We start from the raw sequence: 113,453 nt of genomic DNA on the forward strand, positions 1-113,453 counted from the left end.
CTGTACCCCAGTGTACCCCGTCCTCACCGCCTCCTACCCCAGTGTACCCCGCCCTCCGCCTCGCACCCCAGTGTACCCCGCCCTCCGCCTCTGTACCCCAGTGTACCCCGCCCTCCTCACACCCCAGTGTCCCCCACCCTCCACCTCCTACCCCAGTGTACCCCGCCCTCACAGCCTCTGTACCCCAGTGTACCCCGCCCTCACAGCCTCTGTACCCCAGTGTCCCCCGCCCTCCGCCTCTGTACCCCAGTGTACCCCGCCCTCCGCCTCTGTACCCCAGTGTACCCCGCCCTCCTCATCGCACCCCAGTGTACCCCACCCTCTGCCTCGCACCCCAGTGTACCCCGCTCTCACCGCCTCATACCCCAGTGTACCCTGCCCTCCACCTCGTACCCCAGTGTACCCCGTGTTCTCCCACCTACGTATCCCAGTGTACCCCCTCCCCTCACTGACCCAGGTACCCCCAGTGGTGTCCTCCTTACCCTCCCCATGTGTCCTTCTGACCCCCCCACTTCCCCACCTTGTCAGCGGCCTCCCCCTTCAGTGGAGAGGGGCAGCCTCAAGCCCACTTGGGCTTTGGGTTGTGGTCCTGGAGCTTGGAGGTGAGGTCACAGGGGTGCCGGCGTCCCTTCAATCTCTCTGGTTGTCGTTTTGTGCAGTTTGGTTCTGCGCCTTCGGTGCACGGGACATCCAGGTCCTGAGAAAGTGCGGTAGGTACTCAGGCGGAGGGCACATGCCTGGAGTGGAGCCAGGGTGGGCCTCCGGAGAGGTGTCCCTGGGGGAGGTGGAGGGCTGCAGCTGCTCCAGCCCGGAGGGTCCATGTGAAGAACAGTGGCAACAGGAGCCCAGGGCCCCAGGTCACCCACTGGAGTCCAGCGTTGAGTCTCACTGGCCTGAGGCTCCCCCAGCACTGTCTGGCCAGTGGCAGAAGTGAGCCTGTAGGGCCTGACACTGCCTCCATCTGCCAGAGGGGCTCAGAGAATACAAGTGGCCTTGGGGTCCTTCTCCTAGAGCCCAGAGGTGCAGACAAGCAGGAGCTGGCTGGAGATGGAGAGCATGAAGCAGCAGCTTAAGGACCCCCAGAGGGAAAAGGCGGGACCACAGCGGGCCCCAGAGCACAGGCTGCCCTCTCCCTTGCCCAGCCCGACTGCAGTCTGGGGCCAGCCAGGTGTCCAGAGCAGCAGTCAGCGGAGACTGCAGACTCAGGACTGGGTAAGCTGAAGAGCCTGGCCTCGGCCACCCCACGGCTCACCCTCCGGGAACCCCAGGAACTGGCTCTGGAGGTGGGCTGGGAGGATGTGCGTGAATGGACAGGGCTGAATGGTGCCTGAGGACGGCTCTCTTCCCTGAGTGGGCACTAGAGTGGGCTTGCACCCCTCCTGCATAACTGTGAGCCGTCTTCCTGCCTTTGCTGGGCACCTGGGTGGGGCCATGCGAGGCCAGCGAGGGGGCACCCCCACCCCGGGTTGAGATGGTGGCCCCAAGTGCAGGGAGCCCAGTCAGGGGAAGCTGCCTGCCCACACAGTGGGGACAGGACAGCGTCGGCAGGCAGTCAGCAGAAGCACTTGTCTCCGCAAGTCGTGACCAAAACATTTCTAGACTCTACTTGTGACAGCCCCAAACTGGAGGCACCTCTCTGTCCCCCCCACCCCCCGCTGCTCCCATTGGTGAGCAGTTGCTCCGTTCCCATACCCCAAAGCATTACCGACACAGCCGTAACACCGGGAAGACTCAGCAGCACAGAGGCTTCTCCCCGCGCACTTGCCAGTTTAGTGTCGTCAATGATAAAAATGCTATTAGGTTGGTGCAAAAGTAATCGCGGTTTTTGTGATTATTAACCTTTTAAACGGCGATTACTTTTGCACCAACCTAATAAACATCTCTTTCAATACGGCAAATTGGTCAAATGGAAAAACCAGACTAGTTTCCGCCCCAACATGTATGACTTCATATCTCAGAGCTTCAGTTACCAAAGCAACAGGGTCCTTGCACGTGATTCATAAACAGCAGAACCAAACTGAAAATCTGGACATTGACACAAGACATAATTAAAAATAAAACGAACAAGTGTTGGCGAGGACATGGAGAAATCGTAACCCTGTGCACTGCTGGTGGGGTGTAAAAGGGTCCGGTCACCGTGGTAACAGTACAGAGGTTCCTCAGAAAACGAAGCAGAATGACCGTGTGACTCAGTGATTCGCGCATTTATTTGAAAGAACAGAACGCGATACAAGCAGGGAGTGCCGTGCGTGTTCACGCAGCCTCACTCACTGCATCCGGAAGGTGGCAGTGGCCCAGGGTGCATCAGTGCTGAGTGTGGCAGCACACAGTGGGACGTCACTCAGCCTTAAAAAGAAGGAGGTTCTGACACCTGCCACGACATGCATGGGACCTTGAGGACACTGTGTACTAGTAAAGAGGACTAAGCCAGTCACAGAAGGACAAATCCTGTGTGATTCCACCTGCATGAGGTCCCTGGAGAAGTCAGGTCCAGAGACAGGAAGTGGATGGTGGGGCCGGGGCTGGGACAGGGGGGATGAGCAGTGAGTGTTTAATGGGGACAGAGGTTCTGATCGGGACGATGAGAAAGTTCTGTTGACGGATGGTGCTGAGGTTGCATCGCAATGTGAATGTGCTTAATGGCAGTGAGCTTTACGCTGAAAAGTGGTGGAAGTGGCAAATTTTATGTATTTTATCACAATACAAAAAGCATAAAAAGAAAAAAAGAAGGAATGGATGTCATTTAATGACATACAGCTGCCCACAGGGAACAAATAGGGTGAAGCAAACGACTTCTCCAAGACCCACTAGTGGCATTTTCAGTAAGAGTGGGGTCTAGTCTGGAGGGGAAGGGTGAGTGCGTGTGTCTGGCCCTGAGGAGTTAACCGAGGACACACGTGAATGGCGGGCAGTGTGAGAGCAAAGCACATGTGCCCATCAGGCCCCGGGTGGGCAGGACAGACTGAGCGAGGTGGGCCAGGCCCGGCTGGGCCACTGGAATGGACACCCTGACAAATGAATCAACAGGTTGTACTGAAAACAGAGGGACATGAGCGCCTTCCTGTCCCCACTCCCAGCCCCCGACAGACACAGGAGCGAGGCCCAGAGACAAGACGCCAGCCACTTTGAGAGACAGCATGTGGGACACGGCACATGCACCTGAGAAAGAGACCTGAGAAAGGCCCAGAATGCACGGGCCTTCCACGGAGAGCGAGCCCCAGCTGGCCATGAAGAAAGTAAGAGGCATGTTCCTGTCTGGGAAAGAAATGAAATTGTTTAACAAAAATACGAAAGGCAGAGGATATAAATGTTGACAAAGGTGTGGGGACAGAGCCAGTGCTCCTGCTAGTGGGCGTGTGCCTGCCTATCCCAGAAGAGCCTGCATGTGGGCAGAAAACAGCCCAGTTGTCCCATCTGTCGCGGTGAAAGTGGTACAGCAGTGACAACAAATGAGTCAGCCCCTTGAGGATCCATGCGGACATGTCCCAAGACTGTGCTCAGTGAGGAGCTCACGGAAGGCCATTCTGTGCCTGCGGCACCGTGCACCTGGCTGGCTAGACCAGCTCAGAGTCGAAGGCAGTGGGGACTGGGACGTGGCATCCTACGGCACGCGGCTCGCAGGCGGACAAGGAACGCTGGGCAATGCGACCTCACGCGTCACACTGTGTTCCTGGGGGAAGTCTGAAGCAAGCATGGCATTTTTCATTAGACCAGTGCGCTCTGGAGTTTTTAAATGCTTTCCTTTGCATTTTTCCATGTGGGCATTGTTTCCAATTGTAAACTGAACGCATGCCTACGGTCAGGCTGGGATGGGACAGCCCTTCTACGGGCAGGTCTGGAGCCCAGGGCCCCGTGGTGGGCACAGCCCTTCCTTGCCTGCCTGCAGGGACCGGCTGGCCGTGGGCTGCGTGCAGCGCCTGGGGGCTGGGGGCACCTCACAGTGGAGTTTGGGAGCACCTAGGACATAGATGTATAGCGTCTTCTGGAGAAATGACCAAACTCACAGTTCTAGTGGGTGTAATGCAGCTTTCCGAGAAGAAAACGGTCAGGGATGAAATAAGTAAGAAAAAAGACATAACTGATTCGAGGAGCACAATTACCAACAAGAGTGACTCGCTGAGCCCTCAGATGTCGACCATGACTGGATTTCAGGAAGCCCATGAGTAACACACAGCTTGTCCCTCCTAGAACCCTGAACATGGCAAGCAAGGCGTTGGAGAGGCCTGGAGAGGCCGGAGCAACAGAGGGTGAGGCTGGGAAGCAGGTGGCCAGCCCCGCGGTGACTGAGGTCACAGACGACTAGAAGGCCTCGTCCTGTAGATGCCACCAAGAGGCACCTGGCCCAGGGCCTGCGACAGGTGCAGGGGGCTAGTACAAAAAGAAAATAAAAGAAAATAAAAAACCTAGAGAGCTCAATAACAGCAAAGGAAATTCTAAAGTGGCCCCAGATCTTCCCTAAATGAAGAATTTATGGGTGGGCACTCCCAAGCAATGGAGAAATTAGTCATCCCCTTCAGTGAGGCTTAAACTGCCCAGAACCAGCATCACCTAGACACCCATGCTGGGAAGAGGACAGAAAAGGGAAAAAGAAGGAACCCGATGTCCCAGTGTCACTGGCAGAACCACCAGGAGTGCAAACAGCAGCAGCAGCAAAAACCTGAACAGCACGGTGCTGTCGGGGTGCCCTGCCCGCCTCCAGGAGAGCAGGGGCTCTGTCTGCTTCACTGCTTTCCCAGGACCTGGGAGGGTGCCTAGCACACCATAGGTGCTCAGGGAATGTACTGAATAAATGAAGTTGTATGTAAATACAAGAAAATTGTATCTGAGGAAGGAGTTTGGGAATTAATAAAATGCTCTACATTATCAAAAGGAGGAAGACCACACAATTATCTCAGTAGATGTTGAAAATAATGTTCATAAACTTCAGTTTCGTTCCTTAAAAACAAAACAGAACTGAAAACCTGTTGACTCTTCATAAGGTCAGAAGGGATGGACATTTCTGTACCCCGAGAAAGGGGGCTGTCGAGGGCCTGGAGTGGGCCAGCAGGAGTGCTCCTTGCAGACTCGGGCAGCAGTGCGTTGCCATGACGATGAGGCAGCCTGCGCAGGAGTCAAGAAAATGAAGTGAGCTATAAACACCTGAAAACACAAGATGAAATGGTCACTATTTGCAGCTAATACACTGTCTGCCTAGAAAATCCACGGAACCAATAAAAACACACCACTAATAGAATAGGAAGGTTGGATATATGACCGCCATTCAACACAATCGTCTTCAGCATAAAAGTAACCAACCAGAAACGGACCAGCAAAAAGGGCCATTCACACTCAGAACAGGACCACGACGTCTTCTGAGTAAGTCTGGGCTTGGCTGCCGCCTGTACGGAGAACACTAAGGGGTGGGAGGGAACCGCAGGACAGGATGAAGCCCGACCCAATCTTGGATGGGAAGACTGACAGAAACCTGCCAGATTTCCCAAGTAACTAATTAAGTGCAATCCCAATTTTTAATAAACTTTCTGTGGATCCTAGAAATCGTATCCTGAATGTACACAGTGTTCCTGGCAGCGTATGCTGCCAACAGAAGCCCCCAAGTCTAGCAGCTGAAAGCGCTAATGAATACATCCATCCCGTGTTTGCGGCAAGAGGCTTGGCAGCTGCAGACTGGGCGGCGGGGCCCCTCGAGGGCACTATCAGATGTCAGGCAGAGCTACAGTCGTCCGAAGCTTGGCTGAGGCTGGTGGGGACCTGCCACTCACATGGCTGGGCAGTCAGTGCCAGACGTGGGCAAGAGGCCTTCAGGTCTCCACCGCTTGGGCCTCTCCACGGGCCTTGAGTGTCCTCAGTCACGGTGGCTGGCGGCTGCTGCCCCCCAGCGAGGGCTCCAACACAGAGCAAGGAGGAGGCTGCAGTGTCTTGTGACAGCTGTGGAGGTCACACCCCTCATTTCTGCAACATCCTATTGGCTACACTGGTCATCCTACCAATGTGGGATGGAAGTCCAGGGCATAAATGTGGGAAGCGACACTGGCCAGCTCAGTGAGTGAGGCGTAGTCACGGGCCGGCCCGATTCCCTGCAGGAGAAATAAAGGGCATCTGTACCGGGAACCACCGTAGCGAAACTGCAGTACGCCAGAGACAGAGATCTCAGAAGCAATCAGAGAGGAGAGGCGCACACCCTTCAAAGGAGCAACAGTCAGACTGACCTGGACAACCTGGAAGCTTGATGGGGTGTGAGGAGAAAACTCACCCTGCAAGTTCATGTCCAGCAAAAATACCTTTCAAGGAAAGGGCAAAATAAGTAAATAAAATGACAAGTGGGAGAAAGAATTTGCCCCCAGCTGACCCTCACCCCATTATGAGAACAGACCTCACACAGCAGAAAAGTGACCGCAGATGGAAGGAGAGGCACAAAGCAGGCAGTGTGTGGACAGATGGAGACTAAAGTGGGCGAGTCCGGCCGTATGCAGATGTCGCATGCACACGGGAATCCCAGGGCGTGCACACCCACCACGGCACGGGTGTCAGGAGCGGCCCTGTGAGCAAGGCAAGTGTACTAAACTCCTGTGCTGGGTGAGAAGGTGATGGGGACGTGGTCGGCGTCACACTTTGATGAGTCTGCACCATGATGACCCCGAAGAGAACCACTTCGGAACCAGTGGGGGGAACAGCGGGAAGGACACAATGCCTGATGGGTCTAGAGGAAAGAAGAGAGGGCAGAGAAAGACCCATAAAACAGGCGAGACAAAGCACGAGTACCGACGCCAGCAACTCAGTAGGTGGACCAAACGGCCCAGGCAAAAGGCAGGCGTCGTGGGAGGATCGAACGCCCCTTCCCGATGTGCGCCGGGACTTGTGAGCGGGGTCACAGCGGGCTTGGCCGCGGCCCTTCCCTGAGGCCTGGAGTTAGAGCCAGCGGATGGTCCTCAGACACGACTGTGAAGCCACCTCCTCGGGGAGTGGGGAACCGGGCCAGCGAACACTGGGCCAGGCCTTCATGAAAACTGTCACTCTGATGTCACACTTTTCACCTCAAGGGCTCCTGTTTTCTGAATGGCCCTCCCACGGACACATCATACCTGGGAGGTCACAGCTCCAGGTCACAGCTCTCTGTGCTCTGACCTCTGAGGCCTGTGGGGAGGCTGTGTTCCAGGCCTGTGTCCGTGGCTTGTAGACGGCTGTCTTCGCCGTGTCCTCACTCCTCACATTGTCTTCATTCTCTGTGTCTCTGTTCAAACGCCCACTTTTTACTTGTCTTCCTAAGCATTTTTAAGTGTGCAGTTCAGTGGCATTAAGCACATTCACTGTTGTGTGACCATCCCACCATCAGTCTCCAGAACGTTCTCATCCTGCAAATCTGAACCTCTGTCCCCATTAAACACTCACTGCCCGGCCCCCCTCCCCCGGCCCCGGCCCCACCATCTACTTCCTGTCTCTGTGGACCTGAATCCTTGGGGGACCTCGTGTAAGTGGATCACACAGGATTTGTCCCTCTGTGTCTGCCTTGTTTCCCTTCATATAGTGTCCTCAGGTCCATGTGTGCCACCGCAGGTGTCAGAGTCCGTCCTCTTTAAGGCTGGTGACGTCCCAGGCTGTGGCTGGACCCCATTCGTTCACCCACTCATCTGTGGTGGACACTGGGTGGCGTCCACGCCTTAGCTGTTGTGAATGGTGCCCCTGTGAGCGTGGGTGTACAACTAGCTCTTTGAGACCTGCTTTCAATTCTTTGGGTGTTTACCCAGAAGTGGGGTTGTTGGCTCATATGGTAATTCTTTTTTAATTTGTTGAGGAATGGGGATTTCACTTTGAGTTTGTCTTAGCCCTTATTTTTAGCATAGCAACCCCCCCCATGGCACCCGTCTTCCCCCAGGGAGGTAGCAGGATGGGCCCCGGCTAGGCAGTCTGAGAGGGGTCTTTCACAGACAGCCTGGTTCTGGGAAGTTCTGCCAGCAAGGCCCTGCAAGAGTGTGTGTGGCCTGCTCTGGCCTTTCCCAGGTGGTAGCACCCCCCGTTTCTTGAGCGTTGTGGATTCCTAAACGACCATTTCTTTGTGGTCGTTTTAGGTGGACTTGAGGAGGAAAAGCTGACTGTTGGGCTCCGCCTTTCTTGAAGCGCACAAGAGCCTGGCCGCGGTTCTCCTGGCCTCCCCAGGGTGTGCGTGGCAGGCTCAGGTGCCGTCAGGGCATGAGCTGGGCGGCCACGGCCTCCGCTGTACACTCCACGACTGGGGCCGACCTGTGTGCACAGAGGCGGCAGGTGCTGGGAAGGCGTCCAGGCGCATACCACTGTGCAAACTCGCGGAAGCCACAGGCCCAGGGGCTGCGGGGCCCTGGCCACCGTCCTGGGCGCCCGAGCTGGATAAGGGGAGGGTGCAGGAACCTGCGGTCGTGGCCGGCCGAACCGCTGTGCTGTCCCCGCAGGTGTGCGAGCCACCGCAGAGGAGCAGGCACCCCAGCCGACACTGGAGTCTTAGCATCGAAGAGCGCCGGCAGCGGGCTGTGCTGGGCGGCTGGGAGAGGCGCGGCGCCGCGGGCGGCTCGGCCCACTGCCTGGTGCGCTGGTTGCGGGGAGGGCCACGCGGGTTCCCTGGGCCTGTCTCTTCCGAGCCCCGCCCCGGCCCCGCCCCTGACCCTGCCATCTCCCGCAGGACGTTACGCAGATGGTGGCACAGCTGGTGTCCCAGGACGTGGACAAGGACGTACTCATCCCCGACCCGCAGAGGTCCTTCGAGTCCACCCACGCCTTCCACGCCTTCCTGGCCCAGAGTGTGCCTTTCTGGCAGAACTCGACTTTGGAGGCCCAGGTTTCGAGTTGGCCGCCCTCCTAAGAGCCCACTCAACTGGTGTCTGTCTTCAGCACCTTTCCTGGAGGGTCCTCGGGGAGGCGGCTGGCCGGAGGGACACTTTAGGCCATTTTCACATCCCACCCAAGGCAACCAGCCCGCGAATGAGAAAACTGGCCCAAGAGCACTGTCTGGCTGTCTCTTCCCAGAACACACAATCCTGAGGCCCTGGAAGCCACCTCCAGGAGGGATGTCTTGCTCCAGCCCAGCCTGCAAGAGGCCACATGGTGGGGCCTGGAGGACAGCAGGGGGGCTGTGCCAGGAGAGGCTGCCCACACCTGTAAGAGGCCAGCAGCTGTGGGCGGCCTGGGAGGGCCTGCTTTATGACCAGCTCCTTTGTGGGCCTGGGCTCAGGGGTCTAGGCTGGGGGGCCAAGCCCCCTTGAGGGATCAGGCGCCTGCTTGGCTTGGTGAGACGGTGGGACCAGCAGCCCTTAGGAGGGTGGGGCTTTGATATCCTGAGATCTCAGGTACTGGTGCCTGCCCAGCCCTGGGGTGCCAGTCAGCATTGGGCCCTGCCTCCAGGAGCCCACACGTAACCCGGGGTGACACTGTGATGGGGAACAGCCAGGGGCTGCGGGGCCAGGGAGCCGCTAAACACGGGAAGCCCTCCTGGAGCAGGAGAGCCTCCCCACCTGTGCATGCGAGTGGACTGGACGGCCCAGAGGCAGCGTGGCGGACGTCTGGGGTCGCTGTGCGGGGCTGGCCCTGCGCCTGCCGTGCTTTCGAGGGGTGAGAGGCAGGGCTGCATTTGGGGGAGACCAAGATGGAGGGGGATGGGAAGTGGCAGGGGAGAAAGGGGGTGCTTGCAGGCTCCCAGCCCTCGTGGGTATGAGGACAGCAGCAGGGCAGGCCTTGGTGACTGACTGTTAGGCCTACGGGGCTTTGGTGTGGCAGCGGGGTACAGGGCGCTCTGGGCAGCAGGGTTCACCAGCCGCAGGACCGGGGCCAGGGAGGGTGTCAGGCCTGTGCTGGCACCAGCAAACGGGCAGCACTGCCCAGCCCACTCCTCCCAGAGCCCTGCTCAGATGCTGCACCCTCTGCCTACCCCCATGCCCCCACTCCCACCCTGCCTGACTGCAGGACTCAGGGAGCTAGGTGCCCCCACTCTCTCTGGGGGGCCCTGAAAGTAATTTTGTTCCTGGTCTGTGCATTTGTCAGGATCCCTAGGGTGGGTGGAGGGCCAGAGACAGGGGCGCTGGGTGGGACTAGGGGAGATGTCCTAAGGGGTGGGGGGGTGTAGCCCCCAGTGAGGAAGTGGGGTGGGTATCAAGGGCAGGCTGCGTGCTGGGCAGGACGGCCCTCCCCTGTTCAGTCAGCAGTTAGGGCAGGTGACAGGTGCTGTGGAGGCCTCTTGCCGACTGGCTTCATGGGTTCATTAGTCACTCGACGTCCAGGGCTTCGCTGGCTCACCCGGCCAGGATTCTGGGATGGCCAGTGCTCTGCCCTCCACTAGGTCCCCCCACCGGGACCAGCTGTCAGGTGGCCCCAGAACCCCCACCACAATGCCAAGGCCCGAAGCTGGGAGTCTCCTGGGCCGCCTCCCATGGGGGGGCCACAGGGCTAGCCTGACTCTCGGGAATGAACGCCGTCTCCCCGTGGGGACTGGCACGGAGCCTGCGGCCCTCTCCAGCAGAGCACAGTGCGGGGACGGGGGACAGTGCCTGGAGATGGCTCTGTTGTCACACGAGGTGTTGCTGCCCTAACAGGTCACCACAGACTCAGTGTCTTCTATTCATGAACTGTGAGTTCTGGAGAGTCCGAAACAGGTCTCACTGAGCTACGGTCAGGGTGTGGGCAGGGCTGCCTTCTTTTCTGGGGGCTCCAGGGGGCAATTGTTTCTCGCCTTTCCAGCTTCTAGAAGCGCCCACACACCGTGGCTCAGGGCCTCTCCTCCATCTTCTAAGTCACAACGTAGCATCTGTGATCCTCTCCATCATCACATCTTATCTCTGTTCCGACTCCTCTTCCATTAGGGACCCTGTGATTGTCGGGCCCACCACATAAATAACCCAGGGCCCCTTTCGGGTCGCCTGGCTAGCAACCTGCACTGCCCCTTACCATGTAACTCAGTGCAGTCACAGACATGTGCACCTCTGGGGAGGCACTCTGCTTTCCACAGGGGCTCCTGGCACCACGCGAATAGAGGCCAGGTGTGCTACTCACCATCCCACAGAGAACAGGACGGTCCCCACAACCAAGAATGAGTGGGCCCCCGCTGTCGGCAGTGTCCCCCGGGGAGGCTGTAAGGCAACCCGGGAGCCCAGGTGAGAGCAGGGTCCACCCAGCAGGCAGGGCAGGCAGCATCTGCGTGGTCAGGATGTCACTCCCGGCCACCTCTGACCGCGGGTACTGCAGTGCTAGCTCCCTATCCACTCTACACTGTCCCTTCACTTCAGATTCCCAACCAGGTGTGTCTCTCCCCAGCTCTAGGAAGAGCAATGCACCTCCCCGGGACTCACGGGGACACCCCCGATTGGAGGGAGGACAGTCTCTTGGGTGCAGGCTCTGGGCTGGCCATGTGGGCCCACTCATGCCCTGGCACCCGTCTGTGCCTGTGCGGCCAGTGTGGAGCAGGCTCTGAGGCTGCTCCAGACATGCCAAACAAAAAGGGGAGCCCCCTCGGCCCAGCCCACAGGACCAGTGGGGCACCTGGGAGGTGTAGCTTGTGCTCCAAGGGCCAGTGGACAGCCACTGCCCGGCACTGCCCCCATCGAAAAAAAGGACTTCATTGGCTTTGCGAGGACTCTCACTATTCCACAAGCCAACAATAAAGTTTAAAAAGTGTTGCCCACGATTTCATCACCAAGATACTGCTGTTGCTGTTCGATAAAGTTTACGCAGGGAGTTGTAAAGACTCAGGCCAGCATGAGAGGTCATGTGACACAGAGACCGTGCAGAGCTACTCCTTTAAGTAAGAGCATTGAGCGAAAACATGGTCGACGAAATGAGGTGAATGCTCCTTTACCCCAAGTTTCAAAGATGCTCCTAAGATTACTTTTAGAAATTACAAAAACCATGATGGGACGGGTGTCACTTGCTTTGAGGCAGCTTCCGTTAGCCGGAGCTGGCTCTCCTGCTTCCTGTGTCCCGTGCCTGCGTCCTTCCTGCCCGGGACTCCCCATGGTCCCTGCACCACTCGGCCCTGAGTCTGTACTGACTTCATCACGTCCTCAGTGGTTGGATGTAAGGTAGCTTTCACATTTTTAAAGAATTTTATTTCTTAGTTTCTTCCAGGTTTAAAAATGTTTTCCTGGGGCCTTCCTCCTCCCGGGGGGATTTGGCTGGGGAAGGCTCAGGTTCCGCTTACTGCCCCAGGCTCCTGTTCATACTTTGGGCGCTGCTGGAGACCAGGGCTGGCCTGACTTTACGTCCTGGTCTGTGATGGCCTCTCTCTGTTATCTCCGTCCGTGAGGGAGTGACTGGTAGTCGGGTCGTGGGTGGGTCATGCTGGGGGCTTTCCTAGACTGTGGCGTGAACTTCTCGTACAGGCCCCCTTTGGGCCCCAAGGGCTCCTCCTTCACCGGTGTCCTGACCACTAAACAAGCAGTGCCCCTTGCCATGGTCACTTTGTCTGAAAGCATGTGATGTCATCACACCATTCGTTACCTTCCCTCCTCCCCTAGACTTTGCGCCCCCAAGAGGGAGTCTCCCGGGTGAAACAGTGTGGCCTGAAGTCGGTGCTGAGTGAATCGCTTTAATTGCTCATCCAGCCTCTCCTGTACTAGGGACCTGCCATCCTGCCCCTCCACAGGGGGGCCTCTGCTCGGGCCCTGCTGCCACGTCTCTAGTTCTCGGGCTCCTGAGCCCAGCTCCTGCTTCCAGTGCTGTGTCCCTGCCCTGCCCTGTCGGCCTGCCCCTCACTCCCCCTTGTTCCGCTGCTGCTGTTCACTCACGGTGTGCTCAGACCTCCACATCACCCCTGCTCTGACAAGTCTGTTTGCTCTGCTACCAAATGGAGGAATTCTTTTTTGCAACGTATCAGATGTGTTGACTTGGCGGAACTGGTTTATGGCCTCAGCCCTACATGCAGCCACTTTGTCAGTCAAGAGTGGGAGCCAGCTGGAGGAGTTGGGCTGCGGTGTCCCGAGACACTATTAAATGTCACTCTGCTTTGTGACAGGCACATGTGACCTGAGGGGAGACTTGGAATTCTGGTGTCTTCCCTCAGACACCAGTTGACCTCAGAGGCCTTACTGTCCACTCTCAGGCAGCCCTTCCTTCACCCCCACTGGATAGAGGGAAACAGTAGGCTGGGTGCCCATGGCATCTGCTCTCGGGTTGAAGCCTCCAGTTTCTGGGAGGGAGGCAGAAGCTCTCGTGCATGATGGCTGCCTGGTCACCTTCCGGTTGTCCTGACTCCCGGGTCACTTTGTGAGGTGTTGGTGGAAGATTTTACGCTGCAGCTTTCCAGAGGAGACGCAGGCCAGAAAGAGAGGACAGAGGCCTGTGGGGGGAGGGGAAGCACCCCACTGCCTCTCCTCCCCTTGGAATATCAAATCCTAGTGTCACGCCTGTGTCCTATACCTAAGCTCCTCCCACATCAATCACAACTGTGGTCCCCCCCCTCGCTGCCCTTCCCAGCTAAGTTCCTGAGAGATGGTGGCCCGTGGTGGCACGACGTGGCATGTAGTCCACTGCTCTCTTGGGACCCCTGCCTGGCGTTCATCCCAGCACACGTGCTGGACTCCTGCCCACCTCAATAGACCCCTGTAAGGACCTGTCCACGGCGGGGGTCTCCACCACATGGCATCCTGCGCTCAGCCGGGAGCCACTCCTGAGCTCCACTCCGTGAAAGAGCCCCTCCATGTCCCACAAACTGGACATGCCCCCCCTGGCCACAGACCTGCCCCATGTGAGTAAACACATGGTTTGTCGCTCAAACCAGACCCCTGGAGCCCCCGACACCCCATTTCCCTCACCCCCCAGGAGTGCTGTCAACCCTGTGTCCACACTATGGCTGGACGCCATCCCCTCCGCTTCATGCGCTCCCCCCTGGGGGCGTAAGGACCCTGGTTTTGCCAGCACTGCATGGACCAGACTCTCCACTGTCCTTGGACCTGAAGCAAGAAGTACACAGACTTCCAGATTCCAACTGGTGTGGAAAGGAGAGCCAGGTGCCTCACTGCACACAGGCAGCCCTTCCAGCCCCCCTGTCTTCTGGGCTTGGCACCTCCTGCCATCCCAACCCACTGAGTCTGGGTCACTGAGGCCTGCCGGAACCCCAGCCTCAGATGTGTCCTCTGGGCATAGGTGCTGCCCTCCTACAGCCTTTTCATCAGACCACAGGCCAGGGAGACCATGCCAGCTCAGGAATTGGCTCACTTGGAAGTGGGGTGGGCGCACCCCCACATGTGAGCATGGCTGGGGGAATGGGCTGTGAGCCGCAAGGCCAGAGACCCAGGCTGAGTGGAGACAGCAGCCTTGAAGGGAGGTATGAGTCCGATCGTGAGGCCAGAGCATGGCTGCTGGGCTTCAGGGCAGTGGGGGACTTGGAAAGGACCCACCAGGGATGGAGGTAATGGGGGGAGAAGGCTTGTGGGAGAGAGGGGGCGGGAGGCCCCTGGAAGGGTTCCAGGAGCGTGGAGGGTGTGGTGGGGATGCTGCGGGAAGGGACGCTGAAGATGTGGACCCAGGGACGGGGAGTGGGGAGGACCCACCCCGGGAAGGGGCGCTGAGGATGCCAGAAGGGCCCAGACGTAGGGGGCACCCTAGCGGGTTGTAGGAGGACCCCTGTGGGGAGGAGCAATGGGAGGATCCGCGAGGGGAGAACCGGGGGGACCCACCTGGGGGCTCCAGGGAGGGCCCGCGGTGTGGGGAGGACAGGGAGACCCCCCTGGGGCTGGGGAGGAACCACAGGCGTGGGGGGAGAATGGGGAGACGCCGCCGGAGAACTCGGGGCAGGACCCACGGGGGGGCCGCGGGGAGGACCGCGGAGTCAGAACGGGGGACCCCTGGGGGCCGGGGCGGGCCCACGCGGGGCGCGGGCGGCCGTGACGGCGCCGGCGCCGAGGCCCCTCCCCCGCTCGCGCCGCCCCGCCCCTTCCTCTCCCGCCCGCCGCGGCCTCGGTCCCTGCGCGGCCTCGGCGGCGGCGGCGGCGGCAGCGGCCCCTTTAAACCGCCCGCCCGCCCGCCCGCCGCGCCCCCGCCCGCCCGCCCGCCCGCGCCTCCATTTTCCAGGCCGCCCGCCGCCCGCGCAGCCCGCGGCCCCGCCGCCGCCGGACATGGCCGCCAACATGTACAGGGTCGGAGGTAAGGCCGCCGCCGGGCCCGGGCCCCCATCCCCTGCGCGCCGCCCGGCCCGTCCGCGGCCCCCGGGCCCCGTCCCGCGCGCTCCGGGCCGCGCTCCCTAAACGGCCGCCGGGCCCCCCCGCCGCCCCCCCGCCCCCCCGCCGGCCCCGCGGCCCGCCCCTCCCCCACCCCCCGCGCAGCCCCGCGGCCCGCGACGCCCGCCCCGCCCCTCCCCCACCCCGAGCGGCCCGGCCCGGCTGCGGGCGGTGGGGGTGGCGCAGCTGGGCCCCGGGGAGCGGGGCTCTGCCCACCTGTTGGGGCGCCCCGCGAGCTGGGCCGGGAGACGCCGAAGCATCCTCGCGGGCCTGGCAGCCGGCGCTGGGCCTGGGGCCTGGCCAGCCCCCCCGGAGCTGGAGCACGTGGTCTTGCGAGGTGCTGGTCTGCTCGCCCAGGAGCAGGAGTCTGGGGCCTGCAGGGCTGGCTGCAAAGCCGGGGCCGCAGGCCCCCGTGGGGATGGGCAGCCCCAGGCCTGAGCCACGTTTCCCGCGGTCCAGGGGCACCTGAGAGCTGCGTGTGTGTGTGGAGGCTTCCCTGGCGGGAGGCTGCCAAAGCACCCCCAAACTTTTCACTGCCTCCTGTGCCCCAGGCCCGCAGGGAGGTGCTTTGCAAGGGTTGGGGAGAGGCCAGTGACCCCCTGCCCTTCTTCCACCCTGGTGGGGCCTGTGCTGAGCAGGCCGGGACCCTCGGGGCTTCCTCCCGCTTGGGCCCCAGGAACCCCCCTGACCTCTGGGCCTTGCCCCACTTTGTGGGGAGGGGCCTCAGGGACTCTGCCTCTGGATTTCCATGGAATTCTGAGCTGGTCCTCAGGTGGCTTCTCCACAGGGAGGTGAGGAAGCCTTGCAGCCCCCAGTCCATCGATGTCCATGCTTTCTGAGAGTGTCAGACGCTCACTCGCCCACCTTTGCCCCCAGTCTGTCCCCTCACTGGCCGGCTGACCCCTGGGTGTCTGGGACACATCTCCATCCAGCCAGGCCTATTTTGTGACCAGGACCCCATCTGTGCCGTGCGTCATCAAGGCACCTGTCTGCTGTCCGATCCTCCTCTGCCCTCTCAGGCTCAGAGGTGGTCGCTGGAATGGGGGCCTGCACCCCACTTAGCAGCAGGCCCTTGCGGAAACAGGGAGCAGGCAGGGTGCAGGGACCCTGCAAGGGAGGAGCTGTTCATCTCCCACCTTGGGGAGGCAGGAGTGTCACCACACCCTAGGGAAGACCCCATCACTGCTGCCCTGGACCCCCAGGGGGCCACTTACCTTTCTCCACCCCCCCAGCCCCTCTGCGCAATCCCCAGCTGCTGTGGCTCAGGGCTCCTGCATCCACCCCTCTCCATGCTGTGCCCCCTTGCACCCTCCTGGACCACCTTTGTGCCGCACAGATCCCCTTCTACCTTCTGTGAGGCCCCCATGGCACCTGCTGCTGGGAACAAGACCTGAAGCCCACCTTCTGTGCCCTTGAGGTGACCGCTAGAATCCCCTCTTGCAGGCACGGTCTGACCCTCGCACCCTGTCTGGCCCTGAGGGCAGGATAAATGAAGGAGACTGAGGGAGAGGCAGGGTGGGGGCTGCCCGCCTCTGCCCTGTGGGGCCTCCCCTGTGCCTGCTTGTTGGGATTGGCCCTTCCCAGGCTCTGGGTCCCTGGACCCCGACTCGGGGTCTCCCCTTGCGTGTGGGTTGTGTCACTTAGCCTCTAGGTCTCCTACCTGGCTGAGAACTCAGCAGGGGCCCGGCCACTCCCGCAACCTTCCCTTGCCTCAGTTTCCCTGAGGTGTGGGCAGGGCTCTCTGACCTGCAGGGGCTCCTGGGGAGGCCTGGCTGGCCTTGAGTCTGCGTGTGCCCCTCTGAGGGTGCTGTGGGATCTGCTCCCAGTTTCAAGTGGCGCTGCGCAAGTGTGACCACAGGCTCCACTTCGAACTCCCTGTCAGTCCCTGGGAAGACCCTAAATGTGGAAGCAACTTCATTTAGCCTTGGTTTTGGTTTCTGGGCAGGGACCCTGAGGTGCCATCCCCTGGGTCCTGGCAGGGCTGGTGTCACAGTGGGTGCGGTGTTGGCCGGTCAGCCTCCTGTTCCCAGGTGCTGCTGTCTTGGGGAGGGGCCATCTGGAAGACGGGCCCTTTGGTTCCTGAGTGGATTGTAGCCTGGAGGACACTGCAGGGACAGTCTGGGAAGGGACTCCCATTGTTTCCACTCAGAACCCTAGGAACAGAGCCTTTTCCAAAGGTGCCCGATTCTGCAAGCACAGTACAGGACACCAGCTAGATTTGGGTTTCAGATAAACAATTTCTTAGCATAAGTGCGTCCCAAATACTGCATGGGACATACTTACACTAGAAAATTCTTTGCAGAAATCTGCAGTTACCTGGATGTCCTGCATTTCACCTGATGGGCTGTTTCAAGGCCCTGCCAGGATGTGTGGGCGGGGTGAAGGCATGGCTATGGCTTTGTGCCAGCTGACCAGCTGGGTGGAATGGGTCAGCCTGGGAGGGGACAGGGCCTGGCTCTTCCCAGGGAAGTGACCTGGCCATAGACAGAGGCCTTCTGTCAGGAGGCTGCGAGCGTGGCAGGTGCGTGGGCGGGGCCCGGACACAAGTGGCAGGGTCAGGGTCCACGACCTCTGCCCCTCGGGACCTGTGCTCCAGAGGACCCGCGCAGGCTTCTGGAACCGGCCGTGACTGAGGGCTGCTTCTCTGCACACCTGCCCAGGTGCCTGGGGACGTGTCAGCCACCCTGCAGTGTTGCCACGCGGCTTACAGGCTCTGACCATTTCCCACAGGGTTTTTAAAATTTGTTTTTCTTCCATCGCAAGAAGTTAACACCCATTCTTATGGATAGTTTGGTTTTGTAAATATACTTTAAAAAAGTGCCAGGAACATCCTGCCACCGGCAGTCTCTGCCCTCCCCACATCATCGGTTTTGTGTCCTGCTGCGTTCACTACGTCAGAAACGTTTCTGTCCTGCTGTCAGAAACGCTGCTTTCGTTTTTTTATTTTAAGCTTTTGGCCAGGTAACACAGTGCCAAGCATGAGCCCCCAACGTATGAGTGGCCTTCAGGGACGTGCTGAGCTGCCCCAGGGGTTGGGGCCCCCCTTGTGGCTTTGAGAGAAAAGTTTGACCCTTCAGCTCTTGGATTAAAAAGAAGCAGCTGCTGATCTGAGTTGGAGCGAATCCCTCACTCGTAGGCCCCGCAGGGCGGGACCCATGGGGTCTGGGCACCCCTCCGTGTTTCCAGGGCCTTCTTGGAGGCTGGCTCAGAGGGCATCCAGACACGTGGACATGGGTGCTGGACATGCCAGGCATGGAGGCGGGTGCCTTGTGGTCGGGACTGCAGGGCTCCTCCCGGGCTGCCTCCAGCTGAAGTGGGGGTGCCCCCACCTGGATTCCGGGCGGGTCCCGCCAGGCTGTTGCCCCAAATCCCCTGGAGGAACCACCCTGAGTGCTGGGTGCTGCGCAGCCCCCCCGGCACCCCAACGTGCCTTCTCTCAGGAGTTCAGGCTCTGCAGTGTGTCCTGTTCATCTACCCAGGGCCTCACTCTCTACGCCTGTCTGTCCTTAGGGCAGCGGGCATGGGGACACACAGCTCATGGCAGCACACAACCTTCCTGGACCCTGCATGGCCAGCGAGGGGTGCTGGTGCAGTCTTCCCAGTAGCTGAGCCTGGGTGCTGCTGCCCATGTGGGGGGGCCTGGTGGGCGGGGCTGCTCAGGTGCGCTCAGGAGTCTGCCTGCCTTGCCCGTGCTGGTCCCCTGAGTCCTTCCTGCACATGGTGGCCTCAGGCGCCCACGGGCACCACCTGCCCTTCGCGTACTCCCAGGGCCTCATTCCTCCTGGTTGGACGTTTTCTCCCAGCTCCATGGCCCGCGCCCTGGGCCCTTTTGGCCCCTCCCTGACCACCTGCTGGCACCTGCCTTAGGTGCTGATCTGCTCGTGTCCCCTGCCTGATAGTGCTCAGCGGTGTCCTGGTGTGGAGGGTCAAGTCTGAGCCCCTCAGTGGTCCTGGAATCTGACCCCGCCTCTCCCGGTGCCTCTGGGCTCCACTTCACCCTCTGCCCGGTGGCCCCAGCCTGCTCTTCACAGCCCCCCAGTGTCACCCTCACAAGTGGGTGCTGGCTGGGCTCAGGACCCCAAGGTGAAGGCCCAGGTTCCTCTGGGTGACAAGGGGCTATTTCACGGGAGTGAGGTGCACAGAGGGCAGCACCTCCCAGCAAGAAGGGGGTTCAAGTGGCCAGTGGGCTCCCGGAAGCTCTGTGAGTGCCAGGCAGATGGGCTCTTCGGGGTGCTGTGGGTGGGGCTCCCTTGGGGGTCGTCTCTCCTGTGGCCACTTGAGGGGACCAGGGTCAGCACAGGGCCTGGGCAGTGGCCAGCTGGGAGTTGGACGTGCTCCTGGTGGGAGTGGTGTCTGAGAGCGTTGGGCGCCGGCAGTGCCTTCAGAGAAGAGCCAGGGATGGCAGGCAGTGGGGTCCAGGCAGGGACCCTCTGTCCATCCAGCAGACGTGCAGAGGACAGGCTCGCGCAGGCACCGGCACCCACACAACTGGACATGAGCCTCCGTCTGCGCTCCAGCCCCTCACTGCAGACGAGTGGCCCTCTCCGGGCCTGTCAGTGCCGTAGTTTTCGTATTTTTGTTGACGACTGCCCTGTTTAAAATGGCCCCGAGTGTACACTGAGCTGTCCGCAGTGTCCTGAGCGCAGGAGGCTGGGATGTGCCTCCCGGAGCAAACCCGTGTGGTAGGTGGGCTCCCCTGAGGCCTGAGCCCCGGGGCTGCTGGTCTGAGCTCTGTCCACGACTCAGCCACGTGCACCAAACTAGGAGTCTCGCCTGGAACACACGGCACAGGTCCCGAGCTGGTGGGCTGCTGAGAATGTGTGACCAGGGGCTGGCAGCACCCTCAGCCTGCGTGCCCCAGGAGCAGTGGTTCCTGCTCGCTGATTCCGTGTTTGTGGTAAGTGTAGGCCATACTGCTGTGACTGACAGGACTGGCTATGTGTGTGTCACCTTTAAAGTCAGGTGTATTGAAGTGGACTCTGCACATGTGACTCTCAGTTGTCACAATTCCCTGATGCTGACAGGTGTACATAGTGGTGTGGCACTGCCAACCCTCAGGGCAGCCCACAGACAGTCCCCTCGTCCCCCAGCTCCCGACTACCACTGACCTGTTCCTGCTCCTTTTAGAGAATGTCATAGAAATGCATCCTTTGGAGTCTGGCTCTTTCACTCATCCCTGTGTTCCTGTGCCTGTGGTCCATCCCTTTGCTGGAGAGAATCCACTGTGTGGACCGTCGTTTATTCAGCAGTGGGTGGACATTCGGGCCTGTCCTAGTCCGCTCAGGCTGCTGTAACAAGGCCATGCACTGTGTGGCTTATAAACAAGGGAAGTGTACCTCTCACAGTCTGCAGCTGGAAGACCAAGGTCAAGGGTCCGACAGAGCAGACCTGCTTCCCTTATGTGTACGGGGTCGGGACCCACTCACGGGGGCTCCACCTGCCTCCCGATGCATCTTGTGGAGGTCACAGCGGGCTGGTTGCAGCTGCTGGCGATAGGAGTAAAGCTGCTGTGACGGGAATACCTGTGCTCAGTGTCATTTGCACAGAAGTACCCAGGATTGGGGGCGTTTGTCTGAATTGCCACACACATTTGACTTCATGAGAAGCTGACGTTATTTGCAAAGTGGCTGCCAGCACGTTGCATTCTTCCCGGCACTGCCGAGGGTCCCAGTGCCCCTGCATCCTCCCCAGACCTGGGCTGGTTGGCTTTTTGCTTTTGCACAATGTCTGGTGGGTGTGCCGGGCAGCGTGGCAAGGTTTCACTTTGCACTTCCCTGGTGACAAGTGTTGTGGGGCTCTTGTCGTGTGTTTATTCACCACTCGTGGGTCTTTGGTCAACTGCACAAATCTTTTGCCTGGTTTTTAAAGTTCAGTCATTTGTCTTGTTGGGTTGTGAGAGTTTGTTTTGTTCTCTGGATTTCAGCCCTTCATCAGACGTGGTTTTTTGCAGACTTTTTTTTGTAATGTATGCCTCTTAGTGTCTGTGAAACCTGCCTGACCTAAGGCTACAGAGGTTTTTATCCTGTTTTCTTAAGGAACTTACTAAGTTCATGATCCATTTGAAGTTAATTTTTGTGAGGTAACAGTCAAGACTGGGGGTTTTTGTGTTTTTGTGTGTGTGTGTTTTTCTCATGGAAACGTCCAATTGTCCCATTACCGTTGGTTAAATTCGACTGCTTTCTGCTCGGACTGTCCCTGCTGTCCAGCACGTGCCACGTGTGTGGCTGCCTCTGTCCCTTTGTTCTCTCCCACTGGCCTGTGTGTGTCCCTGTATGTGCACATAGCCAGGCTGCTGTGACTTCGCAGTCAGTTTGCGGTTGGGTTCTGGCAGTCTCCGACTTTGTCCTTTGGAAGCTCTTTAGTCTGTCCCAGTGCCTTGGGTTCCCACATGAAGCTTAGGACTGGCTTGTTGGTTTCTACTGAAAAAGAAAAGGTGGGTTTTGTTTGGGATTGTGTGACGCTGTCGTCTGGATCCATCTGAGGGAGCAGGGGCATCGCTGCCAATATCCAGTGTCCTCATACAGGGTGGGCAAGCCGCGGCCATTGCCTGTCACCGTGACTCGTAAGCAAAGAGAGGTTTTTACATTTTTAAATGGATAACAAAAAAGTCAAAAGAAGAACATGACGACACATGAAAGAGTAACTCATTTATCAGCCAAGCAAGGAAAGCTGTTTACTGATGGTGATATAGCAAGTTTGATTGCAGCCTCCAGAGAAAAGTGTGGATGAGCCGAGCTGAAGGGAGGGGTGTGACCCACATGTGGACACAGGGCAGGTGGCTTGTTTCTCCCTCGTGAGGCAGCAGGCGTCCAGTCCTCCTACTGACAGTCGAGCTGTGTGCATGGACCAAGCACACTGAGCATATCCCCAGAGCAGCTGGAGACGAGTGCAAACTGAAGTGGAATCCACTAAGATGTGATGGCACCCTCAGGTGAAGCTGACTGCGTTTCCATGGTCCCCACGGTTGGTGACACGTGGCCTCTGGGTTTGGGTGTCCACAGAGGAGGTCAGCATCTGAGCCAGTACCTGCCAGGCACCGTACTCAGGCCACTGAGGGCCAGCATAGGATGGAGACGTGGGGAGCAGGCTCACACACAAAGCTCTGCTTCTTGGTGGTGGGGGGGCTGGCGGTTACAGACACATACAGATGATAGTGATAAAATGTGGAGCAGAAGAGGACACATTTATGAAGCTCATTCAAGTGAGAGACACTAAAAGCCTGTTGTCACCCATTGTGAGACATGCCAACGGTATTTTGTGGAAGGCACTTTAGTTTTCCGACCTTGAACTTTATCTGACCCTGTGGACTTAACTATGACCAGTTCTGGGAACTTCTATCAGAAACGGAAGCTGAGCATTGACTCACCCCACCCAGCAGCGGCTGTTAAATCTCACTGCGATTTCTTCCACTCTGGATGGAAATCGAAGTTTTCGGACCGAGAAGGACTAGTCTTCAGGCACCGTTGTTAACCACCCAGTACCTTTGGGAACCCATCTTGCTAAATGCTCCATCATGGTCCTCTACAAATTCTCCTCGATGTTACAGTAGTACCTCGGTTTTCGAACATCTCCGTTGATGAATATTTCGGTTTAGAACGCCATAAACCCGGAAGTAAATGCTTCGGTTTTCGAACATGCCTCAGAAGTTGAACATGTCACACGGCTTCCACTGAGTGCAAGATCCTGAGGCCTAGCTGTCGGCTGTTTTTGAATGTTTCAGAACTTGAACGGTCTTCCGGAACGGATTACATTCGAAAACTGAGGTACCACTGTATGTAAAATAGAGCTTGACGCAAAACTTAGGCTGCGGTAAAGTCCTTTCGGTGGCAAATAACGTTTGAATCACAAGTTGCTTCATGCAACTTCCCTACTGTCAGAAGTACAATAAAATGAGAAGAGATGCTTTCCCACCTGTGCTTGTTGCCATGGGCACTTTTGCTGGCTGACCTGTTGGCCTCAAGGCAGGGCAGAGGGAGTGTCCACTTGCTGCCCAGGGCGGTGGGCCTGCTGGGTCTGTGCTTGGGCACACGACTGCCCTGCCCTGGGCTCCATCGTTCACTGGCAGGACCCGTAGAAATCACCGCAGCCTGCTGTGGTCATGGATTGTTAACAACAGTAACAGAAGCCAAGTGCACGCATCCTCTTGGCCTCTCCCCATGGAGTCCTGGGTGGTGTCTAATTCTCCCACCACTGCGTGTGATGGGACGCAGGAGTGTGCCTCACCAACCTCTGTCCAGTATTTGTCCCAGGCTAGTCACATAGTCGTGGCTGACTGTGTGTCTGGCCTTCGTCACTCGGTCTCCAGCCCCTCAGAGCTCATGCTAACCTCTGGCCCCACCGCAAATCACGTTGTTAGCACACACCGTGGGGCCCACGAGCCCAGGACGCTTAAAGGACTTTGACGTGCCATCGCTGGAGCAGGTCAAGGGCCACACTTTTTGGACTGTGCAGGGTGTGGCCAACTGAGGCCTGCTGCGTTAACCCTTCAGTGCACCGATGCGACATGGAAAATGTCAAGAGAAAAATCTAAGGGTTTGGCAGACCCTTCCAAGCCACATATTTCCTTAATTAAAATCACACGCTGGTAGATATCAGTATCTGACAGAGAGGAAACAGACGAGTACGTCACACACTGACATCTGCGACTGCTTTTGATTTAGACCCTGACCTTGAACCCCCATGGAGCAAATGTCCTCCCCCAAGGCGATCCACTTTCCTCATCTGTAGACCAATGTTATTACAGAAAGTTGTGCTCAACTATTATTGTTTCATTTCTAATTTCACCAGCAGAAGTATGTGGGAACGTGCTGTGTTCGTACCCCCGTACCCCCGTGGGTCAGCCTCTCGTCCTGGAAGGCTGGTGCTGTCTGCCTTCTGCCTGTGCTCTGGCCTGTGACATCTGACGTGTAGTTTTCAGCACAGATTTTCACACACAACTCCACATCGTGAAAGATCTGTAGATCGCTTGTTAAACCGATACATCAGTATTTAACGTTTATTGGTGCTGTCATAAGTAGTACTTTTATATATTATTTTCTTGTTGCACAAGTCTGCTGAACCCTCACCCATTAGTTCCAACTCCTTTATTGAAGGCTCAGAATCTCGACGTAGAAATGACGTCACCTGCACATAGCGCATTTCCAGCCCGTGTGTGCCCCTCACCGCTTTTTCTGTTCGTTGGTGCCAAGCGAGCAGTGCAGCCAGCGGCCTTCCTGTGCCCCTGACCTCGGGGCAGCGGCCAGGGTTCCATTGTTAAGTGTGACACTCACTGTAGGTCTTTCATAGATGCACTTTATCAGGTCGAAGTTCCCCCTTTTTTTTAAAGAAGTTTTTTTAAATTTTTAAAAATATTTATTTATTTTAATTGGGGAGCAGTGCACTTCTTCAGCGCCCCTCAGCTCCAAGTTGTTGTCCTTTAATCTAGTGGAGGGCGCAGCTCAGCTCCAAGTCCAGCCATTGCCCTTCAGTCTTTAGTTGCAGGGGACACAGCCCACCATCCCAGAGCTTGCGCTCCAACCAGCTGAGCCATCCGAGCCATCCAGCTGCCCAGGTCGAAGTTCTCTTTAACCCCTAGTTGGCTTAAGGGTTTTTATCGGGAATACATGTTGCGTGTGGTCAGGTCTTCCTGCCTCTGCGAGCCAGCCATCTGGTTCTTTATTATGCCAACATGATTTTCGATGTTGAAACGGCCTGTGTTCCCGGCTGACCCCTGTGGTGGCCTGTTGTTCTCCGCTTCCCACCTCGCTTTGCTAGTGTTTTGTTGAGAAGCTTTGAGCCTGTGTTCGCGAGAGGAGAGGTGCAGTGTGGGCCTGCGTGCTGCAGTGTGGCTGGGACGCGTCCCCTCCCTCCCCTCTGCTTCCTGGAGAGTTGAGGTGGAACTGGTGTTAAGTCTGCTTTAGATGGTGCGTTAGCCGGTGAAACCCTCTGAGCCTGGAGGGCTTTTCCTTCTTAGCTTTCTTTTTTGGGGTGGTTATGGGAAGGTTTCCGTTTCTTTAATGAGTTAATTTCTTGACCGAGTCCGGGTTACCTGCGCCTGCTGATGTGAGCCTTGGTACGTCATGTCTTTGAAGCAGTTGCTCTGTTTTGTCTGAGTTGTGAGATTTTTTGGCAGGAAGCCGTTTCTCAGCAGCCAGATGTGCTGTCCCCTCATTCCTGCCATTGGTCGTCTGTGTTCCGTCTGTCGGGCCAGGTCCGGTGGGTGTGGCGAGTGCGTCAGCAGTCCACCCCATCTGTGTTCTTCCCACTCGCTGCACGATGCCACGATGCACCTGCACTGAGACGCGCTCCCCTCAGGCGCAAGTACTGTGGGTTTCGTCATGTCACGAGCGTGACCGCTGTGGGACGGCCCAGGCCCCCCACACCCCCTCGCTCTGTGTGCTCACCCTTGCCCGCCCTGGCTGCAGCTGTCGTGCGCATGTGACCCACAGGCCACCCGGGCCGTGCGAGAACTCTGCCACTGGACGGACTCGCGCTGCTCTGTGTGTCCCCCCCCTTGTGGGGGTGCGGGCTTCAGTCCAGTTTGGGGCGTATGTGGGTGACTAGTTCAGCTTCAATTTGTTCTTTATCTAGTTTCTTACTTGAAAGCTTAGATGGTTGATTTGAGACCTTTTTATAAAAATCACTTGATTGAGGTATAATTTACATGGGATTAAATTCAACTTTTTGTGTGGACAGTTCAGTGAATCCTGGCATTTTCACAGGCCACACAGCACGGCCACAATCTCAGCTCAGGACGCCTGCCCCTGAGGCGAAGCTCCGTGGCCCTGCTCTCAGCTGCCTGTAGGTCCCAGGGGAGTGTTCACAGTGTGCACTCACGGGTGTACCCTCAGGCGCGTGTCAGTGGCAGGAGGCGCCTTCACAGGGTCCAGGCAGCTGAGCTGGGACCTCCCGTGTGGAGAGGGCTGGCCCAGTCCATTGGCGTTGGCTGGCCTCACTGCAGTTTGTAGATGAGTGCCAGTTGTGGGCGTTAGGGCCACATGCAGGCTTTGACTGGATTGCAGCCCAGGCGAGCCTGCTGCTCAGCTGTGGACCTGCGCCTCCCTGTGTGCTGCGAGGGGCAGGGGGGCCTTCCTGCTGCAGGTGGGTGGGGACCTGGGCCCAGCTGCTCCTGGAGCCCGCAGCGCTGCTCGTCGGCCGGGTGGCAGGCTGGCAGCTGGGTGGCTTCGTGGCGTCCTAGGCCTTCCCCTGTGAGCCTGTCTGGAATTCCTCTGAGCCATGGCATAGCTCTCCCCTGTGGGGCCTATGGGGAGCAAGAGCACGGGTGGTTTGTGTGGGGGGACATTTGGGGACATAGCGGTGCGGCAACGTCTGGCTCTCGGGGCACTTGATGTGGCCGTGCCTGCCCTGCCTGGGAAGCCCCAGCCTCCGTTTACTGCTGCTGTTTCTGGAGAGAAGGTGTGGGTGCTGGGGACGGTGTAGGGTCCCGTGGTAACTGTCACCATCCCTCTTGCCCACCCCCAGGACGGTCAGAGTCCCTGAGGTGGGAACGGGTGGGGAGGGCTACTGTCCCCTCCTGCCTCGTCTCTGCCTCGCCCAGCAGGGCCTGGGTGCTGGGGACGTCCTCTCCCCCTGGGATGGAGGCCTCCACCTCTCCCCTCCTTGCCTGTACCCAGAGCTGGGGGCGCGAGTGAGTGGAGGGGGTGGGGGCTGCCCTGGGTCCCCGGGGAGGTGGGGCCTTGCCGGCGCGGTGGCCCCGTCCCACGTGTGACACTGTGACCCTGTCTCTGCCCGTTTGCAGACTATGTCTACTTCGAGAATTCTTCCAGCAACCCATACCTGATCCGCAGGATCGAAGAGCTGAACAAGGTAGCGCGTGTGAGAGGGGGTGTGTGTGTGTGTGTGTGTAAGTGTGTGTGCCCGTGTGTGTCTGTGTGTGTGCGTGCGTGTGCCCGTGTGTGTGCGTGTGCAGGACTCCGGCCCTGCCTGGGGGTGGCAGGGTGCTGTCCTTCCTGTGACTCTGCCCAGGAACCCCTGTCACTGATGAGCCCCCAGGCCCCCAGCCTCTGTGGTGTTTGCAGGAACCTGGGGCGTGGGGGCAAACCACCGCTCTGCTCAGACCTTTTGATGGCTTTGTCCCTTGGTCACCTGCTTAGATCTGGCTCCTTGGTGGCCTCATTTGAGGGACATGCTCAGCGGGGCCTGAGCAGAACAAAAGTGTTGAGGGTCTGGGTTGGATGATTCCTGGGACCAACCAAGACCCATGGAAGTGGCGCTCTGCATCGGTCAGAGGGCTCTCGGGGCCTCAGGGTCGCTACTGTCCCTCTACCTCCCTTCCCGCTCGCTTGGGCCACCTCCTCTCATCTCGCTCCACATCTGCAGAGAGTATGTGCCTGTGCCTGTAAACGGCGCCCAGAGCCTGCCAGGCCGTGGGGCAGGGGAGTGGGCTCATGGGTGCCAGCCCTGTGCCTTCTCCCTCCCGACAGGCCTCCGCCTGGGCCCAGAGCCCCTCCCTGTCCTGGGTAGGCAGCCCCCCAAGGGCCCCACTGACCAGAGGCGTGAGCCGCCCTTCCCGTCTCCTGCTGGCCCCCGGTTGGAGGTGGTCCAGGCGGTGCTGGGGGTGCTGGGGGGCGGACGTGTTCCCTCCTCCCAACATATCCCTGGCCCTGCAGCTACTCCTCCCCTGGACCCCGCCCTCCCTTCCAGAGCAGGCCCCCTCCCATAAGACCCCATTGTCATTCGTGCCATTGAGGGGAGGACCTGGCTGTGCCTCCACGTGACAGCATAGCTTTGGGGTCTTGGGACCAGGCAGGAGTGGGAAGGTCGCGGTGCCCTCCAGGGGTCACACTTAGCCACAGCTGAACCCTGACCCACCGTGCTCGCCAGCCTCTTACTGCAGCACCTGCCACCACCAGTGGGAGGAGGAGCCATCGCCTGAGCTGGTCAGGCCAATTGCAGTGACCTGGCCGCTCCCAGAAGGCCGAGGGTTGGGTCTGGAGGTGGCAGGGTCAGGCCAGTGGCCAGGATGCCTTGTGAGGCCACTGCTTTGGAACTGGTGCCCTGCTCAATGTGGCTGAGCCCCGGGCCAGCGGGGAAAGTGGTGACGGTCCTTAGCTGCATGGGTGCGAGTGGTCACCCCTTGTGTGTGTCGGCATGCGGTGGGGCGCCCCCTCTGTGGAGCCCAGCCCCTCAGGGACAGGGAGGACACCTCCTGGTGGGAGTCACTCAGGGGAGGCCTTGAACGAGAAAACTGATGAAGACAAACCAAGAAGAGCTGATGCTAGAGCAGTGCAAACAAACCACGCGTGTCCTCGGAGCGACAGGGCGGGGCTCGCGCGAGGAGGAGCCCTGGCGTGGCAATGGGGATGGAGTGCAGGGCTCGCTGATGAGGTCGAAGCCCCCAGAAATGGCCAGAGTGCAGGGACCGGGCGAGAGGAGGCTCGCTCCAGGTGCTGGGCATTGTTAGTGAGAACGACGAACAAGATGGCAAGCAGACCGGGCAGACGTGGCCGAGGACCGTGGCGTCCCTGTGCTCATCATCCCCAAACCACGTCCCAAGGGAAGCGGGAGCCCACCGTGGGGACAGCTGGGAGCTCCTGAGCGTCCTCGTGGCATCAGCGCGTCAGGACCAGGGCCACCTGAAGACGCAGCAGCCAGGTGTTACTGGGGGGTCTGGGTGGAAACAGGAGTCTGACGAGTGAGGGCACATTGGCGTCCAGGGACCAGGAGCAGGGCCACCGCATTCCCTGCCCTTCTCTGTCAATTGGAAACGATTCAATTAAGAAAAGCTGTCACACACCTGCTTCGCTTGGGGTCCCGTTCCTGAGCCCTGTCCTCAGGCACTGGCTGGCCACCCAGCAGAGCCTCCCCACGCCACAGGGCTCTGGGCTTTTGTGAACTTTCAAAGGAATCGTTGAGTTTCCTCCGTAGAACTTAGATGGGACACATGTTGTGTTTACGTTGTGGCCATGGAAAATCTTCATATGCTGGAGAAAACTACTGTTTTGGAGGCAAGGTGGGGTCTGAGCTGTGAGAACGGGCAGGTGGAAGGCCGTGGGGCCGTGGGGGGATGAAGCGGGGTGCTGGGGGGGCCGTGGGCCGTCAGAAGACAGGCTGTCGGAAGTCTGCTCAGGTTAGAACGTACGGCATGCGAGTCTCCGAGGTATCCTGCCAAAGGATAAAGGCAGCAGACACGGGCTCTGGACCCAGGGGGGCTTCTCCCTACCCAAGGTGTCTGGGCTTGGTTATGGGGGGCCTGGGACCCCACTCAGCCTGCTCCTAGCACTGCCCTTGCTGTAGTTGTCCCAGCTTTCTGCCTGCGGTTCTTTGGGACTCTTATGGGGAGGGGCCCAAGCAGAAAGGGGACATAGATTGGGGTCCTGAGGGCTGAGCACAGAGGGACATGGGGGCCTCCTGGGTCCTGCCCGGCTGGCACACAGGCCACACTGTCAGAACAGACCAGGGCGCAGCCTGGGCCAGAGGGGACACGAAGGGCACAATGTGGGGGTCACCACAGAACCATGAGGCCCTCAGTGTGTACAGTCTGTGACAGCACACGCTGCCAGAATGGGGCTGACACTGGCCAGAGGGTCCCACTCGGATCGATGCTACAGGCTGTGTCCTGGGTGACGTGTGCCGTGCTGTCACCCCCGCAGCGTTCACAGTTGTCAAGAACGTCCCTGTCATCGAGCACAGCAGGTAGTCTCTGGCCAGGTTTTCAGGAGGCACTTTTGGTCTGGGGTTTGTGGTTGAAGCACACTGCAACACCTCTGCTTGCCGAAGACACTGGCGGGTGTGACAGCATCTGACAGTGTTTGTGACGCAGCAGAGCTGGCCACGCTGTGGCTTACACTCATGGATGTGGAAAACTCCTGACATTCTTGAAAGATTCCTGGCCTAAAGGAATTAAGTAACAAAAAGTTAAATACTTTCTTTAAAGGTAATTTTGTTTGCTGTCACAAATGCTGGAACACAAAGTTCTTCCAGGGTGAGAACTGTGATGTGACCCTTGCTTTATTATTAAAACTTCGTGAGCTCCTGTTGTTGGGAAAAGACACGTTCTTTCTGCACGGTCGTTGGCCCAGCCACCTGCCGAGCATGCATGCTGCCCCCTCCCCATGTTTGTGGAGCTCTGCGAGTCCTTGAGCCTGTCCCCACTATGCGGCAGTGGCCCTCACAGGTGTCATGATGAGGGCAGCATTTTGCTCTAGTGCTGGGGGAGGACATTGCAGGCCCTAGCTGGGCTGCCTCTCGGGTCCCGAGTGACACAGGTCGGCGGCCACCTGTCCTCCATCAGCCACCTCTGGGAGCCGCAAAGGCAGTGGCTGGTCAGGCTTGAGGCGGAGCAGCTTTGGCCGAACTCTGGTCACAGCTGACCTTCCCAGGGGCCAGGCGTCGACTGGGTTGTGGCCTCAAGCACACAAAGCTGCAGGGAGGGGCTGGGGAGCCCTGTCCCCGATGGAGGTGGTGGCATGGGGCCTGCTGGGGAAGGGGCCGAGGGGGCAGGCCTGGGGGTTCGGGTCAGTGAGTGTCCGCCAGCCGAGGTGCTGTGCCCCGTAGCTCGGGAACCCTGGGGCGGCCCCTTTGGTGACGTGCCCTTGCTGTTGCAGACGGCCAACGGGAATGTGGAGGCCAAGGTGGTGTGCTTCTACCGCAGGCGGGACATCTCCAGCGCCCTCATCGCCCTGGCCGACAAGCATGCCAGTGAGTCTCGCCCGCTGGGCGGCCCCGCCTTCCCTGCCCCTCCCCAGCCCAGGAGGCCGGCCTCAGAGGCCACCTGCACCGCCTGCTCCCCCCTCCCCACCCCTACTGCACCTGTGGCCCAGGGTCGGGGTGCCTGGCCCAGGTGTGCTTGTCTCCGCAGGGGGTCGGGGCTCATCTGCCTCAGGGGTTTCCTAATGCGATCGATTTTGAGACTTCAGGTCAGCTGGACCGTTTTCTGGGTGTTGCAGGGAGGGTGGGGCTGTGGGTCGCTGGTCCTGCTGACTCTCGCTCCTGTGCTTTGCCGAGAGGTTTCCACCGTGGCCCCAACAATGCTGAGCCACTGAAGCCCCATGTTCACAGTTCACACCCAACACTAAGGCACTGCCTGGAGGCTCGCTCGCCACCCATTTGTCATACAGCCAGCCTTCCTGTGACCCGGTGACCATGGACTGCGGGCTGGCCCACAGCTGCCCGTGTCCCAGGTGTACTGTTAGGCCACCTCCACACAGCCTGCCGAGGAGGTGGGAGGTGTCAGGGAGTCGCCCATGCGGGTGACATCTCCCAGTGGGCATGGCATGCAGCTGTCCCTGGTTCCCAGACGCTTGACCCAAGGGCTGCCATGGGCGTTCTTGCTGGTGGCCATCCGGCCTGCCGTCACTTTGTCGTGAGTTCCGTAAGGTGGCACCTGCTCTCCTTGTCACTGGGCGGGCACAGTGACAGCGGAGACCTTGTTCCTGGCAGCCGGGGTGGAATGAAGCCCTGAGCAGTGCCCGTAGTCAGCACAGCTGGGCTGGCCCCCAGGGCAGGCCCCTGCGCCCCACAGGGCGGACGAGCTCTCAGCTGGGCCCTTGCACCATGCAAGGTTGCAGGAGTGGCTGTGGGCCTAGGCTCAGTGTGGTTTTATACCCTTTAGTTTTCTCTGGCTGTTGTGTGCTTTGCGGTGTCCCCGTGTGGCTCCGTGTCCAGTGGCAAGTGACAAAGCTGAGCTTGGTGGGGGAAGCATTAGAGGTGGGACACAGTGGCTGCTTGGCTTCTGACCCTAAAGCCTGTGCCCACCACCCTGCTGTGGCCTCCCGGTGGCAAGCACAAGAGTGGGGGTCTCGGGTCCATGAGCTCTGTGACCCCGAGGAGTGTTTGTGTGGTTGCTAGCCTGGCAGGTGTCAGCAGGCTGGGGCCTGCTTCAGGCCGTCAGGACACTAGTGAGGTCTCCAGGAGTGGACTGGCTGCTGTGTGGCCCAGGGCAGCCAGCTCACTGTGGGCTCGGGGGTGTTGCTGACCAAGGATCTCCTCACCTGTGCGCACTTCCTGACCCACAGCAATCACAGTCCCCCTAGTTACGTGGTGACACACTGTGGCTCAGAGGATGGCCAGTGGCCAGAGGCTCCGGGAGGGAGCTGGGGGGGGGTTTCCAGAAGGGCCGTGTTGGAGCTGGTGGGTCTGGCAGAGGGCAGTTTCCCAGCCCAGGCCGTGGCCCTGAGGTGCCTGCAGAGGCCTCGGGAGGCCTGTCTACAGGGGCTCCTGTGTGCCTTAGGTCCCACGCTGGGGGTAGAAAGAGCTTCAGGAAGCCCGCCCCTCAGGCAGCTCCCGTCTGCGTCCCCGGAGGACCCCAGCCTCCTGCTGGTGCTGAGTTGCAGCGGGTCTGCAGGAGCCATGTTCCACCGTCTGGTGTGCTCCCCGGGAGCTGCTGTGCCCAGTGTCGTGGGCGGTGTGCGGACACTCTGGGCCCGGAATTCTGGCAGCAGGGATGGAGGCCCAGGGGAGCCCACTGCACAGTCAGGTCCGCCTCTCGGGTGTCTTCTGGGCCGGGGAGCCCGAAGGACAGGCCCCTGGGCCACCCCACACCACTGGAGCCTTCCTCAGGTCTCCGAGGCCACCATCCGCTTGGCCCTGGCCCCTTGTGGGGGCACAAGCACAGCTTCCTCAGGCCACAGTGGCTGTGGCCACAGCTCCCTGCCACCCCTCCCCCACAGAGCCGTCCTCCTGAGAACAAGACCTTGCCCGGGAAAACCTCAGGCACACGTGACAGGCCCTCCCTGGAGCCCCCAGAGTCAGTGGGGTATGTGAGCTTGTGAAGGGAGCACGCAGCTTGCCTGTACCTCTAGGGTGAGGTCCCAGCTCTGAGCCCAGGGTCAGGGCCCACCAGTGTCGGAGGACGGGGTCTCCTCCGTGCCACGAGCCACCTGCCCTGTGTTAACCACCTGGATTTCTGGGGGCGCAGGTGCTGCAGGGCCCAAGGGCAGTCTTGGAGTGCCGGTGGCAAGGGGCAGGGGTCTGCAGGGGAGCTCCTGGGGGCCGGAGGCCAGCCTGACCCAAGCCCCGGCCGTTCCCGAGGCCATAAGCGTGACCCTGGGAGTCCCCTTTTCGGCGCCCGTGCTCACCAGTGCTGACGGTGCCCTGGCAGGGTGCAGGTCCGGGAGCCACTGTGGGCTCGTGTCGGGCTGCGTCTGTGGGATCTAAGGAGGCCCTGCCCACAGGACCGTCGCCAGGGATCACCTCTGGCCCCAGTTCCTGTTCTGCTGCTTGGACCAGCACTGCTGTCACAGGACAGGCATTTCGATGCTGGTGACTTCCCCAGGCGGGGTTGCTCATGGGGTCCCTGGGAGTGGACAGCGAGATGAGGGAGCTGGCAGTGTGAACACAGCCTGGAGCAGACCCAGAGCCGCCTTCCCCTGGCACCCCTGCCCTCAGTCTCCGCTGAGAGTGTCTGGGGGCTCCTGCCCAGGGGTTCCAGGACTCCCTGCAGCCACCACAGGGAGGCAGCAGAGGACCACAGGCCCCAGCGTCTCCTGGCTGAGGGAGGAGGGGCCTGGGTGGGAAGTGGCCGGGCAGGTCTTAGGCGCCAGCTCTGGGTGGTCCAGGGGAGGCCCGGGGTGGGCGGTGCCGCTGGGAACCCTGCTGTGTACCCCCACCTTTGAGTCTGGGGCAGAGGACAGGGATTTAGCTGTCTGGTGGCTCCCCTGGACTCTGCCCAGAACCGAGCTCTGATGCCCCTGCCCTGTTGTCCCTGCCTGCTACCCTGAACCACCCCAGACCTCCACGGTGCCTTCAGGGCACCCCACCCCCAGGCTGTGTGCTGGGGTCCCCATCGTGGAAGCTTCCCTGCCCCCACTCCCCGATACCCATGAGTTTCAGCTCCCTCGGGCAGCACTGTCCCAGCCCGGACTGTGTGGCCCCCGGGTCCACGTCAGGGCAGGAAGCATGCCAACGGGACTTGGGGACCCTCCTCCCCTCCCCCCTTGTATCCTTGTGTCTGGGGAGACGCTGGCTGCCTCCAGCCTGGGGGTGGGGCGGGCAGTGTGCCGTGTGCCTGGAGGGAGACTGGCCAAGGGTCATGCGGATGCTGTTGGAGCCCTGGGCGGGCGGGCGCTGGGGCGGGCGGCAAGGTGGGCGGGCTGGGATGCCCGGTGGTCTTTGCCTATGTCTACCCTGCACGGCGTGCCTTCTGGCAGGCAGCAAGTGGCAGCTGTGTCACTAACCTGCGTCTGGGCCCATCTGTCCTCTAGCCCTGTCAGTCTGCTACAAAACCGGACCGGGCGCCGACAACGGTGAGGAAGGTAAGAGCACCCATGCAGGGCTGCTGGGGGGCAGGCGGTTGCTGGGAGGGTCCCGCTGACGGTACCCATGTCCTTCAGGGGAGATGGAGGAGGAGATGGAGAACCCTGAGATGGTCGACCTGCCTGAGAAGCTCAAGCACCAGCTGCGGCACCGGGAGCTGTTTCTCTCGCGACAGCTGGAGTCACTGCCAGCCACCCACATCAGGTAGCTGGCCGCTGGGTGGGTGCGGGAGGGTAGCCTGCCTGCCCTGACGGCCATTTTCTCTTGCAGAGGGAAGTGCAGCGTCACTCTGCTCAATGAGACCGAGTCACTCAAGTCCTACCTGGAGCGGGAGGTGAGGCCGCAGTGAGGGGCATCCTGGGTGGGGCGAGGGGGCTCGGCTCACGCTGTGCCCTGTGACCAGGCGCTGTGCAGCGCTGAGCACACCACTGGGCCACCGCCGCCCGTTTCTTTGGGGCCGTGCAGCCACCTGTGTTGGCCCAGAACCATGTTGGCCGAGCAACGAGAAGGATCCCTTAAGTTTATGAAATCGGAAACGTCAGTGCAGCCATGGGCTTGGGACCATGGGCCCAACTTTGTCCCTTAGACAAGACCCATTGTGGGGTGCCACCCCCACCCTGAGTTGTGACACCAGCAGTGTCTCTAGACAGCGCACGTGCCCTTGGGGAGCAACAGTCAGTGCACAGATGGCATGTTCTGAGGCCAGTTGGGGTCAGAGGCAGCGGAGGCAATTTAGTGACTTAGAGGGACTACGAGTGAGGGAGCCCCTGGGCTTGGGTGAGGACCTCTCTGGCTCTGAGGGACTTCCCTGAGCCACTCTGCCCACTCTGCCTGCAGCCACCCCACACACGCCGTCGTCTGAGGGGACATGGGGCTTCACACACAAGTGTGTCACCTGAGGGGGGGGCCCCACACACGTGTCACCCCCTGAGGGGGGAAATTGGGGGCCCCACACACGTGTCACCCCCTGAGGGGGGAAATTGGGGGCCCCACACACGTGTCACCCCCTGAGGGGGTGCTTCACACAGCGTCATCGCCTGCAGGGGGCACCCTACGTGTGTCATCGCCTGCGTGGTGGGCACCACTTGTCATCGGCCACCCTCTCCTCCCCGATAGCCTGGCTGCTGCAGTGGGACGCGGTGGGTGGGGAACAGCAGACAGCGTCCAGGGAGTTGGCGCCCAGGCCCTGACTCACAGTCAGGGGTTTGGGAGGCCGCCAGGAGGACCGTGCCTGGAGTGAGTCCTGAGGAGCAGGCAGGGCTCAGGAGACATCACGTGCCTGGCACGTTTGGAGAAGGTGGCTTGGGTCCCATGTGGGGAGGGCTGTGTGTGACCACCTTCTCCCACTGGGCGGGCGGGAGCGGGGCAGTGGGACCCCCAGGAATGTTTCCACTGAGAGTGGGTAGTACTCTCTGCAGTTGAGAAAAACCCTTTAATGACAGAGCCACACAGGAAGTGATGCAGAGAGACGTTTGTGAGCCAAAAGGCAGTGGTAACATGGTCTAACTGGCAAGCGCGTGTGTCGTGTTGTGTGTGCGGGGAGGTGGCTTTAAGTGGCGTGGAGGCACCTGTGTGTGTCTCCAGGTGTGGGTGCCTCGGTGTCCTCTGCCTGTCCCCTCTCATCTGTTTCAGAAGCGTGTCATTCTTACACTGTAGGAAAACACATGCCCTGAGACCCTGGTCTGCTCAGGGTCTCCCCCGTCTGCTCAGCTGGGCGAGGGTCAGTGTGGCGCCATCCCTCAGGCCAGGCAGGCCGTCCTCGCACACGCACCAGAGGATAGCTTAGCACAGACCCTCAGCCCTGAGGGACACAGGCACCGCCTTGGGGCCTCTTTAGGGGAGCAGAGTGGGCAGAGTGAGCGGTGGCTGATGGGGCAGGTGGACAGTGGGCTGGGGGCTCGCATTGGGAATCGCAGGCCAGACCGCGGGGGCCGGCGGGTGCGGTGAAGAGGCTGAGTTGTGGCGCGGTGGGGTGAGCGGCAGCTCGGGCACCCAGTCCAGAACATTCTGTGACTCGCACTTGTGTGCGTCTCCTGTGGCAACAACACGAAAACTGCCATCTTCCCACAGACGTGCCCAGAATCTGTCAGGTTCATTCCCACACGTCTCAGGACTTGCTGCTGTTAAACTTTTATAAGCTCAGGTTTTAAGCTGCTGCTGTTGATAGAAACGCAGTCACCGCAGTGCCCTTGCTAGCCGCCATGTCTGTTTTCTCCCACTCAAGTTGGGTGGCCGCGTGACATCGGCGCTGTTTTCCAGGACTTCTTCTTCTACTCGCTGGTCTACGACCCACAGCAGAAGACGCTGCTGGCGGACAAAGGGGAGATCCGTGTGGGGAACCGCTACCAGGCGGACGTGACTGACCTACTACAGGAAGGTAGGCTTGGCAGGGCGGCCTGAGCCACGGGAGGGGGCCTGCGCCACCCCGCACGTGCACATTTCACAGTTGTTTTCGTAACTTTTTTAAAACTCGTTTTGTCTCTAAAAAACTCATTTGAATGGATCTGCCCATTTCGCCGACTTCTGCTATGGGTGGCGCAGCCCCAGCAGAGCGGGTGGTTGGGCTGACCCCATAGGCACGACCGCAGTCACCAGAGAGGCCGCGCATCTTGTCTCAGCCGGGTGCCGGGCGCGCAGCTCTGGGATGTGAAGCCACTTTCCGTGTGACAGTCTGACAGCTGTGACCAGAGCGCTCTGTGGGCCTCCCTTTGGTGGCACATGAAACAGTGCTGCGTCTCAGGCTGTGCTCTGTCGGGTCACTGGAACGTGCTGGCTGCACTCGGGCGGGCTGCGTCCGTCCCAGACGCACTGGGCAGGCGCTCTGGCTGGCGGGGGCCCTTAATGGCCTGGTGCTTGTGAAGGCAGCCGCCCGCAGTGGGGACCTGCCCTCTTTGTTGCCCTGTTCCTAAAGACCCTGCCACCACCGCTTGCTTACTGTCACCTTGACCCCCGTCATCCCTGGCTGTGTCGTCGTTTTCTGGTAGAACTGGGGTAGCTGCAAGCTGGGAAGGAGGGCTGTCGCTGAACCTCTCAGGGGGCAGCCTGCAGTGACTTCCGCACCCCTGCTCTCGGAGCTTCTGTGCAGCTGGCCCTGGCCTTGGTCTGTGTCCCCTGGTGTGTGCGCTCACCTCTGCTGGGTGGGCAGGCCCCGCAGCACGTGCGGACACAGGGCTGTCCTCTTGGGCCCCAGGCTCCAGCGGGCCGGGGTCCTGACTTTCCTGTCCTCCATCTGCCTGGGGCAATCTCAGGGACGGCTTGCGCTGCTGACCCTTGTGGAGGGGGTGTGGCCGTGGCTCTTGTTCCCTCGGTTGGCGCTCCCTGCTTTCCTTCCCCTCCCTCTGCGGCCCACTGGTCTCCTTCTACGGTGTGACATGTCACCTTTGTCGGGTCCTGCCTTGTGCACGTCAGTTTACACACGCCTGTCACTTACTTGCACCATGTGCATGCTTCCCCTCGTTGGCTTTGTTGTCTGATTTTCTGGGGTCCTGCCCATCTGGTCAGATGTAAGGAGGAGGCTGTGTGGTGACAGCACAGTCCTTCCGTCTGTCTGTCACATGCGTCTGTCTGTGTCCTGTGTACAGCCCTCCCGTGAATGGGCAACCCCAGGCACTGGGCACCCCAGGGGTCCCTGGGGAGTCTGGACGTGGCACCACCCCCACGATGCCCAGCCTCTGGCGGGTGCCAGTCCCGCCTTCCCAGCCTGCCTAGGGACGGCCACATCCAGCCGGAAACAGGAGAACCCACGTGAGGACCAGAGGAGGATGCCGTGGCCCGAATGTTAGGGCCTAACTTTCTGAGCAGTCACTTGGGTGCTGGGTGGAGAATGTGCCTCAGCCCCTCTGAGCAGCCACTCAGACCCTGGGCCTGTGGGTCCCAGGAGGTGGGGCCTCGGCACTGCAGGCTGCGGCCGGGAGGAGCAGCCCTGATGAAACCTGGGCCGCTGGAGCAGCGTGGGGATGGACCAGCACTCCACGTCAAGTATCCCCACGCCTCCTGGAGCCCATGACCCTTGCAGTGAATGAAGTCACCACCTGCCTTTGATGCATTTGGGATTTTGAAGTGATGGTCCGTGAGAGCCAAGGGCAAGTCAGCTGGGTGTGGGGGACAGGTGACAGGTGGGGACGCAGGCCGGCCGCCAGCGTCCTTGGTGCCCACCTGGCCCCAGGGGAGGGGTCTCAGGGTAGAGTCCCCACTAGGAAGGAGCCCACCCATGACACTGGGAAAACCCCACAGCTGGCTCAGACACCGACCTCCAGGCACTGCGAGCAGTGTGCGCCCTTCGACCTTTGCCCGGGTGTGTCATGCACAGAGCTTTCCTACCAGGCCCTGGGGCCTCACATTCCCTGTGATGGGGTCACGTTTCCTTGGCGACTTTGCACTCGAGCCCCGACCCTCCCCAGGCTCCCCAGGGTGTGCTGACACTGTGAGGGTCCCCGGCCTCAGTCTGGAGGCTCATCGCTGCCCAATCAGGGTGCTGAGCGGCTTGTGGGTGGGCCCTGGCAGAGCCCTGCACCTGTGCTCTTCGCGAGTTGAGGTCACTTCATCACAGGCAGGCTAGCCTGCTGGTTCTGAAGCCTTTGGCAGCTCCCAGGACAGAATCCCCAAACAGTCACCGCCCACTGAGCCCCTGCTCTGCTGTCTGTGTGGGGGTTTCTTCCTGGAAAGAAAGATGGACTGAGGTGGGGCCCTTTTTGGCACCATGAGAGGCCCTTGGGTGGCAGGTGCCGTGTCTGGACCATCCTGCGTCCTGGTGGTGATGGGGCTGCTGGAGGCTGCAGGGCCTAAAAATGAGAAGCCTCATTAAACCAAGACAAGCCTGTCTCGGGGGCTGGGGTGCCCTCCTCGGGGTGCCACCCTCCTCTTAGTGTCACCTGTCTTCCAGCTACTCCACCCAAGACCAGGTGGTCGCTCCAGCCCCACTGTGCGCTTTTTCCAGATGTGAAAACCCATGGTGTGCGTGTGCCCCACAGTGTGTGTTTGTGCGCATGCACCTGTGTCTGTATGTGTGTACACACCTGTGCTTGTGTATGTGTGTGCACACGTGCCACACCCACTTCTGGGCTCACTCGGCCCTCCCCTGCACCCCCAGCACCGGCAGGAGGGTGTGTGGCTCCTGACAGCGGCCCATCGTCCCCCATGGAGCTCTTGAAGCAGGGAGACCCTTGGCTCCGACAGGCCTGGCCGGCAGCTGCGGGGTCTCTTTGCAGACTCTGTTGGTCTCACGGTGCCGCGTTTCTTCCTTGCAGGTGAAGAGGATGGCCGCGACCAGTCCAAACTGGAGACCAAGGTGTGGGAGGCGCACAACCCGCTCATAGACAAGCAGATTGACCAGTTTCTGGTGGTGGCCCGGTGAGCTCGGGGGGCTGGGGCTTCGCCTGGCGTGCTTGTCTCTCCTTGGCCCTGCAGAGGGCGCTGAGGATGTGGGGGCCTTGGCCTCCGTCCTGCGGGGATCCTGCAGTGGGAGCAGTTTTGTAACTTCAGGCCCAGGGGCCACACTCCTGGGACCGCCCCGGCCGGCTGTGTCCTTGTGCGCCTCTTCGGGTCCAGGTGTGGTCCTGCCGCCCCTCCTGTTTGGCTAGCCTCAGTAATCAGCGTGTGGCGTCCTCCCCAGGTCTGTTGGCACCTTTGCTCGGGCCCTGGACTGCAGCAGCTCCGTCCGGCAGCCCAGCCTGCACATGAGTGCTGCGGCTGCCTCCAGGGACATCACCCTGGTGAGTGGCTGGGGCGGGACGGCCAAGGCCTGGGCATCCACCCTAGGGACCCCATTCAGTGCTGGTGGGCCTGTTGCTAAGAGGCCGCTGGCCTCAGGCCCTGTCCTCTCTGCCCTGCTCCTTCGCACTCTCCTTTTCCCCGAAGGACAGTTTCACCTTCCAGCAGACAGCTCACAGCCCAGGGCAGTGTCTCCCTGGGGTCACTGCACTAGCCAGGGGAGGAAGACAGTAGGAAGGGATAGGTCGGTCACATACCACCTGCAGGCTCCACATAAGGGACGCAGCCTCAGGGCTGAGCTCACCCCCACCTGGCTTCCTGGGTCCTCTGTGGAGGGGCTCTCCCCGCCAGGGTCACCCCGGGAGCAAACCTGTCTGCATTTCTGCTCTCAGCAGGCCGTCCTCTCTGAGCTCTCCCAGGGCCCGTCACTCCCCGTGCCCCTAGCTGATCCTGGGACTGGCCTTGTCGCCTCCTAGGTGGGAGTGGGGGGGAGGGACAAGTCCCATCTGGGGCTCCCCTGTGTCCTTGTGACGGCCCAGACAGGGCCCGGGTTGGGGCATGGCCCGTGCAGGGAGGCCTGAGTGACCCCGCGTGTGCTTCTGCAGTTCCACGCCATGGACACGCTGCACAAGAGTGTGTATGACGTCGCCAAGGCCATCTCAGCCCTGGTGCCACAGGGCGGGCCTGTGCTCTGCCGGGACGAGATGGAGGAGTGGTCAGCCTCGGAGGCCAGCCTGTTCGAGGAGGCCCTAGAGAAGTACGGGAAAGATTTCACGGACATTCAGCAAGACTTTGTGAGTCCCCCCGCCCCCAAGGCCCCTTCTCGGTGAGCGGTTTTCTGGGGGACCCGGGGGGGCAAGGGCTGAGAGCTACCTCTGCTGCAACCTGCTGCCAGGGTGAGGGTCAGTGCCAGATGTCACCGGGGTCGTCACCGACTATTACAATCATGTGCTCGTTGGAGTTGATTTGGTTTTATTTGTTGTTTTGAACCAGCTGAGCGTTACCTTGGGGTGACCTCATTTTGTATCCTTTGAAAGTGACCATCCAGGAGCCCATGGGAATTACAGTGCAGGCAGGGAGCCTTCCCTGCTTTACGTCTCCCTGAAACTCATCTGGAAGGGGAGTGGCCTTGCCACCACTGTGGGCTGATGGGTCACTCAGAAAGGCATGTGTCTGGGCTGGCCCGGTGGCTCAGGCGGTTAGAACTCCATGCTCCTAGCTCCGAAGGCTGCCGGTTCGATTCCCACATGGGCCAGTGGGCTCTCAACCACAAGGTTGCCAGTTCAACACAAGTCCCGCAAGGAATGGTGGGCTGCGCCCCCTGCAACTAAGATTGAACACGGCACCTTGAGCTGAGCTGCCTCCCGGATGGCTCAGTTGGTTGGAGCGCGTCCTCTCAACCACAAGGTTGCCGGTTTCGACTCCCACAAGGGATGGTGGGCTGTGCCCCCTGCAACTAGCAACGGCAACTGGACCTGGAGCTGAGCTGCGCCCTCCACAGCTAAGACTGAAAGGACAACAACTTGAAGATGAATGGCACCCTCCACAAATAAGATTGAAGGGACAACAACTTGACTTGGAAAAAGGCCTGGAAGTACACACTGTTCCCCAATAAAGTCCTGTTCCCCTTCCCCAATAAAATCTTTAAAAAAAAAAAAAAAAAGAAAAGGAAAAAAAGAAAGGCATGTGGCCACCAGAAGGTTGTGGGTGAGTATGAGCAGAGGCGTGAGGCAGACATGTCTAGAACTCGCTAGTAATCTGAGCTGAGTGAGCAGGGTCTTCTCAGAGTGAGAACAGCACCAGAAGCAGGTGGCTAGACTTGCACAGAGGCTGCAGGGCTGTGATAAGAGAGAATTTAAGGGGCAAGTGCTGCCCACCGCCCTGGCGTCACCCTCCGACTCCAAGGGACAAGGAGCTGCAGGTGCTGGGAGACACGGGGCAGTTGGACCCCAATCTTGGAGACCCCCACCTCATTCTCCTTGTGACAGATCAAGTGGGCGCAATGCAGCCAGCATAGACAAGCCCGAGCCCCTGGCTGTGCGTCTCCCGTGTGGCACGGGGGTTGGTCCCGTAGGTACTGCAGTGAGCCCAGAGCAGCAGGGCCGCAGGCAAGAAGGTGACCACGCTGAGCGAAACTCTAGCCCTTAGGATGTCAGAGACCGCGCCTGAGCCATGCATGAGTGGGCGCTGCAGGGTGTGGGTGGAGCTGGAGAACATTCAGGCCAAGACACTGCACACTTACTAGCCTTGGGGTGTCAGCGTGGAGCCCCAGGGCTGTGAGCACCGCCGGGTGCCAAGGTCCAGGTGCTGGCGAGAGCGGCACACCTCAGGCTAGAGGAGTGTTTTAAGAGATGACGTGTCCGCTTCGGGACGCGCCCTCCTGGCGGGGTGATGGCGGGCTGTCCTGCTGTGCCCCCGCCTGATGCGCCCTTCTGTCACCCAGCTGCCCTGGAAGTCGCTCACCAGCATCATCGAGTACTACTATATGTGGAAGACCACCGACAGATACGTGCAGCAGGTGGGCTCCCTGGGCCGGGCGGGGCATGGCACAGGCAGGGTTGGGCGTCCCGGGCAGCGCTGCTGTGTGTGGCAGACCCTGTGTGACTTTCAGGGTGACTTCTCACAAGGCAGACGGGCGGGGGGACACTGGAGCTCCCTGCTCCACAGGCAGCCCCTCCCGGCCGACTGCTGGCCTCTCTGATCCTGTTTTGTGTTTTAAGAAACGCTTGAAAGCAGCAGAAGCGGAGAGCAAGTTAAAGCAAGTTTATATTCCCAACTAGTAAGTGTTCGTCCTGCTGTCCCCTCCATCCCTGGGGCCCGGGGTGGGGATGGCTTGGGGCTTGGCCCTGCTTGGCTTCTCAAGCAGCACGAGCCTCATCTTGACCTGCCTGCCTGGTTCAGCTCAGCTGTCCTGAGCACCAGCAGGCTGCCTGAGGGTGTAGACAAGGGCTCCAGCCTCCACGGGAGCCTCTTCCAGGACTCGAGGGGGCAAGAGGAGCCCTGCTTTCCCTGGAGATGTGCACCACCGGCTGGCGGTTGTGCCCGTGACGCCCTTCCTCTCTCCCTTACCTTAAGTAACAAGCCAAACCCGAACCAGATCAGCGTCAACAACGTCAAGGCGGGTGTGGTGAATGGCGCGGGGGCGCCAGGCCAGAGCCCTGGGGCCGGCCGGGCCTGTGAGAGCTGTTACAGTAAGTACCTGCTGCCCGGGGCCCGCCCCAGCCCGCAGCGGTGGGCGCCCTGCCCCATCCTGGGACCCAGCCTGGAGGGCGGGGGCCGCATGCCACCCGGGAGGCCCTCTTGGGGGACACCGGGTGCCCGGGCCGGGGTGGGCGGCTCGGCGGGCGGATGGGCGGGCAACAGCTGTGTAATGCTCTCTGCCGTCACTGGTTCTGCTCAGGAATCCGTCTATCTCCAACTTTGTTGTCCGTAGCCACCCAGTCTTACCAGTGGTATTCTTGGGGTCCCCCTAACATGCAGTGTCGTCTCTGCGCATCTTGTTGGACATATTGGAAGAAATATGGTGGCTTGAAAATGCCAACCCGGTTAGATGGAGAGAGGCCAGGACCAAACCGCAGTAACATGGTAAGTGGGCACCCTCCCCGCCCCTGCGCGTGGCCTCCCAGCCCGGCCCGCGGTCATGGCGCTGTGTCGGGGCGGCGCGCCCCCTTCCGCAGAGCCCCCACGGCATCCCAGCCCGGAGTAGCGGGAGCCCCAAGTTTGCCATGAAGACGCGACAGGCCTTCTACCTGCACACCACCAAGCTCACGCGGATTGCCCGGCGCCTGTGCCGAGAGATTCTGCGCCCGTGGCATGCCGCCAGGCACCCCTACATGCCCATCAACAGCGCCGCCATCAAAGCCGAATGTGAGTGTGCACCTGCCCGACGAGGCGCTCTGTCCCCTGGGAGGGAGGGGCGAGCGGGCCTGGGCCTCTCGTGTGTGCCCCTCACTGTGCACGGCCCGCAGGCACGGCCCGGCTGCCCGAAGCCTCGCAGAGCCCGCTGGTGCTGAAGCAGGCCGTGCGGAAACCCCTGGAAGCTGTGCTCCGGTACCTCGGTGAGCCTGCCCCACCCCAGCACGTTCCCGCAATGCCTGCCTGTGCCTCCGCCCCCCAAGGGTCCAGCCTTCCTGGCATCCTGAGTGGGCCCCTCGAGTCTCTGCGGTGCCCCGGGGCCAGGGTCAGGGTTGTTCAGCCACTCCTGTGATGCCTCTGAGCCAGGAGGGGCGTCTTGTGACGGCGCCTGCAGGACGTGTCTCCCAGAGGGCAGGCCCACACTGGGTGGGATATGTGTGCTCTGGCCAGAAGCCGCACGTAGAGGACCTTTGCGGCTTGAGGACCCTGAGCACCTCAGCTGGGGCCCCACGGGCAGCTTTGCCTGCCACCCGGCCAGCCACAGGCGGGCTATGGCAGGGCTCGCCGCCTTGCTGGGCTCAGGGTGGGCTCATGAGTCAGTCCCTCCAGCGTGGAGGTGACTCTTTCCGTGAAGGACATTCCAGAACTATGAGCTAAGTGTGCTCCACTCAGACACAAGTGGCTTTGTTATCACTTGCTATCTGTGCTCTTGGTCTGGAGGCTAGCCTTGCCCCAGCCTGTTGGAGGAGGTGGCCCATGGCTCTTGAGAGCCACCAAGGGTGTGTCCTCGCCTGGCCCGCTGGGCTGTTAATTCATCATCTGGCCAGTGGCCATCCAGCCATCTGCCATCAGCTGTGGTGGCCCAGACATGGAGGCCTCTGTTGGGCCTGCTTGTTTGTGGGCCTTCGTCTGGAGCCTGTAAATGGCTGGCAGTCGCCCAGTGATCCGGCCAAGTGACCCGGGCAGAGGAGCCAAGGGGCCCAGCCCCACCAGGCTGTCCCCTGCCCCAAGGACACCCTGAGGAGTGGGATTGGCCTGGACGCTGGGTGCAGGCGGTTGGCACTCTCCCTGATGGGCACTGGTCTCCATGGATCCTGGGCAGAGGTCATGGGGCCTTTCTGTGCTTCACCCACGAAACGCCTGCCTGTGTTGCTCCCGACAGAGACCCATCCCCGCCCCCCCAAGCCTGACCCTGTGAAGAGTGCGTCTGGCGTGCTCAGCAGCCTGACCCCCGCCAAGTCGGCCCCTGTCATCAATAACGGCTCGCCCACCATCCTGGGCAAGAGGAGCTATGAGCAACATAACGGGGTGGATGGTGAGTCCAGTGGGGCGGCCGGCGGGGCCTCACAGCTGGGCCGGCACAGCCGGTGGCCCCAGGGCCCTGGCCCCTTGTCCCCACACCTGCGCCCGCTGACCGTGTTCTCTCTCCCTCTCTCTCCTGTCGTCGGGCGCTGCCAGGCAACATGAAGAAGCGCCTCTTGATGCCCAGTAGGGGTAAGGCCGGGGATGGCCGCTGAGCGGTGCAGTGCTGTGTGTGCTGTGCTCGTGCGTGCTGCGCGGCAGGCGGCTCAGGGCACGTCGTGGGGCAGTCCATGCGGGCCAGGCCGCGCCCCACCTCCCCTACTCACTTGTCACTTGGCAGAGAACCAAGTGCAGCCCATGGACCACCAACTCCCCCAGATGCGTCTCCTGTCCTAGGGCCTCCAGCTCTTGGGCCATCCCTCCTTCCTGGCCCGGCGCCTGGTCAGTGGACTGTCCTCACTTGTGCGGCCCTGGTGCCCCCTCTGCCTGCCTGTACTGTCTGCCATCGTGCTGTAATTGCCCGCATGCCGTCAGCTTCAGCACTAGTGGCCGCCCGTGCTGTGCCTGCAACTCTGGCGTGCGCCCTGGCTTGGGGGGTGTCGGTGGATGGAGCTGTGGGTGTGGTTAGTGGGGCGGGGCAGGGACGGGTGGGGGGGGGTGGTCTGCCAGCCCAGTAAACACCCAGGCCCCAGGGCCCTCTGGGAAGGGGACGGAGGCCTACAGAGGGGTGGGAGCAGGCCACCTGGGCCTGGGGCTTCTGACTGTCCGTGTGCCACCTACGGCCATCACTCCCCCCACTGGCCAGGGCCCTGCTTTTGCCCCCTTAGTTGGGAAAGAGTTGTTCGTGAGCTCTGGGGCTGCTTCAGCATGGGGGCTAGGAGGCATGTTGGCCGGGAGGGGCACATGCCCTCGGGGTGGGGGGCTTAGCCACTGTGACAGGAGGTAGACGGGGAACCAAGCTGAAGGGAAGGATTCAGGGGACGTGCTGGGATCTCCTGCCAGCCCCTCGAGATGGGTGGTCAGGGTCCCCATGTGAGCACCCCAGCACCACGGGCCTGCCAGCGTGGACGTCCTGAGCCCCTCCCCAACCAAGCCCAGTACCAGAGGGCTTCTCATCCCCTGGGGGCTGGCCAAGGCAGTGGGTGGGCCTGTGGGAGTTAGCCCAGCATGGCCACCTCGGTGGCTGCATGCAGTGGCCATCCAACCCAGCCCTGTCCCCGGGGCACTCTGTCTCAGACACATCTGGGAGCCCCACCAGCCATGTCCTGTGGAGTTGCCAGCAGTTGTGCTGCCTGGTTCTGCCATCTCACATCTTGCAGCCCCCAGCACCCCTGCTGCCTCCTCTGTGAGCCCTCCGGTGAGGGGACTGCCTGGTGCCCCATCTCAGCAGCAGGGCTGGCCCTTCCTCTCTGCCCCCGATGGGCACCCAGGAGTGGTCTGATGAAACCTGCAGACATGGAAGCGGGTGCCCATTAGCAGGCACTTTGAGCTTCGGGCTTATTTTATAAAAAGCCATTAATGAACAAGTTGGATAGAGTCCATGTTCTGTGGGTTTTTCCCAAATCGGGGTACTTCCATGTCAGCTTGTCAGGCATGCAGGTCCCAAGTGCTGCGGGCAGCCCACACACAGGTGGCATAGACAGGTGGGCAGGTGTGAGCTGAGCTCGGGGCAGGGCTGGCCCCCACTTGTGGAGCGTTAAATCACTAACCTGCTGGTCCACACGCCTCTCTCTGCACACCCCCTCCCACCTCCCGCCATGTAGCTCTGCTCAGCACGCTCATTCTAACACTAAATGTATGTTTTTTTCCCTCCACAACCCAACGCTCTGATAGGCACTTACCTGGGTAAGTAGCGCTGTGGCCCCCTGCCCTGCATTGGGCACCAAGTTAGGAGGCGATTTGCAGGACACCGGGTGGTGGGGTAGCAGGGTAGCTGGCACATGGTGGAGACAGCAGCTCCTGACACCCCGGGGGCACACTGGCACGGTCACACACCCGCAGAGGGAGGCAATGGCGGCTCTGAGCTGGGTCCTGCCTTCTCACTCAGGTCCTCACCCAACAGGCATTTGGGAATCAGAAACCTTGGGCGCCACTGGGGTAGCCAGGCCCAGGTCGTGCTGTGGTGCTGTGGACAGGTGACTGGATGGCACCTGTCCTGACTCACTGCAGAGGCTTGTGGCTCCAGACCCTTAGCCCACAGGGTGGGAACACCTGTGCCCTGGCCAGAGCCTCACCAGCTGGCCGCTCCCAGAAGCTTCCATCAGCCCCTCCCAGGGTGGCCAACCCTGGGGTCAGTGAGGGGAGCTGGCCTCCTGGGATCTGAGCAGTGCTGGCTGAGGAGTGGCCTCCCTGGGAGAGCTCTGTGGTGCCACTGTATTTATAGCTGTGCCAGGTGTCACCTGGTCACTGTGTACATCGATTCCATTGGTCTTGGCTGAGTTGGTGGCAGGCAGGCAGGCAGGCGGCCTATGGGGGGATGGCAAGCTGTCAGATCTGAGACTCCTAGCCTCTTGCCCGAAGCCCAAGCTGGTGCCTTTTCTACTGGCCAGGCCAGAGGTGGCCCTCAGAGCCCCGAGAGCCATGGGTGGGGCTGCCTGGGCTGGGCCAGAGTGAGGGCAGCTGAGGCACCCTCGTCCCTCGGGCCTCGCCTTGGTGTGGGATGTGGTTTGGGGTGGGGAGTGGCCCAAGGGGTCTCCTGCCTCCTGGGGCAGGCTGAGGCTCCTCAGCTGGTATGTGGGTTCAGGACATGCCCTGCCCCCAGCCTCACGTTCTGTCCTCCCCCTCTTGTCAGGCTTGGCGAACCACGGACAGACCAGGCACATGGTGAGAGGCTGGGCCCCACCCCACACGTGTGCACCTGTGTGCTCACATAGCTCCCTTGGGCTTTGGGAGGAGGCCCAGCGGGACCAGTGGAGGGGCAGGCAGCGGCATGCCCTCGGCCCTCAGAGCGTCCTCACCCCCTCGGGGTTTTGGGATGCTGTGCCATCTGCCAGGCAGCTGTCTGGGGGCTCTTAGGGTGCAACGTGCAGCATGGAGGCCCTAGGACAGCCCCCTTATGCTTTCCCTCACTGCAGGGACCAAGCCGGAACCTCCTGCTCAATGGGAAGTCATACCCCACCAAAGTGCGCCTGATCCGGGGGGGCTCCCTGCCCCCTGTCAAGCGGCGGCGGATGAACTGGATTGACGCCCCTGATGACGTGTTCTACATGGCGACCGAGGAGACCAGGTGGGGCCTCCAGGCCGGTGGGGTCGGGGGGCAGTGGGGCAGCCGTGTGTCCCTGTCACTCGGGGCTCACTCTGCGCTCACAGGAAGATTCGCAAGCTGCTCTCGTCCTCGGAGACCAAGCGTGCCGCCCGCAGGCCCTATAAGCCCATCGCCCTGCGCCAGAGCCAGGCCCTGCCGCTGCGGCCGCCCCCACCTGCGCCGGTCAACGACGAGCCCATCGTCATTGAGGACTAGCTGCCCCTCGCCTGCCCGCCCGCCACCGCCCACCCTCACCTGCCCACAAACTGCTCCTGGGGCGTCGGGGGAATAAGTGCAGCCTGACTCACTCCAAGCGCCCAGGAGCTAGTTTTTCCTTTGTGTTACATTTTGGCCGGAGAGAGAGAGGAGCCGCCAGTGTCCGCACCGCACTGCGGGCTCGCGGGCTGGCCGGAAGTTTTGTTGTGTTCTGTTGAAGGTGCCATTTTAAATTTTATTTTTATTACTTTTTTGTAGATGAACTTAAGCTCTGTAACTTACACCTGGAATGTTAGGATCGGCGCAGCCAGCGGCCAGTCGAGCTGCCTGGCAGGGTTGGCCCTTTGTCTTTTCAAGTAATTTTCATATTAAAAAAAACAAAGGAAAAAAAACTCATAAAAAGAAAAATACAACCAGCCCCGCTCGTGTCTGTTTATTCCCCCCTCTCCCTCTCCGGCCCTCCCTGCCCCTAGCACTTTGCCGGAGCCGGCCTAGGATGGACGGCTGCTCTCCCGGGTGGGTCCAAAGGCCACCCTGTGTGCCAGGTGGGCAGGCCAGAGGACCCTCAGGGAGAAGCCCCAGTGAGCAGTGTGTGGCCCGTGGCCATCCTGGCCTCCAGACTGGTCTGAAGGTTCCACCTGTACACCTGCCTCAGGCAGGGCCTGGAACCTGGGGTCGGGAGGAGGGCGGGTGAGGCTGGGGAACAGACTCGGTGTCTGTCCGAAGCTAGGGACCTGGCCCACATGGCTGTGTGGCTCTGCTAGCGCCCCACCCCAGCTGTCTGAGGGCCTCTGCCCAGAGCCTAGGCAGCCCCAGTAGGTGTGGAGTTTCTGCGTGGGAATTTGCTCAGATTTCAGCCAGTGCATTCTCAGAAACCCTACCTCTGGCGTCCCCCCGAGACCCCCCTTGCACGCCTTCAGGACAGGTGCAGGCGACCAGCCGCTGGAAGGAGGGGTCTGGGAGGGAAGCTTCTCAGCCTGGGCCACTGCAGCTGGCCCTCCCTGGGGGCTCCCTCGTCCCTCCCTGAGTTCTGCCTCCTGCTCCCCCAGCCCCAGCTTGAGGTGTGGACCTCTCAAGCCGGGGAATTAAAATAGAAGTCACTGCTCCCTGGCTGGAGACAGATAAGGGGCATCTGGGCCTCCCTCTGACAGCCTGTGATGGGGCAACAGGGTGATAGGCCAGGGTGTTGGAGAACTGGCTGTGACACCCCCAGGACTCTAATCTGCAGTCCTGCCCCTCCATGGTCCACAGTGCCCAGAAGTCTCAGCTGGGAGAAGTGCCTGTGACCTTGAGACATCCTCAGGGGTGTGGGAGATGTGGCGGGAGTGGCTCTCCCCAGGCCCCGCCCTCCTTGTCCACCCAAGTCCCCTGCCCTCCTCTTCAGGTCCAGGAACTTCCAATTTGTCCTCCCCCCAGGCCTGAACCAGGCCTCACCCATCCTGGCTGGGCAGGGGTCCCCCAGCGCCATGCGGGCAGGGCCTGTGCTGCCTGTCCACCTCTGGCCAGCTTTGAGGTGTGAGGTGGGGCTTAGAATGGGGAGTGGGCACAGGGTGGGGGAGCAAGGGCCATCTTAGGTGGGCAAGAGTGGTCCCCGTGAGGGGCCTGCACGTGAAGCCCCTTCCCACCTCCCCTGCCCCTGCAGAGCTCAGCCCAGACCTGGATCTGAAAGCCCAGACCTGGATCCTGCTGTCATTTGCCAGTGTTGCCAGGACGACAGGGCACGTGAAGACGGGTGATCCGCAGGGCACCATGCCACTGTGGCCCCTGGGGAGGGACCTGCCCCCACACCTGGGCACCTGGCCCAGCCATGTCAGAGCCCTGCCTGCTTCCTTCAATCCCAGCTGTCCTCACTCAGCCCTGAATCCGGATCACTGGGAGCCCACTCTGCCCTGTCCCTGCCCCACCCTGCTACCCTCAGTGACCTCAGAGGTGAGCACCACTGCTCTCACCGTTGATCAGTGCCCCTTTCCACCAGGCCCAGCAGAGCCCTGGCACAGGAGGGAGCCTATGGCCTGGGCAACTCCCCGGCCCCTCACCTCTCCAGGGCATATGGCCAGTACTGGGTGCCGTCCCTTCAGCCCCATTCTCTCTCCAGGCAGGACTGGGGCCCGGGGACACCTCCCATGAGACACCTGTGCCAGCCTGGCCAGCTCCGCCCTCCACAGCAGTCCTGCAAATTTCAGAGGGGGTGGAGTCAGGGAGGGTGATGCCTGGCCAAGGGGCTCCCAAGCTGTTGAGAGCGAGGTAAGCGGCGCCACTGGGCAGTGGGCCATGAATTATTCAGAGATACCTGATGCCCGCCAAGGAGCGGGCTGAGAATGACTGACCTGTGGAGAGCCCCCGTGGCGGCCACCTTGTCCAGGAAGGAGACCGCTGAGGCCTCCTGTCCTCATCTCTTGCCTTGGCTGGCACGGGGCCAGAGTCAAGTGTGGACAGAGAGAGGGGCTGGTCAGGCTGGTCAGTCAGGCTTGGGGGAACCTTGTGTTTCAGTGGCTGCATGGTGTGAGTACAAGGAGGGGGTGGCCACCCCAAGGAACTGGGCCAGAACAGGGCATGAGGAGCACCTGGGTTCTGGAGGCTGTGGGACACTGGCTTGCTCATCTGCTCAGCAAACACACGGCGTCAGGGGCCAGGAGCCAGGATGGATGCCGCAAGGCCCCAGGGCCTCTGGTGGTGCAGGTCACGGGTCAGAGGAGAAGGGGGTGGGCACAGAGCTTTGAGCACACAGCGGGAGGCCTGGGCCTGGGTGGGGGTTCTGTCCATCTGCCATATTAAGCTGGGGCTGGAGGCCCAGAGCAGGGCCTACGGGGAGGAGAACTCCGGGGAGGCAGAGGGTCCTCCAGGTCCCCCAAGGGTGCTTGGGGTGGAGGCAGGGAGAGGTGGGAGTGGTCAGGCAGGCCCCTGCTCCGGGAGGATAGTAGGACCCCAGCTCTCTGGACCTCCAGTAGGATGCTTTGGAGCCAAGAGGCTGGAGGTGGGAGGGCCCAGGCCCTGAGCTGGTGGGTCCAGAGAAGTGATGCAACAGCAGGGGTCCTGGGGAGTGGGGGTGAATGCACAGAGGGCACTCGCAGCGCTCCCCATCTTTTGCCCCTTCTCTCATCCGTCCCTACTGCCCCCTGGAAGGCAGAGCTCCGGGAGGACGCCTTCAGCACCCCTAGCACTGCTTCGCCCCCTCCCCAGTCTCCTCCCAACAGTCTCTCTCTCGCTGTTTTCGGAAGTAGCGGGCGCCCTGCCCTCTACCCGCGGGGCCTTCGGCACAACCGACAGCGTGGGGCCGGGGAGGGGAGGTGGGTGGCGGGTAGGGCGGGACCAGGCCTGGGCCGGGTGGCCGGGCGGCCGGGCCCGCTAGGAATCCGTCTCGGATTCAGCCGCGCTGCCGTTGCTATAGAAACCGAGCAACAAAGGGAAGCGGGGTGCGCGGCAGGGTGGGGGTGGGGTCCTCCCGGGGGAGGTGGTGCCTAAGCGTCTGGGCCGGGCGTGGCAGGCGGGTCCGCCGTCGGGGCGTCCATCTGCGTGTCCAGGGGCCGCCCTTCCGGGCCGAGGCCCCGCTGGCCAGGACTGCCCCAAGCCGAGGGGGCCGCGCACTCCTCTCTCCGCCCCGCCCCGCCCCACGGCCCCGACGTTGCCATGGAAACAAGCAAGGCTCGGGCAGGCCCCGGCAGAAACCACTTCGCGCGCGTGGCTGAGGGGCGCCAAGCAGGTCCCGCCGCCCCCCAGCCCGCCAGGCAGGTGCGACCCCGCCCCGGCGGCTACCCTACTGCTGGCGACGGGACCCGCGGGGCGGGACCTCGACGCCCCGCCCCGGCCGCGGAACCAATGGGCGAGCGGACAGCCAGGTGGGCGGGGCGGGCGCGGCCTCGGCGACGCGGAGACGGGAGCGGGCGGAGAGCGCGAGCCGACCGGGCGCACTGACCATGGCCTCCAAGTGTCCCAAGTGCGACAAGACCGTGTACTTCGGTGAGTGCCCCGGCCCGGCCAACCACCTCTCCGCTCTTCGAAGTCAGACTCCGGCCGCAGACCCGCGCGCCCGGCGGTACCCGGTGTGCGCCCAGCCTCCGCCCGGGGATGCGCGGCCCCGACTCGGTTCGCCGCGCTGCCCACGCGGGTGCGGTCGTTGGGCGTAGCTGCGACGAGGTGGGGGCGGCCACGCCTGAACCCCGAGGAGCCCAGTGGGGACGGGGCGGGAGCGCATGTCCCCCCAGGATGAGGCCGGGGTCGGCGTATCCTGGGTTTGCTGAGCACCGCGGTCCTACGGGCCGGGCCGAGCGGGGTGGGGTCGGGCGGGGCCGCGCGCTCGGGGCGCCTCTCGCGCGCGCTGGACTTTCTTGGGCAGTCCCTGCGGAACCCAGTCCGCCTGCCCGCGGACACGTGGCCGGGCCGGTGTGTCCCCGAGCAGTGACACCCCCCCCCCCCCCGCGCACCCGCACCCCGACCTCTGCCCACGCGGGGCCGGGCCAGATCCAGGCTCTGTCTGGACTCAGTCCACGCGGGGGCGATCTTGGCGTGCCCCAACGCGCTCCCTTCCTTGGTGCGAGTTCCCCCAGCACTTTCCCACGGGTGGAGTGGCGTGACAAGCGAGCTTGAGAGAGCACTGGAGTCCAGGTGGTCAGGCCCTCCTGCCTCAAGGTCAGAATAGGGCGGGACAGAAGAGGGGCTGTCTCTGCCAGGATGCCCCCTGGGCAGACGGCGCGTCCTGGCGCTCACCCGTTGAGTGGCTTACTCATCCACTCTCCCTCTTCCTGGCTGAGCCTCTGCCTGACTGCCAAGGCGGCAAAGTCTCTGCCCACCGACTTCCCCCAACACCTTCAGAGGGAAGACTTAGTGCCAGAAGCCAGGATGGCCACAGGGTGGGGACAGATAGGGGACCCTTCCCAGGTCATCCTGGGGCAGTTGTTAGGGTCCAGGATGAGGACAGGCTGAGTAAAGGAAGCTAGCTGCGCTTACGGAAGGAGGAGGCCAGCAGTTGTTTGCTGTTCCCAGAGGGGAGAGACCGGATTTGGCCTGGAGTGCTTCTGGTTTGGCTTGGAGCCGAGGGGCTTCCAGCTGCCTCCCCGGAGCCCTCCCCGCCCTGTGTCCCTGTCTTAGAGAGGGCTCCTGCCTGTGAGGCTCAGGGTGGGGGACAGTCCCAGGTCTTCCTGCTGCCCACGACTGTGCCCCCAGCCAGACCAGCTCAGGAGACCTCCAGCTGGGCCAACAGTCCTGTGGAAGGCCCGGAAAGTGTTCCTCATAGCTTGGGCGGCCAAGGGCTCCCAGCAGGAACAAAGGCAGCTTAGACCCGCTGGCTTCTGTCCTGGTCGGGGGCACTAGTGGAAGGTGGGGGGCCTGCGTCCTGCCCACCCCCCAACCAGGCTGCGCCCTGCTACTCTCTGTCCCAGCAGTTAACATCCAGAGTGTGAGCAGAGTGGGACCTGGGCCAGGACACCCTAGAGTGACCTCAGGATACTGTGCCTTTGTGTCCCCAACAATGGTGCAGCTGGGTGGGGTGCCGGTTCCATGCTAGAGCCGCAGGGCAGCGTGGTTCTGGCAGCCCTGAGCCACTGCTGGCCAGCAGGAGAACTGAGAGAAGAAACCCGGCTGGCATGAGATCCGGGTCGTCTTGGGCTCAGCCAGCTCCTGCCTGCCCTGGCATGGACATGGCAGGGTGGCCAGGCCCTCACTCCCAGGCTGCCAGGGCCCTAGGGGAGGCCTGGCCCAGATAACAACCTCTATGTAAGGGGGACCTGCTGGTCCTTGGCTTCCTCTTGGGGCTTGGCCAGATTCTGCCCTGCCCCCCACCAGGGCCCCAGGCTAGGTCTCTTCCCGGAATTCCGGCTGAGCTCCGGCCTTTCTGCCTGTCCTCGCCGCCCTTTTCCTGGTGTTCGCCCCTGGGGAGGACTCCCATACATCCCTCCATTGGGAGGTGGCCCAGCAGCTCCAGCGCTGGGTGGGTGTGGGGAGGGCACTTGACCTGACCCTCAGCAGCTGGTTCCACACCTTGGGTGCCAAAGCAGCAGCTGGAGGCAGTGGGGTGGGGACTCGGGGCCAAATGTAGACAGGCAGGCGTCCTGTCCCTTGGGGTTCCCACTGGGGGATGCTGGTTGGACCTCCCCACAAGGTTTGGAGGTTCCGGCCACTCCCCTCAGCAGGGTGCTCTGCCAACTTCTTTGGGTCCTTATTGGGGGTTTAGGGGATGGCTCAGGGACAGTGTGAGGCTGGTGTGTAGAAGGAGGGGCAGATGTGATGTTGAGGTTAACAGGTGCTTGAGCTAGGAACCCTGGATAAGATGCATGCTCCAGCTCCCAGCCCAGGGCGGGGAGGGTGCCGGAGACCCTGGGGAGAACGGGACCCCTCAGACACTAGCCCTGACCTCCCCTTCGGTCCCCAGCTGAGAAGGTGAGCTCCCTGGGCAGGGACTGGCACAGGTTCTGCCTCAAGTGTGAACGCTGCAGCAAGACACTGACGCCCGGGGGCCACGCTGAGGTGAGCCCCTCTCTCGGGCTGGGTTGGGGGGGCTCCACGGCTCTTTCCACCCTCAGGCAGGGGGTGGTCCAAGAAGCCCAGGCACTGGCCCTCACCCCATGCTCCTCTGCCTAGCATGATGGGAAGCCGTTTTGCCACAAGCCTTGCTACGCCACGCTGTTTGGACCCAAAGGTGAGCTCGGGGTGGCCCTCCAGCCTGAGATCTGCTCTGGTCCGGAAGGGATGGGGGGGTCCCCCCATCTTCCTTCTCTCCATGCCCTTCCCAGAAATGGGCCGCAGCGTACAGCGCCTTCTAGGGCCCGGGTCCTAACCCCATAGAACGAGCTGCGGAGGACCTTCTGAGAAGTTGTGGGGGTGAGGTCTGGCTGATGGGAGAGGCTACCAGCCCCCCACCCTACAGTGCCTGCCACCCCACAGGAGTGAACATTGGAGGTGCCGGTTCCTACATCTACGAGAAGCCCTCTGCGGAGGGACCACAGGTCACTGGCCCCATTGAGGTCCCTGTGACCCGAGCTGAGGAGCGAAAGGCGAGTGGCCCCCCAAAGGGGCCTAGCAAAGGTAGGCTGGTCTCCGTGTCTCGGGGGGTGGGAGCCGCTTAGCCGGCCATGACTCCTCTCCAACCCCCACCCCAGCCTCTAGCGTCACCACGTTCACGGGGGAACCCAACATGTGTCCTCGCTGCAACAAGAGGGTCTACTTTGGTGAGTGCCCACGCCCAACCCCAACCTGTGGGAGGTCTCCACCGCGGGCCACGTCGTCACCATCTCCCCCTTCCCAGCCGAGAAGGTGACGTCCCTCGGCAAGGACTGGCACCGGCCGTGCCTGCGCTGTGAACGCTGCGGCAAGACACTGACGCCCGGCGGGCACGCGGAGGTGAGGGGCGTGTGTGAGGGCCGCCGGGGGCGCAGGCTGGGCGGGAGGGGCCGGGAAGGCGCGCGCCTCCGGAGGGGGGGGCCTCGCCGGGCGGTGGGGGCCGCCCCCTGGTGGCCAGAGGGCAGGCTCGCGGGCGCGCCGATGCTCGCGCCGCCCACTACCGGGAGAGTGGACTGGTCATGGCTTCGGGAGCTTGAAGGCTGGGAGGGAGGGAGGCAGGCACGTGGACAAGGAGGAAGCCACCAGGGGGTGGGGTGACAGGAGTCCGTGGACCCCCGCCTAAGCCTCGTCCTGCTCCCAGCACGATGGCCAGCCCTACTGCCACAAGCCCTGTTATGGAATACTCTTCGGACCCAAGGGTGAGTGTGGCCAGGAGGGGTGGGGAATTGGGCCCCCTCCCCCTCTCCCCACTGCTCCCCACCACCCTGCCACCTCTCTCTACAGGAGTCAACACTGGAGCCGTGGGCAGCTACATCTATGACAGGGACCCCGAGGGCAAAGTTCAGCCCTAGGCCCACAGCCCCCCTCCTTTCCTGACCCCCCCTCGGGGCATGGGCCCCTACCACAGGCCCCACTGCTTGGCTCTGGGAGGGAGAGTGACCAGTCCCTTCTCAGCACGTCCTGTCCTTGGGGAAGAGGAAGCTACACTGGGCCGGCTCCCCGCCCCTCTGGGTGTGTTTGCCTTCTTGTCCCAGCACCTGTTACCCCCTTTTGTGTCTTGGTGGCCCCCTCTCCGTGTGGCCCCACGTCTCTGTGTCTGTGTGCCTCGTGGCCCCATGTGTCCTGTGTATCCCCGTGGCCCTGGGCGGGTCCCTCCAAGGCGGCCATCCCACTTGCCCCCTCCTGCTGCCCCCCAGTATTATCTTCTCTTGCTGCTGTGACCACAGCCACGCCCCTCACAGTGTCCGTGGACAGGGCACCCTGCCAGGGCCCTGTGCCGTCTCCCACACTGTCTTGCAAGCACCCACCCGCCACCCTCACACAGTTTTTGCTGTCAATAAAAGGTTTGAGGATCGCAGGACCCAGTGCTGTGACTGGTTATGGGATGGACATGAATCCCGCACAGGGTCCCTTTGTCCCATTCACAAATGCTCCCAAACTGGACCCAGCTTCTTGGAGAGAGGCAGGTCCTATTCCCAATGTTGATGGGGAGGGGAGGAAGGCTATGTTATGGGCTGTGGTGCCAGCACAGGCGGGAGGGCAGCTGAAAGAGGGGCAAGTGGGTGGAGATGGGAGGTCTCTGGGGATGGGGTTCAGAAAGGGGCAGAGCCTTGTTATGCTGAGGTGCCAGCTCTCTGGAGCCTACACGGCTGAGCCTGGCCCCCTGGAAATGCCAACACTGGGCACTAGAGCCAGGAGATGTTTGGGTCCTTCAGAGACATAGAGGTGTGGAGGGTCAACCTTGGGAAAGTGGCAGAGGGCATGCCAGGCAGAGGGAGAGGAGATGTAACCAGAGCAGGAGTCCTCTGCAGGCTGGGAGCTGGTGAAGGGTGGATGGCTTGAGGTGGGCCTTCAGGCCAGGACTGAGCCTGGCAGTCTAGAGGGTTTGGATGGGGATGGGGTATGGTCACACCAAGACTGCCCGGCTCCACCTGCAGGGCTGGCCACGTGGAGGCCTTTGTGGTCGTCTGCCTCAGCATTGGTAGGGCCCAAGGACTGAAGGTGGGAAGTCTGAGGGTGGGATCTTGAATCGTGCCCCTGCCTGACCAGCGTGCGCGGAAGGCTGCGTGGCGTTTGTAATGATAAAGGACTCGTTCGCGGCCCAGGCTTTGCCCTTTCAACCTGGACCCTTTGGGAGCTCCTCGGAGACCCCTCCTCGCTGTCCGCCTTCCCCTTTATCTGCCGTTCCCGGGCAGCCCGCCAGAGGGCGCGCCTTCTCTTCCACTGGGCGCCATGGGGCAGAAACCCCCGGGCCCTGGCCGGCCCCCAGCACCAGGCACCAAGATACCTCGCCCTCCCTTGAGCCAGCAGCATCCGGGCCTAGTCACCTCTGGGCCCCTGTCCCCAGCGCCACAGGCGGCCGGCTTCTCGTGTGCCCTGCATCCCAGCTCTTGACTCAGGCCACTCCCCGACCCACCCTCCAGTCCGTGGGCTCACACAGCTGAACCTGATGCCTGGCCCTTTGTCCGACGAGTAGCCATCCCTTTCCCGGGGTGGGGGTGGGTGGAGCAATCGGCTCCAGTGTCCTGCCAGGCCGCCCTTCTCCAATCCAGTCCCAGTCAGGCGCCCTAGGTCTACTCCCACCTGGCCGGCCCTGGGAATGAAGCCAGAGTGTGAAGGGCGGGCCGGGCTGCATGGGGGGGGGGGGGGAGACTGAGCAGGTACCCCCGGGGCCCCCAGCCCCCCACTTACTGAGCAGGTAGGGGCACCCGATGGGTGCTCAGAAGTGGGGCTGGGACGACTCCCCTCCTCGTCCCTACCTCCTACCAGGCCTAGGCTCCCCAGTTGGGGGGGAGACTGACTCTGGGGGAACTCAACTGCGGCCCTCGCAACGGGCTCCCGGTCTTGGATGGGAAATTCCTAGGGGGTGGGGGCTGCTAAGGACGCAGCCTGGGCCCCTCCCTCGGGAGCCTCCAGTGGAAACTATGTGGGGAGGAGACGTGGTAGACGGCGCTCCGGTCCCCAAACCCGAGGGTGGGGGGAGGAGGGGCGGGACCTATTTGGAAGGCCCCGCCCGGGCCGGCGCGGGTGAGGGGTGCAGTGGTCACCTCCACCGAGGATTGACCGAGCTCTGCCTGGACGCAGAGCCTCCCATCCTCCCCCACCCCTGGATCGAGCTGAGGAGGGCGCGCCCCATTTCCTGCGGGTGGAGGGTGACGCGCCTCCGTGTTTGTTTCCTAGGGATTGTCATGGAAACCGGGGCGGTGCCGCTACTGTCGGTCTCCGCGAGGCGTAGCTGGGCGCGTGGGTGGGGGCCGCGGTGCTCCCTGCGCTGAGGGGCTTCCCTAGGTGGCACTAGCTCCAGGGAGCTCCCCCACAAGTCAGGTGCTCCCGTGGGCTCCCGCAGCCCCGGACGCACCCGCAAGATGCTAGAGGGGGATGGGCATCAGTGTCCCCGTGTGTGTTGCGTTCTGCTTAACCTCCACCCCCGCCCCTCCAACCCATGGCCAGCCGGTGAGGTGGCCCTGAAATACCATCTGACCACCTCGCTGGCCCCGCCCCAGAATCCCAGGGGCCTGCTTCACCATCCTGCTCTCCAATCGCGCCGACCCCCACTGCCCTGGTCTTCACACGACTCCTGGCCAGGCCCTTCCAAGCTGCGCCGCCCCCCCCCCACCCGCCCCGCTTCTGACCTGGGCCGGTAGAGCGCTGACTGGTGCCCCAGCCAGACATCTCTGCGGGGTCTGGTGTGTCTGCAGCTCCCACTGCCTCCAATTCCCTGAGGCACAGATTCTTTGGGCAGCCCCTCCCCTACCTGCTGGAGGACCCCACACAGCTCAGACTTGTTTAGAACTGGGGGTGGGCGTGCACGACTCCCTTCCCATCCCTGGGTCCAAGCACCAGCTCACTGGCCTTTGACTCTAGGCAGGGGCTGAGTGCCAGTGGCCCTCGGGCAGGGCCAGGGCAGCCAGGTGTGGGCAGCCGGCTTTCCCAGGGCCCGCTGGCTTCCGGGGGTGGGCCCAGGCCATGAACAGGCCCAGCAGTGGCACTGGCAAGACTGGAATTGGAGGCGGTTCTGCATGGGCTTTGGCTTCAAGACTCAGAGGTTCCTAGAACCAGGCTCAGCTTCAAGGACAGTAGTGAGCAGGGGCAGCACCCCATCTGGACCCCAGACAGGGCTGGCTGAGGGAACTCAAGGTGCACGTGTCCCCATCCCTGCACCCCACCCCTTTGTATGCCATCCCTCCTTCCAGGAGTGAAGGGGAAAGGCTTTCCTCCCACCTGGGTGGCTGTGAGCAGAGCCCTTCCCCCATGCCTCAGTGCCAGGAGGGCATGGAGCCCAGCAGGCTTACCCTGGGGCCAAGCCTGGGGCAGACAGGGGGTCCCGGGAGACAAGCTGCTGAAAATAGACCCTGGGAATGTCTGAGTGTCACTGACTCAGCCAGGACTGGGGGAAGGGCAGGCAGGGCTGGACCTTGAGGGGGGAGCTGCTCTGCCCCACCCGTCCACTCTGCACTTGTCCTGGGGTGCGTGTTGACTGCTCAGAGCACCTGTGTGTGAAAACCCATCTGACCTCCTGCCCTAGGAGGGGACATTCTTACACCTGGCCATACTGAGAAGCAGACCTGGGTGTGGGCTGCAGAGGGAGGCCAGAGGCACGTTTCAGTCTGCGGAGGGAGGGCCTGAAGGTCTGTCGTGCCGGAGCATTAGAAATCTCTTGGGGGGTGGGGAGCGAGTGGCTGACTCTTGCAGGTGGGTTCCTCAGAGGTCACTGCCCAGTGCATGCGGGCCTCCCCAGAATTCTATGAGACAGGGTCCTTCCTGGTTCTCTTCTGTGTCCCCAGCAGAGCCTGACTGGAGCATGAGCAGGAGAGGATGCGGGAATGAGCAGACAGAGGTGGCCTCGGCTGGTGCACCCAAACCTTGCAGTGCCCATCCCCCCCATCAGGTCTCAGGGCCCTGGGGTGCCCTCATGCTGTCCTGGTGCAGGGCGGAACGTTCTGAGCACAAAGGCAGGCTGGGGCGAGCAGCTGGGTTTCTTTGTGTCCTGTCCTGGACACTGCCTGTGCCTGCTGGTCGGTGCCGGGACACAGAAGAGCAAGGGCCAGGGCTGCAGTGCTGGCAGCACTGAGGGGCAAGGTTGGGAGGCTGCACCTTGGAGTGAATGAGGGGGTTCAGTATATCCTCCATTTGTTCAGTGCCAAAGCGCCTTTACAGAGGGGGATCAGGAATAGAGGGCTGGACCCAGTCTCCAGCTGGCCAGCTGGTCCTGCGCCGGGTGGACCCTGGGTCAGGTCAGCGCACCTCTCCCCACAGGTACATCCTGCGCCACGTGCTTTGATGGAAGCAGGAGCCCTTGCAGCCAGGGGGTCCCAGGTCTCGGGGTTGCTGTCAGGGCCAAGCTTCAGATGGGGTGCCTGGACAGAGTCTGGGGCAGGCAGGAGCTGTCCACCCAGGTGCCAGGGACCTGAGGAACTGCAGTTGACGAGGGCTCCACAACGTCCATGCGCAAGCAGCGTGGGTGGGTGGGGCTCAGGACATTTGGAGGGACACATCAGTCTATGGCTGAAGCTTTGGGAGGGTTCCAGGGAGTGTGTGTGTCCTTGGGTGTGTGTGTGTATGTGTCTGTGTGTCTGGAAAAACCGTGCTGTGTACCAACCAAAGGGCGAGGCCCGTGGCCCTTGCCCCGCTCTTAGCAGCTTCCCCACCATGACCATAGCAACAGGCAATAACAGCAGGGGAGGCTAGGAAGTGGCTCATCACCCTGGTTTTCAATGGGGGGCTCCCCTGCAGGGTGGAGTTGGAGTCTGCGTGTGGGTGAGGGCAGGTGGAGGGGAGGACAAACCTGGCTCACCTCCCCACCTGCCTGAGGACTCCAGCCTGGACTGGACGAAAACATGGGACGCTGCTCTGAGAGGGGCCCTGTGCCCACCCCTCCAGAGATAATCAGGTGGCTGCCCCCCACACAAGTATGCCCCAAGCACGGGGACACACACAAGCAGGCATCCAGGCACCCGATCACTCACCGACCCCTCGGGAGGTCTCCTCCCAGCACACCCAGGGCACTGCAGGTGGGGTGTGCTGCGTGTGGCCCTGTGACATACACCCGGCCTTCCTGGACCCTGCAGTCCCTCCTCTTCTCTCGCTGCCTCTGCCTCTACATTTCTGTCCCTGGCTGGTCTGTGTGCGTGCACCCTGTCCCCCTTCTTCCCCTGTCATGCTCTCTTGGGATCATGGACCCAGGAGATGAGAGAAGTTAGGACCCGCCCTGCTCCTGGCCTCTGCATAGGGCCCAGGCCTGGGTGGGGGCAGTGGGGGCAGTTGGGCTTGTGGCCTTAGCTCCAGAAATCACAGTGAGGGCAGCGGCCTAACATGACCATGGGTGTCAAGGCTCCAGGGCAGGAGCAGGCCAATGTGGATGGGCGGGAGGCTGGGGGTTCCACACCAGAGGGCATTGGGCAGCCAGCCACTGAGGGGTCCCAGGCCCCTGGGCTTACAGAGCCCCAGTGGGGGCAGAACTGTAGCATCAGAGAGGGGGTTCCCAGGGAGGAAGGAATGCCTAGAAAGAGATGTGGGGAAGAGGAGTGGGATTGTGAGCTCTACTGTGGCACCCTTACCAACAGGAGACGCTGGATGTGGCCTCTGGCACCCTTGAGCCTGGAGCTCCCAGGGGGGCAGACGGCAGGTAGGTGGGTTGTTGAGATGAGGCATCTGTGGCTTCCTTATGTCTCCCCTGTGCCCGGTGGGTGGGTGGGCTTCAGGGAGGGTGAGGTAGGGTCACTGCACTGGGTGCTGTGGGCGCTGAGTGTCTGTGTAGGGAGGCTGAGAGCTCCTAGGCCCTGTGGGAGGATGTCCCCAGCATCCTCCATGGGGACAGGGCCTGGACAGGCCCAGAGATGATGTGTCTTTTGAGATGGGTGTGTGAGGGGAGATGAGAACATTAGTAATTGTGGTGGCTGAAGGGAGGGGTCGTGGAGGGGGGGGAAAGCCGATGAGCTGGGGGCAGGAGGGAGAGAGGGCTGGGAGCTCAGGCTTTCAGGAAGCCAAGGAACTGGGTGTGGCACCCCCTGCCCCCCCAGAGGAGGGAAGTGAAGGGTCCACAGAGACAGACCGCCCCTTCCCCCAGAACAGGGAGGTGTCCTGGGTGGCAGGGGGGAGGGTTAGGCCAGGCAGTGCCCTACAGGGCAGGGATTTCCCCATGGGGGTTCCCCGTCTCCCACCTGTACCCCTGAGCTGGCGGGTTGAAGGATGGCCTGGGACCCTGCAGTCCGGTGCCAGGCCCCTGGGCCCACCCCACTCCCGGGGCGGGAGGCACTGTCTCTGCCTGGCACTGGGAGGCACAGGCCAGCCCCTATGCGGGCAGCGGACTTGGGCCGCACCCACCAGGCTATGCGCTTCCCCAGAGATAAGGACCCTCCCCCGCAGGCCGGCCTCTAGAGACCTCCCGGGCGTGGCGCCCACAATCCCCGCCAGAATCCTCGGCCCCCGCAGCCCTCGCTGTCCCCGCCCAGGGAGGGGGCGCACCGTCTGGAATCCCTTCTTCCGAACTCCCCGGGGACGTTCCCGCTGCCGTCTGAAGGACTTCCCAGGAGCGGCGGGCATGGGGGCTCGCAGAAGCCCGGAGGTCCCGTGGGGGTGGGGCTGGCCCGGTGTGGTGAAGGATGGAGGGGAGTTCTCCGGGGGTGCCAGGCTGACACTTCCCTGGCAGGTGTCCCCGACGCTCTGTCCAGGAGAAGGCCGGGTTAAACCGTGTGGGAAGTTCTCGCCCGCTGTTTGCCTCTGTTTGCATTTTAGATAAGCTGTCCCCGACCCCGCTCCAGCGTATCTCCTGGGGGCGCGAACAGGTGCTAGGGACAAGGGGTGCTCCTGGGGCACCCCCGGTGCAGATCCTGGAACGCGCGATTCCACAGCCCTGGGCGAGGGGCGGGGCTGGAGCCCCAGGAGCAGCCCCGCCTTTCAGTGAGTCCCCCCAGCCCCTGCTGGGTGGGTGGGCAGGCCCAGGGCCTGCCCGGAGGCGGGGGTGGACTAGATGACCTTTCGCGGCCTCCAGTTCTGGAGCCGAGGTCCTAGGGTCCAAGTCCCGGAATTAGGGGGCGGAGCGCGAGGGCGGGTCTCTAAGAGGCGGGGTCCCAGGGTCCCTGAAAGGCGCGCACCCGGCGGGACCCACCCAGTCCAGTGCTCTGTTTGCTCCAGGCCAGCCACCAGCACCGGACCCGGCGCCGCCATGCCCAAGTGCCCCAAATGCGACAAGGAGGTGTACTTCGGTGAGCGCATCCCAGGGCACCTCGGCCCACTCCCCTCCGGTCCGCGGTGCACCCCGCCACCCACGCGGAAGCGCGGCCCTGGGGCGACCTGGCCGGGACTGTTTAGGGGCTGGAGGCGCTGGGAGACCCTGGGGAACCGCCCCGGGAGCAGACACCTCAGCCCTGCCGCAGCCGCCTGCGTGTGCGGGCCGGGACTCTTGTATAGGGTGACCCTGTCTCCCGGACTCTGCGCCTCCCGATCTCTGTGGGTTCTCGACTCTCTCTCCCCAGCTCTGTGTCTCCCCATCTCTGGGTCCCGCTTTCTTCCGCCTCCTCCTGGGCACGCCCTGGGCGGGGACCCCGCAGGGCAGGAAGCAACGCGGGACTCCTGCCGCCCCCGTTAGCCTTAAGTTAAAACTGACGCGGAAACCGGCGCCCGGGTCCGGGGCTCCGCCTCCGTGCCCTGCGCCCGGGGACCCACCCACGGGAGGGGCAGGAAGAAGTGGGAAGTCCCCTAGCCCGGGCCACGGAGAAGGCGCCCTGCGGGCCCCACCCCGGGACCGGTGCAGAGGTCGGAGGGCTTAACCCGGCAGCTAGGCCCTCCCGACCTTCCAGCCCCCGCCCCGCCCTAGGGCCTTAGCGCCTTCTCTTGTTTATTTGGCTGGATTGGCCGGGGGCACCAGAGGTGCTGCTCGACACCCGTGGGACACAAGGGTTATCTGAGACTTCAGCTGGTCCACCGGGTGTGGGTGGGCGAGGTCCTGGGCAGAGGTGGCTGGAGAAGATGGGTATGTGAGTAGGTGGGTGTGCCCTGTGTCCCCAGTGAGAGCAGTGTCTCATGGGGGGTCTTATGTACCTCTGCAGCTGAGAGGGTGACATCTCTGGGGAAGGACTGGCATCGGCCTTGCCTGAAGTGTGAGAAGTGTGGAAAGACACTGACCTCAGGGGGCCATGCCGAGGTAGGTGGGGCCTGGGGGGCCGCAGGGGAAAGGGTGCAGGGGGACAGCCCCTCATGACCTCTCTCTCTGCAGCATGAAGGCAAGCCCTACTGCAACCATCCCTGCTATGCCGCCATGTTTGGGCCCAAAGGTATGCTCCCCACGGCCCCCCCAGCCCCCCACGGTCCATGCAGCCTGCCACGGCTAGCCACTCCTAAACTGCCCACTATTTTCTCTGCAGGCTTTGGGCGGGGTGGAGCTGAGAGCCACACTTTCAACAAGTAAACCCAGGTACACCCCCATCCCCCCACAACTGGCCCTCAGGATGGGCTCCCCCAGTCCTGAGTGAGGCCTGCACTCACCTTGGTCTCTGTCTCTGTGCAGGTTGTGGAGACCCCATCCCTGGCTGCCTGCTGGACCACTGCCCCTTTGGGCTGATGCCTGGCCTGAACCCCAGGCACCTGGGGCTCCCCTGAGGACCCCACACTCTCAATAAACGCAACACTGGGGACTTGCCTGTGTGTGCCTGTTGCTGGGGAATGATCCAGGGGAGCTGCAGGTGGGGGTCCCAACGGCAGACCCTGCCTGGAAATTGCGCTTTCTGCTGCATCAGGATGCCCTGGGGTGGGAGCTCTGCTGGGGGCCTATTGCAGGCTGCAGCCCCCTCTGCACAGCAAGTGGCCTGGACAGCCCCCAAGGTGCCCCCGCCCCAGGGGGTGGGGGGAAGGCCGACAGCTGGAACACCAGACTACCAGATCAGGAGCGAATCATCTGAGCTCATGCTAGTTCTGTTTTTTCCTGAGCTGGGGGAGTTGTGGGGAGTCCTTGCCTGCCTCCCCACTTCCTGCTGCCCTGACCTTGTCCCCTTCCCCACCCCATCCCACAAGACCAGGCCAGCTGTGCTTCTGCAAGGATGTCCATCTGGGTATCACCGCCCCTCATTTGTCCCCACCCTGTGTCCAGGGACTACCAAGTGGCCGGCTGCCCAAATGGAGCATTTGAGGACCGGCTGTGCAGTGATGGCTGGGGGCTTTCTGGACAGTGTGTGTCAATTCAGGCAGCAGCTGCAGACTTGGCCACTCTCAGAACCCTCCCATTTCCCCCACTGGCCAATCTACTCCACCCCTCCTAGGTCTCTGCTGACCTAAAGAGCCCAGAGGAGTCACTTCAGCTTGGCATGAAGTGGCCTTGGCCCTGTCCCAGGGCTTTGGTGGAGGTACTGTAGGTCTGAGCTGGACAGGCTGTGGGAGGGGATGAAGGGCAGTGTGTGTCTGCGGGGTAGTGGGGTAGAGGGAGAGAAACTGGGGCTTCACGGGATTCCACCAGATGGAATGTGGGTGGGGAGGCACAAAACAGAGCACGCTAAGGTGAGGCTGGGTTTTTCAGTGGACAGTGGTGGGGTGGGGGCCGGGGGACATCGAGTGGGCAATCGATGTGCAGGACACCTCTCCAGAGGCCTGGGGGAAGAGAAGAGTGGGTCAGCCAGGCCTCGGGTGGGGAGGAAAGCATTCTGGGAGGAAGGCCAGCAGGTGCAAAGGCCCGAGAGGGTTCCAGACCCAACATCAGGAACCAGTCGTGGACGCTAAGGGATGTGGTCTGAAGGCTGCGGGGAGACTAGCCAGAAAGGCCTCCGCTGTCGTGGATCGGGAAGGCAGGGCCAGAGTGGGGCCTGTGCTCGTCCCAGCCTGTGCTGAAGGGGGACCCTGGAGGGACTGATGGGAGGGCTGGGAGCAGGCAGCTATGTCCCTGTGCTGGTGGGGAGCAGGACATGGGCCAGCGGGGGTGGCCACGAGAAATGGCTGTTCGGTGGGGGTACTGGGGCAGGGGACCCAGGGGCACCTGCGATGGAGGCCCAGGGAAGGAGGTTGGTTATGGGGAGACGGGTGAGGGGCTCACTGTGCCTGAGAGGGAGGCAGGCGGGCAAAGGTGAGGGCTGCGAGGAAGATGGGGTCCCGGCATGACTGCACTGCTTGTGGGCTTGGCCACAGCTGGGGAGGGCTGGGGCTCTGAGGACAGATTTCTTTCCCATTCCCTCCCCTCTCCCCCTTTCATGCAGTCTTTTTCACAGCTTTCAGGTATCATTTACATACATAAAGTTCACCTGTGCACTGGCAGTGACTAACCAGTTCACAGCCTTTGGCAGCGGCCACCAAAATCCAGTTCTGGACCACTCTTGTCAGCCACAAAAGTCCCCTCGTGCCCATTTGCTGTCACTGCCCACTCTGGGACTCTTTCCAGGCCACTGCTGCCTGCACATGTGCTTCTCTGGGTCTCCAACAGATGCAGACACAGACCAGCTTCTCCCCTCGGCTGCAGCCGTGCATGCGCTCGTGGCAGTGGTGTGGCTGCCCCTGAGGACTGACCACTCCGCCCGCGGACGGCCTCACTGCACAGCGGGCGGCCTTCGGCTTGCTTCCTTTAGGGCTATTACGAGCCGCGCTGCTACGCACTCGTGTGTGTGAAGACAGTTCTCCTGGGTTCTGGGACTGGCATTTTTGCTTTCGGGTAAACTTATGTTTAACTCTGAAAGAACCGCCAAGTTCTTTCCAAACGTTCCTTCAAAGACAGCCTCTTCCGTGGCGGGACGGAGAGGCTGCGGGTGCAGGGCCGAGGGAGGCTGGGGAGGGTTGGCCGCGCAGAAGACGGACGGGAGGAAGCGGGGCCGGGGGTTCTGCAGATGGAGGTTCAGGAGGGGAAAGCCACCAGCGTCCCCGGAGGAGCCCTCCGCCCGCGAGCGGCGGGGCTGAGCTGGGCGGGGCGAGGGCGTGCCCCTGCAGCGGGCCCCGCCTGGTGCGCTCGGCGGGGTCCGGGCGCCCCCTGGCGGTCGGGCGGGAGAGGGCTTGGCGGAAGCGGAGAGCCGCCCTTGGGCGGGGCGGAGGGAGGGAGGGGGAGGGCCTGTGGCGCCCCGCTGCGCGGTCTTCAGGACCGCGAGAGCTCCGTGAACGCGTCCGCGGACCCTCGGGCGGTTGCTAGGTGGCCATTTGGTGCAAGGAGGTGAGACGCTGAGCGGCGGAGCGTGGACTAGGCGGCGGCCGGTGTCGCCGCGATTGGGCCGCAGAGCCGGCAATGACGATTGGGCTTCACTAGACCGGAAGTGCCTCCGCAACGGACAGAACGACAGCGCTCAAATGCCGAGGGCACCGCCCATTGGGCGGGAGTCAGAGGCGTGTCCTGGACCGCGCGGGGATTGGATGCAGGCGCAGCAGAGTCGGTACCGGCGCGGTGATTGGACACTGGGAACGGCCGGCGGTGGCGCGCGATCCTGGGAGGAGGACGGAGCCTGCTGCATGGGGCGGCGGCGGCGCCGGGGGGACCGGGCGGCCGCGGGCGGGGCCCTGCCCCAGGCCATTTCCGCGTTAAGTCGGACGCTCCCCGCCGGGCCCAGCCCTGAGATCTTCCGCCGCGCCAAGTTCGACCTTCCGGAGGCGGTGAGGCCCGCGAGGCCGGCGACCAGGCCCAGTGGGGCCCCGGGCGGACGCAGGGAGGCGGCCGGCCCTGCTGATCGCCACCCTCTGATCCCCGCAGGCCCCCGCACTCTGGCGGCTGCTCTTCTGCTTGCTCTCGCAGCTGCGGGCCCCCGGCGCCTCAGTCTCGCGTGTCCCGGGTAAGCCCCACCGCCCCGCTAAGCCCCACCTCTGGTGGGCTGTCCATCACGGCACTGGCTCCGCCCACGCCTGACACCCCGTCCTCTCCGCGCTCTCCGTGCGAGGCCCCGCCCCATCAGCCTCGCCTCCTCCAGTCAGTTCTCGTGGGCTCTGGTCCCTCCCACCTCATAAGCCCCGCCTCCAGTTGGCCCGCCGCCTCCTTCGGGTTGAGTCGCACGCTGGCTGGGAGTCGTGCCCGGGTTCCTTAGGGGTCTGGGTGGAGTCACCGCCAGCGGTGGGTCCCCTGAGCTGACAGCCTCCTATCCGCAGAGGCCCAAGCGCGCTGGGTGAAATCTGCGCTGCGTTCCCAGGGCTACCCCCGTCGGGGGCTGGCTCAGCTCCCGGACGACGGCTCCCGGGGCAGCCGCGAACTGCTCCTGGCCCTGGCCTGGCTCCTGGCCCGCGGGCCCCCGCTCGAGCTGCTGCTGGCCCGGGCGCACGTGTGGCTGGGCGACGAGATGCCCGTGTGTGAGGTGGGTGTGGGGCGAGGTGGAGGGTCCCGGCCCTGGGCGGAACCCTGGGCGCCACCGGCCTGGCCCTTGAGGACGGGCCGGGGCGTCGGGGCTGCCATCCCGCTGGCCTGCCTGTCCCGGCCGCCCGGGCCGCCTCTGCCCCCGCTCTGGCTCTCGCTCCCAGGGGCCGCCTTGCTCTTCCCCCCCGGGGTCTCCCGGCGGCGTGGGAGCGCGGCCTGAGCCTTGCCCCCTCTGCAGTGTGAGGCCCTGGCCAGCCCTCGCCGGCCTGCTGCGCGAGTGGAAGCGGACGGCTGTGTGGACGTCCGCTACCTACACTGGCTGGTGGGAAAGCTGCGGTTCCGGTGGCGGAAGCTGATGGCCAGTCAGCAGGAGCAGTGCTCCCTCCTGGGCAAGGTAATGCCGCCTGGGCACTGCCCACCCAGGGGCACTTCGCTTCCGTGCTGCAGGCTGTCAGGCTGCCTCTCCCTGCCTGTGGCCTGTCCAGTGAGGCCCTGAATAGGCTGGAAGTGGGCCTCCCAGGCTGGCTGGCACTGCCCTGGAGTGGCACAGAGCCTGTGCCCAGGGCTCCAGGTGGTCCAGGAGGGGGCCTAGGGCAGGTGGAGCTGGGCATCACTGGGGCAAGCAGCCTGCAGGTTTGGCCTTCCTGTGCCTAGAAGCCACCAGACCAGAGGCCTCAGGCTCTGTGTCACTGAGCATTGAAACGGGCTCCAGGCCCTGGGGGAGCTGCTGCGGCCTGGGCCTCCCCTCTTCCCACTGCTTTCTGGCTGTGGGCTGGTAGGGCTCATCTGGGGGCACAGGTGCCCCCCACAGGCCCAGTGCAAGTGTGGGCTGAGGGGGCTGCAGGCTCCCTTCAGTGCAGGGCTCCTTGGTGCTGGGACCCCTCGTCCTGCGTCTCCAGCCCCAGCCGAGGGTCTCATGCTCAGCTGGCGTTTACTAGGATCCCTCACTCCCTTTTACCTGGCCTCGGCTCCAGCCACTCCTGCTTGGGACGCAGTCACCTATTAACCTCTGTGCCGCCTTTAGGCCTCACCTGGTTGGGGAGCCCTCACTGCCCCCCAGGCCCAACAGATCGCTCTGTGTCTTACCATCAGCCCCACTGGACCGCTGAGCCTGTCCACAGGCTGTTTCGCCCACCTCATGGGCCTGGCACTCGACGAACTGAGGGGGGAAGGAAGCAGGGGTGCACCCTCCATCCCCACCCTCCACTGGGAGCCTGGGAGCTTGGCAGGATGGGGGAGCTGTGGGGAGATACCCAGTGCCCCTCCCTCTGCAGGGGCCACCTGGCAGGCCCTGGGCTGGCCCCCTGCAGTGCTGAGGACATCTGCCCTGGACTGCCTCGGCAAGGTGTGGCCCTCAGCCCCATTTCTACATCTGAGAGGGGGGCTCCAGGGCCTCTGTCCAGCACTGGGGGAGGCACCCACCCTTGCTCAGCCTGGGCTCTGTGCTGCCCATTACAGATCCACTCGTACACTCGCGGTTGCCACAGTGACCACAGACTTGGCCACCTGTCTGTCACCGAAACCGAGCTGCTCCGGGATCCAGAGGCCGGCCGGCAGGTGAGGGCAGGACCCAGGGTGGGAGGGTCCTGGGGGGGAACCTGGGCTTTGAGCTGTGTCTGTCACGCTCACCAGCTTGCCGGTGTCTGGGACGGGCATGTTGGGCCTGTCCCGGTCTCCTAGATTATCCAGTGCTGTGGGAATGCGGACTGGCTGCTGTGTGTGCACATGGCCGGCATGGGGGGGCCCGAGGGCACCCATGTCGGGGCCAGGCTGGCAGCCAGTGAGGAGGGTGCTGGAATGAAGGAAGAGCATTGCAACTTCCAAGGGGACAGTGTTGGCGTCTCGAGCTTACGCAGGTGTCAGCTGGTGATGTGGGGTGCCTGCCTCGCATGCCCCACACTCTGGCCAGAGGTCTTGGGACACGCCCAGGACTGGCCGTCCCTTGAAGGCTGGGCTCTGGCCTGTCCAGCCTGCTAGGCTGGCACCATTCAGCCCCCTGGGTGCCTGGCCTGGCAAGAGGGCTCAGGCCAGGGCTGGTGTGGCTGCAGGTCCGTAGGTGTTGTGTTCGTGTGGGGGCTGCATTCCGTTCTAGGATCCGTGTGCCCAAGTGGGGACGCCTGCCTGGCCCTTGGTGTCTGTTGGGCCTGTGTCCCTGGCCGACACCTGGCTGGGTCCCACTCAGGCAGGGCTGCGCGGGGCCCTGGAGGTGCTGAGGCAGCATCTGGGTGTCCTGAGGTGCCCTTGGCTCTGTCTCCTTTTAGGGGGGACTTAGCAAGGCCCTGGCTTGTTGCCCACTGGTCCCCCTGGGTTGGAGCAGAGCTGCGGCTGCGCTGGCTCCCGCCTGGTGTTGCCTGGGATCCTGGCCTCTGGGGGGGTGGGGGTGGTTGGCGGGGCTCCCCTGCCTCCTGGAGGCTGCACCTGTTGGTGCCAGAGGACTGCAGACAGTGTGGCCAGGTGGGCAGAGGCCACAGTTGGCTTCCTTGCACAGTTTCTGGAGGGGGAGCTGGCAGCAGCCTGGTCTGGCCTACCTGAAGGGCCTGTACTCCTGGGATAAGTCCCAGACGCTTCTGGAATGATCTGTGGCTGTGGAGTGCTGTGGAGTGGCTGGGCTGCAGTCTTTTCCTGGCATCCCTGTGCCCCCTCCCTGCCCCAGCCCTAGGGGTGTGAAGGGGACTTGTTTCCACCCCCTCCGTTGTGCCTGTTCCTCTTTCCTATGGCCTGGGAGCTGGGGGGGGGTGTCACTCTGTGGGACTGTTCTTGGAAATGGCATTAACTGCTCCTTTCAGTGGCTAATGCCCTCCGAGTGTGTGTGTGTACACGTGCGGGCACCTGTACTCTGAGTGTGCGGGCACTCTCCCCAGGTCTGAGCCCTCCCAGGCTCTGTGCTCGCCAGGTTGTGGGCTGGTTCAGGCCTCCCTCCAGTCTGCACCAGCGATGGGCTTGCTGGGCCTTCGGCCTGGCATTCAAGGCCACCCCCATCTGGCCCCTGGAGCCCCAAGTTCCAGCCGTAGCAAGCAGGCCCCTGGCTTCCTGACCAGCACTCTGGGTTTTCTGTGGAGCCAGGGGCAGGAACAGGTTTGGGGGGCAGAGCAGGGGCCCCTCCCTGTCTAGGGGAGACCCAGTGTCACGTGTGGTAGCCCACAGTGGTGGCCTGGCAGAGCTCCTGTCTGGCTGCCACACTCTGGACATTTGTCCCTGCCTGGAACATGCTCCTGGGTTCCCAAATGGCCCAGTACCTCTGTCTTCTAGAGGAGCCGCAGCAGGTGCCTGGCCTGGGGCTTCCCAATGGGGACAGGGGCTACACAGCCCCTTCCCATCTCGGCTGGGCCCTTAGGTGGACAGTGCCAGCTGCCTCGGCTGCACCTGGGCGGGGCCCTTAGCCCAGCTTCCCGAGGCTGATGCAGGGGCCAGATGGGTGGAGTGCACGGTGGTCCCTCAGCCAGCCCCGGCTGCCTGGGTGCAGGTCTGTGGGCACGAGCTGTGCATGCCGGGCAGGGGTGTGGTGGGGCCTCTTCCCTATCACTGCCCAGCTGCACACCATGAAGCTTGTTCTGCCTTTGGGATTGCAGGTCACAGGGGAGGGGTTTCCCTCCCCCAGAGGTGGCAGGTTTGCGGTCTACCTCCCCATTTGCTAGCAGCCTCCGGGGTGCAGCCCCCAATTAGTGAGGGATGTGGATGGAGGTCCCAAGTCAGGGGGCACCTGCACTCAGCCTGACCCTGGGGCTAGCAGTGGGGGCCGGTGTAGGGGGTCCCCGGGCTGCTCAAGCCTGGTGGTGCATGGAGCTGGGGCTGCTGTGTGCTGCAGGGAGGGGTGGGTGCGATGGGTGGGGTCTCAGCACTGGTGGCCCAGTGCACACGGGCTCCGACAGGCCTGGTTCCTGGTTTGCGTTGCAGCTGCTGCGGAGGCTGCAGAGTGAGAATGCACGGCTGGAGGCTGCCCTGGAGTGGCGGTGCAGGGAGCTGGTCTTCTGGCAGTGGATGGTCAGGAAGCTGGGACGCCCCCCTTCCCTGCCCTTGACCATAGCAGCCCCGGGGTGGGGTGGGGCATCTTCCCTCCTCCCAGAGGACAGGAAGAGGAGACTCAGGGCCACACACCATCCCGGCCTGCAGCCAGCTTTGCACTCAGTCCTGCAGCTCTGAGTCTGGGGCTCCTTCCACATGTCCATGGGTCCCCCTGCCCAGCTCCTGGGGAGCCCTGACTTCTTGGGGGTCTGCAGCCTTTTGGAGACTGGCTTTTTTGCCTGGTGATGGTAGCCAGGCAGCTTGCTGTGTGGCCTGGGGCGGGCATGCCTCCTGTGCCTCCGTCCCGCAGGCTGGGGAGCTGACGTCTGTGCTGCCGCCCACCCTCACGGGGGCCTCTCTCTCTTCAGGACACCGTCCTGGGTTCCTGCCCCCCAGAGTCCTCGTGGCCCGCGTTTCTGCCCAGGATCCCAGAGCGCGGGGCTGATGAGCTGGAGCTGGTGGCTGGGGAGCTGCAGGCCTTGCAGGAGGAGCTGCGGGCAGCTGCAGAGGCCCGGCGGGCGGCCTGGGTGTCCAGGGTGAGGGCTCGGGAGCTGCTGGCGTGACCTGGTGCCTCCACGGGGCCTCCTGGGGAGTTGACATGGGATAGCATAAGTGTGGTCGGTGTACGGTGAGGGCCCCCCAGCTGCCTGAAGCCCTTGTTGGGGTCTGTTGGCTCGCCCCGGGCATTCTTGTGTGGTCCCTGCCAGCTCCCGTCCACGTGGCCTGTTTGACCTGCTGGTGGGCACATGGTCCCCCACCCCACCTGAGGGCAGGGAAGCCTGAGCACATGGGTTCGTGGCTGCAGACAGCAGGCATGTTCTGCTTTCCTTTTGTGAAGCATCGTAAAACGGGCATGGTTTTTCCCCTTCACGTCTTCAGGACCCCGGAAGAGCAAGGGCGTCTCCAAGGGCCTGCAGCCTCTGTGCTGTCTGGCTGCTGTTCAGGCCCCTGCCCGCTCTGCTGGTGACAGGTGACATCTGCAGTGGGTCCTCATGAGCAGGATGTGGAGTCACTGACTTGCCCCTTGCAGGTTGGAGGCCGGGGGCCCGAGTGGAGTGCCGCGCAGCGGGCCGCACAGGAGGCTGTGGGACAGGAACTGGCGGCTTGGCGGCAGGCCTGGGAGCGAGGCGGAGGCCGGGCCCAGCCCCACGGACCCCACCGGCTGGTGAGGAGTGAAGCCGGGGTGCTGGGGGGCCCGGGCCTGCAGGCTGCTGAGGTGATTGGGGTGCTGAGGAGTCGGGAGGCCTGCTTGGAGCTGACACTGCACCGGCTCCAGGGACAGTGTCGGCAGGAGCTGGCCAGGCTGGCGGAAGCCCTGCCCAGCGTCATCTGGGTCCTGCCGCCTGGACACTGAGGGACGAGGACGTGTCCTGGAGTGGGGCACCTAGCGGGGCCTCAGAGGGGCTGATTCCAGGGCTGGGTGGCTACAGGCCCATTAGAAGCAGCAGGCCTGGGGCTGTCCCTGCTTTGGACAGAGCTCAGCCCCTTGGTCGACAGTAGTGGGGTTGGCATGGGCAATCCCCTCTGAGGAGGTCATGACATGTCCAGTGTGGGGGCTGTGGGCATTCAGGGTCTAGAGAGGTCTCAGAAATAAATTGTGCAGGCCTCCTTGCAGGGGCCAGGCTGCTGGCTGTCCCTCTGCCACCCTTTCACTTCTCTTTTGTGGGATGGGAGCGGGAAGGGGACCCTGGGCAGTGGTGGCCAAGGCTGGGCTGGACCAAGGGTGCCTGGGTGTTGGAGGGACCGGCATGGCCTGTAGCACAGGGTGAGTGGAGGCCCTGGGGTGGGGGTGGGGGGACTTGCCACGGACACACCCCACGCCTCTCATCCTGGGTCCCATCTTGCCACCTGGGCCTGGTGTGTGTGCGTAAGTGCTGGATGGGAACCTGGGGGTAGGGGCTCTGCTCCTTTCCTGGGGGTGGTGCCCTGGAGGTGAGGGGGAGGCCACTTGGACAGAAGGGACTTTGTGCCTACACTGCTCTGCTCACAGGGCTTGGCCCTGACAAAGAGCCATCTGTGTCCGGGAACGTGCCCCCAGCTGCAGAGACAGCCCCACCCCCGCCCCAGGAGGCGCAGCCCCAGCCCTGCCTCTCTCACCAGGCTCCCCTCTTCCCAAGGCAATGGAGCCCCATCTCAGACTCTAGCCAGCTCAGGCCTGAGGCCACTCCCAGCCCCTCACCCCCACCCCCTGCCAGTGTTCTTTCCCAGGCTTTCCTCCTTGCCTGGGTGTGCTGGATGGACAGCTCTTGGCCTTTCCGTGGGCTGGGGAATGCCCGTGCCTCCCTGCAGCAGTAGTAGGAGCAGTGGCCAGACCAGGCAGTGCCAGCACGTCCTCCCGTTCAGAAGCTTGTCCCGGACCCTGTCCTATGGGGCCAGCCCCCAGAGAGCCCCTGGGCCTGTGTCCATGCTTCCCAGCCTGGACCCCTCCCTCCAGTCCCCTCAGCACCACCTCCCTAGCTCCTCTGAAGGGCTTGTCACTTCCTGCTGGCTCCAGCTGTGGCCCAGGGCACATGGGACCTGACTGTCTACCTGCACCCTGAATATGTGGTCATGCCTGGACTCCCTGCAGCCCCACGCCCACCCTCCCACCACTGTGCAACCGCCTGGTGGGGCCCTTTTCATTCTGGAAAACCCCCTGCCTTCTGTGGACGGCCATTGAGCGAGGGTGGCAGCTGGCCCTTGGGAATGTGACTTTAGAAATGCAAACTGTTACGGAGCTGTCACTTCATGAATTCACCTGTAGTCATTCCACTTCCTATCAGCCCATGTGTCTGGGTGACCAGCTGCTGATTGTAAAGTTCATGAGGGGCACAGCTCCAGAGGGAAGGCCTGTGGGAAGGCTGCAGTGACAGTGGGCTTGGCTCCCACTGTGCCTGTACACACTAGTGCACGTTGTGACCGAAAGCAGTGGTCTGGTGGCTCTGAAGGCCTGACGCCCAACAGGCTCCCCAGGCTGAAGTTAGGTGTCAGCAGGTCTTCAGTCCCCACTCAGGCTGTCCTCTGACGCCCCTTTCCCTCCACTTCCAGGGTCCCTTGTGGTCGCACTGCCCCCCCAGTCCCAGGCAGCCTCAGTGGCCTGCATCTCTCCTGCGGTTTCCGTCTGTCCGTCTCTGCATCAGTCTTGACAGTTCTCACTACCTTCTCCTCCAGTTCTCGGAGCTTCCTTTCAGTGGTGTCCAATGTGTTAACTTTTCCTTTGATCCTTAATTCTGGTTATTGTTTTGAGGGCTTGAATTTCTGTTCTTTTTTTCCCGTCTGCTCTGTCACATGCATAGTTTCTAGTGGCCTGTCGTGGGCCACAGCAAACACTATTCAGGCTGCATCTGATGGCTCTTTTGGAGTCTGTCTGTTCCTGCTGGCTCCTTCGAGGGGCACGTTGTATTTGAAAATTTACTCGGGGAATCAGTTGAGGTCTGCCAACGGAGACACTTTCCCCAGCACCTCCGAATGTGTCCATCAAGTTAAAGTGAGGTCATTTGGGTGGGCCTTCCAGTATGACGCGTCTTAGGAGGGGAGTCTCGCAGGGAGGCCATGTGGTGTCAGGCAGGCAGGAGGAGTGTACCCACGGCCAAGCAGAAGTCAAGGCACACACTCTAGAGGTTCCCGGGAGCACAAATATCCTGCCCGTACCACTCTGGGCCTGGCCACTGCCCTGAGGGTCAGGAGGGGTGGAGTGTGAGCTCTGCTGGCATCAGGGCAGAGAAAGGCCCCAGGGTTTGCTGGACGGGAGGCCAGAACTGGGTGCTGGTGGGGCGTGTGGTGCTTAGAGCCCTGACACAAGCTCACAGGTTTTGACGAAGATTCCTTTTTTCCTTTTGCATTTGCTCTGGGGTGAGGGCAGAGGGACATGTTCCAGAAATGGTCCAGGTGGTCTGGGGGCAGCACCTCCTAGAACGTGGAGGGAGCAGGCTGCACAGGGCTGTGGTGAACTCAGGGGACACTGCAGGTGTTCCTGGTCCCTTCCAACCCAGCATGCTCTCTGCCTCCTGGACCTGCCATGGTGGTCTGCCCAGGCAGGACCTTCGTGCCCTGGCCTCCCCTTCCTCCCTCCATGCTGCACCAGGGACTTTTTGAGTAGGCCTTTTGTCCCTTGAGGCTTCCCCCGCAGGGGGGGATAGGGGGCAGAGAACCACACCTGTGGGATCTGGGGTCCCTCCCTGGGCACAGAGGTATCTTCTTGTGCTGGCTGCACTTCCTGGAGGGACAGCACGTGTGTGTGGGGGCTGGTATCCCCTAACCAGCTATCTTGAGGGTTCACTCCAATGAGCATCTGTGCCTCTCACGGATAGCTCCCATGGCCTGAAGCACCCGGCCCCCAGTACGAAGGGGAGTGGCAGGTGGGTTACCTGTGTGGGCCCAGGCACCTGGTCAGGGCCTCCGTGTAAGGAGCCGTGGATGCGTTAAGCTCCACCCCTTTGCATCAGTGGGCTCTGGCTGTCCCTTCACCTCTGACCCTCAGGCTCCTCCTCTGTCAGAGGGAGGTGGAAGCAACTCTGGAAAGCAGGGTAGAGAGGCAGTAGGTGTGCTCCCCTCCTCCATCCTAGGGGTGGATGGGCTGGGATGTAGGTGGGGGGCTCTGAGGACAGGCTAGTGACTCTGGTCAGGGGAAAGAAACCTGACACTCCAAACCCTAGTGTGCCCCTGGATGGCCACCCACTGCCTCTGTCCTCCGCACTCAAGACTCCCGGGAAGGCTGGAGAAATCCGCACCCAGGCCCCCACCACGCTTTTTGTTCGGTTCCCATCGAAATCCCGGGTGCCACCTGCATCAGCTGGCATCAGCTCGGCCTCCACGTCGGGGTCAGCTCCGCCGGCAGGTTCAGGGTCCCGCAAACCGCCTGTCGCGGGTGAGGGGGGGGTACCCTGGTGGGCGGGTTGGGTGGGGGCTGCGGCGGAATTTCAGGGCGCTAGCGGGACTGAAGCGCCCGCGGGGCGGTTCTCTGGCTGTGGGTGAGCGACGGTGACAGGGAGACTTCCTGGGCCTGCGCGTGGACCCTTGGGGTGTCCAGCTCCCCAGTGCCACCGGTGCCGGGCGACGCTGCTGCGCGGCGCTGTTGCTGTGGCAACACTCGCCGGACCCCCATCCCCGCGGGCGGCGGGGCGCGTGGGGCGCGGGGCGGGGCCTTGGGCAGGGGCGGGGCGGGGGGCGCAGCGGAGCTGACCGGCGGCAGAGCGGCGGCGGAGCGCGGCCTCGGCCCGGCGGAGGCTCGGCGGGCCCGCCGGGCGCAGCATCTGGCCGGCGGGTAGGCGCGGGCTGGGAGGGCGGCCGCCTCCGCGGAGCGGGGTGGGGGCCCGGTCTGGGCGGTCCCACTGCCGGCCGAAGGGGCGGTGGGATGCGGGCTTGAGGCCTGGGCCGGCTGAGCCCGCGGTGGGGCTGAGGAGCGGGGAGACGCAGCCTGCTGGGAGCGGCCCAGCGCATTCTCCGCCTTGGTCCGGGGGGAGCTCACGGCCCTTGCTCCCCTCCGGTCTCGTGGGCTCGGAGGGCGGTCTTGGGTGAGGGCTCCCGAGGCTGCCAAGTGTGTGAGGTCCCGGCTGAGGGGCGTGCAGGGGACAAGGGGCGGCACCGGTCCCCGGGAGAAGCCGGGGCCGGGTGGGGGAGGGGTGGTCAGGCCAGGCCCTGGCTTCGCGGGCAGGGGCCGGAGCTCCCTCAGTGCGCTCGGCTTGGGAGGGGGTGTCCCGACGCTCTCAGCCCTCAGCCTGGTTTGACGAGTGGCTGAGGGGCCACGTAGAGTGGATGCAGAGGGAGGGGGTGGCGGGTGGCGGCTCTCTGGCTATTTGGTTTGGCCAAGCTCGGGGAAGGAAATTCCCAGGCCGCCGCTGCTGCCATGGGAGGCCCAAGTGTGGGTGTGCGCGCGCGCACCCTACATCAAGCATATCCACCCAGCGGGGCTGAGAACAGGGTGGGTGTGCGTGGGGAGCAGGAGCTTACGGCACTGTGGAAGGAGAGGCACAGGCCGATGACCCCAAGGCACCCTCTACTCAAGGTGTCTGCGCTCCGAGTTATCGGGGGTCCTGTGTGTGGCCGCAGGGACCCCTGGGAGCAGGGTGCTGGGTCGGGGGCCCAGTTGGAAGAGGGCTTCCTTCCCTTGTCAGTGGGCACCGCGTTGTCATCAGGGGCAGGCCGAGCACTGGCTCCACAGTCACGGGTGACATTAAATTTTATGTCCTTGTCTAGACAGGGCGGTAAACAGAGCCGTGGGGCCTGGGGTACTGTGGAGGGGAGAGGAGGGGTGTAGGCCTGGCTGGAAGTGAGCCTGACTTCTGAGTGGGTGAGAGTGTGGGGGCCTCTAACATCCCCAGAGTGTGAACTGGCCCGTGTGGGACCCGCGGCCTGGTGTGATTCCAACCAGCACAGCCACGACAACCGGTGCCAGGGGTGTGAGAGGTTCAGGTGTCTGCAGAGCCCAAAGGGGGTCCAGGTGGTCAAAGCGGAGGGCGAGCTTCGCTCGATTGCCATGAAGGTGTTGGGGAGGGAGCATAGGGGGCCCACTCCTTCAGTGAGCAGGGTAGCCGTGGGTGTGCTGACCAGGTGCAGGGAAGTGTACACAGCACACACAGCAGGCGATGAGGCAATGGGGACGCATGGGGGGAGCAGGGGACAGAATAGTCCAGGGACGCCCCCGGTGCACCCCGAGGGGAGGCTGAGTCCGCTAAGGCGGGGGGCGGGGTAGGGAGGCACGGAGAGGCTTATGGGATGGGATCCTCGGAACTTGGACGACTCTCAGTCCTGGATCGGAACACCTGGGTCCCAGGATGGGGCCGGGGCCTCCGCCCGCCTCCCGCGCTCCCCGAGTGCGCAGAACTGAGGGCGCAGGCCCGCCTCCCAGTCCAGCGCGGCGCTGGGGGAGAGAGGTCGCCCGAACCCCTACGGGAACGGCCTCGGACGTGGGGCCCAGGCCACTAGCGCCTGACGCACGGCCGCGGGGCCCAGCGAGGATGAACCACCGGGACCTGGGGACGCGCGCGGCGGGGAGAAGCCACTTCCATTCTATTTCCTTCCGGACGGCGGCAGGAATGAGCATTTGGGTCTCAGCTGGGGCTGCAGCGCCGCCTGGAGGCCCCGCTGCCGGCTCCTGGTCCCCCGGCGGCGCGCAGTGGCGCGTGCGTGCCACCCAGGTCTCGGGGGCATCGCGGGGGCCGGGTAGGAAGGCCATCCCTCAACCACAGCCTGACTGTCTCCTCTGATCTCCGCAGGTTCCAAGCTCGCGGGCCGGGAGCGGTGGCGCCTTCGGGGCGGCTGAACAGGCCCTGCGGCGCCATGCCTGCGGGTTGAGCGCCGCGGCTGCCGGGCCTCGTCCCACCTCGCGCGGGGGCCGCGCGCGCCCAGGCCGGGGTCCCGGCGGCCCACCATGGTGCTGCCGCCCCCGGACCGGCGCCACGTGTGCCTGACTACGCTGGTGATCATGGGCAGCATGGCAGTCATGGACGCGTACCTGGTGGAGCAGAACCAGGGCCCGCGTAAGATCGGCGTGTGTATCATCGTGCTGGTGGGCGACGTGTGCTTCCTGCTGGTGCTGCGCTACGTGGCCGTGTGGGTGGGCGCCGAGGTGCGCACGGCCAAGCGCGGCTACGCCATGATCCTCTGGTTCCTTTACATCTTCGTGCTGGAGATCAAGCTGTACTTCATCTTCCAGAACTACAAGGCGGCGCGGCGCGGCGCGGCCGACCCGGTGGCGCGCAAGGCGCTGACGCTGCTGCTGTCCGTGTGTGTGCCCGGCCTCTTCCTGCTGCTCGTGGCGCTCGACCGCATGGAGTACGTGCGCACCTTCCGCAAGCGCGAGGACCTGCGCGGGCGCCTCTTCTGGGTGGCGCTGGACCTGCTGGACCTGCTGGACATGCAGGCCAGCCTGTGGGAGCCGCCGCGCACCGGGCTGCCGCTGTGGGCCGAGGGCCTCACCTTCTTCTACTGCTACATGCTGCTGCTCGTGCTGCCGTGCGTGGCGCTCAGCGAGGTCAGCATGCAGGGCGAGCACATCGCGCCGCAGAAGATGATGCTCTACCCGGTGCTCAGCCTCGCCACCGTCAACGTGGTGGCCGTGCTGGCGCGCGCCGCCAACATGGCGCTCTTCCGCGACAGCCGCGTCTCGGCCATCTTCGTTGGCAAGAACGTGGTGGCGCTCGCCACCAAGGCCTGCACCTTCCTGGAGTACCGCCGCCAGGTGCGCGACTTCCCGCCGCCCGCGCTCGCGCTGGAGCTCCAGCCGCCGCCGACGCAGCAGCGCAACTCTGTGCCGCCACCCCAGCCGCTGCATGGCCCGCCCGGCCGCCCCCGCGGGCCCTCGCCCACGCGCGACGCCCTGGAAACGTGACAGGGCCCTTGCGGCTCCAGGGACGCCCCGGGGCGCAGACATGGGCTGGTGGGGCGCGCAGTTTGCATGGGATGGGGCCAGGGGCCAGGTGCGGCGCTTCATCTCAGGGACCCCTCGGGTCAGGCTGCCCCCCGCCGGTGGGTCGGTGGGTCGGTGGGTCGGTGTGTGCAGCCTGGCCTGCAGTGGAAGGGCCCTCCCCAGCCTGCGGGGGCCTGGGTGGGAAGGGAGGACGGTGGCGGAGGTCTGGTCCCTGGAGGGGGGGGTCCCTTGGTGGTGGCCTCTGGCTCAGAGTTTGGGGTCAAGGAGGCCTCTGTCATTTTAAAGACTCGTGTTTACAGTTTCCTATCCAAAGGTTCACGTGCTGCCTGTTTGCTGCGTCCTGGGGAGGGGCTGGGAGGAGAGGGTGTGAGTGAATAAATGCCCCGGGGCTGGGTCTCCTGGGAGGGACCATTGCGTCTCTGTCCCAGAGACACCTTCCCTGCAATCTCATTGTCCCCACTTCCAGAGGTTCCATAACCCTGACTCCAGCTTCCCATCCCTCACTGCAGGGTGTGCTGGCCCATGTCCCTGCACCTCAGGCCCAGAAGTGTCCCCAAGCCCCTGGTTCTGCGCTGGTGCCCAAGGGCTCCCCTAGCTCATGACAGCCGGAAGTCCGATGGGATCAGGTCCCAGCTTTGCTCCCCGGGAGCCGTTGCAGCCTTAGGCCAGGAGCATGGGAGACTGGTTACACTCACCTGGGCCTGGCGGTGGCCCAGACCCCATGAAACCCACAGCAGCCCTGGCCCAGGCAGCATGGCACCCTGGTGGGGCAGACAGGACACGGCACTGAAGTGCATGTGTAGGTCTCCTGTGCACTTGTGATGTGACCTGGGGGGTGGGGGTGGGAGGTGTCAGTTGCATCTGGGGAGGCTGGTGACATGGCTGACTGAGGATGGCTGGCATGGTGGCTGGGTGACGTCTGCACGTCTGTCAGGTGGCACAGAGCATTGTGGAGCCCTATGGCTCTAACACATGCTTACTGCATGCAGCTGCACTTCCTGATGTCAGGGCCTGGGTCCCTGACACCAGTGTCTGTAACCAGCTGCTCCCAGAAGGGCGGGAGCTGGGGTGCAGTGGGGGATTGTTTGGGAGAGGACTAATAGCAGTTCAGGGCTTGGCTGAAAGGTCACTGGGGCCTGTGGGCAGGTGGCAGCTCCACCCCCCGCGCATCCCCCACCTCTCCTTTCAACCCCATCCCCCAGCTCGCTGCTGCCTGGAGTCTGCTTGCCTGCTTTCCAGCCAGCTGGCCTCTGGCACCAGTCTCTTCAGACGCCCAGGGACTACACGGTGACAACCACTCATCTCACACTCCCTACCCTCCCATGGCCCTGTCCCTCCGGCCCTGCCCTCCCAATCCCCCAGCACCTCTGTGGGCCCTGGGGGAGCCTCCCTTGGGGAGCAGGTAGACCCCCCTACTTGGGGTGCAAGGGCCAGGAGTCAGCCGCGCGGGCAAGTGGACGAGGTGGGCAGGGGAGAGGGCATGGAGCAGCAGGAGGGGCAGTGGAAGCTACCCTGAAAAGGCCGCAGCCTGCTAGGTGAAGACAGTGCGAGGGGCTGCATGGGGCCCAGGGCCAGTGGGGCAGGGAGTGTGTGGTTTGGGGAGGGCCCGAGGGCCAGTCCTGCAGGGCGAGCTCCCTCTCAGTGTCTGGGCCTGAGTGGGTCCCGTCCTACCCCTGAGCCAGAGCTGGCCTATCCACTCCCCACTTGGTCTCTCTGGGCAGTCCCAATGGTGGGCTCAGAGAGAGGGTCTGTCCTGCCATGCCCTCCTAACAGCGTGTTTTGGGTTCTGCCTGTTCTGATGCTTTTCTCTCGGAGCCTCTTCCCGGTGGAGGTTGGGAGGCAGTGATGGGGAACAATGCTATGGGGTCAGCTTTGCTATGAGGCCCCGTGTCTTGGTGTCAGAGGTGGAAGCTGGTTCCCCGAGTGTGGCTTCCTCCCAGGGCAGAGAAGACAGCTGGGACTCACAGTCCCCCAGAGACACCCCAGTTACGCTGGCTGGCCCTCCACGCTGCTCACTGCCTCCCTGGCCTCCCCAGCCTCCCAGGCCTTTCACACTAGGGACCCTGGCCCCACTGTCCTGACTTGGTTTAACGGCCCATGGCTCCCCATCTGTGTCTTTGAGTGAGTCCCCCCCCCCCCACTGTCTCCATGAACCTGGGGTCGTGCATGGCTGGGAGTCAGGGGCCTTTGTTGGTTGTGGCAGGAGGTGTCTGCCCTCTGGGTCTGCTTTGGGAATAGGACGGGGAGCAGCCATGATCCAGCCTGCGCTTCGCTGGCTCTCTGAGGTGGGCTGTGATGGCCGGATTCCAGAGAAGCTGCAGCAGGTCCCCGTGCTCTCAGTACGTCAGTCATCAGTGCACAGGCCCTGATGGAGTGTTGGCTCTGAGGCCCTGAGGCTGAGCCCAGGCAGAGACTTGTCTCTGTGCATGTGGGAGGCGACCTTAGATGGTCAGAGCCCACAGGGGAGCAGCCTGGGGACTTGAGGGGCATGTTGGGACGGCAGGCCTGGGCTCCAAGAGCAAGGGACCCCCACCCAAGCTGTTCTCAGTGGGGAGTGGTGTGATCGGATCCATGCCAGAGTAGGCCACCGTGTGAGGACAGCAGGCGCCCCAATGAGACTGCCCAAGGAAGTCAGCAGGATGTGGAGCTGTGGGACTTGGGGGACCCCTGGATGTGGGGGAGGTCAGGGAGGACACGAGGAGGTACCCCAGGCCTGACCACCGGGGTACCTCTCTGACTGACACAGAGGACTGCATGCAGGGTGGGAGGGCACACGGGCATTTTGGAGGGATCGGAATTGCAAGTAAGGACAACTGGGCATTTGGGTGTTGGTGCCCATTGTAGAAGAGGACCTGGGACGGGTCAGGTCCTCAGCCCATGACAGCTGAGGCCTCTCTCGACTCAGGGTCAGACAGAGAAAGAAACAGCATGAGCCAGAGGGGTTGTGGGGGCCGAGGGAACGGCCAGGTGGACAGGGGCAGGTGACCAGTGCGGGGTGGACGGAGATGCCCATCGGTCAAGCAGGAGGCCACTGGCGACTTGACAGAACAGTGCCCGTAGATTGTGGGGTGGACATCCCACTGGAGCAAGTTCGCGGGTGAGTGGGCAGGACAGTGGGGATGGTGCGGCCAGTCCTCCGGGCGGTTTGGCCTGGAGGGGGCAGTGGGTGTGGCGAGAGGAGCGGGGCAGAGGCAGAGTGGGTCAGGGTCCTCCTGGGGCTGGGCCACCTCTGCCCTTCTGCCCTTGCCGTCCCTCCTCTCAGGCAAAGTCAGATGCCACCTCACAGTCCTCCCCCGACCTCGGCACTTAAGAGGGTTGGAGGACAAAACCGGGACACGGTGACCCAGGCCAGCACCGCCCTTCTCCACTTGACCATCCTGGCCGACAGCCCCATTTCCAGATGCCTGCGGAGCTGGCCCCGTCAGGACCTGAGGTGCCCAGACTCCTGTGAGGTCCTGGAGACAGCCTTGCTGCTCACCATTGGCTCCAGCTGGAGCCCCTCTGTCACCTGCGGAACCAGGCATCATTAACCCTGTTCTAAAAGTCCTAGCTTGACTTTTAGCCCCTCCAAAGAGCCCAGAGTCAGCTTGCTGCTAGGTGGGAGATCAGACTGTGGCCTTGAGGACAGAGTTTGAGGCACACCCTTGCAGGGTGGCCCCGTCACACAGGACCCAGGCTCTGTCCACCTTTATGTCCCAGCTTGGAGGGTGAGTGATGTGCCCCTGGGTCGTGCCAGGGCTCACAGCAGCATGACACTCACGTCGTCTGGAGAACACACCCAAATGTAGGACGGGGAGGGCAGAGCTCCTCCTGCTCACCTCTTATTGGCAGGAAGACCTTCCTACAGGTCCCAGTGCAGTCCCCTCGGGCCCCTGTCCGGATCTGGTCTCCACAGCAGCCTCTGTGCAAATGGCTGGCCACAGGGAATGGGGTGCTGCGACTGGTCGGGTCTGGGGTTTGAGCCCCGGGTGCCAGTGGAGCCAGAGGCAGAGGACCATGCTCCTCGTGGCATAGCACGGGCACCGCACATATGTGTTGGCTCTTCTGCCAAGTCCCGGGGGGATAGGCTGCTGGTAGGTTTGGGGCACACGGCTGACCAGCCCTCAGACCTAACCAGGAGGCTCTACTGTGGCGAGCCAGGAGCGCGCACACTGCCTGTGACCATGTGCTCAGTCCCCTTGTTGGCATTCTCTATGATACCAGCACACACTGACATCCCCAAGGAAATGTCCAGCTGCACCTACACGGAGGCAGCCCGCTTGGTCTGAGCCACCAGGTTACTCAGTTCGCTCCCCGTGACCCCGGCAGCAAGCCGCACGCAAGCTGCTCTGTGTCCTTGGGAATTTCTGGAAGCCACAGCCTAGGGCCAGACCTGGCCAACTTCCCCCACTGAAAAGTGGGGGTCCTGTGTCCCCCTCCTGGGGCCCACCTTCACCTGCTTGTGGGTCCCATCACACAGCAGATACCACTCGGTCACTCGAAAAGATGGCAAGCACCCCAACTTCTGACCCTTCCTCCTCCACTTCGGGGCCTATAGCAGTCACATTTCCTATAGCAAAACAGCGAGCTAGTATATGAACAAATCTCCAAATCTGCGGAAAAGTTTTATGAATTTATAGAGCCAAACTGATGATTTCTGGGAAGCAGGATCTCAATGGACTGAGGAAATGCTCCAGAGAATGGCAGTTTTTGCAGTTTATTTTTTACATTACAGTCAAAGGAGGAGACATAAGGGGCGTTACATGGATTCCATGGGTAAGAGGTTAAGGGGTGGGAGAAAGCAAAGCGGGGAAACCTCTGGGGTTGGATAAAAAGTAAAACGGAGAGACACACACTCCTTTACAGGGGTGGGTACAGGACAGACAACAATTAACACTGCTGCTAACCTGCACATGGAGATGGTATGGGAACAACAAAATAACAGTGAGGGGTCTGTGGTCTGGGCTCTGGTGGGAGGTTGTGCCCTGAGGGGTCTGGGGAAGGAGATTCCTCTGACATTTCAAAGGTATGTTATCTTAGATGCAAAAAGACAACAGACAGGCTCACTTCAGGTAAAGAGCGACCTTTGTCAAGGAAGCTAGAGGCCTAGGACGTGACTACCCGCCATGACCCACCTTTAGTTAGGAATTTTGATGTTCAGACCATCCTGTGTGGTGACTTCGGTCACTGAGCTTGTCAGGCCTGTCATGTGGCCCCCCCTGAGCTTGTGGGGGTCTACTAAGTTTCCCCCTTTGTATCCACGTGACTCACGTGATTATGGAGGCCGAGTGGTCCCCTGAGCGGCCGTCTGCAGCTGGAGGCCCCGGGGAGCCGGTGATGCACATCCCAGGCGGGTCTGAAGGCCCCGGAACCAGGAGCCCCGAGGGCAGGAGAAGACCCAGGTCCCAGCTCGCTGTCAGGGGAGAGCGGACCCTCTGTCCTCTGCCTTTGGTTCCGTCCTGGCCTCCAGCAGGTTGGGTGAGGCCACCTGCCCTGGGGTGCTTTGCACCTGCTTTACTCAGTCCATCCAGGCAGATGCCAGTTCCTCCCCCCACGCCCTCACAGACACCCCCAGAAATACTGTCTGCTGTGCTATCGGGCATTCGTGACCCAGTCCAGACACAGGCAGGAGGCAGGAGGAAGTGGCCTGGCTGCCAGACAGAGGCCAAGACAGGTGAGGAGGATGCCCGCTGGGCATTGCCATGGCCACACAGTGGCCATGCCTTCATGGTGACAAGGCCTGGATTTCCTTGGGACCATCCCCGTGCCTCTCGTCAACCCAACAGCCCATGTGGAATCCACTCCATCCTCATCTGCCTGCTTCATGTGTCACTTACCGAGGGAGGTGAGTCACTGCTTCCGTTGTCTGAGTGAGCTCTCGGTTCTGGGCCAAGTTGTTTGCTTGGAACCCCACGTGTGACTGTGTCTGTCCTTCACTTTTGTCACCTTTGCACTAAGTTTAGGTGGGGGCTTAGTGATCACGGCCCCTTTGTCTCTCTGAGTGTCTCTCATCACTATATGTGCTTTCCTCCTGATAGAATTGTTCTGCGAGCTTTGCTTTGCTTTGTGTTTTCATGATATGTTCCCCACCTTTATTCTCAAAGTCTCTGCTCTGGACTGAATTGTGTGCCCCCAAACCCATATGTTGAAGGCCTGACCTCCAGGGAGTGGCTATTAGGAAGGGTTGTTTGGGAGGAGATGCAGTTAGACAGTCGTGAATGTGGCCCGGTGCTGGTGTTGGTGCCCTTGTAAGACGAGGAAGGGACCAGAGCTCACCTTCGCTGCTTAGCGACCGGGTGTGCTGATGCCAGACGCCAGCCTCCAGCCTCCAGCCTCCAGGACTGTGGAGGGCAGTGTCTGGTCAAGCCACCTGTCTGTCATGTCTTATTACAGCAGCTGCCGGACGAGACACTCCGACTGGTTTGGGTTCAAGGGTGGACTTCATTATTTACGTCCTATGTGGGAGTCTCTGAAAGGGCAAGCTCAAAGCGCATGAACTGAATTCTGATGTAGTCTTTCCACCACTCAGTGTGCGTGTGCATGTACATGTGTGAGCGTGTGAGCGTGTGTGTTCCTATTCACCCCCCTTCCTGCCCCCCAGTCCATCGGATCTGTCACGTTTTTCATACTTTTTATCCTCTGCTGGTTTGGAAAGGAGAGTTAAAAATTCACCTCTGAATTTTTTTGAGGGCGGCATATAGTCACTGATGTTTTTTAAAAAGATTTTATTGGGGAAAAGGAACAGGACTTTATTGGGGAACAGTGTATACTTCCAGGCTTTTTTCCAAGTCAAGTTGTTGTCCTTTCAATCTTAGTTGTGGAGGGTGCCGTTCAGCTTCAAGTTGTTGTCCTTTCAGTCTTAGTTGTGGAGGGCGCAGCTCAGCTCCAGGTCCAGTTGCCGTTTCTTAGGGGCGCAGCCCACCATCCCTTGCGGGAGTCGAGGAATTGAACCGGCAATCTTGTGGTTGAGAGCCCACTGGCCCATGTGGGAATTGAACCGGCAGCTTTAGGAGTTAGGAGCACGGAGCTCTAACCGCCTGAGCCACCAGGCCGGCCCCACTGAATTGTTCTATTGTGGTAAAATACACATAACACTAAAGTTCCCATTTTAACCAATTAAATGCACAGCTCAGTGGCATTAAGCACATTCACTGTTGTGTGACCATCCCCAACATCCGTCTCCAGAACTTTCTCATTGTCCCAGTCTGAACCTCTGTCCCCATTAACACTGTGTCCCCATCCCGCCTCCCCCAATCCCAGCACCACCATCTACTTCCTGTCTCTGGACCTGACTCCTCCAGGGACCTCGTATGAATGGATCACGTGGGATTTGTCCCTGTGTGTCTGCCTTATTTCACTTTATATAGTGTCCTCAAGGTCAATCCATGGCTTAGCAGGTGTCAGAGTGTCCATCCTCTTTAAGGCTGAGTGATGTCCCATTTGTGGGTGGACCATGCTCCATTGAGCTTGCTCTTGAACACATAACTACCAGTTTTCCTAAAAAGATCACACTTATCCTCTTTGCTGCTCATCAGGGGTTTTGGCCACTTTCATACCAGTTGAACCCTACCCCACCTCAGCTAACTATAGTTTACGTTTTTGGTTTACTTTAAAAATGCAAAATTCAGTTGTTCTTTCACTGTGAATTGCCTGTGTCAATTTATTAGTGCACGTCACGTGTTTGCATTGTCACTGTGTCCCCAGCCCCTGAGCCCTCTCCAGGGTCCACATGGCCTGCAGTGGAAGAACCTTCTCAGATCTTCTCTCCAGAGCCACCAGTGCCCCTCTCCCCCATTAGCTGGAGGCTCTGTTGCTGGATGAAGACCCCTGACACAGGTTTGAGAGCCACCTGGGTCACACATGGAGAACGGCACACCCTCGAGCGGCCCACTGGCTCTGCACTGCTCCTCTCGGCTACACTCTGGTCCCACATCACCGACGTGTCCCACCAGACCCGAAGGGGTTGTGGGCAGAAGCCCCCTCAGTCCCCGCGTCACTCCACGCCTCTGTCTGCGGTGATGCTCTGTGGCAGTCACTGTGATTGGCCGTGTGCAGCTGCCTTGCTGCCTGTGCTACGTGGCCTGAAATGCAAGTGCTCGAGCCCAGCTCTGCTGGGCACTGTGACATTAGCAGTGTGACAGATCCGGCCAAAAGTATGGAAGGGCGACCTCCTTCCACAAGTTCCAAAGCAGCTCCCAGAAGGTTCCGAGTTTCTGATCAAGTTGAGCTTGTGCTTACCCTGGGACGTGCCATCCCTGCTGGGGGTCCAGTGCCTCCTCTGCCATCCCAGCCGGGCTGCTCTCAGCCCACTGTCACCATCCTGCTGCAGAACCTGCTGTCACCATCCTGCTGCCCGGGTGCTGTGGTGGCAACGGGCTTGCTGTGTGTCCTCTGCTGCTGGCTTCGATTTCAGCCTTTGACTCACTCACCATGTCCCCACAGGCAGACTCCACGATTCCCTGTACCACATCCTCCTTCCCACCAGCCCTTGTCAGTTTAGTGAGACCCGGGGACATCTACTCATCTCTGTGCCTCAGTGTCCCCATCCGTAAGCTGGGTGCTGTGAGGGTTAAGAGGGGAGCCCTTTGTGACACTGAGGACAGGGCCCGCTGTGTGGAAGGACAGATAAGCCTTTACTCTTGTTGTCAGAATTCTTATTTTCATGGGGTTTTGGGAGAGAATGTAGAGTTTATGTGACGTAGGCTGGAAGTGGAGAGCATTGGAAATGGTACACGGTGGTGACAAGTCACGGACAATTTCGAGACTGCGCGCAGGCTACCACAGAAAGGCTGCCTCACCCAGGGGTCCTGGACGCAGGAGGTGGGCTGTGCTGTGCAGGACACGCCACACTGTGGGGAGTGACAGATGACAGCAGAGGCTGCCCTGGGTCTGTGCTGGTAAGTTGCTCACGGGCGTGCACGTGCCCAGTGCCGTGTGGGACGCACTAAGGCCCCCACCCCAGCTGTCTCCGGGTGCTGACGCTGTGCTGGCTTGCATTTCCCAGGCGGAGTACAGGTGTCATGCAGGTGCAGGGGAGAGCAGGGTGGGCGGGGCTGTGTCAGGGTGGGCCTCCCCACCAAGTGACATTACACTGGGACTTGACCACAAGCAGGGTTGGCTGGAAGGAGAAGAGGGGACATTTATTCTGGCAGGTGGGCCTGCCCACAAAACTCACCTCCCTGAGAGCCCCACCTGGCTAGGACACCGCTGCCCGGACATGCACTGGCGGAAGATGGCCACGAGGAGGCGCCCAAGCCTCAGCTCTGCCAGAGGGACGGACCCGGGCCCCACAGGTGCAGCTGCCGGCAGAGCTGACAAGCCCCAAAGACGGAAGACTGCATAGGATTCCAACGGCTATACGGCGAGGAAAGCCCATACCCTGTCACAATTATGCAACCTGTAAGAATGTTAGAAAAAAAGAGCGACAGCTGGAAAAGTCTCAGCAGAAGAGCAGGTCACCCAAAAAGGAGCAAGAGTCATCTTGACACGAGACCGTCCCCATGACTGGAGGCAGGGAGACGACAGAGGCCTGTAAGGCATCACAGAAGAGCTTTGCACCTTTGACCTTACATCCAGGAAGCTGTCAGTCAAACGTGAGTGTGTAATGAAAACATGTTTTAGGCAAAAGAGGCCTCAGAACCCTTGCTGGACAGAGACCTAGGCTGCCCACGTCAGCAGGAGTCCTTGCTGCAGGGAGAATTCCAGAAGGAAGGAGAGTAAAGCTGTTGCTGAGAAAAACATAAGAACATCAAAATGGTGAAGGAAAATATGTGTGTAATTACCTGGAACTAAAATTCTCGAAAATAACAACACTCTCAGGGATAAGGGTGGAATTATCAAGGCACATCGATTGTGCCACCCTGTGTGCCTTGCTGAGAGCCTGTGAGGGTTAGTAAATTCTATAAATGAAAAGAGGCAATTACAAAGGAGCTTTAAAAACAATCACGTTAAGTATAACTTTTTAAACCAGCAAAAGATAATGAAATCTACTCAATGGAAAGCAAGAAACCAGGAAGAAAGAAATAAAAAGAAAATACCATACAATGACAAAGAAAATACAATGACAAAAATGAAACATGATGGTAGAAGTAAGACATAATACATTAGTAATTACAATAAGTATTAATGGCTTAAACTAATCAATTAAAAGTGGATATTCTTATAGTGAAATAAAAAATCAAGACTAACTTTATAATTAACTCAAACAAAACAAAACCCATAGAAGTTGGAAAATACAAGGGCAGGGAAATACACACCAAGAAAATGTGAACCAAGGGAAGGCCCCATGGCAGTCACAGTGGGCAGCAGGGCTGGAGAGGAAAGCATGGTTTTATTATTTGTAGGTTATTAAAACTTTTGGTAACTGTCTTACGTAACATAGCTTTATAGTCACAGACAAATTGGGAAGACAGTCCAGAGCTCCATGCCTTGTTCCCATAGATTAACATCTTACCTCATTACGTTTGTCCTGATATGTTATTAACTAAGATCTACACTTTATTCAGATTTCCTTACTTTGCAGCCAGTGTAATTATTTTCTTGTTCCAAGACCCCTTCAAGGACCCCATGTGACATCTAGTTGTCATTTGGGCTCCTCTGGGTGTGCCGTTTCTGAGACTGTCCTTGTGTTTGGCGGCCTGGACAGTTTTGAGCACTGGGCAGGTGTTCTGTGGGACGACCCCCCACCATGGGCCTTGTCTGATGTTTTCTCATGATGACGCTGGGGTTGCATGTGGGTAGTGTGGACATGGTGTCCGCCTGGCTGGTCACTGTGATGTTGACCTTGATCACCTGGCTGACGTCTGCTGTCAGGTTCTCCACTGGAAGCTGACTCTTTCCCCCTTTCCACAGTGACCTCTAGAAGTAGTGGGCTCCTAAGGGATGGGCTCCTCCCAGAGGGTGGAGCTCCTGCATCAATAATCTGGCTTCTTCTGCAAGGAGACTGGGAGACTGGTCTTTTCTCCCCATTTCTATTTTTATTCAGTGATTTATTTAGATCAGCATGGACTGTGACCTTTGTTTTGTACTTGGGGTTATTATTCAACTTGACTTACTTTTTCACTCAACTGTCCCAGTTCTGGCGAGGCAGCTCCTGAGTTGGGTCCCGGTCACAAGGCGGACCTGTGACCATATAAGTGCGCAGGTGCCCTCTGCCCCCCCGTCGCGAGACTGCCCCACGCGTGTCCAGGATCCGGTCTGTCTCTGAGAAGCCTCCGGGGACGGTGCTCCTGCTGTGGGCAGGCTCCACGCCGTGACTGTCCAGGTCGCCTGCGTGTTTGGTCTTCTGTCTCTTTCCCTCTGGCTCCTCCTGGTTCCTGTAGATGGCTTTGTGGGGTGTGGGCGGTGGGTGGACAAGGTTGTCCGGGTGACTGGAGGCGCTGTCCCTGTGACCTCTCTTCCACCCGGGGCTCAGAAACCCGCCCGGTCTGGAGCATATGCGATGGCGCAGGACAGCCACCAGGCGGCTCCCGAACCCCGCTCTTTGGTCACTGCCGAGCATGGACTGTCTGTAGGGAGGTGGCGGCACAGGTTGACCTGCCATTGTGACCTGAGCCGACTGGGCCCTGACTGCACGGAGGCTAAGCCTGCCACCTGCCCTTCTGTCTGGATTTTCTAAATCCTCTGCCACAGGTGTTGGCAGGTTCATCTCAAAATGCCAGGACATGCATTTTATTTTTATTTAGTGTTATGAGTGGAATTGTGCCCCCAAATTCATGTTGAATTCCTAATCCCTGGGACCTGGGAACGTGACTGTATGAGGAGACAGGGCCTTAAAGAGGTAAGGTAAGATGAGGTCACTAGGGTGGGTCCTAGTCCAGTCTAACTAGGGTGGGATAAGAAGAGAAGGTCAGGACACACACACACAGAGGGACAACCGTGTCAGGGCACAGGGAGAAGGGGGCCGCCTGCTCGCCCAGGAGGGAGGCCCCGCCGTCCCGAAACCTGACCTGGGCCCTCAGCCTCAGGACTGGAGACATCAGGCTGTGTTGCAGCCCCTAGGCTGAGGTGGCCGCCCACTGGAGCTGACGGGCCCGTCCTCCTGCTTGGGGTTTGGTGGGGTTCAGAGTATGTGAGCCCCGCCTTCCATCACTGTTGCCAAATGCCCAGTCACTGCCTCTCCCCCTCCCATGTCGTCTTTGACTTTTCTTCCACCTCAGGGACTCTCCCTACAGCTGTGTCCCCTGTGCTGTCTGCCCCATGGGTCTCGATTCCAGCGTCAGGCATCTCATTGTCCAGAAGTTGTTTCCCAATCTACTGGATCATTTAAAATCACCTTCTTATTCCGTATCTGGTGATTCTAATAAGTGGCTCTGCCTGAGGTCCTACTCCATTGAGCCCCCGTCATGGGGGCCTCGCGGAGGCTTCCTGGTTTTGCTTCACGACGATTTTCTTTGTCCGTGTGCCCCGTTGCTCAGATCTCCATCTGTGCGCATTCTTTGCGGTTTGCCTCTGAGGTCTGAACACCCCGCGTAGGGCAGCCGCCAAGGCGACCGAGGCCTGCGTGTGCCAGGCCCCTCGAGGACCAGCCAGCAGGACCAGCCACATCAGTGTGGCCATGGGTGCTTAGGGGCCTGGAGTGGCGGGTCGTACTTCCTAGCTGCCTGGGGCTGTGGGGCACTAAAGGGGGACTTTTCCCTCACCAGAGCCGGGGCTGAGCTGGGACTGGCCTGGCTCTGGGTCATGGCACCTGGAGCTGTGTCCCATAGCTGCGCCCTGGAGTGAGGGCGGGGCCTTCGTCCTTTTCCGGGGGGGCGGGCAGTTGGCATGTCTCTGAGTGCCTGTGAGCTGGCCCCGAACTGAGTCCTGGCCAGGAGGAGTGCTGACCTCAGCCCCAACCTGAGTCCAACTGTGGTTGAAGCTCCTGGCAGACCCCGGAGCCGGTCTCAGACTGCTCACCAGGTGTCCCCAGAGCCCACACTTGCAGCAGCTGTGGGGGCGGGGTCAGGTGACTGGAAAATGACAGAACTGCCGTGGCAGAGGATGGCCACCAGGGGGCTCCTCAGCCTTGCTCTGTGGTCACTGCAGAAACACGACAGTGGGGGCGGTGGCCGCACACCTGTGTCGCCAAATGTGCTCTGAGGGGACACCCGGGGACGACTGCCGGCTGGGACCTGCTGCAACTGAACCTGGGACAGGAATGCTGAGTGGAGCCCGGGACGTCACCCTGTGGGGCAATGTGGGGCATGGGCCTTGGGAAGCATCCCCCCAAACTGCAATGATAAATGCAACACACCACTGACCAGCTAGCAGCGCACCAGGCCTCACCTCTCAGGCCGGGCTGGGCCTGGAGCCATCAGGACAGCAGACACACCTGCAATATACACACCTGACAGCATAGGTACCCAGTGCCCCCAGGTGTACCTGGCACCCGGTGTGACCCTCCCTGTAAGGTTGTTCTAAGGACATCTGAGGCCACCTCCCCTGAAAGGGCTTGGGTTGAGGAAGGAATCCAGAACTGCCCACTGCCCCAGGCAGACCCCAGACACCGTGCCCCCTGCCCTCTGCCCCCACCTGCCCTCCCTACTGAATCTGCTCCTCTGCCCCCACCTGCCTCAGCCTCAGGTCCCGGAAGAGCCACCTGTCGCCTATGGGCATGCCATACTGCTGATGGCCACACGGGGGAAGCAGAGCTGTGCGCATGCAGGGCGCTGATGTCCAGCTCAGAGCTGCTGTGCTGGGCATGGTGGTCCTGAGAGGGCCAGAGGGGATGTCTTCCTGGAGGCCAGCCCCAGGCCACTGGACCCTGGCCTTAGGCTACCTGACTCCAGCCCCAGACTCATCTTGATCCCGTCCCCACCAGGCTGGACTCACCACAATAGGACAGCCATCGGAGGCTGAGTTGGCTGTGTCTGGTGAGAGTCCACCCTGAGGGCAGTGTTTGGGAGACAGGACAAGGGGACCACACTTCTGGTCACTGGTCCTGTCCTGGGCACCTCTGGAGTGTGGGGGAGGGTTCCAGTGGGGCAGGAGGTCAGTGTCTGGTCCCTGCCAAGGGGGGAGGGGAGGGAGCCTGGGACTGTGGGCCACTTGGCCTGCAGGTGGAGGGTCTGGTGGTGGCAGCTAGGAGGGGGCCAGGTCCTTTGGTAACAGGGACTCACATTCCAGGTTGCAGGGGCTGTAGGACCCCCTGCCAGAGGCTGTCACATGTGCACACATGTGTGGAGCTGTGCCGTGGCACATGTGTGTTTGGGCCCGGGGCTAGGAGCATGTCCTGAAGCCCTGGGACTTTGGGGACCCCAGTTCCTGCACACCCGAGGGCCCTCAGGTCTCCCTTTCCACGTCCCGCCCCTTGACAGTGACAGAGCCCGTCAGCCCAATGTTTGCTGGCTTGCTGGGTCGCACTGTGTCAGCTACTTCTTGACCTATAGGCCTCCTGGGTGGCAGGGGCCACAGTAACCTCAGGAAATGGCACCAAGGACAAACAGCCTGGGGCTTTGTTTCTACCAGTACAGCACAGCTGACACCCTGAACCACCTTCCTGGTGAAACTGCTCAAACTACGGGACTTAAAACAACTTAAAATTGTCCCCTTTTTTTGACAAAGTGACCTGCGAGAAAGAAAGGGCCAACCCCCCACAAAGGGCCGTGCAGGTGGGCCCTGCAGTGCCCTGGTCACTGCACTTGGGGCAGGTTCCACAGAACCGCAGACTACGAGCTCCTCCTGGGGGCAGAGGCACCCCAGGCTCAGGCTCCGTGTGTGGGGAAGTCCGCACTTCCTTCGGGGGAGAGCCGCTCCGGGACAAAGGCTCCCGCAAACCCTCAAAGCACATGACTGCCTGAGGAGAGGCTGGACGGAGGAGGCCACACAGGCGGTGGGCAGAGGCTCCAGCTGGGGAGCCGTCCTGCTCCCGGCCCTGTACCCCGGCCCTCCTGCCCCCCACCCCCCGTCTCCTCCCCTCCCCTGTCTCCCACACCTCCTCCCATCTGTCCTCTCTTTCCTCTAGGCCCCCCTTTCCCTGACCCTCCACTTCCCTTTACCCTGTTTCCAGTCCCGCCCTGCGCCCCTTCTGTCCTCCTGGGGTCAGAGAGACCTCAGCTCTCAGAGTGAGAGCGTTGAGTGTCAGGTGGACTGGAGGACTGTTCCCAAAACCCTGCTTGACACACATCGCCCACACCCCATGTCTAATTATGTTTCCAAGAAAACGAGTGACACATGCAGAACGATAAAGATGGGCTCTCTGTGCCCAGCGCCCTCTCCCTAGTGAAGACCCTCCCAGGTCTGCCAGGTTCCTGGCCCCCAGGGGGCTCATCCCTTTTCACTTCAGTAAAACATCATCACCAAAGTGCGTGTGTTTGCAACATATGTGTGGTTTTGACATTTTATGACAGCAGTATTAGAAATCAGTGTTTTAACACAGAGAGAAAAACACACAGCAAATAATTGTCTTCACCATGCGAGGAGAGCCTGGGGTGAGGCAGCTGAGAGACCCAGTTTACGTGCAGGACCGTGAACCCTCCTACAGCCAGTCCTCCCTGGTCCCTCCTGACCAGACCCCAGACCCGGCTCTCTGGTGGTCAGGGTCTGAAGGCTCAGGTGGGGGGTCCCAGGAGGGGCGCTTCCCCCATGACTGAACCTCCTTCCCAGCCACGACCCTCCTCTGGTGGAGGATGGGGGAGGGAAAGAAGGGGGCAGGGAGCTGGAGGGGGCCTCCGCCAGGGGGAGACGTTGCACTGGGCAGGCCCCAGCCTTCCCCCAAGCCTTCGGAGGCCTGGGCTGTGGCCTCGGGGCCAAGGCAGTGGAGGGGGCTCTGCCACACCAGGCCCTCCTGCTCACTGGTCCCGGAGCCTCTCGCCCTCCATTTTGGACCAAAGTCCCTGGCGTGTGCGTGGCCGGCCTGGATGCCCCTGCTCTGCCCAGGGTTTTCTCTTCAATAAAAACCTTTTCTATTGTGCTGTCTCACATTCTGACAGAAAAGGGCCCCACACCAAGATGCCCAGCCCTAGAGCCACTGCAAACCCTGTGCACCCTCAGGCTGAGCTGCAGCAGCAGGCTCCTGGACCCCACAGCCTCCAAAGTGCAGCCTCTCAGGTGGGCGCCAGCCGCACCCCAGCCCCCAGGACCCTCTGGGCCTGCCCCAAACGGCGACCCTGGGGGCAGACTTGCCCTTGTCCCCAGTGGGCTATGGAGGCCCCTGCGAGACCACACTCTGCACACAGGGGCTCCATCATCCCCACACCAAGACGCTGGAGGACCAGCACGGGTGTGGTGGTCATGGTGAAGGCCATCCCTGAGGAGGCCCACGTCTGAGGACACAGTGCAGGGGTGTCCTGGCTAGGTAGGCAGTCCCCACCCCCAGCCTCCCAGAAGCAGGGTCTGTGCCTGCGCCCACATCACCAAGCAGACCCAAGAACCCAGGGAAGACCCTTCAATCTGAGGGAAGGGTCCTGGGAGGATCCCAAGGAGGACCCCTAGGGTGTGGCCTGGGTAACAGGGGTCAGTGGGGTGGTCCCTCCTTACACACAGTCTCCCACACAGGGTCGCACAGACAGAGAGACACAATCACACAGAGATATACACAGAAACACACACACACAGACACAATCACTCAGAGATACAGAGACACAGAAAGACACACAGAGATTCAGAGACACATAGAAACACAGACACAAAATCACACAGAAACACAGACACACAGAGATGCAGAGACACCCAGAGAAAGAGAGACTACAGAGATACACAGAGAGACACACAGAGACACAGAGACACAATCACAGAGAGACACACAGACACACAGAGATGCAGAGACACACACAGAGACAGAGAGATACAGAGAAACACAGACACACAATAACACAGACACAGAAGTGCGAGACACACACAGAGACACATAGAGAAACACACACAGAGATTCAGAGACACAGAAACACACAGACACACACAGAAAGACAGCAAGACATACAGAGACACAAAAAGACACAGAAATGTAAACACACTCAGGCGTTCAGACACCCTACTAGACACACACACAGACACACAGGTGTTGACACACAGATATACTCACAGACTCCACAGGCTCAAACACACATACAGGCACTCGTGACCTGTCAGATAAACGTGAAGTCACACTGGAAAACAGACAGATACACACAGGCACACTCCCAGACACTCACATGCTCTCAGAGGCTCAGTCACCACAACTATGTGGACACCATGCACACACACACACTCAGGCACACACTGCCTCCACATGGAGCTGGGAGCACACACTCCATCATGCTCACGAGTACAACAGGCTCACTCACATGGGCTCACACAGCTCACATGGCTCACACGGCTCACATGGCTCACACGGCTCACACAGGGCACACAGCTCACACAGCTTACACAGGCTCACAGAGCTCACACAGCTCACACAGCTCACACACGCTCACACAGCTCACACAGACTCACACAGGCTCACACAGCTCACACAGCTCACACAGCTCACACAGGCTCACACAGGCTCACACAGCTCACACAGCTCACACGGCTCACACAGCTCACACAGCTCACACAGTCTCACACAGCTCACACAGCTCACACAGCTCACACAGCTCACACAGCTCACACAGCTCACACAGGCTCACACAGCTCACACAGCTCACACGGCTCACACAGCTCACACAGCTCACACAGTCTCACAGAGCTCACACAGCTCACACAGCTCACACGGCTCACACAGCTCACACAGGCTCACACAAGCTCACACAGCTCACACAGCTCACACAGCTCACACGGCTCACACAGCTCACACAGCTCACACGGCTCACACAGCTCACACAGCTCACACAGCTCACACAGCTAACACAATTCATACAGCTCACACAGCTCACACGGCTCACACAGCTCACACAGGCTCACAGAGCTCACACGGCTCACACAGCTCACACAGGCTCACACAGCTCATACAGCTCACACAGCTCACACAGGCTCACACAGGCTCACACAGCTCACACAGGCTCACACAGGCTCACACAGCTCATACAGCTCACACAGCTCACACAGGCTCACAGAGCTCACACGGCTCACACAGCTCACACAGCTCACACGGCTCACACAGCTCACACAGCTCACACAGGCTCACACAGGCTCACACAGCTCACACAGCTCACACAGCTCACACAGCTCACACGGCTCACACGGCTCACACAGCTCACACGGCTCATACAGCTCACACAGGCTCACACAGCTCACACGGCTCACACAGGCTCACACAGGCTCACACAGCTCACACAGGCTCACACAGCTCATACAGCTCACACGGCTCACACAGCTCACACGGCTCACACGGCTCACACGGCTCACACAGCTCACACAGCTCACACAGGCTCACACAGGCTCACACAGCTCACACAGGCTCACACAGCTCACACAGCTCACACAGCTCACACAGCTCACACAGGCTCACACAGCTCACACAGCTCATACAGCTCACACAGGCTCACACAGCTCACACAGCTCATACAGCTCACACAGGCTCACACAGGCTCACACAGGCTCACACAGCTCACACAGCTCACACAGCTCACACGGCTCACACAAGCTCACACAGCTCACACAGCTCACACAGGCTCACACAGCTCACACAGGCTCACACAGGCTCACACAGCTCACACAGGCTCACACAGCTCATACAGCTTACACAGCTCACACGGCTCACACAGGCTCACACAGGCTCACACAGCTCACACAGGCTCACACAGGCTCACACAGCTCATACAGCTCACACAGCTCACACGGCTCACACAGCTCACACAGGCTCACACAGGCTCACACAGCTCACACAGGCTCACACAGGCTCACACAGCTCACACAGCTCACACAGCTCACACAGGCCCACACAGGCTCACACAGCTCATACAGCTCACACAGGCTCACACAGCTCACACAGCTCACACAGCTCACACAGCTCAAAGCTCACAGCTCACACGGCTCACACAGGCTCACACAGGTTCACACAGCTCACACGGCTCACACGGCTCACACAAGCTCACACAGCACACACAGCTCACACAGCTCACACAGCTCACACAGCTCACACAGCTCACACAGGCTCACACAGCTCACACAGCTCACACAGGCTCACACAGGCTCACACAGGCTCACACAGCTCATACAGCTCACACAGGCTCACACAGCTCACACAGCTCACACAGCTCACACAAGCTCACACAGCTCACACAGCACACACAGCTCACACAGCTCATACAGCTCACACAGGCTCACACAGCTCACACAGGCTCACACAGCTCACACAGCACACACAGTTCACACGGCTCACACAGCACACACAGGCTCACACAGGCTCATACAGGCTCACACAGCTCACACAGGCTCACACAGGCTCATACAGGCTCACACAGCTCACACAGCTCACACAGGCTCACACAGGCTCACACAGGCTCACACAGCTCACACAGCTCACACAGCTCAAAGCTCACAGCTCACACGGCTCACACAGGCTCACACAGGTTCACACAGCTCACACAGCTCACACAGGCTCACACAGCTCACACAGCTCATACAGCTCACACAGGCTCACACAGCTCACACGGCTCACACGGCTCACACAGCTCACACAGGCTCACACAGCTCACACAGCTCACACAGGCTCACACAGCTCACACAGGCTCACAGAGCTCACACGGCTCACACAGCTCACACGGCTCACACAGCTCACACAGGCTCACAGAGCTCACACAGCTCACACAGCTCACACAGACTCACACAGGCTCACAGAGCTCACACGGCTCACACAGCTCACACGGCTCACACAGCTCACACAGGCTCACAGAGCTCACACAGCTCACACAGCTCACACAGACTCATACAGGCTCACAGAGCTCACACAGCTCACACAGCTCACACAGCCCTGGTGGGCGCAGGGCCCAGTGAGTGGGGCCAGCTCAGCCTCTGCTGTGCATGGCTGCCTGGGTCAGGACTGCCCTCGCTCTGGCAGCAAGACCAGTAGCTGGGGCCCGACCAGAGGTGTCTGCTGTGACTGGGACGTTTCCTAGGCAAGTGTCCAGGCTGGCTCCTGGGCTCCACAGGGTGCCGTTAGGGCAGCAGTGACCACGTCTGTACCTGCTGCCCTCGGGCTGGACCCTCAAGCTCCAGTTGGATCCTGCCTGGGACGCATGTCCACAGCCAGTGTGGGGAGCCAGGGGTGAGGGGCTGAGCTGGCGATGGAGGAGGCAGGGTCTGGCCAGGCATCATCCCCAGAGCACTGGAGGTTGTGGTCAGCCTGGGTTCTAGAACAATCCCCAGGGTGACAGATGGAAGCTGAGGGATCTGCAGGCAGAAGAGACAGACCCAGGCAGCTGCACTGTAGTCCTGGGTGCCCGGCCTCATGGGTCAGGGTGGGGCCTCAGAGGGCTGCCTGGGGTGTGTGTGAGCCGTGTGAGCATGGGTGTATTTAGGCCCATGGGTTCCCTGCATGTCTTCTGTGTTGGGGCGTGAGTGCCCAGGTATCTGGGGGTCTCCGGGTGTGGGGTTATGTGTCTGGTACCCTGACTGCAGGCTCAGCCCAACATAGATGTGTTCATTCCTAGATGTGCAACTCTGTGCACCCCGGGGGTCCCCAAGTACCTAGAATGAAGCCCTGCCCCCAAAGGGTTGCCTGAGGACAGGCCTTGGGGTCTCTGAGCTGAGCAGTGTTCTCTTTTGTTCCTCAGAAGTCCCACTGGGCCCACCCAGCACCATCCCATCCATGTGCCTCTGCGAGTGACTCTGTCTTTCTGAGCTTGTATGAACCATGTGAGCTGTGTGAGCTGTGTGAGCCGTGTGAGCTGTGTGAGCCTGTGTGAGCTGTGTGAGCTGTGTGAGCTGTATGACCTGTGTGAGCTGTGTGAGCCTGTGTGAGCTGTGTGAGCTGTGTGAGTCTGTGTGAGCTGTGTGAGCTGTGTGAGCTGTGTGAGCTGTGTGAGCCTGTGTGAGCTGTGTGTGCTGTGTGAGCTGTGTGAGCCGTGTGAGCTGTGTGAACCTGTGTGAGCTGTGTGAGCTGTGTGAGCCTGTGTGAGCTGTGTGAGCTGTGTGAGCTGTATGACCTGTGTGAGCTGTGTGAGCCTGTGTGAGCTTGTGTGAGCTGTGTGAGCTGTGTGAGCTGTGTGAGCCTGTGTGAGCTGTGTGAGCTGTGTGAGCCTGTGTGAGCTGTGTGAGCTGTGTGAGCCTGTGTGATCTGTGTGAGCTGTGTGAGCTGTGTGAGCTGTGTGAGCTGTATGACCTGTGTGAGCTGTGTGAGCTGTGTGAGCCTGTGTGAGCTGTGTGAGCTGTGTGAGCTGTGTGAGCTGTGTGAGCCTGTGTGAGCTGTGTGAGCTGTGTGAGCTGTATGACCTGTGTGAGCTGTGTGAGCCTGTGTGAGCCTGTGTGAGCTTGTGTGAGCTGTGTGAGCCTGTGTGAGCTGTGTGAGCTGTGTGAGCTGTGTGAGCCTGTGTGAGCTGTGTGAGCTGTGTGAGCCTGTGTGAGCTGTGTGAGCCTGTGTGAGCTGTGTGAGCTGTGTGAGCTGTGTGAGCCTGTGTGAGCTGTGTGAGCTGTGTGAGCTGTGTGAGCTGTGTGAGCTGTGTGAGCCTGTGTGAGCTGTGTGAGCTGTGTGAACTGTGTGAGCTGTGTGAGCCTGTGTGAGCTGTGTGAGCCTGTTTGAGCTGTGTGAGCTGTGTGAGCTGTATGACCTGTGTGAGCTGTGTGAGCTCTGTGAGCTGTGTGAGCTGTGTGAGCTGTGTGTGCTGTGTGAGCCGTGTGAGCCGTGTGAGCCGTGTGAACCTGTGTGAGCCTGTGTGAGCTGAGTGAGCTGTGTGAGCCGTGTGAGCTCTGTGAGCCTGTGTGGGCTGTGTGAGCTGTGTGAGCTGTGTGAGCCTGTGTGAGCTGTGTGAGCCTGTGTGAGCCTGTGTGAGCCTGTGTGAGCTGTATGAGCCGTGTGAGCTGTGTGTGCTGTGTGAGCTGTGTGAGCTGTGTGAGCTGTGTGAGCCGTGTGAGCCGTGTGAGCCTGTGTGAGCTGTGTGAGCTGTGTGAGCCATGTGAGCTGTGTGAGCTGTATGAGCTGTGTGAGCCTGTGTGAGCCTGTGTGAGCTGTGTGAGCCTGTGTGAGCTGTGTGAGCTGTGTGAGCTGTGTGAGCCTGTGTGAGCTGTGTGAGCCTGTGTGAGCCTGTGTGAGCCTGTGTGAGCTGTATGAGCCGTGTGAGCTGTGTGTGCTGTGTGAGCTGTGTGAGCTGTGTGAGCCGTGTGAGCCGTGTGAGCCTGTGTGAGCTGTGTGAGCTGTGTGAGCTGTGTGAGCTGTGTGAGCTGTATGAGCTGTGTGAGCCTGTGTGAGCCTGTGTGAGCTGTGTGAGCCGTGTGAGCCTGTGTGAGCCGTGTGATCTGTGAGCTGTGATGTGTGTGAGCTGTGTGAGCTGTGTGCGCTGTGTGAGCTGTGGGAGCTGTGTGAGCCTGTGTGAGGTGTGTGAGCCGTGTGAGCCATGTGAGCTGTGTGAGCCGTGTGAGCCGTGTGAGCCATGTGAGCTGTGTGAGCCGTGTGAGCCGTGTGAGCTGTGTGAGCCGTGTGAGCCGTGTGAGCCGTGTGAGCTGTGTGAGTCCATGTGAGTGAGCCTGTGGGACTCGTGAGCATGATGGAGTGTGTGCTCTCAGCTCCGTGTGGAGGCAGTGTGTGCCTGAGTGTGTGTGTGTGCATGGTGTCCACATAGTTGTGGTGACTGAGCCTCTGAGAGCATGTGAGTGTCTGGGAGTGTGCCTGTGTGTATCTGTCTGTTTTCCAGTGTGACTTCACGTTTATCTGACAGGTCACGAGTGCCTGTATGTGTGTTTGAGCCTGTGGAGTCTGTGAGTATATCTGTGTGTCAACACCTGTGTGTCTGTGTGTGTGTCTAGTAGGGTGTCTGAACGCCTGAGTGTGTTTACATTTCTGTGTCTTTTTGTGTCTCTGTATGTCTTGCTGTCTTTCTGTGTGTGTCTGTGTGTTTCTGTGTCTCTGAATCTCTGTGTGTGTTTCTCTATGTGTCTCTGTGTGTGTCTCGCACTTCTGTGTCTGTGTTATTGTGTGTCTGTGTTTCTCTGTATCTCTCTGTCTCTGTGTGTGTCTCTGCATCTCTGTGTGTCTGTGTGTCTCTCTGTGATTGTGTCTCTGTGTCTCTGTGTGTCTCTCTGTGTATCTCTGTAGTCTCTCTTTCTCTGGGTGTCTCTGCATCTCTGTGTGTCTGTGTTTCTGTGTGATTTTGTGTCTGTGTTTCTATGTGTCTCTGAATCTCTGTGTGTCTTTCTGTGTCTCTGTATCTCTGAGTGATTGTGTCTGTGTGTGTGTGTTTCTGTGTATATCTCTGTGTGATTGTGTCTCTCTGTCTGTGCGACCCTGTGTGGGAGACTGTGTGTAAGGAGGGACCACCCCACTGACCCCTGTTACCCAGGCCACACCCTAGGGGTCCTCCTTGGGATCCTCCCAGGACCCTTCCCTCAGATTGAAGGGTCTTCCCTGGGTTCTTGGGTCTGCTTGGTGATGTGGGCGCAGGCACAGACCCTGCTTCTGGGAGGCTGGGGGTGGGGACTGCCTACCTAGCCAGGACACCCCTGCACTGTGTCCTCAGACGTGGGCCTCCTCAGGGATGGCCTTCACCATGACCACCACACCCGTGCTGGTCCTCCAGCGTCTTGGTGTGGGGATGATGGAGCCCCTGTGTGCAGAGTGTGGTCTCGCAGGGGCCTCCATAGCCCACTGGGGACAAGGGCAAGTCTGCCCCCAGGGTCGCCATTTGGGGCAGGCCCAGAGGGTCCTGGGGGCTGGAGTGCGGCTGGGCGCCCACTTGAGAGACTTCAGCCTGAAGCTTGGAGGTGGAGTGGCCAGCTCCTATTCTGGGCACAGTAGGGACAGCTTTGGTGGCAGGATGTGCTGTGAGGGACAGTGGCAGTCAGAGTGAGGGTGGTTGGTGGGACCTGGCTGTGGGCCAGGGGTTTTGTCTCCAGATGGCCTGCAAAGTCCATTACCCAGGGTGCCAGGGACCTTGCTCCCTCCCCACCCAGGTGTCCCCCACCACCAGGCAGTCCTCTGGGAAGCACCCTGGGGGCCTGGTCACTGCGGGCCTGGCCACAGCACAGGCCTGGTCTCCTGAGGGTGGTGTCCAGGCCAGGGAGGAAAATGGTCAGGAGTTCTCCCAACCAGCTGGCCCCAACCCCCAACCTCAATGCAAATGTCCCCTGGGTTCTGGCTCAGCTGTTTCAGTCTCAGGGGTGCGTGGGACTTTCCGTCCTGGTCCCCACCTGCCCTGCGGTTCCCATCCTCGGTGTTTTTAGACATATTTGCAAGTGTGTGTTTGTGCCTGTGTGCAGGGTGGGGGTGGTAGCCAAGGCAGCCCAAGGGCCTTGTTTTTCAGACTGTGCTTGGGGGAGGGGGCGATCTGCATGTCAGCCTCCCCTGTGGGGGACAGTGAGGGTCCTGGGGGCCCCAGGGTGTGTGGCCCCTGCCCTGGGCAGTGTGTGAGGCCCAGGCCTGGGTCATGTCCTTGTGGGGAGGCCCGGAGGCTGGGATGCTGTCCTAAGTGTGGTCTAGGACTCTGCCAGATGGAACCTTCCAGAACAGCAGTCCTGTTGGCTGAGGGGACATTTGGAAAGTGGTGCTCAGTGATGGGCAGGGACCTGCTCCACACTCACACACTATGCATGTGCACACACAACACACACACACATGTACGTGTGCATACACCGTGGCCCCAGCACTGGCTGCCCTGGGGACAGCAGCTGACCCCTGCCCGGCTCTGTGTGGCTGTCCAGTCCCGTCACTGCAGCCTCATAACTGCCCTTGGCGCTGGCTGTGGAGGCACCATTGGGCCCACCTGCCCCAGGTGCCAGAGTGTGAGCGTTCACGGAGCACGTGAGTGTGCACAGGGCAAGTGGCGTGAACACCACCCATGGGTGTGTGTTGCCATTGCCCCCAGCACAAGAGCTCCGTCCACCCTCCAGGCCTCCTGGTCCCTGCACGCATGACCCACGGTCCCCCAGGCAGTGACAGGGCAGGCAGGGGTGGCCTGTGTCCCCAGCACAGCTGGCACGGATGTCCGCTCATGATGTAGCCACAATAGTGGATGATGACTGGGATGGCGTCCTGTGTGGGCCTGTGTGTACATGTGTGCCTGCATGTCACACACTTGTGCACATGTCCGAGCATGAAGGCATGTGTGCCTGCATGCCACACACGTGTGTGCACATGTCTGAGTGTGAAGGCATGTGTGCCTGCATGTCACACACATGTGTGCACATGTCTGAGTGTGAAGGCATGTGTGCCTGCATGTCACACACATGCATGCACATGTCTGAGTGTGAATGCATGAGTGTCTGAATGCACACACACGTGCACACATAGGCACACAACACATGCATGTGTCTTGGTGTGCATGTGTGTGCACACACATGTGCATACATGTGCGAGACAGCCAGGCCTGTGTGAGTTTCTAGTGGGGGTGAGGCTGCCCAGCACCTCCTTGGTCTGGGCAGAGCTCCCAAGCTCTCAGCTCCTGATGGAGGCCCCTCCCCAGGAGGGAGGGGCAGCATGTGGGGGCTGAGGAGACCCTTGGGGTCAGGCCTGGGGTGTGGGGATGGCCTGGGCTAGGAGCCCCTGTGACACAGCTCTGGGGGCAGCTTGGGCCTCAGGGTAGGTGTCTCAGACCTGGACAGAGAGAGACAGAAGCCCAGACAGACACATGGACTCAGTCCCCACTCACAGCACCCCCAGGGACACCCACACATGCGTGTGAACACACACCCACACTCACACAAACACACAGGGAAACACACTCAGACACGCACACACTGAGCACCACAGCACTATACCCTGCTACACACTCACACAAACAAAAATACAGCCACATAAAACACCCAAACTCACACTCACTCCTCCACACACTCAGAACACACTGACACTCAATACACACCCACAGAGGTGAACATAGACACTCACAGAAACATGTTCACACCCTACCCCCACTTACTCACACTCTCACTTATACACCGTGCACTCACACTCACTCATTCAAACACTCTCATACACTTGCACACGCCACACTCATTCACATACACTCACACTAACACATGCACCTTCACACCCTCACTCTCACACGTATACTCATACAGTCACCCTCCCTCTCACGCAGTTACACTCACACACTCCCATTCCCACAGTCACTCACACCCACACACTCACACTCACACTCCCACAGTCACACTCACCCTCGCACACACACTCACACTCCCTCTCATGCACACTCCTCCCTCTAGACCCTTTGGGCTCAGGGACACACAGTGAGGCTCACTCTAGTCTGGCCACTTTCTAAGGGGTGTCTGGGTCCACTGGCCCCACTCCTCACTAACTGTGTCCTCCATCCTGCCTCGGGGGTCCCATCTGTGAGGTGGGCACATGCCCTCTGCTTGGGGAAGGCCTCAAGTACAAACGGTGCAGGAAGACATGGGCAGAGGTCAGTGGCAGTTGGGAGCGGCCAAGTGAACCCTGGGTCAGAGACAGGGGGATGGTGTGCGGGGCTGGAGGCAGCTCTGTGTCCTGAGCCCTGGGGTTGCTGGGACTCCACTGGCCCTCTGCCCTTGCACTGTGGCTGTGCTGGTGGGGACAGGCCTCCGGGCCTCAGGGGAAGCCCATCAACCTGCCAGGGCTGGAATGTGGGGCTGATAGGCAGGAGGGTCTGAGGACAGTGATGGACGCTGGGAGGACCATAGGACAGAAGGCTGGTGGTGGGCCCAGAAGGGGCTGTGTGAGGAGCCATGGGTCAGTGGGAGCCTGTCTAAGGCTCATCCCGAGGGGTCGGTGAGCAGCCCGAGTGGTCAGGCTGAGTGGGGGTGGAGGAGCCGTGGGGGTGACAGGGCCAGGTGGGCACCTTGGGGGGGGCGTTGGTTTTGCTTGCCTGAGCCCAGATGCCTGGGGTCCAGGTGGAGACAGGGAGGGATGTTGGAGAGAGAGGCTGGGGTTCTAATTGGGAACATTGGGGCTTGGAGCTAGGTGTGCAGGTGGGAGCTTAGGGGTGACAGCCTGGGGTCCAGGTGGGGTCAGGGCATGGGGTGAGCCTTGGGGGCTTGACTGGGAAGGAGTGTGGGAGTTTTCACTCCACTGAAAACAGATGTTCCAAACACATGCAAGACAGGAGACGTGTCTTTGCCTGCTTCCCCACCGCGCGTGTTAACGTCATGTGTGAGCATGTCCTTCCAGCCCTCCCTGCATGTTGGTCTGGAATGTTCAAAGGTCCATCTGAAGGTGCTTGCCGGGGTGGGCATGTGGGTGAAGGGCCTGAGTCCGGGCGTGCCCGCGTGTCCCCTGTCCTGGTTCTCAGGCAGCCCAGACCTCAGCGTGTACCTCTTGGGGCCAGGGGGACTCGATGACAACCAAGCTGTCCTGTCGCTCTCAGTGATGACTCACAGCGTGTCACCCAGACCCACTAGAGTTCTCCCACCAGCTCAGTGTCAGGACCCGGCCACTTGTGTCCCCCACACCGATCCTTTGCCCTTGGCGGTCCGATGGGGCCCCCACTCAGTCCTGTGGTCCTGGAGGTGGGTGGTGAGCACCAGGGTGGCCCCCAGGTCCTCAGACCCTCTGTCCTGTGAGCCCTGGCTCTCTCTGTAGCTCACACAGCTGTGGGTGTGGCTGGACACTGGGCATCACTGTGTAGTCGTGGTCCCTAGTCTCACCAGCATGGGGGATCTGAAAGGGGCTCAGATGCAGGGGTCCAGCTGGCCTGGGACACTCAGGAGTGTTGCAACATAAGGCCCACTGGCCTCAGCCATCATGTTGTGAAGGGTCACGACGGGTTAATTCCTTTCATTCCTTCCTCACATGTTAGCTTGGAACCTTCTAGAAGGAGAAGTCCCCTCATGTACAATACGGCAACTGTGGAGCACAGATCATTGTGGAACAGACAGAGGTGCCTGGTCTTCCCTCAATTCATAAGTTTAAGACAAGAAACAGGTGGAGAGAGACAGACAGAGGAGGGAGAGACAGAGACAGAGGGAGAGATGGATGACAGAGAGAGGGAGAGAGACAGATAGAGGAGAGACTGAGAGACATACAGAGACACAGAGATAGAGAGAAAGAGATAGACAAAGAGACAGAGACAGACACAGAGAGATAGAGAGAGACAGGAAGACAGGGACAGATGAGGGTGGCAAGAAGAGAAGGAGACAGGAGAATGTCAGAGGGAGAGAAGAATCAGAGGCTCAAATGGAGTCAGAGTGTGGCCAGGGCTGGATGAGGGCAAGGACAGGAGGGGAAGGTGACAGGCTGAGGAGGGCTCAGGCACTATGGCCACCGCATGAGCCATAGACCTCGGGGCACCATTCCTATCCCCTGTGATTTCAGGCCAACTCTCTGGCCGTGCTGAGCCTGGCTGTCCTCATCTGTCAAGTGGGGACCACCAGGGTCCCTAAGGTGATCCCCAGTGTATCTTCTCCTTTTCTCCATCACTCTTTCTGGAACCCTCACCAGTGACGGAGTGGGCAGCCCCAGGCCTGGGTTACAGAGATGGAAACAAGCTGAGAGCCATTTCAAGTCACTAAAGCCACTGTTTGCAGGGTGGTCACTATGTCTCTGACGTAAGTGGACTCTGCCCTAGGGGAGGAGGTGGAGGGTCCCCTGAATCTTGAGGCCTGGGCCAACCTGGCTGCACTGGGGGGCTGTGGCTGGGGCTGCAGGTGGGGAGTCAGTGCTATTTCTGGAAACAGATTCAGAGGGTGAGAAACATGTTTTTCGGTGTGGAACAAACAGCCATTTGCATGTGCCCTCCAGGGCCAAGTTTGTCCCAAATGAGTCACTTGGGCAGAAACTGAGACTGAGTCTCTTGCACCTGCCTGGTGGAGGGCAGGGTGTGGGGCAGGAATGGGCCTGTGAGCCCTGGCTAGGGGCCCAGAGACCATGACAATGCAGCCCCCAGCCCACTCTGGCACTGGTTCCCCTTGGCCCCACAGCTCAGTGCTGAGCAGCCCAGTCTGGACCCCTGTGGGAGGGACCCCCTGCAATGAGAACGTGGGCTCAGGGGGCACTGCGGCTGAGACCAGCGGCAAGGATGTGGCCTGCCTGGGGCCCAGCCGGGCAGTGGGGGCAGCTGCAGAGAGACTTCCAGTTGTCCCCGGGGTTCATGCATGCTCTGAGGGGTAGACACAAGTGACCATGAGGATGTGGAGAGGTGGGGTGCCTACCAGGTGTGGGGCTGGTGTTTGTGGGACGCCGACCGGGCCTGGGGCCACCGGTGGCCATGGTGTCACCGTCCAAACAGAGGGAGATGTGCTGCAGGAGACCTGGTGCTGCCGGCTCATGAGGGTGACGGATGGAGGCGTTGGGTTCCCCTGAGTGCTAGACAAGTTCCCCTGAGTGCTGAGGGGAACTGTGGGGTGAGCAGGGCGGGTGCGTGCAGGGAGCCCCATGATCCTCAGAGGTCCCATCACCCTTGGAACTGACTCATTCGTTATTCTGAAAAGTGGTGAATCTAGGGAAGGCCGGCACCTCTGCTCTTTCCAGAATGATCTGTGCTGTACAATCACTACATGACAATAAGGGCACTTCTCCTTCTAGAAGATTCCCAGCTAACACGTAAGGCAGAAATGAAAGGACTGAACCCATCATGACCCTTCATAACGTGATGCCTCTCACCCCCCAAGCTCCCTGCCTCTGCCTGTCCCTTCTCCACACGGCAACCAGGGGATGGGGTCAGCACAGGATTACACCCTGGCTGGGCTTGGTCACTCTCTGGTCCAGTCACTCTCCTCTCCTCTCTGTCCACTCTATGCCCTCATCCCCACTCAGCCTGGCCACTCGGGCTGCTCACCGACCCCTCGGGATGAGCCTTAGACAGGCTCCCACTGACCCATGGCTCTTCACACAGCCCCTTCTGGGCCCACCACCAGCCTTCTGTCCTGTAGTCCTCCCAGCGTCCATCACTGTCCTCAGACCCTCCTGCCTACCAGTCCCACATTCCAGCCCTGGCAGGTTGATGGGCTTCCCCTGACGCCCAGGGGCCTGTCCCCACCAGCACAGCCACAGTGCAAGGGCAGAGGGCCAGTGGAGTCCCAGCAAGCCCAGGGCTCAGGACACAGAGCTGCCTCCAGCCCCGCACACCATCCCCCTGTCTCTGACCCAGGGTTCACTTGGCCGCTCCCAGCTGCCACTGACCTCTGCCCATGTCTTCCTGCACCGTTTGTACTTGAGGCCTTCCCCAAGCAGAGGGCATGTGCCCACCTCACAGATGGGACCCCCGAGGCAGGATGGAGGACATGGTTAGTGAGGAGTGGGACCAGTGGACCCAGACACCCCTTAGAAAGCGACCAGACTAGAGTGAGCCTCACTGTGTGTCCCTGAGCCCAAAGGGTCTAGAGGGAGGAGTGTGCATGAGAGGAAGTGTGAGTGAGTGTGTGTGAATGAATGTGAGAGTGTGTGTACGTGAGTGAGTGTAGGAGCTTGAGTGTGAGAAGGTCAGGGTGTGCTGGTGCTTGCCCAATCCTGACTGATCTTGGCCTCTGTAAGAACTGAAGTTGGGCTCTGTAAGGCCTGACCCTGGCTGACTGTGGATGACCCTGACTGAACTTGGTCTAATCCTGACTGATCTTGGCCTCTGTAAGAATTGATCATGGCTGACTGTGGTTGATTTTGAACCTGGCAGACCCTAGCTTACCTGTCTAATCTTGATGGATTTGTTCTCTGCAGACCATATCATGGTTGACCATGGCTGACTGTGGATGACCCTGGCAGACCCTGGCCTCATCCTAACTGGTCTTGCTCTCTGTGAGGCCTGATGATGGCTGACCCTGGCTTAGCCTCTTTTAACCTGGCAGTCTGGAAGACCTTTGTCTAATCCTGACTGATCTTGGCCTCTTTAAGGCCTGACCCTGGCTGACCCTGGCTGATCCTGGCTGAACTTGGTCTAATCTTGACTGATCTTGCCCTCTGAAAGGCCTAAACCTGGCCTCTGTATGACCTGATCATGGCTGACCCTGGCTTAACCTGGCAGACTCTGGCTGACCTTTGTTAAATACTAATTGACCTTAGCCTCTGTAAGTCCTGAACTTGGCCTCTGCAAAGATTGATCATGGCTGACTGTGGTTGATTTTGAACCTGGCAGACCCTAGCTGACCTATCTAATCCTGACTGAATTTGTTCTCTGTAGACCATATCATGGCTGACCCTGGCTGACCTTGCTCTAATCCTGACTGATCTTGGCCTAAGACCTGGTCATGGCTTACTGTGGTTGACCCTGGCTGACCCTTATTGACCCTGCCTGCTAAGGGTGGTGTGGGGTAGGTCTGGGGCATTCTGGAGGCCTTGGGGTCTCACTGGTGTAGAAGACTTCTTCTCACCTCTGGCCCATTGCCTAGGCCCCAGGCCCATCAGGCCAGGTCTCGGTTTTGGGCATGATCTGAAAACAGTAGTCTTTGGCTGGGACACCTGGGCTAGGCTGAGCTCACAATGACTCACTGCCCCATAGGCTATTTTGAGAGTTTCAGCAGGTGATGGGGGAACAGGAGCTTTGAGAAGAAAGAGAAAAACAACAGAACACAAACACTGTTGCCTCCCCCACCTGTCCCACTCCTGCACCAAGCCCTCTCCCCCGGTGACCCCTGTTCCTGGTGACCCGCATGGGCAGGGATCTGACTCATGCTACCTGGGCCTGGAATGATTCTTTTTCTATTAAGTCAGCGAGGCACCTACACCTACACGAGGCACCTAGAAAGGTTCTAAGCCCTGGAAAGGATGAAACCAGGTGGTGGGGTCATCTCTTCATCCTCCATCCAGTGCATAGACCTAGAAGGTTAAAGGTTTCCAGGAGGCTTCCTGTCCTCTATGTCGGTCACTTCCTCAGGACATGGGAGCAGGACTCAGGGTCTGAGATATAGTGATGCAGGCTGAGAACGGGCTTCAGAGGCAGAAAAAAATGGGCATAAGACCAGGACCTGGCCAATTGATAAGGATCCGGGCTGGGGATCAAAACAAGACCAATTGACCAAGAACAGGACAGAGTGCTCAGAACAAGAGCTGAATGACCAGGGACAGAGGTCAGTGATCAGGATAAGGTCCAGTGATCAAGACAAGTGCAGATGGATTATGATCAGGGCCAACTTATAAGACAGGTTTAAGGATCAGATTAGAATTCAGTGACCAAGACCAGGGCCTGGTGATAAAGATGGAGGCTCCGTGATCAGGACCAGGAAACAGAGCCAAGGACCAGAGCTCAGTGACCAAGACCAGAGCCTGACAATCAAGATCAG

At 61.0% G+C, this 113,453-nt stretch overlaps 6 protein-coding genes across 14 annotated transcripts; all 6 read left to right on the forward strand.

Moving 5' to 3' along the window:
• The first annotated feature begins 595 nt into the window (after window positions 1-595).
• Window positions 596-9,476, forward strand: TEX22 (testis expressed 22). The gene is made up of 4 exons (XM_081048490.1): window positions 596-710; window positions 1,012-1,212; window positions 8,421-8,552; window positions 8,648-9,476. Exons 2-4 carry the CDS (start codon window positions 1,048-1,050, stop codon window positions 8,825-8,827), a joined length of 477 nt encoding a protein of 158 aa, XP_080904616.1. The 5' UTR covers window positions 596-710; window positions 1,012-1,047; the 3' UTR covers window positions 8,828-9,476.
• Window positions 9,477-14,262: 4,786 nt separating this feature from the next.
• Window positions 14,263-49,104, forward strand: MTA1 (metastasis associated 1). 3 transcript variants are annotated; one of them, XR_013993306.1, is made up of 22 exons: window positions 14,263-14,359; window positions 15,022-15,093; window positions 26,905-26,972; window positions 30,713-30,806; window positions 34,310-34,360; window positions 34,439-34,565; window positions 34,632-34,695; window positions 36,621-36,738; window positions 39,608-39,710; window positions 39,973-40,072; window positions 40,676-40,864; window positions 42,514-42,588; window positions 42,791-42,849; window positions 43,146-43,261; window positions 43,551-43,655; window positions 43,748-43,937; window positions 44,039-44,128; window positions 45,088-45,240; window positions 45,384-45,419; window positions 48,019-48,050; window positions 48,302-48,453; window positions 48,537-49,104. XR_013993306.1 is itself a non-coding variant. In XM_081047905.1 (22 exons), the coding sequence occupies exons 1-22, from the start codon at window positions 14,278-14,280 to the stop codon at window positions 48,685-48,687; spliced, it is 2,274 nt and encodes a 757-aa protein (XP_080904031.1). In that variant the 5' UTR covers window positions 14,263-14,277; the 3' UTR covers window positions 48,688-49,104. The 3 variants fall into 3 exon arrangements, 2 of the variants coding, with proteins under 2 accessions (XP_080904031.1, XP_080904032.1); XM_081047905.1 differs by having other exon boundaries at window positions 43,504-43,655; XM_081047906.1 differs by lacking the exons at window positions 14,263-14,359; window positions 15,022-15,093; window positions 26,905-26,972; window positions 30,713-30,806 and adding an exon at window positions 32,012-32,862 and having other exon boundaries at window positions 43,504-43,655.
• A 3,117-nt stretch (window positions 49,105-52,221) lies between these two features.
• Window positions 52,222-57,043, forward strand: CRIP2 (cysteine rich protein 2). 2 transcript variants are annotated; one of them, XM_081050516.1, is made up of 8 exons: window positions 52,222-52,644; window positions 55,052-55,146; window positions 55,261-55,318; window positions 55,564-55,704; window positions 55,779-55,847; window positions 55,925-56,019; window positions 56,321-56,378; window positions 56,464-57,043. In XM_081050516.1, exons 1-8 carry the CDS (start codon window positions 52,602-52,604, stop codon window positions 56,529-56,531), a joined length of 627 nt encoding a protein of 208 aa, XP_080906642.1. In that variant the 5' UTR covers window positions 52,222-52,601; the 3' UTR covers window positions 56,532-57,043. The 2 variants fall into 2 exon arrangements, with proteins under 2 accessions (XP_080906642.1, XP_080906641.1); XM_081050515.1 differs by having other exon boundaries at window positions 52,360-52,644; window positions 56,321-57,030.
• A 5,200-nt stretch (window positions 57,044-62,243) lies between these two features.
• Window positions 62,244-65,312, forward strand: CRIP1 (cysteine rich protein 1). 2 transcript variants are annotated; one of them, XM_081050518.1, is made up of 7 exons: window positions 62,244-62,305; window positions 63,046-63,579; window positions 63,814-63,884; window positions 64,728-64,822; window positions 64,895-64,952; window positions 65,043-65,092; window positions 65,186-65,312. In XM_081050518.1, the coding sequence occupies exons 3-6, from the start codon at window positions 63,845-63,847 to the stop codon at window positions 65,084-65,086; spliced, it is 237 nt and encodes a 78-aa protein (XP_080906644.1). In that variant the 5' UTR covers window positions 62,244-62,305; window positions 63,046-63,579; window positions 63,814-63,844; the 3' UTR covers window positions 65,087-65,092; window positions 65,186-65,312. The 2 variants fall into 2 exon arrangements, with proteins under 2 accessions (XP_080906644.1, XP_080906643.1); XM_081050517.1 differs by lacking the exons at window positions 62,244-62,305; window positions 63,046-63,579 and having other exon boundaries at window positions 63,771-63,884.
• A 2,410-nt stretch (window positions 65,313-67,722) lies between these two features.
• On the forward strand, window positions 67,723-76,255 carry TEDC1 (tubulin epsilon and delta complex 1). Of its 5 annotated transcripts, none has more exons than XM_081047394.1 (9): window positions 67,796-68,229; window positions 68,327-68,405; window positions 68,716-68,918; window positions 69,156-69,311; window positions 70,376-70,474; window positions 72,812-72,898; window positions 73,288-73,455; window positions 73,950-74,135; window positions 75,947-76,255. In XM_081047394.1, the coding sequence occupies exons 1-9, from the start codon at window positions 67,930-67,932 to the stop codon at window positions 76,124-76,126; spliced, it is 1,458 nt and encodes a 485-aa protein (XP_080903520.1). In that variant the 5' UTR covers window positions 67,796-67,929; the 3' UTR covers window positions 76,127-76,255. The 5 variants fall into 5 exon arrangements, with proteins under 5 accessions (XP_080903521.1, XP_080903520.1, XP_080903522.1 ...); XM_081047396.1 differs by having other exon boundaries at window positions 73,950-74,084; XM_081047395.1 differs by lacking the exon at window positions 75,947-76,255 and having other exon boundaries at window positions 67,723-68,229; window positions 73,950-74,561.
• A 1,816-nt stretch (window positions 76,256-78,071) lies between these two features.
• TMEM121 (transmembrane protein 121) lies at window positions 78,072-81,574 on the forward strand. Its single transcript, XM_081047399.1, has 2 exons — window positions 78,072-78,161; window positions 80,113-81,574. The coding sequence occupies exon 2, from the start codon at window positions 80,268-80,270 to the stop codon at window positions 81,225-81,227; it is 960 nt and encodes a 319-aa protein (XP_080903525.1). The 5' UTR covers window positions 78,072-78,161; window positions 80,113-80,267; the 3' UTR covers window positions 81,228-81,574.
• Window positions 81,575-113,453: the final 31,879 nt, after the last annotated feature.

Source organism: Rhinolophus hipposideros (genome assembly GCF_964194185.1).
Source record: "Rhinolophus hipposideros genome assembly, chromosome: 5".
In the NCBI taxonomy this organism is placed as follows: domain Eukaryota; kingdom Metazoa; phylum Chordata; class Mammalia; order Chiroptera; family Rhinolophidae; genus Rhinolophus; species Rhinolophus hipposideros.

What these genes read in the sequence shown, in the direction of transcription:
- TEX22 (XM_081048490.1), top strand. Translation starts at nt 1,048, where the DNA reads ATGGAGAGCATGAAGCAGCAGCTTAAGGACCCCCAGAGGGAAAAGGCG. An exon ending in GACTGCAGACTCAGGACTGG is followed by an intron (nt 1,213 to 8,420) that starts GTAAGCTGAAGA and finishes CTGTCCCCGCAG; the next exon opens with GTGTGCGAGCCACCGCAGAG. An exon ending in GCGGCTCGGCCCACTGCCTG is followed by an intron (nt 8,553 to 8,647) that starts GTGCGCTGGTTG and finishes CATCTCCCGCAG; the next exon opens with GACGTTACGCAGATGGTGGC.
- MTA1 (XM_081047906.1), top strand. Translation starts at nt 32,457, where the DNA reads ATGTTCCACCGTCTGGTGTGCTCCCCGGGAGCTGCTGTGCCCAGTGTC. An exon ending in CGCCGACAACGGTGAGGAAG is followed by an intron (nt 34,361 to 34,438) that starts GTAAGAGCACCC and finishes CATGTCCTTCAG; the next exon opens with GGGAGATGGAGGAGGAGATG. An exon ending in ATGGCGACCGAGGAGACCAG is followed by an intron (nt 48,454 to 48,536) that starts GTGGGGCCTCCA and finishes CTGCGCTCACAG; the next exon opens with GAAGATTCGCAAGCTGCTCT.
- CRIP2 (XM_081050515.1), top strand. Translation starts at nt 52,602, where the DNA reads ATGGCCTCCAAGTGTCCCAAGTGCGACAAGACCGTGTACTTCG. An exon ending in CACGCTGTTTGGACCCAAAG is followed by an intron (nt 55,319 to 55,563) that starts GTGAGCTCGGGG and finishes GCCACCCCACAG; the next exon opens with GAGTGAACATTGGAGGTGCC. An exon ending in CAACAAGAGGGTCTACTTTG is followed by an intron (nt 55,848 to 55,924) that starts GTGAGTGCCCAC and finishes CCCCCTTCCCAG; the next exon opens with CCGAGAAGGTGACGTCCCTC.
- CRIP1 (XM_081050518.1), top strand. Translation starts at nt 63,845, where the DNA reads ATGCCCAAGTGCCCCAAATGCGACAAGGAGGTGTACTTCG. An exon ending in CGACAAGGAGGTGTACTTCG is followed by an intron (nt 63,885 to 64,727) that starts GTGAGCGCATCC and finishes GTACCTCTGCAG; the next exon opens with CTGAGAGGGTGACATCTCTG. An exon ending in CGCCATGTTTGGGCCCAAAG is followed by an intron (nt 64,953 to 65,042) that starts GTATGCTCCCCA and finishes TTTTCTCTGCAG; the next exon opens with GCTTTGGGCGGGGTGGAGCT.
- TEDC1 (XM_081047394.1), top strand. Translation starts at nt 67,930, where the DNA reads ATGCCGAGGGCACCGCCCATTGGGCGGGAGTCAGAGGCGTGTCCTGGA. An exon ending in CTCAGTCTCGCGTGTCCCGG is followed by an intron (nt 68,406 to 68,715) that starts GTAAGCCCCACC and finishes TCCTATCCGCAG; the next exon opens with AGGCCCAAGCGCGCTGGGTG. An exon ending in TGGTCTTCTGGCAGTGGATG is followed by an intron (nt 72,899 to 73,287) that starts GTCAGGAAGCTG and finishes CTCTCTCTTCAG; the next exon opens with GACACCGTCCTGGGTTCCTG.
- TMEM121 (XM_081047399.1), top strand. Translation starts at nt 80,268, where the DNA reads ATGGTGCTGCCGCCCCCGGACCGGCGCCACGTGTGCCTGACTACGCTG.